Source organism: Pinus tabuliformis, chromosome Q (genome assembly GCF_031772625.1).
Source record: "Pinus tabuliformis cultivar Carrire ecotype Pingquan chromosome Q, CPIR1, whole genome shotgun sequence".
Classification (NCBI taxonomy): domain Eukaryota; kingdom Viridiplantae; phylum Streptophyta; class Pinopsida; order Pinales; family Pinaceae; genus Pinus; species Pinus tabuliformis.
Window position 1 is genome coordinate 945,400,000 of NC_142296.1, and position 144,179 is coordinate 945,544,178.

General features: G+C 37.1%; 1 protein-coding gene across 1 annotated transcript; it reads right to left on the bottom strand.

Annotated features, from left to right (window-relative positions):
- Positions 1–73,419: 73,419 nt before the first annotated feature.
- Positions 73,420–114,317, bottom strand: LOC149222585 (serine carboxypeptidase-like 35). Its single transcript, XM_089387635.1, has 10 exons — positions 113,805–114,317; positions 83,005–83,296; positions 82,738–82,845; positions 82,340–82,435; positions 82,136–82,218; positions 75,335–75,442; positions 74,861–75,142; positions 74,627–74,763; positions 74,441–74,530; positions 73,420–73,570 (listed from the first exon to the last, which is right to left on the bottom strand). Exons 1-10 carry the CDS (start codon positions 114,315–114,317, stop codon positions 73,435–73,437), a joined length of 1,845 nt encoding a protein of 614 aa, XP_089243761.1. The 3' UTR covers positions 73,420–73,434.
- Between the last annotated feature and the right edge of the window lie 29,862 nt (positions 114,318–144,179).

The window sequence follows — 144,179 nt, forward strand, 5'->3', positions numbered from 1 at the left end:
CACTGGATTGCTGAGGAACAATTACACCGACCAGCCTCTGGTGCTTGTTGTCAGTTAAGTAGTTGCACTGATGCCTATAAGTGAAGATTAGGGCTTGACCCCAATCTTGGCCAGTGTGTTCTACTCTTGTGTTTTTGACCCCGTGAGCTTTTTGGACTATTTTCTCCCTGATTAGAAAGCCACTTTTCATTTGATTTTTCTTGCTTGTTGGCTTATCATCTTGCTATTTGATTGATTGAGTCATTGAGCGGCCAAAGAAACTAGGGAACCTGGTTGGTCACCCATTCAACAGTTTGTGAACTCACCAAGTCGGATTGTAGGTGTGTTTACTCCTTGCGTTTGTCTTTTGGTCCTTTTTACGACTTTGACCTCTTTTGCACAAGTTTGAAAAAGTTTCATTTACTAGCTTGAATATCTCTTTCTGGAATAGATTACATTGTTGGCCTTGTGTTTGGAAAAGTTAGTGTTCCATTGATCTAAATGAACTTCTCTTTTTATGTTTTCATTTGCTTGAAGAGCTCATTGTCTCAAAAACTTTTCACTGAAAGATTGTATGAGAAAAGTTTGTTTCGTTGTTTCATGAGAAAGCATGAAATTCTAACCTATTGCATTATTGTGTTATAAAAAATTACATATTTTTAAAGACTAGAATTGCATCAGCATTTAAAAAAGAAAGAGAATTTTTTCGTTTTGAAAGGACTAATAGATAAGTGCTTGTCACGAAATTAGGAATTGGAATGCATTTTTCATTAGTTTATTTAAAAAACAAAAAAAAGGTAAGCTAGTGAAAGATCATTTCGGTTTCAGTTGCTTGATTATTTGCATTTGATTGAGTAGTTTCTACCCTCTCTAGTGTAGGCATTTCATCGAATTGAAGGGTCTTGTCTCATTTAGTTGCATTTTAGGTTTTTATAATAGAATTGCTAAGACCTGAAAACTGAAACTTAACTCAAGATCAACCCTAAAATGAATTCAATTAACCTAAGGCGCATTTGACATTAACGATCATATCTAGAAGGTCTAGGCTAGAGACGTGTTCCGGTGTCTTTAAACCTAGTAGTTTTCGTTAGCTTCGACATTAGATAGCGCTAGCATGGATTTGTGCTCCCTGTACCATCGAGTATATAATGGGAGACCCCACTAGGCTGCAATCCTTTCCTGCACGTACTTCTTGGTTCGCTAGGAGGTATTCTGTAATTCACGGTTGCTTGGTAATCCTGTTTACCTAGATAATCTAGAGCAGTTATTTGATCTTTTTGACTCATTAAATTTAAAATATCATTCGAGCACTTGTCCTTTTGAGCTCATTTCCAATCAAAAGTGATAGAGTCATATTTGTTTCTTTCTGGACTCTTAAAAATGAAAGAACATCAGCCTTTTACACGTCTTAATAATTGATTGCCCACGATTCAAAACATCATGTTATTCTTTTTGAAAAAATCGCGAGTTCCCTTAAAAGGACATTTTAAAGCCTTGAAGTTATTTGTTCTGTCAACTAAGACAAGGTCATCGTGGCTGAACCATCTGGTTCACCCAATTCCTCTTCCTCTCCTCCGTCTAAAAGATTGTCTGAGGAGTCATTTCCTGAGTTACCAGAGTCACTTGAGGACCAAAATGTTGAACTCGCAATTGTTTTGAGTGTTAAACCATTTTCATCTCATCGTCTACCTACTTTTGATTCAAAGTCATCTATTAATCTTGGCCCGGAATCTCTGGACAATCCTATTCGAACTCCAAAGAACTTGCTGACCACTGGCAGTTAGCTTGCACTAGTTATCTATCCTCCAAACCCTTTGTTTGACGTTGTTGAGATATCACTGTAGCGTCCTTACAGTCTGTATGACCAATTGGGTGTTCCGTTGGAACTATCCCCCAGTACACGTTTGGTCATTTTTCGTCGTTTGTTTTCAAACATGGAACCCAAAGGCAATGCTCCAATCACATCTCAGGATGAGTCCGAAGTTTCTACTCCACACACTGTTGAGGGGAAGAATTGCAATTACAGTTCCCTCCAGAGGGTTTCCCTTATTCAAAAGGTATTCCCGCCAGTTTTCCACCCAACTATGTGCCTTTGGGGCACTTAGTTTCAGTCACACCTAGTGCCTCATCACTCTACCATAATCTTGTATGGGTGTCAAGCGTTAGGTTTGTTCGTCAAGAACACGACTTCCCAATAGGTTGTTACTTCAGTCCTGGTGCAGCCCACCATTCTGAATACCCTTGTATCATCGATCCTAGTTACACATCAGTCACAACTAGTAGTTTCAAATATTGTCTCCATCAGTTCCTCTGTCCCATTAGTCAGTGGCCAGATTGTGCGACCGCCAGGGGGGCAGAACTTGAACATCTCTACGGTGTCAGGTGCCACTAATGTGAGTAACTCACAAGCTCACATGCTTGGTATAAACCATCCCTCTTCTGGTATTATTTATAACCCTGCTTACCCTACTAGATCAAGAAAAGTCCAGTACCAACAGGATCAAAATCCCGTTGGTCCATCAGGATCGAGCAATGTTCAGTATCAACAACCCTATGGGGCTCAAGTCCAATACCAAAATCATTATGTTCCATATGGTTCTCAAGGATTGGCTAATCAACCTTACACCCTCCAAGCTGGGCAGTACATCCAGCCTGGCTATGGCCAGATTCAATTCGGTAATTTCCTGGGCACTATTCAAGTACCCTTGCAACAACAAGGATAGCCTTTAAAACAACCAAGGTAGCCTTTTTTATCGCAAGGGAAACCTTTGTTGCAACAAGGGCTCTCCGTGCAACAGCAAGGGAAAATTATCCTGCAACAAGGTCTCCTGCAACAACCACAAGGTCAATCCTTACAATAGTTGCTGCAAGTCACACAGCAATAGATGCAATATGCTTTGCATACCTCTCAGCCCATACCCTCACAAGGCCAACCTCTGCAAACCCAAGGAAAACTTTTGCAACCGCAAGGTCAACCCTTGCAACAGCAAAACCAACCAGGGCAGCAACAACCCTTTGTATACATATGAACAAGGTCAGCCCTTGCAAGGGCAGGGACAAGGTCAAGTCCTGCAGTAACATGCTTAGAATCCTCTTTTCCTAGGTCAATAGGTTCAGAATCCTGTCGGCCAAGGGAACCAGGTACAAAACCCCTACATGGCAACAAGCGTATCAACCTTATGCCCAAGGGCTGCAGGTCCAGAACCCTCTTGTTCAGGGACAACAGGTTCATCAGCCCTATGTTCCAAAACAACAGATTCCATATCCATATGTCTAAGGTCAACATGCTCAAAAACATCTTAACCCATACATTGCCTATCAGCAACCTATTCCTGGACAGTTTCAAGATATTGAAGGTCAGAATCCTCCCTATGGTCAAGGTAATCCACAATGGGGCAGCCTTAGATGCCATATGGCCAAAATCTCCCACTGTGGGGCCAAATTACTTACTAGTAGGGATGAGCTCCTGCTTATGGGCTCGCCTATCAACCTCTCGTGCCTTTTAACACTCAATTACCTTTCTTGGCTACACTCGAGTAGCCGGATGTATCGCGCCTTATGAATGATCTGATCCTTCATTCATCGTACTAGCCTCTCGTGTCATCCAAGATACCAAGTGATTGCCCAAAGTTCGATGGAAAAGCTAAGGAAGATCCTCAGGCCCATGTGATGACATATCACCTCTAGTGCTCGTTGAAATCATACGTGCACGATTCCATTCATCTTCGTCTTTTCCAACAAACCCTCACGGGTGCCACAGCAAAATGGTATATCGAGCTACCTCGAAGTACCTTCCATGACTTTAATTCATTAGCCATGGATTTCCTCACGCATTTTCAGTTGTCGGTTCGCTATGAAACTGGCACCTATTTTCTCACATCTCTTAAGCAAGACACTACGACACACATCTCTGATCATATTCACGAATGGAGACGTAGACATCACCTAATCAAATTCGAGATATTTGATCAGTTGCTTACTGAATGGTTTACCAAATCGTTCATAGCCCCAATTTCTCGCGATATAGCTATGGGTGGATGTGTCACTGAAGAGCAAGCCATCGCTCGTGCCTAGTACTTGGATCTGGTTTACTCCCAGTCTGGCACTTTATACGAGTTTTTACCCAATTCTATGTGGCCATCATCCAATCCCACAACATCGAAGTCAAAATTTGTTCCTCATGTTGATGGAATTATTGGTTCAGTATCCCAGACCCCTAAAACTTCTTCCAAACAGAAGTTGGTCTCAAATGCTACTCCTAATAGTTCATCTCAGAATCCACTTGGAACTAGTAAAAGCTCAGAGGTCCATGGTGTCCAGTATACCGCAGTGGACAAATCCTCGAAAGGAAAGAAGAAAGGAAAAGGCAAAGCTAAAGTCGATGCCCCGAAACAGGGTCCTCCCAAATCATCTGCTAGCGAATCTTCGTAACGGAAACCCAAGTATCTCTACCTCATTTGTGAGGAGGATCACTACACTAAGGATTGTCCTCGACGATTCAAAGTTAATCGCCTCCTCAAAGGGACCCCTACTGTCCTTAAAGAGCCATTTCCATCTGAGAAAACCCAAATGGTAGACCAACCTCGATCTGCTTCCTCCAGATCTCATGTGTTCATGATGAGCATGCCTATTAATGTGGCTACCCGATGGAAAGATTATCAAATTCCAACTTTGGCAGCTGGGAAAGAAAAAGAAGGTGCACCTTCTTCTTCTTCTACCCCAAGTTCTGGCCCTCTGCAAATTGAGTGCCCTAACCCTAATTCTGCTACGCGACCACCCTCTTGAGGTGTGCTGCGGAAATCCTCGTATAATCCCAACGGTCGATCCATACAATGTTATTGAGTATTTGGCTCAAGCATCGTCATCGATGTCGGCTCTCGAGGTACTCCAAAGCTACCCATCGCAGTAGAAATATTTGCTGTCAGCTATTGGGGGCATCGATCCCACCGATTCTAATTGTATATGTTACGATCTGGGGAACCATGTTCCACGGCTCCCTCATCAGATTGCCTTTCTTATTTAGGTAATCATTAATGAGAATACCATCCACCGCACTGTCATCGATGAAGGTGCTTCCACCTGCATCATGTTAACTGCATTTTGGAAGGCTATTAGTTCTCCTACACTGAACCAGTCTCCAAACACTTTGGAAGCTTTCGATGGGCGTGAGTTGTGACCCTTCGATGTCTTACCTAACCTTGCCATCACCTTGGAAGGCAACACAGTGCAAGTCGAAGTAGAGATTGTTGACGCCAATCTCGATTATAATATTCTACTCGGCCGAAGTTGGACTCATGCCATGCATGTTGTGGCCTCCTCTTTGTTTCACGTGATCCATTTTCCCCATCAAGGGAAGGCTGTCACTGTCGATCAACTGTGTTTCTTTGCCTCTTCCTCCCCGGATGGAAATGTTTTGTACATCAAGAACTCTGGTGCTCCTTATGAGAGTGTGGGGGCAGGTCTCTTCAAATATTCTGCCTTAATGGGAACTTTTCCACTCCCACCTCCTCATGTTGCCTTTGTCAACATGGTCTCAGTCAAATCTGATCCCTGCGTCATACCTACACCAAATCTTGTTGATACTTGGGGCGAGGTTATTCCACTTAGTCCCGCAAAGTCAATTACATGGAAATTTTTTCAGCTTCGAACTCTGCATCCTCTGATTCTCATATGACGAAGAACTCTCTCGATATGTATTCTCAATCCCCATGGATTGGCACTTTGGAATCATCTGATCCATTAGCCGAGACCTTCTTTGCTGATGAAGGTATTATGGAAATCATGTCTCTCGAGGAGCCACCATGGATCGATACTCATCATTGCTCCTCATTCCTGCCTCGCCTAGTGGTCATGTCTACCTTTTTCAAAGAATGTTCTTTGCCACTGCTCATTGATGTGTCAGTTTACCCTAACATGCTCAAGATCTTTCACCTAAGGGCACCTTTATCCCTTCATGGATTTAGGATTTTTCACCCTCCCCGAGTTTTCACCGATTGTCCTCTGACTCGTAACCTCCCCTCGTCTAGGGGGCATGGGAGCAAAGCCTTATATGAGTTCTACCTCATTATTTGGCTGAGTCGATGCTTACTCGTCATGCCAATGGTAACACTCTGGTGTCCTTCTGTGTTGATTGATTACCCAAGCCCCAGCATGGACTCCCACCTCAAAAAGTACTATGCTTAGGTCATCTTGCATGGTTACTTATGTACATTAGTGTGTGATTCATTTTTGTATAGTGTGGTTTTGTGTGAAAGTTTTCAAACAACTTTCTTGTTTACTATGCTTTTCTTGCTTTGCAGATGTATGCAACTCCTCACATTGGTTTTGCCGATGGTGCTTTTTGTAGTACCGAGAACCTATCATCCGTGGCATGGGCTATCTATGACCCTAATGGTGAGTTGATTGACCTTCAAGGTATCAGACTAGGTCTCACAACCAACAACATTGCTGAATACAGTGCGGTCATCAAACTGTTGTCAGAAGCCATCGCTCTGGGCATCAGATAATTGCTTGTCAACTTGGATTCATAGCTTATCATCCTTCAACTCAATGGGCAATATTCCGTCAAAAACCCTCAAATATTATGAATGTATCTCTGTATCTGTCTATTGGAAAGACATTTTGATTATATTACATATCATCATATTCCTAGATGGATGAATACATTGACAGATGTATTAGCTAATTACGTGTTGGATAGACATTTACGAAACACGTAAAAGATAAGACAAACCATTTGTACCATAATAGACAGGAAAATATAGCATATATATATATATATATATATGGTGAGAATGTTTGATACATCAGAACCCCGAAAAATAATGTGTCTGAAATAACATCATCAGCTTGCAGGCCTCATACATTTGTGGCACGTAGGCCTCAAAAAATATGTAAGTGTTGGACCTAGGAACTACTCAACATGGTGGTCATGATAGTATGAGACAACTCGTGTGACATGACTCAGCAGCCGGCAGATCTGATCTGAGACTCCCACCGTGTGTCTCTGGTACCGATGGGGCATGTCTCCTATCTGAGCATACTCTGGGATACCATGAGTTAACCCCTCAAGGTTCCTCACGATATCCTCCTTGTTGTCACTCCCTTCCTGATAAGGGGCGACAACATCAATGGGGTGGGGTACACACCTAGCTGTCGGGGACATCTTGGTCGGCCACTCTAGTCTAAAATCTACATAAACAAGAGAAATGTCATAAGCACACATATACCAAAAATAATTAAAAATCTCAAAATTAAAAATTTGTTTTTTACCTTCATCATCAAAGTCCTTTCCATCTGGTAAGGGCATATCTGGAGCTCCACATAAATCAGTTATGTTTATCGCCATTCCTCCACGACGATATTTTGTCATCATTTCCATGAGAAGAATGCAGGTCGGTATGACATATGCTGACCCCTAGTGATCCTGGGCATCAAACAACTATAGCGGGCCATCCACAGATCGCGTGGCGTAGGAGGATTGACCTTAGTCAAGTAATACTATAACAGTGGCACTTGTTCCAGGAAAAAGGTCACAAGTACTGATTTGAAGCCAAATTGCTTCAGATTCCCTACCTTGGCCTTGGACAACTAGCGCTTGATGTTCATCTTCATGACCTCTGCCCAGTTGAAGATCATAGGAGCTGTGCAGTCAATAGCATAAAATAACTTCAACTTGTTAGTCTCATGTTCTACATGGGACCCCGCCACTCTGTTGATAATCAATAGAAGCACCCTTAATGTCAAATCCCACACACTGGAAATCTCTATCTTCCCACTCTTCCATTTCAGGGCCTCAGGGCAGTGCTCGGTAAGAAGGGAAGATATGCTTGAACTGATCGGACGTGACCCATACAAGTTCATTGGCTCACCTCTGTTAGACAGTCCAGTGATTAAGTAGATATATGAAGTTGTCAACTCCAGCTCTTGGTCCCCAATGACAAAAATCTCCCGATTAATGTCCCAAAGTCTTATCAAGTATCGAAGCAACTCGGGCTAGGCACACATCCCTAGTGTAAGGAAGAATTTAATGAGCTCGCAAACCCTCAAAACCTCAAGGAAATTTGGATCATTCATTTCCTGGGTATCAACATCTTCATGTTCCCTTTCCTTCCAATCCACCATTTTCGATGATTTCTCTCCTGCAAAGGCCATTAATTTGAGTCAATAATCATCCTTAGCACATAAAATTCAAGTTTAAACGGTCAGTTTTTGAGAAAAAACGGGTTTTCCCTATCCACAGTGTCGGTGTGCCTATTTTAAAAACAGTTGCTTGATCGGCATGGATGGTTGTGCAAATCACCCTCGGACGGCGCGATCCCGTGCCCAAAAATTACGCTGACCAAGGGCGAATTTTTATTTTTTTTTCAGAAACCTCCCTAAATATCCAAAAAAAATGGCTAAAAACATAATTGAATGACATGAAATGGAGCTTAGGACTTCAGCTGTTACCTGGAACTGACAGCTCGTCGATTGACCTCCCGGATCTCCCGAAATCTACTCTGGAACAACTAGGGAAAAAGTGGGTAAAAAGTCTTCACTGTAAAGGTAAAATGGTAAATGGTAAAAGAATATTTACTTTTCCCCTTTTTATTCCTTTTTTTCATGAAAATATCAGGTTTTGTAAATATTTTTTACTTATTTTGCCTCAAGGACTCGATAATACACTTTTCCTTACTTGTGCAACAATAGGTGATGGATGTTCGACAATGACAATGAGTCACGTTTCAGCTCTTTTCTTGACTTGTTAAACTCATATTAAAATATTGTGGAGTATTTTTCCCTTTTTGACTCATTAAAGAGAATAAAAATGGTGGGTCCACTTTCAGCTCTTTTCCGACCCTTTAAAAGCGAAAATATTGTTGAGCCCTTGTCATTTCAAACTCGTTAACAAATGTGAAGCGTCGTGCACCCAGTATAAATTTATCCCTTTTTCGAGCTAGGAGGCACTATTTACAAAAAAAGTACCCCTTGACAAAAATGGTCAAGTGGTTCTCTCAAGTATTGTTTTCTACCTTTTCGGGCTTGAGAGACACAGATGTACGAAAAGGGACCATGTGGAGTTTTCTTTTGTGTCTTTTTCAAAGTCTCTAAACATGAAAAAGATACCGAGTTACACCTTTGTCAGACTCGTTAAATTATTAAACAACATCGGATTCGTCATCATGACAAACATGAGCTTCTCCTTCCTAGGTCTCGTTAAACTTACTAGGTCATATTCATTTGAAGGATGAACTTACAGTGCAAGCATATGCTATCCCCTTCAAGCTTGTGATTAAAAAATAATTGGGGTCCTCACCAAAAATGGTGGGGGGAAATTTGGAAATATATCAGTCGTGTCAACAGCTCACTCTTGAACATGACACTCATTGCTCCGTGTCAGGTTGGGACATCCTCCCTTGTATTCATTTTTGCCTTCCATATGATCTCTACCATGTCGCCATGACCACTGATCCCATGGATCCAAAAGCAACCAAACTTCCAGTTGTGTCACTGATATGTTCAAGAGTTGCCCTTTTGCAGTTACACTTACCTCTGATTCTCTATATCATCCAAAATCATTTTGCATCCTCTCATCTCGTGTTAATGATGTGGGATTCATTATGGCCCTCCTTCGACACAATCACTTTCTGTCACCTTCAACTCATTATCCAAGAAGTTGACTGAGAGACTCCCTTCCAGTACCTTAGAGCTTGCATGCCCTAATGGCAAGTTCTTTGCACTCGACGACACATCATTGGCTTTCGATCGAGTGATTTCACGGGTGTTTGACTTTAGTTCCTGTATTCACATTCTGTGAATTGTGTTGATAGTAACTTGAGGACCATTATCATTGTTGGTTGTTTCTCTCGTGCTTGTTAACATTTCACATCATTGACTGGTAATCAAGTGACTTTATAGCATGTTAGACGTCAACACATCTATTTTCATGCTAGGATCTGTACTTTGATCAGGTTGTGTTGGAGCACAAGACCCTGGACTCAGATCACAAAAGTTTAGGTTGTGAAGTGGTGTGACATGGTTGTGATGATATGCATGTCTCTTTCAGATGGTTGGCTGTGACCAGACCATGAGTTATCATATGTGATCCTTCTCATTATTGGATGGTTGCGCCTATACCTGGATCTGTTTACATGATCATTCTCTAGATGGCTGCGTCCATGCCATGATTCATGTATCATTTGATAGAGATCTCAGTTTATGTATACGTATCTATAATTTCTTGCAGGTTTTCCGACGACAGACCAGTTCCTGGCACTAATTATAAAGAATTTCATCCCTACTCTCACTCGGCCTTCACGCTTTAGGGGGCATCTGTTACACAACATTTTTTCATTGTCCCTGTACTCCCCATTCCTTTATTCTAGAGGAACTCTACAGTGAACCTCGCATGCTTTTCCTTCGTGGAGAAACTCCCATTATGTCCCTCTTCATGAGCAGATCATTTCCCTTTTGCACCATTTCCCCTAAATCTTTTGTTTTGCCTAGTTTACAAGACCAATGCTAATGACCTTTGTCTCCCATGCACTGATGTGCAGAGATTGATGCTACTCCTCACGTCGGCTAGAGTGACTGAGTTTTTTTTTTAGTCGCGTCGTTCGTGTTATGGAAGTTTTTTTAAATTAGAGCTGAAGCTTCCAGCTCTAGAAGCTTCGTAACGGAAGTCTGGTAAATGGTTTGGCCAGATGGGGACGAGGATGAAAGTTTGGACTCCTTTCCCCTATAATGATGTAACTACATCAAGGGATAAGTCCTTCTCCCATGAGAATAGGATCCATCTCCCATCCATATTTCCTATATAAACCTCCCTTCTTCTCAAGCACTAACTAGTGTGAATGTTATAGTCAGAGTTGCAGAGTTTTTGGTTGAGCGTTGATGCTATTTTGGTTTGGAGTAAACAAGTAAGCTATTACTAGTTGTAGCTATCTCCTTGTGTGAGGGATAAGTGTGATTTGGTTTGGATTGAAGCCTAAAGGGAAGAGTTTTAAAACTATTATTGTTTGAAGTCATCGTGGAATGCCAGCAGAAGTGTGTGGGAAGCTAGTCTTGTCAGAGGAAGACTGCAACGTCAAGACAAATGGTTGTAATATCTCTTTGATATTAATATATGCAAATATCGATTGATTTCCTACATGTTTTGCAATATTATACATTCATGGCTTAATGTTTCTTGACTTCTTAAGTAGGTTGAATCGCAATTTGTCTATTATTATGTTTGTTGTTTGTTGTTGTTTACTTGTTTCAGGAACTTTAAGAAGGAAGCGAGAGATTGCTGGAGCGAGCAAGTGAAGACTTCATCAAATAGGATAAGCGACCAAGAGGTAGGCCCTCTTGATTGATTCTAACCTAAGGAAATCTTCCATAGAATGTATCTGTTGTGGCTAGAACCATTATCGGGCTAGAGGAATTCATTTGTGTTCGCACTTATAATTTTACTTCACCACAAAAGGGAAGGGAGGTGGCCAGTGGAGCAAAGCAAGTGGCGGGTTTCTTGGAAGTGAGGCTGGGTAGGTGGAAGATAAAATTAAAGGACAAGGTGGCAAGGTTGAGGGGCATTTGCATGTAGGAAACGAAGGTAGGACGTGTAGTTGGAGTTGGCAAGCGTCGACAGTTGGGGGATGTCGAGCAGCATTCAGCCTTTGCCTGTAAAACCTGGTATGTGCTCCCATCCTTCCCCTACATTGGTAAGGAAAATATGAATTGGAATCTGAGATGAATTCTAACTGAAAGAGGAACAGTTATGAGTCCTGTTGAAGACTACTGGTTAATTATTATGGTTTTCCTTGTTAAATATAGAAATGAAGCATATTGATTTCCTTGGGTTATTGGCCTGTCAACTTGGGGTGGGATAGACTTGATAGCTCTTTGTGAAGGGGGGGAAGGGATATCTGAACCTCGACTCAGGGTATCTAGGTCATGGGGCTGAAGGAGACTGTTGGGCCAAATTGATTCCTCCAGTAGCGTCATTCTAAGTGGTTTCAACTGCATCTGTAGGAAGAATTTCTTTTAGCAGTTAAGGAAGGGTATATGGATTGGGAGGGAAGGAAATAAAAAGAACTACGTGAGACCTGGCACGAAACCCGACCCTAGTGCACCCTCCAACCTGATTGTCTGGATGCAACCCCTCAGTGTCGAAGCAAGACCTAGAACAGGCTAGTAGAAGTGGGTGCAGTAACTGGCCTCGTGATCGGGGAGGGGAGAAAGTCCAAATTTGGCTTTGGCTAAGTTTCACTGAGGGGATTGACTGGAGAAGGGTAGGAATTTCATGACCTAGTGACAATGGGAAATGGTAAAGCATTTTCTTGCTCTCTGGGGTGGTAAAAACCTGGAAAGAAAGACTTCTGGGAGACCAGTTGGCAGGGTTGGCAGCATAGGAATCTAGGATGCTCGAGGTGCAGGGAGTGGTCTTGCGGGAGTCGGGAAGAGGGGAAATTCAACTTCTCATGGGCAACAACCTAGAAGATGGAGTTGTCTCTATCTTGCAAACCTTTGAGGGAAGTGAGTGGAATTTGGGAGTTGACTAGGATAAAAGAAGTAAAGACGGCACAAAGTGGATGAAAGAGACTGCACCAAAGTAGTCTCATCCAGAAATGGGGAAGAATGTTGGGAATTCAGGAAGGAACAAGGCCAATTCTTAGGCTAAGTATCAAATCAAGAATATGAGGAATTATGCCAAAACCAAGACCAAAACCCAGATCATAAGTTACTATGTGTTCAATATGGAAAATTTCATTACGGTTCAAATGTCTTAATTCTAGTTTTTATTATAGGTAGCTTAAACACTAGTGTGCAGAAGACTCTGACAGCATGACACTTGAACCACACCAATGAGTACTAGGCCCCGATCCAGGTGTGTTGTTTAGACAAGAAAGAAAGGAGCAACAAGAAGACTCAGATGGAGAAGGAATGAAACCAATAGGGAAGGAAAGGGAATAGAAGATTGGGAAAGATAGAGAAAAATATGAAAGGCCTAGAGCCGTCTGCAAGCAAATATCCGAGGAAAAGAGGAAGGAAAATAGGGAAGGAAAGTATGAAGAATCTCATCAACGCCTATTATGTAGGAACCCCAGCTGAGGTGAAAGTTATCATCTCTGAATGGGAAAGAGAACTAAATGCTAACATCGAAAATGAAGAGATTCAGGCAAAGGAATGGGAGACAATAGTCAAAGATCCAGGCAATACTAGAGGCCGCCAAACTTTGTTTTGGAAAACCATCCAGCAGTATTGGGTTATGAAAAACATCCTAGCTAGAGCAATGACCACCTACAAGGAAAGAGAAGAACCGAAAGAGGATAGACCAATAGAACCAAGTTTAAAGAATCTTCAGAAGGAGATACAGTCTATCCAAATGCAGTTGTACAATAACAATCTCTGCCTAAATAGAGTCGAATAGAATCTCCAGACTATGATGCAAAGCGAAGTAACGGGGTTGAGTGCAAAAGCCCTGGTGCCAGTTGATTCTTTAGATGAATGAAGCAATCCTACTAATTAAATTTTGTTTTGATGACGGTCAACATTTACTTTTCGAGTATGAAGCATATAGAAGATAAGGTAGCCAATGTAGAATGGATGATTAGAATTACTTTGTTTAAATTTTGGACAACGTTTGATGCAGACAGGTGGCCAACAAACCTAGTTTCTTGCGGGCAGGTTGAGGCCACCTGCAGTTTTTTGAAACCAAAAACATTATTATGAAATATTAATAGAAAAGGAGATCTACCAAGCTTCCACACCAAAAAAAAAAAAAGAAAAAAACCTATTGTTAGAGGTGAAGTTCTTTGATTTACGAATTTTTAACCAGTACATAAGCATTTTCCAAGGATGTTTCCATTAACAAAGAATAAATTATGGGCTTGAATATGAGAAAATATTGTCTCAACCATGGATGATATAAAATAAGGACCAACTAATGTTGCTATAAAGACTATGAGAACACCTTGTGAGAAATTAGAGTGTTCCGCTAAGAATTTAAAGGAATTCACTAAAGGGAACCATCATAAGTCAAGCTTATGGTTTTCTTTGAATAATCGTGGGTTACTTACAAAGTTAATATATAATAGGGATTGATAGATTGATAACTCTTTATTGATTTTATAGGCGGTGGTGCATGGTCATTCTTAGTTGGTGGAATGATTTGTTTGCTTAATCTTGTTATGAAATAATAACTTAGACCTCCACATTTTAATATGAGAAGGTTCATGTCATGTACCCTGATGCTTTCTTTGACCAGTGAGAAATTTCATGTTAAGATTTTTCCTTGGTTAACTAATCATGATATGCTAAATTCGAGACTTTGACAACAATATTATTTCAAATGCATATGTAAAAATAATATAGTTGCCAAATAAAAATGCATATTTTTTGTGCATTTCCCATTAAAATCAAGGCCTCACACAACATATTAAACATAGAATCATTCCAAATAGATATAGGTATGAATTCAAGGACTCACACATCATATTAAAAATAGAAATCATTCCAAATAGAGATAGGTATGAACACTTATCTATAAATCAATGCAAGTCCACCAAAATAGCTATTGAGGAACAATTTTCCACCCATCCATAGGAATCAACTATAAATTTTCCCCCAAGCCAAACTATGATACCATTAGGGTGAAGGAAATTAGAAAATGACTCTCAAATCACACACCCAACCCAATTACTCTTAGTCTCAACCAACTATTCACCACAAAACTCTCTATTCAATCATCTAGTTAGCACTTCCTTCCACTACCCCACACAACGCACCCCCCACCAACAACAATAAAAAATATGCTCTCTATCCAATAGTTCCTCAGGCATATTCTTCCTCGAATACTCTTCAGTGTTATCGGAAGGAGTCTAATATTATGTGTTTGTTTGAGAATAACCCAATATACTTGCATATTAACTCTTGAGCACTTAATGAAGAAGAATTTACAAAGAAAAGATATGGTTTCTTAGGCATACAACCTCTATGCTCTAGTCCATCCTTTGATTTTCTTCTCACTTCCACCATCTTCTCTTCCTAAACTTGATTTAGTCATTTGTAGCCTTGAATCTCAATCTCAAACATGAGAATGAAATTCTCATAACTTTGGCAGTTTCTTTTAACATGAGAGGATATGGTTCAAATGATGAGAATAATGGTATATGAGAGTATGAACCCATTTGATTTAGAGTGAGTACATATGCAATATAAATAGGTTATATGATATCTATTCTCATAATGTGATAAATACATGTTATGTAATAGTAGTCATAGGACAATTATTATGCAATCTAGTTATCAATGTACAATAATGATAAGTCTCCCCCTTTGTCAAAGATATGACTTATCACCACCTGTATGTGTATATTGTAACCCAATGAAATCTATCAATTAATAATCAATAAATTATATAGATTTATCCTTATTATAATGAATAATTAAGTAAAATATCCATTAGATTCTCATGATAAACCCTTCATTCATTACGCTGAAGGCGTTTCTTTAAGAGAAGAGTGTGACATCCCCTATGGGCTAGTTCCCCTTGTGAAATTTATTTTTAATTTTGTAACCATGAATTGAAATGGTGTTAGAAATGTGTTGTAATTGATGGCAAAGATGAAGAATATGATTTCAAAGGCATAGGTGGTTTCAAGAATAATTTTGAAGGTGAAAAGTCTTTGGATCCATTTCTGATACACAGATCATATCAAGTATTGTTGGAGACTGCTTAGATGGGTAGAGCTCTGAAATATATTTCTAGGGGTATATAGAAGTTTACAAATGGCCTTCTAAATCAGAATTTATTTCCATTCAAAGATCAATACCCCCAAAAGTCAAAGTTGCAGCCCTAAAATTGATGAAGGGTCAAATTGGTGCAAGTTTGATGGTATTTCCAAAATCAACGAAGTCATTAGTAGAGAATCTCACACAAATCTAGGAAGATGTGTCTAGACAATATACCAATAGAGAAAGGGGTGATTGGCCTGTAGTGGAGCCCATTTCCATGCAAACCTGGTAGATTTCCCTGACATGGTGTGAAAATGTGTGCAAAGGTGAACTCCTAAGATGACAAGGCACCAGGAGGATATGGAAGGCAACACAGAAAGATAAGGAAGCATTGGTTGGTGCACATTGTAGAGGGATCTCCCCGTGGGATAGCTCATCTTAGAGTTCCATCCCTACAAGATTCAGGCAAAGGTGAAGTTTGAAATAGTCGGGATGACACATAACTGGGAAACTTGGCAAAGGTGGAACAGGGGTTGTGATTAGCAGAAGTATGCAATGGGAGGACCCACAAGTCAACTCACCTTGGCCCTTGGAATATTGGATGAAAGTGATCTCAAAATAAATGGTGAATGTACATGAATAATTTTCTCCAAGCATGGACCCTGGGAGGGAAATCTTAGAAGAAACTCCTTACATATTTCTCCAAGAGACACCTTTGAGTTCTCACTAAGATTTGCAGTAAGAAAATACAACAAGATTGAATCTGGTTGTTTTTAAAAATAAATTCATAGAAAAATAAAGACCCAAAACTCCTCTGCCTGTGTACTCTTGATGACACTTGGTGTGATTTTATTGGCTCATACAAAAAACGTGGAAGCCACGAGACTGATGACGTTAGCACAAGGGTGACACATGGCATGTGTTTTTAGAACTCTTAGGTGGCCAAGTGAGCCAAATCCGAGTGACATGTGTCACCACTCATAAGGCACCATGTGGTGATGATGATGCAAGCATGATGTCATTTGAACATGTCATCACAGAGGAAACTCACCCCTAAAGAAATAAATCCCAAGAGAAGCCTCCCTGGAAGAAATGAAGGGTGCATAGGAAGAAAACTTCAAGAAGACAAATTTTGAGAAGACGTGAAGTTTTATGCCATATGACGGTGAAATTCTCATTCCGAGATTGATGTGGTAGAGAGGTATTCTCGGCTGAAATTTCATTTGTCGTGGCATCAGGTAGGTGGACCCACAGGAACATGATCTTGGAGGAAACGATCTCAGTGATAATGCAAGGACATTCCACCAAGTTTCTACTAAGAGATTTTTTATTGAAGAATAAGAGTTGGGAGATTAAGTCCAATTTAGCACCAGGTTCTATGTCGGTGTTGTGACCACGAGCGTGGAAGTTTGCAATGTTATAAACGTCCTTAGGGCTTAATAATAGTGGGACCAACAAGTGGTTATATAAACAGTGTTTTATTTAAGCGCTCGAGTAGATCTACAGTCTTTATTAAGCGCTTATGGGCTAAGTTGAGGACTTAGCATGCACGAGTCAATAGCTTGATTAATTTGGTGTTTATGCCAAAATTTGGTGTTTTGGAGTTAAATCAATGGAGTAATAAAAGGCATGAATTTGTTAGTAGCGTTATTGGTGTAATGGACTTTTTTGGAGGTTTATTTGGAAGAATTTCTAAATTTGAAGGTCAACCAAATTTAGAAAATTGCTGCTAAATTCTGTAAAAATTTCAAAAGTGTAGAATTGAGTAGTTTAACTCAGATTTTCTTGTAGAGATAGGGAAGAATAGTTAGAATTCTTAAAGAACACATTCAAAAGACATGTTTTAAGCATGGAAAAACCAAAAATAAATATTTATGCATGATATTGAGTTGAACTTAACTACAAGTTCAATAACTCAAATTTCTTTATAAGCAAAATCTTTGTGTGTTCTGAGATACTATAGAGATTGATGGATTGATGGTGGATTGATGAGTAATCAGAGATTATTTATGGTGATTGTGGTGATAGATTGAAGTGAGAAATTTATGTGTTCGTGAAAGGAAGTGGCCTTCATGATTTGAGTTTGAACTTGGTATGAAAGATGAATCATTGAGAACAAGCAAGTTGTAGCTTGTAGATCAAGTGTTGTAGCTCCTTCCAGTAGTTTTTGGTAAAAGATTAGGGGTTTTAGTTCATTTCATTTGTTTCTAATAAATTAGGGAGTAGTAGCTTCCTTCTGGTTGCAACCAGAGAACTTTGTAATAACAAGTAGAAGCTTCCCTTTTTGAAGTAAATTAAAGAAAATTTTGAAGAATTTGTGTGTTCCATTTGTGCTTCTTGTATTGATTATTTTGATGATGATATGAGTTTTTGATGAATTACTTATTTGTGTCCTATAATTATGCATTAGTAAAAGAAAAAAATTAAATTTCTTATAATATTGATTCACCTCCCCCCCGGTATTTTCTTGGTTTCTAACAATTGGTATCATAATAAAACTAGATTACTTTAGATCTATTTAACAGTTAGAAGAAAGATCAAGGACCATGGAAATATAGGAAGGAGGAGACACCAATAGGGAACCTATTGTCAATGGAACAAACTATGTGTTTTGGAAAGTCAGGATGAAGACCTATATTCAATCACTTGGAGCTGATGTATGGGATGTAGTGGAAGAAGAATATCAAAAGCCCCCAGCCTTGATTACTAGAGATTAGAAGATGGATTTTACATGTAATGTTAAAGTTATGAATGCCATTTTTGTTGGCCTACTTGAATCAAAACTAGTCAAGGATATGGATTTCTCTACTACAAAAGTTATTTGGGACAAGATGAGTAGTTGCTATGAAGGTGAGATGAAGGTAAAGAAAGAAGAACTTAAAGGTTTTAGAATGAAATTTGAGTCTTTGAAGATGCATGATGATAAAGATATTGTTAAACACTTTCTAAGGGCTGACGAAGTTGTGAACACTATAAGATGTCTTCATGAAAAATTAGAAGAGCATCTAGTAGTTCAAAAGGTGTTGATATCTCTCCCTAATAGATTTAATCCAAAGGTTTTATCCATTAAGGAGATGAGAGAGTTAAATACTCTCGATTTGGATCAACTATTTGTTACTCTCACTGCTTATGAGATGAGAATTTCTAATGGAAAGCGTACAACAAAGGTGACACATTCTGCAAAGAAAATAAGAATCCCAAGGAAGATCATGATGATTCATGTTGTGAATCAGATGAAGAGGAATCTAAGTTCATGAGGAAGCTCAAGAGAGTATCAAGCAATTACAAAGGTAAACTACCTTTTAAGTGTTTTAACTATTGTAAAGTTGGTCACTATGCTTCCAAGTGTCTTGAAAAGTAGAAGAAGGAATATGACCCAGGATGTAAACTCCTCTAAAAGTGAAGGAAACTAATATTTAGATGAAGAAAAAGATGATAAAGGTCCAAAGGAATTTACGCTATGGCCATAGGTAATATGGAAGTAGAAGCTATTAATTCTAATGAAGAAGAGGTTTAATTTGACTTAGAAGGAGAGTTGGTCAGTGCTCTTGAAAGGTTGAGGAACAAAAATAAAACCCAAAAGGTTGATTAAAGACAAAGAGAAAGTAATTGAACCTTTGTTCCTGCAAATTGAAGAAGGAAAGAAGATTAAAAAACATTGAATCAACAGCTCAATGAGAAAATCAAGCATGTGCAAGGCTTGAACTAGAAATTGTTTTTCTAAAGAAAGAGCTAGAGAAGGAAAAAACCAGTTGATGTTTAATGCAAAATTTGGAAAGGTGCTGAAAGTTTGACTGAGCTCCTTGATGCTCAAAGGGTCTCCAATAATAAAGCAGGTCTTGTATTTGAGGCCAAGTCAAGCAGAACAGTTGATTCAAAGATAAAGAAAGTGATTAATTTTGTTCAAGCATGCAAAAATGGAGACAGTGTAGCAGCAAAAGATGGTTCAATGCAACAATTGAGAGAAAAAGGAAGTACTCAATCCAATATGTATTCAAATATTATTTAGCGGAAACAAATCAAAAGGAGGAATTTGAATCATCAAAAGTTAAACAACGTTGGATAAGAAAATTGAAATACACAGAGGACAACCCAACAATATTTTAGAAATCGATTTTCTCTAAGGTATGAAGGAATTTTTCTAGGATTTTCTCCAAGGTAGGCAGCAAATTGCAGGGTGAATTTATATTATATACCACTGATGACATGAAGAACAAATTATAAACTAGTTAATTAGTCAATCAGATAGAGGATGAACATCTCTAAGTACAATAATCCATTCACTCCTCTGAACAATCTAATTCAATGTTATAACTTTCAGAATTTTGGGCATAGAGAAATTGACAATAAACTTAGATATAAAAGTCTCGACCCATCTATTAAGAAAATAAGCCAAGAACCCAAAATATGGAAGAAAAAGGAAAATACAAAGAAATGTAATATTTTACTATATGCTTAGAATGAAGGCAACCATTTTTATGTTGACGGTGATTGTTCCAGGCACGTGTCAAGAGAAAAAATATAAGTTTTTGTCATGGAAACTAGTTGAGAAAGGGAATGTGACCTTTGGAAATAATGCACTTGGTAATATTTTTGGTAAAAGAGTTGTCAGTTTATCTACTGGTAGAGGTAAATCCAATAATGTGTTGTATTTTTATGGCCTCAAGCATAATTTACTCAGTTTGTCTCAGACGTGTGACAAATGTTATGATGTTCTTTTCAAACCTAGAAATTGTCAAATCAAGTTTGTAGGCACTGTTTAAATTGTAGTTGAATCCATAAGAACAGATAGTAATTTTTATGTCCTAAAAGGGAAGATGGAGATGTGTTGTTTTTCAAATATTGATGAGAGTTGGTTGTGACATAAAAGACTTGGACATCTAAATTTTGATCAGATTGTCAAGATGGGCAAGAAGAATGTTGTTAAACATTTGCCATAGCTTTCAAAGCCTAAGAATACTATCTGCAAGTCTTTTCAATTGGGTAAAAAGGTGTGAGTATCATTCAAGTCCAAGGAGAACTCATCAACTAGGCCATTGCAATTGAAACATATGGACTTATGTGGTCCTTCAAGAACTCAATCACCCACAGGTAAATTGTATTTCATGCTAGTCATTGATGATTTTAGCATGATGATATAGGTTACATTTTTAAGAGAAAACCCAGAAGATTTTGAGAAGTTTAAAGACTTTAAATCCATGGTTGAAAATGATATTTATTGTAAAATCAAGTGTACAAGGTTTGATAATATAGGTGAGTTTACTTCAAAATAATTTGATGATTTTTGCAAGAACATGCTATCAAAAGGCATATTACTATAGCAAAAACTCAACAACAGAATGGTGTAGCAAAGAGAGCCAATAGATCAATTCAATATTTATCCATAGCCATGATGGGAGAAAGAAACATTAAGAAATTATTTTTGTTTGAATCCATTCACACAGTAGTGGTGATTCTCAACAAAGCATGGTCCATACCAAACAGTGACTCCCTATGAGCTTTGGTATGGAAGACTTGGAACAATCAAGCATTTCAGAGTATTTGGAAGCAAGTGCTACATCAAAAGGAATGATGAAAATCTTGGTAAGTTCAATGAAAGGGTCGGTGAAGGTGTTTTTCTTAGATACTCATAGAATATCAAGGGCTATAGATGCTACAACAAGATTACAAAGAGGGTATTTGACTGCATTGATGTCAAATTAGATTAGCACATTGAATATGAAGTCTATTAGCCAATAAATAACAACTTCAATTATCTAGTCAACAATGATGAGAAGGATGATGAGCAAGTTTCAAATGAAGACAATGAATATCCCCTTAGTCCTTAATTTAAATATCCTGCAAATTATGTGCAAAAAAACTACCTAGTTGACCAAATTGTTCGTGATTTAAATTCAGGTGTGCAGACAAGAAGAAGATTGCTAAATCCCCATACTCAAGTGCATGTAGCCTTTTTATTGATGATGGAAACAAAATACGTTGCACAATCTAGTCAGGATGATAATTGGTTAAAATTTATGCTTGAATAACTTCACCATATCAAGAAAATTAAGACATGGGAACTCATTCCAAGACTAGCAAACAAGAATGTGATAAGCATGAAGCGGGTATTGAGGAAAAAATTGAATGAGCATGGTGAAGTGGTAATAAATGAGGCAAGATTAGTTTGTAAAGGCTACACACAAATCAAAGGTTTGGACTTTGATGAAACCTTTTCTCATGTTGCTCGATTAGAGATGATTAGAATGTTTTTGGCATTTTCCTGTTTCAAGAAATTTAAGATATATCATATGGATGTCAAATCTACCTTTCTAAATGGGTGATTGCAAGAAGAAGTTTACATTGAGCATCCAAATGGTATTCAGTTGTTATATAAGCTTGGTTATGCTTGAAATTTGTAAAAGGAGGTGTATAGTCTTAAACAAGCCCCACCGATTTGGTATTCCAAGTTGGATGGTTGTTTGCTCAACGGTGGTTTTAAAAGAGGCACAATCGATAGTAATTTGTATGTTAAATCTAATGATGCCAAATTTTTAGTGGTGGTTGTCTATGTTGATGATATTATTTTTGTTAGTGGTTCAGATCAACTAACATTCCAGTTTTCATTCGATATGAAAGTCGAATTTGAGATGTATATGCTTGGAGAAATTTCTTATTTCCTTAGTTTGCAGATTGCATAGTCTTCCAAAGGAATTTTTATCTCACAAAACAAGTATCTCAAGGAAGTTTTGAAGAAATTTGGCATGGAATAATGTTCTTTGGTGAGCAAACCAATGGTTCTAGATTTCAAGCTCAGCAAGATTGATGAATCACCAGAGGTAGATCAGACTTTATAGAAATCTATCATTGGTAGCCTCTTATATTTGATAGCCTCAAAACCAGATATCATGTAGGAAATTGGTATTGTCAGAATATTTCAAGAAACCCCTAGACAAAGTCATCTACTTGCTTCCAAGAGGATTCTCAGATATCTGAGAGCCACGATGGACTATGGACTTTGGTATCCCCAAAGTAAATATTTTTCACTAACTTTTTTACTGATGTTGATTGGGCAGGTGATGTAGATAATCGAAAGAGCACTAGTGGTGTTGCTTTCTTTCTTGGTGAATGTCTTGTTTCATAGTTAAGCAAGAATCAAGCTTCAATTTCTCTCTCTACCGCTAAAGAAAAATACATAGCAACAACTTCTTGTTGCACTCAACTCTTATGGATGAAGCAAACTCTCCAAGATGTACAAGTATTATATGATCAACATATTCCTATCATTTGTGATAATACAAGTGTCATCAACATGTCCAAGAATAATGTTTTTCATTCAAAGACAAAGCATTTTCCAATCAAATACCACTTCCTCCAAGAGCAAGTTGCAAATCAAATTGTTAAGGTGGAGTATGTATACACAAAAGAGAAGGTAGCTGATATATTCACCAAACCTCTCCCAAGAGATCAATTTGAATATTTAAGGAAAATATTAGGAGTAGTTCCTCTTGAATCCCTTCACTAGATCTTCCTTAAGAGGAAGAAAGGCAGTCAACAATAACTTACCATATCAGATGAAAGTTGTCAGGTCCACGGGATCAAGAAGATAGGGGGAGATTGTTGACAAGGGGAGAAAATTTGTTTATTTTCCATTGATGTCAAAGGGGGAGCAGTACCTCAAACAAAAGAAAGGGGGAGAGGAAACACCAAAAAATGATAAGTACACTAGAGCAGCACTACATAAAGGAGAATTGCATCATATGGGGAGCATCATCCACAACATGAGATGAAAACGAAGAAGAGTCAAAAGTAGACTTTCTTTGTGCTTTCATACTCATGTTTTGTGGTGTTTTTTATTTGTTTGGTTATGGTGTTTCCATCAATACGAAAAAGGGAGAATGTTAAAAATATGTTGTAATTAATGGTAAAAGTAAAGAAGATGGTTGCGAAGGCATAGGTGGTTGGCAGAAGAATGCTAAAGGCACAAATTATTTGGAGCCATTTCTAGTATAGCATATCATCTCAAGTGTTGTTGGAAATTTCTCATATTGATATAGCTTTGAAATATATTTCTAGTGGTATATAGAAGATTAAAAATGGCCTCCTAGATCAAAATTTATTGCCAGTCAAATATCAGTACCCCAAAATTCAAAGTTGCAGCCCTAAAATTGGTGAAGGGTCAAATTGGTGCAGGTTTGGTGCTTTTTCCAAACACAGTGGAGTCATTGACGTAGAAGCTAACGCAGAGTCAGGAGGATGTGGTTGGATATCATAGTAGTAGAGAAAGAGGTGATTGGATGGTAGCGGATCCCTTGTAAACCCAATCTTGGCAGATTTTCATTGCACAATTGAAAATGCGCGCTAAGGTGAACTCCCTAGATGACATGGCACCAAGAAGATATGGATAGAAAATGAAATAGGAAAAGGAAGTGGAAATTGGTACACGTTGTAGCGAGAGGTCCCCATGGGACAACTCATCCTAGATGTCCATCCCTGGAAGATTCGAGGGTAGGCGAAGTTTGAAAGAGTCTGGATGACGCACAGTTGAGCAACATGGCAAAGGCGAAATAGGCGCTATGATTGTTGGAAGCCTATTGTGGGAGGACCCATGGGACAACTCACCATGGAACTCAAAATCTTGGATGAAAGCCAACTCAAAATAAATGGTGAATTCACATGATTATTTTTCTCAGAGCACAGAACCCAAAAGGGAGATCTCGAAAGAGATTCCTTGGAGTTTTCTTCGAAAGACACCTTTGAGTTCTCTTTGAGATTTGTAGTAGGAAAACAAAGCAGGCATGAATCTAGTGGTTTTTACAAAGAAATTCAGATAAAAACAAAGGTATGGGAACCATCTACCTACATAATCTTGATGACACTTGGCATGATTTTATTGCCTCGCACAGACAGCGTGGCAGCCACGGGACTGATGACGTTAGCACAAGGGTGACATGTGGCATGTGTTTTCGACACTTTTAGATGGCCAAGTGGGCCAAATTCGGGTGACGCCTGTCACCACTCAAAAGAAACCATGTGGAAATGAGGATGCAAGCATGATGACATCTGAACACATAATCCCAAAGGAAAATCACCCTGAAAGAAACAAATCCTAAAAGAAACTTCCATGAAAGAACTAAAAGGTGCACTAGCGGAAAACTCTGAGAAGACAAAAGCCAAGAAGATGTGTAGTTTGACGCCAAATGACAGTGAAATTCCCATTGCGAGAATGATGTGGTGGACAGGTAATATCGATTGAAATTTCATTAGTTGCAGCATCAACCATGTGGACCCGCAGGAACATGACCTCGAAGGAAACAATCTCAATGATAATATAGGGGTGTCGGGAGCTTAAATCTAGTTTAGCACCAGGTTTTGTGCGAGCATTATGACAACATACATGGAATTTTGTAGTGTTATATAAGTCCTTGGGGATTAAGAAAAATGGACCCATTTGGCGATTATATGTGGCTGTTTTTTTGTTAAGTGCTCAAGCATATCTACAATGTTGATTAAGCGCCTATGGGCTAAGTTGAGGCTTAGCATGCACAAGTCGACAACTTGGTTAATTTTGTGCTTATACCAAAATCTGATGTTTTGGAGTTAAACCAGTGGAGGAATAAAAGCCTTATTGGAAGTATGGACATAATTGGAGGCTTATTTGGTAGAATTGATAAATTTGGAGGTTGGCCAAATTTAGAAAACCTCTACTAAATTCTGTAAAAAATCTACAATTGCAAAATTGAGCATTTTAACTCGGGTTTTCTTGCAGAGACAGGGAAGAAGAGTTAGAAGACTTGAAGAACACATTTAGAATACATGTTTGAACAAGACAAAGGCAAAAATAAATATTTATGCATGATATTTAGTTGAACTTAACTACAAGTTCAATAACTAAAATTATCAGTTCAAATTTCTTTATAAACATAATCAATTTTTTATGTTCTAAGATGTTGGAGAGATTCATGGATTGACGTTTTTGGTGTGGATGGTGGATTGATCAGTAATTATAGATTGTTGAAGGTGATTGTGGCAATAGATTGAAGTGAGAAAAATATTTTTTTTGTGAAAGGAAGTGGCCTCCATGATTTGAGTTTGAAAATGGTATGAAATACTAATCATTGAGATCAAGCAAGTTGTAGTTTGCAGATCAGGGCTTATAGATCCTTCCAGTAGTTGCTGGTAAAAATTTAGATTGTAGCTCCTTATAGTTGTAGCTGATAAATTAGGGAGTAGTAGCTTCCTTCTCATTGCAGCAAGAGAACTCTATAACAGCAAGTAAAAGCTTGCCTTTGTAAAGTAAATTGAAGAAAAGTTTCAAGAATTTGTATGTTCCATTTTTGCTTATTGTATTGATGCTAATATTATTTGTTGATGAATTACTTATTGGTGTCTTAGAATTCTACATTAGTAAAAGAAAAATTTTAAATTTCCTACAATATTGATTCACCCCCCTTCTCAATATTGTCTTGGTTTCTAACAAATGGCTAAGAGAAAAGAACACGGATTCCATTGTTTGAGGAGGGATATTTCTTGAGGAATTGGTTATTTTGGATATCATTCATGGGTTGATTGAGTGGTTTTAATGGGTTGACTATGTATTATATTCAACTGTAAAAATATAGGATAGGCAAATGTTTCTTTTGGAGAATAATGTAAGCAAAGAAAGGACAAAAATTTAAAAAATATATTATGGGTCGTGTTGTCCAATGGGGGTCGGTCTGCATAGACCACACAAGGAAGAAGAACCATCATTGTTGATATGAAGGATGCAGCAATAGGACGTGCATCCCCACATGCAACCAAGAATATTATTGCAACATGTTAGCGAAAAGATGGTTGCAACATGTTAGAGAAAAGATGTGCAAAGAAGGAAAGAAGAGGAGGTTCAAAGGTTCATGGTAAGAGGGGATTCTTCCATTCAAGAATGTCGAGAGTCAGCTAAGGAAGAAGAGACAAGGAAAGGAGAGAGAGAGAGATTTTCTCAAGAATGGGAGTAGTGGCTTGCTCAAGGCTAAAGAAACCACCATGTGTGGCTTGACTTAGGACTGATAAAACCACTAGGAAGTTTGTGGATTGATGAAGCTATTATCTAGGAGATAGAGATACTCAGGTACTTGGGGTGTTGAGGAAACACTAGGTGTGGCCCTAGGTTGGGAACATTGGTGCTTGCACTCTCTGAAGAAATACCTAACAAGGGTGATCTTTGTGCTTCCATGGTAGTTTATCCAACTGAGGAACCTTCCCATATTGAGCTCTCCTCCTCTTGAAATTAAGCAGTGGCTTGCCTAAGGGTTGAAGAAACCACTATGTGTGGCTTGCCTTAGGACTAAAGAAACCACTCGAAAGATTTTGTCTAATGAACCTACAGATTTTTCAGTAATTTGCCACTGAAGAACCTTCCCATGTCATAATAAGATTACTCTCATGATTTAGAGATGTGATTCTCTATGAAACTAGGGACCCTTGTGATGAAATTTGACTAAGTTAAAGTTACTGAGATTGAATAGTGGTTTTCTTAAGGCTTGTGAATACCATTGGTAATCTTATGGTCTGAAGAACCTATTGATTCATAAGTATATTTCCACTAAGTCACCTTCCCATACAATAATTAAAATTATGCCCCAATCTAGATATGTCAATCTCGATGTTTATAAATACCCCCTATGATGAGGTTGAATGAGATTAGGCTCTGTGACATGATACTGGGAAATTGTTGACAATAGTTAAGGGAAGTGAATACCTATGCACTTGGTTATCTGATTAACTAGTGGGAAAAAGTGGGTTACCTTTAGAGGCCTTGTTTTAGCTAGAAGCACTAATTTTACAATGTTAAGCACTCCTCCTCAAGCTCTGGAGTCTGGCTCAAGGGTGAATCCTGCAAAAAAGGCATGGCTATAATGTGTCTATGATTGGGTGGAGTGTTGTAGTCCCAATCTCAATCGCCAAATCCCTTTTTAAAATAAGTTTCTCGTGTCTTAGTGCATGTAATTATCATGTCCCTATTTATTGTGTTGAAACAATATCATGATAATGCTAAGGAGTGTTGTTTCCTGTATGAATGAGATATATCAATATTTTGTGTAAATATTTTAAGGAATGGCTCAATTCTTGCGGTTATTTTTTAGCTCGAAATTAACCTAAGTCACATGAGCATGAAAAGATGGGAAATCACTGTTAATGATTAATTACTTGCATTGAAATGTTTGAATATCTTGCCACTATGTTGACAAACAGCTCATGTTAACCTCAAGGAATATGATTTCATGTATAGAAGTGATCCCTGCATCTTTTCTTAGGAATGTGTTTATTCATGTATCCATCCAAAGCATGCAATTTGTTCTAAATTACCTGTGGAAGAAGAGATAAACAACCTATGTTAATTTAATTAGATGATTGTATGAAAATGATGTGGTTAGTAGGCCTTAGTTTATGAATTACAAAGCTCAGGAGGGATAGTATTCGTTTATGTGTGTGTGTGTGTGCAGGAAACAGGTTGAGTTGGGCTAAGTACTTACATAAAGCTCAGGATGGATTGTTGTGAGAGATTTATAACTACATATGTGTGTGTGTGTGTGTTTGCATGGGAACGAGTAGGGACTGGGATTTAAGTCACTAAGGGCCCGACTGTTGAGTTGTAATAGGCCCATGTGGTCAGGCACCATAATCATATGCAAGAGCAGTAACAAAGTTACCAACTTAACGAGAATTGTAACCTCAAAACGAGAACTCTAGGCCAAAAACCCCTCTTTTGTGCCAAAAAAAATGAGAGAACACCCTAAAAATGAAAATGTTAATGTTGCATCAACACTTTTTTGTTCAGGGTAAAATTTCAACATTCTGTTAGCAATGGAAGTAAAAACCAATTTTTTTGTGCAAAAAATTGAAAAAACATCCTAAAAACGAAAAAATGTTGATTTTTCATCAACACTTTTTTTTCAAGTCAAAATTATTCCAATGGTGTTTAGAAGTGGCGTTAATGATAAAATATCATGACTCAGAAAAATATTAAAATTCCAATAATTTCTAGCCATAACATTAAAAATAAAATATCACAACTCTGAAAAACCTTAAAATTCCAACAATTTTTAGCCATAGCGTTAAAGATAAAATATCATGACTCTGATAAAACCTAAAACTAAAAATATTTTGAACCATGACATTAAAGATAGAATATCATGACTCTGAGAAACCTTAAAATTTTGACAATTTTCAAAGATGGAATTAAAATCAAATATCATGATTTTTCAACGTATTTCAACCACAGCATTGTGGACTAAATATTATAAATATAAAAACTTTTAAAATGAATGCCTAAATCAAAGAGTCATTATACCAAGAGTAATTTTTATTTTAAAGATTAAATGTATAGCTCTTTTGAAATCTTAACCTAAGACAAATTGTATCATCGCAACAAAAACTTAAAAATCAACCATCAAATTGAAGTATCCCCTTTTTAATGGGGCATTAAAATTGTAATTTTTTTTAACTATGGTTTATCAAATCATAACAATAAATAATATCATGATAATATCACTATATAATTTAAAAATTCAACGTTATTTCCTACTATTTTTTTATTATTAATCAAAATATCAATACTAAGTAGATTGAACAAAACATAAATTATTTGTCAATGTTATTGTTTCATGGTGGATATTTGAAACAATTGAGTTCTTCATAATTAAAATATATAATCCAACAAACATAGAAATGACTCATAACTTCATATAAGATCATATGCAACTCAAGCATGCTTCTCTTCCATAGACCAAGGGGATTCTATTCGCTAAAATTAAAATATTTATTTCAAGTTACCATGCAAACATCATTTACATAAAATTTCTTTGACAATTACTCAAATTCACTCATAGGATCTAGCACACCATCCTCACTTCTTCCATTGAAATCCTCGCTCGGAGGAAATCCTTCACCATCATCATTTGTGCTTTTGAAATCCTTTCTTGGAGGAAATTCATCATGATTGTCTTTGCTTTTGAAATCTTTTCTTGGAGGAAATCCATCATAGTCATATGTGATTTTGAAATCCTAATTTGGAGGAAATCCATCATCAACATTAGTTCTTTTTAAATCCTTACTTGGAAGAAATTCATCATTATCATCAATGCTTTCGAAATCCTCACTAAGAGGAAATCTATCATCATCATTGGTGCTTTTTAAATCCTCATTTGGAGGAAATTCTTCAGTATCCTCATATGTTCCATTGAAATCCTCATTCAGAGGAAATCCTTCACCATCCTCACCTATTCATTTAAAATTCTCACTTGGAGGAAATCCATAATTGCCATTTGTGCTTTTGAAATCCTTTCTAAGAGGAAAATCATCATCATCATCATGAGCACCTTTGAAATCCTAACTCAAAGAAAATACATTTTCCTTACCTATGCCTCTAAAATTCTTGTTTGAAGGAAATTCTTCATCCTCCCCTTCATTGGTGGTACCTTCATAATCCTTAGGATTAGTACTTTCTTTATTAATATGATCAATATCATTACTTGTACTTTAATTAATCTCCTCACAAAGTGAAAATTTTGACTCTCTATTCATTGTGAAAGCATTCTTGTTATACTCATCAATACGACCAGAGTTGTGTGAACAAGATGTTGACGCTACTAAAATAGAAACTTCATTATCATATGAATCCATGACCTTTCACAAAAGATTTTGAATGATACAAATGCTCTCTCTCCCAATGATAATTTAGAACTCAAAGAAATGAAAATTTCCCAAAAAAATTTCCCCTCCAAAATTTCTCTCCAAAATTTATTCCAAAACATTCTACCAAAAAAAATTCCTAAATATTTGACCCTACTATTCAAATTTCCATTTAATATTTACCTTTAAAATGAAACAAAATTTGTATTTTGATTATTTAACATTAACTAGGTAATTAAATTAATTTTTACAATTTGTGTTTGATTTTTTATCCCCCATTTATAAAAAGTTAATCTAAACCCATAATTTTAGTTATATATTAATTTTTCTTAATTTGAATTTTAATCTCACATTCAACAAAATTTAAAACAATCCCACAATCTTTGCTATAGGAGTCATCTAACGAGGCAGAGGAATTGTCTGGACGGCCAAAGTGGCTCAAATCTGGGCAAAAAATTTCAAAAAATCTTGTAGAGACAATGTTTGAATTGTGTTTTTGACGGTAGAAATGGATTCGGCACCATCAAAAAGGTCTATAACACCTAAAATTTTGAAGTTTAACAACTATAACTTAGATTTACAAAAATCCTTGCCGGATTTTCTCTAAATACGACCAGAATTTCCATAACTTTCCGGGCAATTCCTCCAGCTAGTTAAACTACAGCTTTGCTATATATTATCTTTCATCATTTCTCTTCCTCACATCACATCAAATCTTGTAGAGCATTAGTCTTGGAGTGATTTACGGAGAAGCCATGCTATACATTCAATGGGAGACTTTGGCATTTCAAATGTTGGACTTCTTTCTAATTGTATTGACTTTAAAAATGAATTTGTGTAAAACATAGTGTTTCATTGTATCTTTGTTGAAAATAAATCTTTTATTTTAATATTTTCGTTTTTTCCCAAGCTTTTTTTTTTTAAATATCATATTTCAGGGGGAAACCACAAAAAAAAAAAAAAAAATCACATTTATAAGATTAAACAAAAAAATACCCATCTTTAAAAGATTTTTAGGAAAAAACAAAACATACTTTTTTAAACTTTGAAATGAAAAAAAAAAAACAATTTTTTTTTTTTAAATTCATTTTTGGTAATTTTTATACCTTCACAATATATTGTAATTTTGGGTCAAAAATCTTTGACTCTCAATTAGTTTCCAAATTTTTAGAAACTATTTCTAAAGTTTATTAAAGTTTTGGTAAAATTAAATATTAAACTTGTTTTTTTAGAAATTGAAAATTATTTTTTGAATTTTTAAAAATTGAATTTCTAACTTTTTATTGGTGGATGATTAATTTTATGTGGTTTAAAATCAAATTTTCATAATTAAAACTTGTTAAAAAAAAAACGTTTTATCACCAAGTATTTTCATAAATTAATTAATTTATGGATTTTTCATAATTAATATTTTCTTTTCCAAAAAAAAAGTGGCAAAATGGCCTATTTAAAAAACAAAATCAGATTTTTCCCTTGTTGATTTTCTTCATATTTTTCCTTTGCTAATTTTTATTATTGAATGGACTTGGTACAATTATTTTCCTTAATAGACCTTACCTATATTGTATATTTTCACAATTCAATTTTAAATCATGATGCAATTAAAAAAAAAAAAATCAACATAAAATTTTCTCTTTTGTTTTCACAATTTTAATCATAACTTAAAAATATAAAATAAAAATTAAAAAAATTTAGGAATATTTTGCACTCAACACTTATTGTGTAGCTAATGTTTTTATTTTAATATACTAGACATTGTATTTTTTTATATTAGATATTTTATTACATATGAATTATTTGCTACCTGATTAAGATGACACATGATACTTCATATCAATTCGATTTTTCCAACATAGAAATTATACCATAGATTATTTATTTGTTGTTAAATTAGGATGAGTATAAATTTAAAATTAAATAACTAATTTGTTACTCTAATTATCTTTTAAAAAAATTCTTTATTTTATTTATATCATATAGATACATTATTATTCCTTTCGCAAGGCAAGATATAACATGTTTGATTTAGCTTTGACTACCCATTAATCGTAGCTTTGACCAAAAATGAAATCATAATATATAAGGTTAACATTAGCAAAAAAAACTAATTTTTTTAATATTTTAATTTTATTTATTTCAATTATGATTGGTTTAATTCATCTCCCTCTTATTGTGTAATCATATAGATGTATTGTCCTTCTACGATACCATGCATTTTCCAGACGCTGGCCCATTACAGACTGTGTGAGCTGAAGGCAATAGAAAGAACAAGTCTTTATGTATTAATTAGTTTAACGATACAAAAATGGAGTGGTCTTTAACGCGGATTTTTCGAAATAATGTGACATAGCCATGTATATCATACATACCCATGGACATCACTAATGATACTTTTTGAATTGACATTGCTATGGGAATTTTTAGGATTCGTTTAGCTGATAGTTTTTCCACTATTATACTCGTCTTTGTTTCCATCTTAACTTTCCCATCCGTCGAGCTGCACTTTATGCCTCATAATCTGTGGTGCGTGCCGACTTTGCTAGTACAATTTTTTCATGATAGCCCTAACAATATTCAAAATATGTACGGGGATGCCCACGTGATACCCACTAGACATGCCCAGAGAGCTCTAGAAAGCCCTATATAGGCAATGTCTGGATTTGTTTTGAATGCAGGTGGGGCGAAGTCTCTATTGGACCTGTCGAGCAAACACGAGGATCCTTACGAAGGTAAGCTCTTTCTTATCATCTTTATCAGTTTGTTGAATATTTGTTACAAAGGAGACTTCATTTATGTATATGTTGCACAGTTGTAGCCAATACTTTTCTACTTTGTATGTATATTTGTATCATATATTTTTTCTAGAACAATAACGTAAACTTTGAAATGGGAATTATAAACTCAAAATGAGATCTCTAGTCAAAAAAACCTAAAACAACATGAAAAACAACCCAAAAACGAAAAATTTTGATGCTAGAATAAAGTATTTTTTTCAACATTTTTTAAACATGGTAGTAAAACCAATAAAAACCATTTTTTTTTTTTTTTGCAGGGCACATTTTCAACATTTTTTTGCAATGGCATTAAGGATAAAATGTCATGAGTCAGAAAACCCTTAAAATTTTTACAATTTTTCAACCATGGAATAATAACCAAAAATCATAACTACAAAAAACATTAAGTTTTTAACATATTTCAACCATGACATTATGAAAATTTTCTATGACTATTTTTTTTAAATGAATATCTAAATGGAAGAGACATTATATGAAGAGTAATTTTTTTTCAAATGCTAAAAGTATAACAACTTCAAAATCTTACTTTAAGGCAACTTGACACATTGCAACAAAAATTTAAAAATAAACCATCAAATTGACAAGCAATGTAGGCGAACTAATCCATTCTAATGGAAATTTAAAAACCAACTATTAAATTGACACATTTTGGGGTCGGACTCGATACATTATAACGAAAACTTTAAAATAAACTATCAAATTGACACATAATGGGATTGGGTCGCTAGTTGATGATCAACACAAACTCTACAGGGAAAAATAAAATCAAACAAAATAATAAATAAATAAAAAGAAAAAATACAAAAGAAAATAAAAATTAAAACATCGAAAAAAAATGCAACAAGTTTAAAAAAGAAAAAAAAAAACAAACAAACAAACAAAAAACTAAAATCAAAAACTAAAAACTAAAACAAACAAACAAAAAAAATTAAAAATAATAACAAAGAAAAGTATATATTAAAATATAATCAAATTAAAAACATGGCAAAAACATAAAAATATATATATAAATTTACAAAAAAAACAAAATTAACTTTAAAATGATATTAAAAAAAACTAATAAAAAATACAATAAATTATTACTAAAATAAACTATAAAAAAAATAAAAATGATACAAGATAATAAAAAAAATGAAATAAAACATCGTTAAAAAAAGTAAAAATCATAAAAACTTAAAAAATAAATATGTAAAAAAAAGCCCGCCATGGCCCCACCCCACAGCCCAACGGTCCCTAGGGGGTGAAGGCCCGATTCTTGAGAATCGAGCCTCCACCCCCTAAGGCCCATTGGGCCGCCGGTGTGGAAGAATCAAGCCCCCACACCCATGGGCCCTTTGGGCCGCAGGGTTGGAGGTCTGATTTTGAGAATTGAGCCTCCACCACTGTGGCCCAACAGGCCCCAGGGAGTGGAGGTCCGATTCTGAGAATAGACCCTGCACCCCTAGGGGTCGTTGGGCCGTGGGAGTGCAGCGTTAGTGAGGCATTTTAAATTTTTTTTAAAGGGTTATGTTTTATCAATTATTTATGATTCTTTTTAAATAGGTTTCCATATTTAATTTTCAATGTTCTTTTTCATGTTGTTTTTTGTTTTAATGTTTTTATGATTTTTTTTGTTTTAATTGTCCAATATCATTTATTTTTATTGTTTTAAGAAATGATTTCTGGTATATTTTTTTATTTGTTTTTTTTTATATATAATTTTTAAAAAATTTAAATTAATTTTGTTTTTTAATGTGTTTTTCTTTTTCTTTTTCATTTTTTTTTTTTTTTCCATTTTGTTTGCCATGTTTTTAATTTGATTATATTTTAATATAAATTTTTCTTTGATATTATTTTTTTTTGTATGATTTAGTTTTCATTTCTTAATATTTAAGTTTTGTTTTGTTTTGTTTTTTTTTTTTGTTTTTTTTTAAGTCGTTTTTTTTTTCAAACCAATCTCATTATTTGTCAATTTGATAACTGATTTTAAAGTGCCAAAAATATGTTTTAAGAAACAATGTTGATGCTTTTCAATTACCAAAAAAAAATCACACCTAATACATTAGAAAAAATAAAATGTATAAAATAAGTGTTTTAAAAAAGGGGATGATGCAGCATTAACACTTTTCAAAATCAACATCAAAATCATTGACATTCTTAAAAAAAATGTTTGTAAGAAAAATTTAGAGGTTGATGCCTTATCAACGCTTTTCAGAATCAACATGAAAATCATTAACATTTTTAAAATAATATTCATAAAAAAATTTAAAATATTTAAAATATACTCCAAATAAAAAAATATATATTTTAGCTGAACACTTCTCAAAATCCAAAATGTTGAACGTTGGGCCAGGGATTTCGGTTGACAAGCGATGTTATTGATGATTTTATTGCTCTTTGTAACGCTTCGAGAACATCTTCTCTCCTGCAAATCTCGACCTTTTTAAATGGAAGTAAAATACATATGTTAAATTTGTCTTGGGATATAGTGTTTCGACTGCTCACATGCACGGTAAGAATTTCCAATCTAAACCACCTGTTCTCATGGACAATTTGATTAACGATCTTCCATCCTTGAGACTACACGGTTGGGTAGACTTATGGGTTGGGTAATTTAATTTATTATGGTGGATACAAGTTGGTCATTGAAAACAAGTTTTGCAATTAAAATTTTAAAATGATTTAAAAACAATAATAAAAATTATTATTATTTTTTTAATATAAAATTTTTAATTTTAGGTAAAAACAATAATAAAATTTATTATTATTTTTATAATATAAAATTTTTAATTTTATGTATTATAAATTTAATTTTTAAATATATTAATATAGTTTTATTGTAGTGATAATAATGAAAGTGTTTTTTATTAGTATTTTTTTATAAAATATGATTAATAATAGTCATTTAATGGTAATGTTATTGTTTTTTACATTGTTACTATCTTATTCTTGATATAAGAAGTTTAATAAAAAGATAAAATTAATTAATATAATATATTAAGGAAAAATATTAAATTAGAAATTTAATTAAATAAATAAAAAGATAAGCAAAATTGTGATATAGGTGTGCTTACAATGATAAATGGTTGATATATATATATATATATATATATAACTTGAAAAACAAATTTAGAATTAAAATTGATACATATATATTATTTTTCAATTTTATCTTATATATAAAGCTAAGAGTATATATCTTTTATATTGACACTTTTAAATTGTTTTAATTAGTATTAATGTTAACTTTAAATCTATCATAGATTTTGCAAAGTATTAAATTATTGAACTGAGGCTTCTGTGATCCATATCAAGTTTATGAGAAAAGTTTTTCCGTGTAAATCACATGATAGAACATTTGTTGACATGTTTCGAACCAACTAGTGTGGTTCATCGTCAGGACAAGTTGAAGAACGAGATCATGGTTGCATAATAAATAGGGAGAGCAGATCATCCAACGGCTAGGTTTGACTAAAAAATGACTATATTGAAAAAAAAACAGCTATATTAGGTCAAACTAGATAAATGGCTAAGATTGACCAAGAACGGCTATATTTGACCATTCAATTTTAATTATATAATATTATTATGCCATAATATTATTTTAATATTTATTATAAGTTATATAAGTGAAAAATTAACTGTGTTTGAGTTGATATTTATATTAAAATTGTTAGAAATAATATATTAAAATTGTTGGAAATAATAGTTGGTAATCGAAAGGGTTTAATAATAACTAGCATTAATTAATATTATATTATTATTATAATAATGTTATAGTATTAATCTTATTGTTAATGTCTTGTGTAACTAATTAATATAAATTTAATAGATATATGGATATTATTAAATGTAAGGACTAAAATAATCTAGATCCCTTTAGATTAGCCATGAAAAAGGGAATATCTTATTAATATTTAACATATATTAAAATATGTTAAATTTTTATTAATTAATATAAATTTAATAGATCAATGGATATTATTAAATGTAAGGATTAAAATAATCTTAATTATTGTTATATTATGTATATCGGATCACTTCAGATTAGTCATGAGAAGGGAATATCTCAACTAATAATTAACCTAAATTAAAAGTAGAATTCGATATGATAATGGTATTATCCAATTGTTAGGGTATCAATATATAGTAATCAAATGGGAACCAATATTACTATTTCTAGGGAAATTAGTACTTGTAAGTATTTATTGCATTGTCATAGTGTTACAATAATAGTATTTAATTAAGGGATGGGTAACAAATTAATGTAAAGCCATGTACTTAGAACATAAATTTGTTATTTAAATAAATAATACTATAAAATCTAACCCTATAGGAAAGGAATAAAAAGGATTATAAGAAATAAAGGATGATGTCCAAAGAGGATCAAAGAACTATGGCTAAAGAAAGAAGGTTAAAGGATATCAAGGGGAAAAAACTAGATCAAGCCATTAAAAGAGGGAAGGGAGGAAGGGGAAGAAACGACTATGAGGTGATGGCCAGGACCAAGCAACTACTGATCTTCCAACCGTCTTCTCTATTGAGATTGTTTGGTCTCCTTTCAATCTCAATGGCTTCCCTAAATTTTCGGTGATGGAATTGCGAAACTCTAGCAATAACATTGGCCTCCTCAATACAGACATGATGTTTGGTCTTCTCCGCATGCTCTGCTAGTGTGGAAGACTTGGTTCTCCTATGTTTAAGATCAACTGCGTGCTCACTAATTCTTTGATTAATGGAGCGCTTAGTCTCACCAATATAGGGGGTCCCACAGGAACAAGGAATAATATAGACCCCCTTCATGTCCTTAGGGTCGATAGGATCCTTTACAGATCGGAGGGATTTACGAATGGTGTTAAGGGGTCTAAAGGTCGAGGGAACATTATGCAATCTTATCAGTGGTCCCTTGAACAAAAGGTAGATGGACCCCTGGGACTCGTTCTTTAGGTTCTTTTTTAACTACCGAATTTTTGGAAGCTTTGAGAAAAGCCTTCTGACCCAGGTATCTGCTATAACCGTTCTCAACAAAGACATTAAGGAGATGGGATTTCTCTTTCTCGAAGTTTTTTTCATCAGAGATCCTTAGGGCACAAGTAGCGAGAGTGTTGAGAACACCCAACTTTTGAGCCGGGAAATGATGGGAACTGGCATGAAGATATTGCTCCGTATGTGTTTTCTTCTGAAACACTTGGTGGGAGAGGGAACCATCAATATTTTTAGAAATAAGAATATCTAGGAAAGGGATGCAACCATCAACTTCATTTTCCATAGTGAACTTAATGGTTGTGGATTGACTGTTGAGATGACAGAAGAAGAGATCCAACTCCTCTTGGCCATGCGACGAAATGATATTAGTGTCATCTACAAACCTTTTCCAAAGTTTAGGTAGGAGGCGGGTCGAGGACAGAACCTTGGATTCAAAATCTTCCATAAAATTATTAGCAACGATAGGGGATAGGGGTGAGCCCATGGCAACACCACAGGTTTGCTTAAAGAACTTGCCCTCAAAACTGAAAAAGGTGGAAGTGAGACAAATCTCAACTAACCGAGTTGTATCGGGATCCGTTAGGTGGTTGATCACTTCTATGGCCTCATTTATAGGGATGCAAGTGTAAAGGGAGACTACATCAAAACTAACAAGAATGTCCCTAGGGTCAAGCTTTATGTCCTTGAGCTCTTCAACAAAGGAAGCAGAGTCTTTGATGAAGGACTCTGTATGGCCAACTAAGGGTTTAAGATTTAAGGCAAGGAATTTCGCTAAAAGGTAGGTAGGACCACCAATGGTATTAACAATGGGTCTTAGGGGAGCCCCCTCCTTGTGAATCTTAGGGAGCCCATAGATCCTTGGAGTAATGGGACTGCTCTCAATGAGTTTATGGCAAAGGGAACTCACTGAGTTACTGGACTTGATGGCAAGAGCTACAGTCTTAGAAATCTTTTTAAGCAGGTTTTTGGGAAGCTTTTTATAGCTTCCACTATTATAAAGATGATCTAACATCTTTTTGCAGTAATCCTCTTTGTCAAGGATGACAGCAGCCCCTCCTTTGTTGGCTTTCAGAACAATGATATCTTTGTTCTGGTTTAAGGATCTGAGGGCCATAAATTCATCCTTGCTAAGGTTGCTCTGAGGGGGCTTTGCCTTCCTAAGGACCACAGCGCAATCCTGTCTAATAGTGTCCTTGATATTATCAGGTAAACCTCTAATCCTGAATTCTATGTCACAAATAATGTCATCTATCGGGATCTTCTTAGGGGCTAGGGAAAAATTTAAACCTTTACCCAGAAGCTTAAAAACAGAAGGGGGAAAGGAGAAACTAGATAAATTAATAACTTTATTATTACGAGAGGGAGGATTAATATTATTATTATCACAATTCTTATTAAATATAAAATTATTGTTTCTATCAAATTTGTTTAAATATTTTAAATTATTATGGCTATTAAGAATCGATAACTTATTATTATTATTAATCTTATTAAGGGATAAATTTGATCCAGGTGGATGTTGGTGGCCACCCACCTATCCCACTTGGAACCCCACAACTATCTCTTTCAATTTTTCAGTTTCCTAAATTGTAGCACAATTTACTATTTTTAGCAGTTTTTCAGGTCCTGAACTTCCAGAGTTGTTTTGAGGCCCTAAAAGACGTTTCTTGGGAAATCTAGGGGCAACATGGGTCCATGGACTGATGTTTCCCTTCCCAAAGTGGTATTGCTCAGACAGATCTTTCTAATGAGCTATTGTACGCGTCAAACGGAGATCATATGCCAAAGTTACGACCCCTGGAAATTGATGTACCAATTTACCCAAATGGGGCCCACAATTTGATGTTTCATCTTCTAGGGTTAGGTTTTGGGATGTTAAGGGTTTTCCATTATTTCTCAACAATAAATAGGCCTTTGAGCCTCATTGTAACACAGTTCAGAGGCATGTAGCCGCCACATCTCTTCTTAGAGATAAGCTACCATCGCCCTAGCTGGTTTATTTCCAATTCTATTTGTAAGCATATTTCAGTATTTTACATTAATGAAATGAAGTATTATTTCTATTGCATCTCTTTGCTTATGGTTATCTCTGTGATTTGTTGCATTCCTGTTTAAATCTGGATAAGTGGTATCAAAGCGGTCTGCTTTTTCTCTGTTTTTCTTTGCATGTCCCCACGAGGTCGGGATATAAGGAGTTAGGGCTTGAACTGGTCAAACCTTTGCAATACCAACCTCGTAAATCCCGACAACCTGCCATGGCAGATGAAAAGAAATATGAGGGAGCAGGAGATCCTATCAAAATCTTGCTCGAAGAAGCCCTCGAGCGGCAAAGGAACGCAATGATAGATAGCTTTGCGCAGATCCTTCAGTGGCTACCCAGAGGCGACGCATTGGCTTCCAACAACTACCCTAGAAACGCCACACCGTTTAAGGTACAAGTTAATTTTGAAATCCCCATCTTCGAGGGTCAAATAGACGCAGATTCCGTAGATAAATGGTTAAATTTTCTAGATGGGTATTTTTTGTTCATGAATTTTCGAGCCAGGAAAAGATTGTTTTCGCTCTTCTCAAAGCAGCCCCCCATGTCAAGGACTGGTGGGAAACCTATTACGAGCAGAAGGATGAAAGTACAGGCTCACTATTTTCAACCGCAACCACTTGGGATTCATTCTGGGATGCCATTAAGGAGCAGTACTACCCTCTCAAAAGCTACGAGGACAAATACATAAAGTGGACCACGCTGCGACAGGAAAGAGACCAAGATGTGCCAGAGTTCACCAACATTTTTCATACCCTTCGCACACAGTTGGGTATCAAAGATTCTAATCTACATCTGGTACTCAAATACCGTGGCTGCCTACACAAATACATCCAGGAAGAGATGGAATTCCTGAACATCTCCTCGCTCGGCATGGCGTACCGATACACTGTCAAAATTGAGAAAAAGTTTAAACAGAAGAAGCGAGACTTTGGATCTGCAAAACTGAAGCCCAAAGGACAAAGCCAAGGCAGGATGACGCAAGACAACTCGTCGAAGCCGTAAGAAAAGAACAACATCACGAAGTCGAAGAAGGACACAGGAAAGTGGTGTGAGTTCCACAAGAGTCCCATTCATAACACAAGTGAGTGTTGAACCAAGCAGTGGATTGTGGCCGAGTTGAAGGCTTCCGAATCAGATGCGTGTTCTGACCCTGAGCCAGAGCCCGACAAGGGGAATGGAAAAGGGGAGCAGATCATTGAAGCGGATCCCAGTGCCACTGTTGCCACCGCCAAGATCCAGAAAAATGAGCCCGAAGATCTAGAGGAGGGGGAACGTCTTTTCCACTCACAAATGTGGGTGGAGGGTTTGCCGCTGCAATTCATTGTCGACAATGACAGCCAAAAGAACCTCATTTCAGCAAAGTTTATGAAGCGGTTTGGCCTTCCGACTACACCACACCTGCAGCCGTACAGTATCGGGTGGCTTCATGAAGGACGAGATCTCAAAGTTCACCAACAATGTCGCCTTCCCTACAACATCAAGCCTTTCACAGACGAGGTATTGTGTGATGTTACACCTCTGGATGTTTGTGATGTATTATTAGGCCAGCCATACTTATGGAGGCAACATGTTGTGTATGAGTCAAGACCTCGCGCTATCATTATTTCTTTGAATAATTCATTATATAGGATACCGGAGGTAGCCCCACCTACAACCACCTCTTTGATCTCCACTAAGAAAGGCAGCAAGCTCATCTCCCAGACTAAGAAATTCATTTTCTGTCTAATTCACTCCCAAAGTAAGGGGAAGATTGTCACCACATCCATGACCCATGCGAATTGTTCCTCCACGCAGCAACAGCAACAAAGGAATACGGTCATGACAGAACACAGGAACAACTTCTCCTCACCCATAGGGGTACCACACAAGCTTCAGGTGGGCAACAAATTTTGGTTGCATCTGCAGAAAGAACGCCTTATAAGAGCCCATCAGAAGCTCTGACCATGCCAACATGGTCCTTATACCATTACTAAGGTTGTGGGAAATAATGCTTTGGAGCACAGCATTCCCCATTCCTTTGCTTTCACAAATTGTTCAATGTGTACGGCCCTTGACCATGCTTCCCACCATTACTGGACACATCCAAGATTGCAGAACAGCTCACCAGGGACCAAGTTCAGCAAATGGACGAACTCAACACAATGGGGACCATTGCTTCCTAGGGAGGAGGAATGATCCAGGTCGATGTTGGTGGCCACCCACCTATCCCACTTGGACCCCAACAACTGTCTCTTTCAGTTTTTCAGTTTCCTAAATTGTAGCACAATTTACTATTTTTAGCAGTTTTTCGGGTCCTGAACTTCCAAAGTTGTTTTGAGGCCCTAAACGACGTTTTTTGGGAAATATGAGGGCAACGTGGGTCTATAGGTGGTAGTGCTCGGATAGATCTTTCTAACAAGCTATTGTATGCGTCAAACGGAGATCGTATGTCAAAGTTACAACCCCAGGAAATTGATGTACCAATTTACCCAAAAGGGGCCCAAAATTTGGCATTTCATCTTCTAGGGTTAGGTTTTGGGATATTAATGGTTTTCTATTGTTTCTCAACAATAAATAGGCCTTCGAGCCTCATTATAACATAGTTCAAAGGAATGTAGCCGCCACATCTCTTCTTAGAGATAAGCTACCATCACCCTAGCTGGTTTATTTCCAATTCTATTTGTAAGCATATTTCAGTATTTTACATTAATGAAATGAAGTATTATTTCTGCTGCATCTCTTTGTTTATGGTTATCTATGTAATTTGTCGCTTTCCTGTTTAAATCTGGATCAAAATTATTAATATTGGTATTATTATTATCATCACAAAGAAATAAGTCACCACTACTGTTGTTATTATTATTAATAGGTATATCATTGATTTTCTTTTCAGTGATCAGTACTATGTTGTTGTTGTTATTGTTGTTGTTATTATTATTATTATTATTACTACTTAAATCTGGGTTTTTAAAAGGGGTTGTACTTCTAAACATTTTATCCTTGTTAATTCTTCAAAATTAAATTTCATTTACATCTTTTTTTATATGTAAATCATCTTATTCCATATAAAATATGGAAAAAATTAACATCTTCTTCATATACACATCATTGAAATATCTTAACAATAATAATTTTTTACTTTCAATTGTCATATATATATATATATGAATGAATATTTTATTTAAAAAAGACAATAAAATATTCTATTTATAATTGATATTAAAATATTTTTATGAAAAATTATATTGAAATAATTTTGGTTTTTTAATATATTTTTTAATGTCATCTCTCAATTACATATTTATTGAGTAGGAATGTAATTACACATCTTCCTTTATATTGATATTTTAATCATAAAAAATGTTTTAATTATACTCCATATCAATTTTTGTTGTTATTGATATTTTTCTTAAATGTTAAGTATCAACTTTATCTTGCTAGGAGAAAGATATTTTCCGTGTATATATAATGGGGACAAATCGCACTCCAGGGTTGCCTTCTAAGAAGTGTTCCTTCCCCAAACAATGATGCTCTATTTAGAGAACGACAACTTTTCCAAAAACACCAATAGCTTCATAGACACGATTCTCAAAAGAGGCATGGGGTTGAATGGTATTTTGATATTTTTTTTTGTGATTATTAAACTTCATTTTAGCTTTTATATTTTCATGGCAGTATCTCATAACATTTTACTTAAAGTCATTTCAACTTTGTTTGCATGTTTTTTGTTTTTGTGATGGTTTGGATCTAAAGAGAGTGAGTTTGAAACTTCATAACGCAAGTATTCTATGTAAAAGTGTAACAGTGAATTTTTTTTTGCGTTTTCCCTTAATAAACATGATATTGAATTTTTTTTTTGCATTTTTCATTCATAAATTTTGAAGTGAGAGCATTTTGATCCAACTTTTTTGGTCCGCCATGAACAAATAGTTATTAAATGTTTTCTACGAATTTTTTTGCTTTTAAACTATGATTATTGTAAACCTTCAACTGAACATCAAACAAATTTAGAAAAAAAAAAAACTAAAAGCCTGTAACGTCACTGCAAAGCGTGGATAGATCTTTCTAACGAGCTATTGTACGCGTCAAACGGAGATCGTATGCCAAAGTTACAACCCCGGGAAATTGATGGACCAATTTACCCAAACGGGGCCCACAATTTGGCGTTTCATCTTCTAGGGTTAGGTTTTGGGATGTTAAGGGTTTTCCATTGTTTCTCAACAATAAATAGGCCTTCGAGCCTCATTGTAACACAGTTCAAAGGCATGTAGCCGCCACATCTCTTCTCAGAGATAAGCTACCATCGTCCTAGCTGGTTTATTTCCAATTCTGTTTGTAAGCATATTTAAGTATTTTACATTAATGAAATGAAGTATTATTTCTACTACATCTCTTTGTTTATGGTTATCTCTATAATTTGTTGCGTTCCTATTTAAATCTTGATCAAAATTATTAATATTGGTATTATTATTATCATCACAAAGAAATAAGTCACCACTACTGTTGTTATTATTATTAATAGGTATATCGTTGATTTTCTTTTCAGTGATCAGTACTATGTTGTTGTTGTTGTTGTTATTATTATTATTATTATTATTATGATTACTCCTTAAATCTGGATTTTTAAAATGGGTTGTACTTCTAAACATTTTATCCTTCTTAATTCTTCAAAATTAAATTTCATTTACATCTTTTTTTATATGTAGATCATCTATTCCATATAAAATATGGAAAAAATTAACATCTTCTTCATATACACATCATTGAAATATCTTAACAATAATAATTTTTTACTTTCAATTGTCATATATATATATATATATATATATTATTTAAAAGGGACAATGAAATATTCTATTTATAATTGATATTAAAATATTTTGATGAAAAGTTATATTGAAATAATTTTGGGTTTTTAATATATTTTTTAATGTCATCTCTCAATTCTATATTGAGTATGAAAGTAATTACACATCTTCCCTCTCCTGGATGAGGGTGCTTAAGGTGAGCGGTGGACAAATGGGGAGTCACATGGGCAGGGTTCAGCCCATGTGTGACACGCAGTACCTCGCGGGATGTAAGAGAGGTTCGCATGTTGGAATATCAACGAGGGCATTAATGCTCGTCTTGTCTTCCATAATTCGTCTCCTGGCTAACTGTGCGATGGCGATTAATAAACCGGGAGCTCCTGCTACACTTGCGCATTCTTCTGCAATCGTCTGGCATTCCGCTGCAACACTGGCGCATTACTTGGTGGAGCGGGGGAATGAGCAAGGGCATTCATGCTCTGTGGCCAATTCAGGGACTGTCACAAGCTTGAGAGAAATTCCCAGGCATTGTGAGCCAAATTCGGTGGCCCCCGTCCTAATTAATCCCTCCTCTCCGGGTTTCTGCAAGCGGGTTCTTCTTCATCCAGCAATGCGGGGTGAGAGACTGAGAATGTGCAGTAGACGCGGAGGCTCTCGCGGACGGGCTACCACTCAGAGGCCTGCCCCCATTTCTCCTTCCTCCTCCGTCGAAGTTACATCTGAGCAGTAGCACCTCCATGGTAACAGAGCCGGACGAGGCAGAGGGCTGGGGAGCGAACGCATAATTGATTGTGGACATGAGGCGCATCCTACGGTCAGGTATCGGATACCCTGCACACTCGCTAATTCTAATTTTATTGTCTCTGTAACTGTTGAGCATTGTGATATTTTCAGAGATCAGGCAGATGCAACTCTGGAAAACCCACCTCAAGTTCAAGGGACAGTGCCTATAATTGACCTGCAATGCCCTGTTAGGGAAAGCTCCCCCTTAACTACTCCAGCAGCTCTTGCGGGTCCAAGCGAGCCTGTTCAAGGTCTCCCTTCCAGCGCGGTGGTCCCTCTCTCCGATTCTGACGACTCTCTACAATTTGGGTGCCGAGTTGAGGAAGCGCCCTACACCACGGACGATGAATGATCAAGTCAAGCAGTTCGCTCTCGGCAGCCTAGGCCGCAGGAGCATCACTCTGTATTTGAATCCTGTGTTTATGTATCAGTTCGGCAGTATGGGTCTGTATGTCTATGTGTCGGCAGTATGGGTCTATATGTCAGTCAGTCCATGTTTAAGCGGTGCTCATCATCGCCATGTTTGTCTATCTCAGCATGTCCCTGTTACGTACTGTTTAGAGTCACTGTTTCGAGTCTTAGGAGAAGACACAACATAAGATAGTAATTTAAATTTTGACTGTGTTCAATTTTGGAAGGTGTAAATCTGGGCAAACTGTCAATTTCTGGGCAGGATTTAGAAGGCCATGGCCTTGTTGTAACTCTGATGTAATTTTTGACCTTTTTGTACTATAATAGAACTAGCCTTATTCAGAAGAAAAAAAAAAAAAAAAAATTACACATCTTCCCTCATATTGATATTTTAATCATAAAAAATGTTTTAGTTGTAATCAATATCAATTTTTGTTGTTATTGATATTTTCTTAAATGTTAAGTATCAACTTTATCTTCCTAGGAGAAGGATATTTTCCATATATACTTTATCTTCCTAGGATAAAGAAATTTTCCGTGGCTGCTTCTTGTGTGGTTTCATTAAACAATGCTGAGCTTTGTGACTGTCCTGGGTATGTGGGGTTTCTTATGACTTTAAATGGTTTGTTGTATTTACTGGTTCGTTTCTGCTACATTTGTTTGTGACTATTGTTGGTGTTCTTGTCAGGTCCTTAGCCCGACTTCCCTGGCGATGATTTGATTCTCACGCAAGGTAACCTCTTTGTTCTGGTTTCAAGCTCCTTGTTTGCTCTTCTCCCGCTAATGGTTTTTCTCCTTGTGAGCAGCTGGGGTTTCATGGCTCTATGGTCATGGCTCGAACGCTGTCAGTTCTGGGTTCGACTGTGGAACCTGCCCTCCGCTTCAGGTAACCTTCGGGGTATTCCTCTGTGTTCCTTCTTTCAGTTTGCTCTCCATGTACTAGTTATGCTTCCTCTCTAATTGTTGTCTGTTTGCTATGTAGGTGGTTTGCTACTCAACGGTGGTGGCAAGGGTTTGGTCCTCGATAGCTTCTGTTCCTTCACTCCTCCGTGTCTGTTGCCACTTGAATCGGGTAGTGTCTTTCTTGCTTATTTTACATAGTTCTTGTAGGTAGGTTTTACAGAGACGTAGTCTCATTCTATTGGTCCTCAATCTTGTTTCTCCATCGAAAGTTCTGGGTCCTCAGTCCTGTTCGTCTGTTGAAAGTTCTTCCTGGGTCACAAAAACCCTTCTTGGTCTGCAATGGAATATCTGAGGACTATTTTGGTGATTGTATATCTTTTTTTGGAAGGCACTATGCCTTATGCTCTGAACCTGAATGAGTTCACCAGCAGTCTTTAGTTGCCTAATATGATGCACAATCTTGCTACAATCTTTCAATAATTAATTTCGTACATAGTACCAGTCATTCATATTAACAAATGTTGGTTACTTGAAATGCTTCCTTTTACTGTTTAAAAAAAAAATGTTTTGTCAGAGGTTTACATTATCTAGTATCTATTCTCCTTTTTTGGTAGCAACCCGTGGTTCATCTTTTGATTAGGTATTTAAGCTACTGGTAACCTCATTTAGTTGACGAACTGCCCGTAGTTGTAGTTTGCAATTACATTCCCTTTTCTATTATTCAAATATTAATCTATTTAATATTATTCCCTAATCTATTTACTTTTAAAAATAAAAAGTAATGACATTGGTTGTGACAGCCTTCTTGAAAAGAAATAACAATAAAAATAAACGGAAAAGTAAATTTTAAAATAAATCTTAAAATAGCATGTCCAGTTGTCGCCTCCCTAATTGGATGCTCCTGCATCAGGCTTCCGGGGTGAATGAAATTCATGGCTCCTATCCATGAGCTCTTCATTCGAGTACCCAACGCATTGAATCTTTCCGGCATCCAACTAGGAACTGTCCTCAATTGGACGGTCCTTCCACTTAACCAAGTACTGCAAGTACTCCTTTCGATGTGTGCGCCTAGCTACCTGAGTGTCAAGTATTTGGTCAATCTCCAAAAGCTTGGATGGTGGCATCTGTCTAATCCATGTCTCTGTCTTTTCATCTCCCTGGGTGTCTCGTGTATGTCCTGTTGAGCTGTCCTCCGTGTTAGCAGAAATATAAGGGTATAGGTCTGCTACGTTGAAAATGGGTGAGATCCCAATACCCGAGGGTAATTGGAGTTCATATGAGTTGGCAGAGAATTTCCATAGTATCTGGAAAGGCCCTATCTTTTTCAATTTAAGCTTGTTGTATTCTCCTTTAGGAAACCTCTCCTTTCGTAGGTGTGCCAAAGTCTCCTACATTAAATTTCACTTCCCGTCATTTTAAATCTGCCTTCTGCTTATATTTTTGGTTGTTGCTATGCAATTTTGCTTTCACCTGTTGGTGAAGATCATTAATAATTTTAGCGAAATCTTGTCCATCAGCACTCCTCCATTCCGATAGACCCAAATCCCATAACTGGTGCACTCCACGGGGGTGCATGTTGTATAGGATTTGGAAAGGACTTCTACATGTACTCCTATTGGGTGAATCGTTATAAGTGAACTCCGCTTGTGCGAGTATGCGATCCCACTGTCGTGAATTTTCTCCAACTAGAATACGTAGAAAATTTCTCATACTTCGGTTTACTACCTTTGTTTGTTCGTTGGTTTGTGGATGATAAGCTGAGCTAAAGTTCAGTTTAGTATCTAATTTTTTCCATAAATTCTGCTAGAAATGGCTCGTAAACTTCACATCCCTATTCGAAATAATTGACTTTGGTAAGCCATGAAATCTGACAATTTCTGTAAAGAATAAATGGGCTACATGCATGGCATCGCTGGTCTTTTCACAAGGAATAAAATGTGCCATCTTAGTGAAGCAGTCCACTACTACCATGATCGAATCATATCCTTTTTGTGTCCTCGTCAAACCTAAGATAAAGTCCAAACTAACTAAGTCCCATGGCCTGTCCAGAACAAGTAGGAGCGTATACAGTCCCAAATTTTGACTATGTCCCTTTGCCAGTTGACACATCTTACATCTAGCCACATATCGTTATACATCTTGCCACATCTTTGGCCAATAATAGAAATGAATTACCTGGTCCAAAGTCTTGTCTATGCCAAAATGTCCAACTAGACCACCACTATGTTTCTCTTGAATTAAGTTCTCCCTCATTGAACATTCTGGAATACACAATTGTCCTCCCTTGAACAACAATCCTTCCTGTATGTTATAATCCAACCACAAACTATTGTCTCTCAACGGCGGATTCTGGCAAGCTTCATATGCTTCTCAAAAATCTGCATTTGTCTCATACAAATCTTTGAGATGTTCAAAGCCCAACACCTGCACTCTGCTTTCTTGTAAAATCAAACTTCTTCTGCTTAACGCATCTGCCACTTTATTGGCTTGTCCACTGATGTGTTTTAACACAAACGTGAAACTCTGGAGATATTCCACCCACTTTGCATGTTTATGATTCATCTTATGTTGTTGCATGACATATTGCAAAGCAGAATTGTCTGAAAACAAAACAAATTCATTACCCAGCAAGTAGTGTCTCCAATGTTTCAGTGCTTGCACCACTGCATAGAATTCCTTGTCATAGGACGTATACTTCTGTCTACTCTCATTTAATTTCTCGCTGAAATAGGCTACCGATTTATCCTCTTGACTCAATATTTCTCCAATGGCTATCCCACTGACATCACATCAAACTTGAAAAAGTTTTTTGAAATCTAGTAACCTCAAAATGGGTCTTTCAGTGATCTTCTTTTTTAGCAGTTGAAAGCTCTTTTCAACTGACTCAGTCCAATGAAAAGGTTGCTTTTCTTTCTTGACGGTGTCCACCATGAGTGCACAAATCCCACTAAAATCTTTTATAAACTTCCGGTAAAAACTTGCTAGCCCATGAAAGCTCCGTACTTCAAATAAACTTTCTGGGGACGACCAACTAACTATGGCTGCAACCTTTTCCGGATCCATCTTTAACTCATTCTCTGCAATCACGAATCCCAAATAAATCAACTCCTTCTTACAAAATGTACATTTCTTCAAATTCAATAGCAATTTATTCTGCTGTAATTTTTCCAAGACACACCTGATGTGTCAGAAATGCTTTTCCCTAGTCCTACTGAAAATAAGGATATCATCCAAATACACAATAATGAACTTCTCGATATTCTCTTTTATCATCTCATTCATCAAGCACATAAATGTGTTGGGTGCATTGCTCAATCCAAATGGCATGACCAACCATTCATACAGGCCCTCATTGGTCTTGAAAGCAGTCTTCCACTCGTCTCCTTCACGAATCTGTATCTAATGATAACCTCTTTTTAAATAAATTTTTGAAAAATATGCTGCTCCACTCAAGCAGTCCATCATATCATCCATTCGTGGTAAAGGGAACCTATATCTAATGGTAATATTGTTCATTGCTCAGGAGTCGATACACATCCACCACTCTCCTCCTTTCTTGGGAGCCAAGACTATTGGAACTGCACAAAAGCTTAAACTTTCTTGGATTAGCCCTTTGTCCAACAATTCTTGTACCTATTTCCTAATTTCCTCATTGTCCTTTGGACTCATTTGATAAGCAACTTTGTTGGGTAAACTAGCTCCTAGGATGAAATCGATATGGTGGTTGATACTCCGTTTTGGGGGTAACTTATCTAGTAAATCATCTACTACTATATCGCTGAATTCTTGTGGCATATCTTGAATTTCCTCTAGCAAATCCTTAATTTCAGCATGAATTAACACTGTCCTTGGCCTCCGCACAATTGAAAACTTTATTTCATCATCTCCAATCTGTTGTAGGAACTCTTTTCCCCCTAATAATAATGCCTTTGTCCCACTACTCTCTGTTGTGTCCTCTACCTTCATGGGTACCAACGTATGCTTGATCCCATCTTTCACAAACTTATAATAGTTTGTCTTCCCATCGTGCACTACTTTCCTGTCATACTTCCATGGTCTACCTAGCATTATATGGCACACATCCATCAGTATAACGTCACATGTCACCTTATCCTTATACCTGCCAATATGAAATTCCACTTCACACTGCTCATCAACAAGCAGTTGATGCCCTTTTTGTAACCAAGACACCCGGTATGGTGTTGGGTGTTTCAGTCTTTTCAAACCCAATTTCTCTACCATCTCGATGGCTACCAGGTTATCAGTGCTTCTGCTGTCAATGATCAGTTTACAACACTTCCCATGTGATTTACACACAGTCCGGAACAGGGCTTTCTGCTGTGTTTGATCAGCTAACTCTTTAGCTGGCTTCAGCAAGACTTTTTTCAACACCAAGGCCTCTCCTGTTTCAGGCATGTTCTCCACTTCTTGATGTGGGGCCTCAGCTTCCTCTGGTTGAGCATCATATGCTCCTCTTTGTCCTTCTTGATCACTTTCAGGACATTCAAAAGACCGGTGTCCCCATTTGTGACACTTGTAACACTGATAGGCATTCCCTCTACCTCTGTCGTTACCTCTCCCTCACTGGTAAGGCCTTCCCCCTCTAGTGTTACCTTCTTTATCAGTTGAACTTGCAGTTTTTGAACTGCTGCCTTCCTCACTGCTGCTGGCAGTTCTGCCTCTGCCAAAGGACTGTCCCCTTCCTCGGCCAGATCCACGTCCTCTCCTGGCATTCTGTCTCCTGGTGATCTTCTCCTCTGCTTTTAAAGCACTTTGATATGCTTCTTCTATAGATTTTGGAGAGAGAATATTGATCTCATCTAGTATCTCCACCCATAATCCATTCAAGAGCCTTGTTATCTTTTCTAGGGTATCTTTGACATAACCCGCTCGCAAATTCACTCTATAAAATTCTTCCGTATATTCCTTCATAGTCATTGCTCTTTGTTCCAGGTTCTGTACCTATGTATATAGAGAAATCTGATAGTCTTTAGGTAAAAACTTACCTTTCGTCTTGGCGATCATTCTAGCCCATATTTTGATTGGTGGCTTATTTAATCTCCTTCGCTCTGCCTGCACATTGTCCCACCACAATGCTGCATGCCCCTTCAATTTTGTAGCTGCAAATCTCACCCTCCTATCCCCATTGATTTCTTCACATTCGAAGTACTTATCCAACTCACTAATCCAGTCCAACAATACTTCAGTGGATAAACTGCCATCATAGGTTGACAATTCAGGCTTCGGTTTGCTACTTGCTAACAGAACAGATTTCAACAACCTTATCTCTGGCCCTTCCTCATCGGACCCATCTGTTGTAGTTGTAGCTTCTTCCTCACTATCGTCACTACCCTCTAGATCCCTGCACCTCCCTGATTCCACTACTGCCAATCTGGCACTTAGGATCCTGATTTCCTCACGCAGTCCTTCATCGGCTACCCTTTGAATAGCTCTACCTCGACCCCTTCTTCCTACCTCCATAATTTTTCTTCCCTAAGGAAAGAACTTCTCTGATACCAAAATTTGATGACACACCCCAAAACCTGAGGTGGCACCTATGTGGCAACTAGCCCACATGACCATTTCCCGCACTCATATGCAGCTGGGGCTTTGGTGAGGTTTTAATGGCACAATAACTCTGCCTCCTTCTCAAGGTGATCTCGGTCACTGTGCTAGGGTTCTATTGTGTGGTCTTCGTGGGTTGCTTGGTCATTGTTACCACTGGTTTTGCTCTGCTCCTTACCTGGTTCCTTCCGCCGATGGTAATGTCCTTCTACCTTCCGCCGTTTGTTGGTTCCAGTCTCGGCTCTGGTTCTATGTCTCTGGGCAATGTAAGGATGTTATTTCGACGAATTTGGTGGCTGCTTCTTGTGTGGTTTCATGAAACGATGCTGAGCTTTGTGACTGTCCTGGGTATGCGGGGTTTTCTGTGACTTTAAATGGTTTGTTGTATTTACTGGTTCGTTTCTGCTGCGTTTGTTTGTGACTACTGTTGGTGTTCTTGTCAGGTCCTCAGCCTGACTTCCCTGGCGATGGTTCGGTTCTCATGTAACCTCTTTGTTCCGGTTTCAGGCTCCCTGTTTGCTCTTCTCCCACTAACGGTTTCGCTCCTTGTGAGCAGCTGGGGTTTCGTGGCTCTGTGGTCGTGGCTCGAATGCTGTTGGTTCTGGGTTCGACTATGGAACCTGCCCTCCGCTTCAGGTAACCTTCAGGGTATTCCTCTGTGTTCCTTCTTTTGGTTTGCTCTCCGTGTATTGGTTATGATGCCTCTCTAATTGTTGTCTATTTTTTGTGCAGGTGGTTCGCTCGGTGGTGGTGGCGAGGGTTTGTTCCTTGATGGCTTCTATTCCTTCACTCCTCCATGTCTGTTGCCACTTGAATCAGGTAGTGTCTTTCCTGCTTATTTTACATAGTTCCTGTAGGTTGGTTTTACAGAGACGTAGTCTCATTTTTTTGGTCCTCAATCTTGTTTCTTCATCGAAAGTTTTGGGTCCTCCGTCCTGTCCATCTGTTGAAATTTCTTCCTGGGTCACAGAAACCCTTCTTGGTCTACAATGGAATGTCTAAGGATTGTTTTGGCGATTGTATATTTTTTTGTTGGAAGGCACTATGCCTTATGCTCTGAACCTGAATGAGTTCGCCAACAGTCTTTAGTTGCCTGATATGATGCACAGTCTCGCTACAGTCTTTCAATAATTAATTTCGTACACAGCACCAGTCATTCATATTAACAAATGTTGGTTACCTAAAATGCTTCCTGTTACTGTTTTAAAAAAAATGTTCTGTCAGAGGTTTACATTATCTAGTATCTATTCTCATTTTTTTGGCAGCAACCCGTGGTTCATCTTTTGATTAGGTATTTAAGCTGCTGGTAGCCTCATTCAATTGAGGAACTACCTGCAATTGAATTTTTCAGTTACATTCCCTTTTTTGTTATTCAAATATTAATCTATTTAAGACTATTCCCTAATCTATTTACTTTTAAAAATAAAAAATAACAACATTGACTGTGGTAGCCTTCTTCAAAAGAAATAACAATAAAAATAAACGGAAAAGTAAAATTTAAAAGAAATCTTAAAATAACACATCCATCTGTCGCCTCCCTAATTGGATGCTCCTGCATCAAATTCCTATGAAGGATAGCTTGTATTTAAAGGGAAATAAAGCCTCTAAAAATTGTGCAATCCCTTAAGGATCAGTTCTTGAATACATGCACTATCAATGCAACTCAGAAAAATATAAAACAAATAGTACATTGTCCCTGCACTCTAGTCTCAATTGGGTCTTTCTCATAATCAACATGCATGAATTTCTGATGAGTAAATATTCAGTTAACTGGAGTAGCACTAGTGGAGTTCATTAGTGTCACCACTCACTATTATCTCACTATTAGTTCTCTCAATCAGTTTGAGAACTAATTTAACTGAACTAACTTATGGAACTGAGTCTTCTATTTTACAACTCACAATTAACTCACACTGGACTCCTACAAAGTAGGGAGAACATATACATGACTTCCAAAATACTTCCAACTCGAATTTCCTAATTTAAGTAAGTTTAATAAACTTAATTTAACTATTTTAAGTTTCTATGAGAATAGAATTCATATTTAATTCAAAGTTTAATTCAAGGACAAATTAAAATGGAATTTATTGTTGCCATTTCTTAACACTCCCTCTCAACAAGAAAGGGATTATCAACTACCTTCATCTTGTTTCTATGAAACTCAAATTTACATCTTGACAATTCCTTTTTCAAGATGTCAGCTTATTGCTCCTCCATGGGAATGTAATCTAACAACATGATCCACCTCAATACACAATCTCTGAGATGATGATACCAGATATCAATATGCTTGCAATGGTCATGAAATACTGGGTTTTCAGAGAGTTTGATACAACTCTAATTATCACAAAAAATCACTATCAGATCAATCTGCTAACGAAACAAACCATCCAGGATCTTCCTCATCCAGATAGCCTCAAATGATGCCTGACTTGCAGCCATGTACTCTGCCTCTGTCAAACTGAGTGCAACCGATCATTGTTTCCTATTGTACCAAGAAATTGTCACTGACCCAATACTAAAGATCCCTCCTGATGTGCTCTTCTTGTCGGATGGACTCCCTTCCCAATCTGCATTGGTGAAGCCTTGAAGATTCACTCCCTCTGTTCATCTGTACCATAATCCAAACTGAGTAGTGCCTCTGAGGTATCTCAATACATGCTTTACTTCCTTCTAATACAGCTTGGTAGGCCTAACCATTGCTTGAATAAGCTGGTTAATTGCATAGCACATATCCGGTCATGTGTTCACCAAGTACATGAGTGAACCCACAAGATGCCTATAAACAATAGCTTCCACTACTTCCCTTGAAGTAGCATCCTCCTTCCTCCAGTTACCAGCTAGAGGAGTCTCCATGGGTTTACTTCTCTCCATGTGGAATCTCCTGAGTATCTCATTGGCATACTTTCCCTGAGATACAAACAACTCCCCATCTCCCTGTCATATCTCCATGCCAAGAAAGTAATGCATGGGCCCCATTTCCTTCATCTCAGACTCTCTTGCAAGGTCCTCATTGCAATATTTGATAAGCTTGTCATCACCTGTCAATATAAGATCATCTACATAAAGTACAATGATCAACAACTTACCTTCCACCACTATGTGATATAGGTTCGCATCCACTTCACTCTTCATGAAGCCCAACCCAGTGAAGTAGATATCTATCCTAGTGTACCAAGCACAAGGTGCTTCCTTCACCCATACAATGCTCTCTTGAGTCAACACACATGTGACTCACGGTCCAAGGTTTCAAAACCTTTGGGCTTCTCTATGTACACATCTTCCTCAATTGTTCCATTGAGGAAGGAAGTCTTCACATCCATCTGATGGATCTTCCAACCCATTTGTGTTGATAGTTCCAAAATAGATATGATTGACAAGTACCTTGTAACAGGAGAAAAGGTCTCATCATAGTCAATCCCCTCTACCTGTGAAAATCCATGTGCCACAAATCTGCCCTTATGCTTCTCCACACTACCATTTGCAACTTTCTTTACCTTGTAAATCCAACGGGAGGTCACAACTAACTTGTCCTCCGGCCTCGGAACCACATCCAAAACACTGTTTCAAACTATGGATTCATAATTCTCTACCATTGCATCAACCCAAACTGGCTATTGCACTGCTTCTTGAAAGGAAGATGGCTTTGTCACAACACATGCACCCATAAGTGCCAAGTATCCAGTGTACCTCTCAGGTGACCTCCTCTATCTGCGCTAAGAAGAGGGTGCTCCCACATTCTCCTATGCATCATCCAATAATCTGTCAGCCTCTCTAGTGCGCTTTCTTACCTCTCTAGAAGACTCTTTCTGAGTGGATATCTCCACTCTCTGAACCTCTGCATGTGGCTGCTCCACATCAATTTGAGGCCCCTAAACCTTAGGAGATAAAATCTCCTCATCTTCATGTAGCTCAAGCTCCCTCTCAAGGGATACTCACATGGCCTTCTCCTCATCGAACCTGATATCCCTATGAACCACTGTCATCCAACTAGTCGGCATGTAAACCCGATAGTTTTGGGGTGTATCGGTATACCCCACAAAGATCCCCAACTCTATTGTTGGCTCAAGCTTCTTCCTTGCATCTTTGGTCACATGGAAATAAACAGATGACCCAAAAATCTTGAAGTGACCAACATCTGGCCTCTTACGGGAATAAGCCTCCTCTGGTGTCTTCATCTCAATTATTTGATGTGGGCTACGGTTCTGAACATAAACCACTGTGTTGTATGTCTCAACTCACAAGTGTAATGGTAGGCCCTAATCATGCAACATCTCCCTTGCTTCCCCTACTATGCTCATGTTCTTCCTCTTGACAACCCCATTCTATTGAGGGTTATGGGGTACCGTCAACTCTCGTTTAATCCATTCCACTGCACATAAGTTCTTAAACTCATTGGAAACACACTCACCATGGTTATCATTGCATAGAGCTTTAACCTTCTGGCCAGACTCTTTCTCTACCAATTCTTTGAAATCACAAAACTTTGTGAAATTTTGATCCTTTTTCTACATATAAAATACCCAAGATTTACAAGAATATTCATCAATAAATATAACATAATACATGTGTTTGGCCGTGGATGTTGTCGAGAATGGTCCACATACATGTTGGTACCATCCTATGACCTCCTTTTTCCTCCTAAAGCATATCATTTGCCTACTTATTTTCATCATATATCTCTTAGATTCCTTGAAAATTGATTAGTTAATAGTCCTATAGTTATTAAAATGCATTGAAATTGATTTAGGAGTTTTATGTTAAAGAATTAGAAGTTTTTGGTAAAATGGTTATAGGAAGTTCCAACATCCTGTAATTAGCTCATTGTTTGACATGTGGCACAACAGCTAGGCTAGAGCGAAAGGCAGGGATGAAAAGTAGAATGTCCAAGCATGGACGAATACCTATCCTACAGCAGAATCGACCCTCCTACATGTGCGGTCAACACAGGTCAAAGCATGGCATACTGGCGACAAAGGCAGCAACAGCAGAGCATTCTAAAATTGATTTAGTTTTTGTTCCTTTTTGAAATCAGTTTAGGATGGAAACATTTTAAAAATCTCGACATGGTAAAAGCGGCAACAGCCATATCATGAATGTACATTCGTTTTCGAAATGTGTTGTAAAAAGACATATGTAAATACAGTCCGGTGTAATGAACGGATGGTTAATCGTGGTATCATTTGAAACAGAGTTTTGAACTTAATATCAAGAAGCCAGTTACTGTCACGATCCTTGTCTTGTTGCATTGATTTGATAACCGGTTGAACACAGTCCAGTATACCTCTGGAATGCGGACGGGCCCTGCGTTAAACTGGTATACTGTCCTTTTCGTTTTATTCGCACTTAGGGTATTACATGGTTTGCACAGTAGTTAACATTGGTTTCCGATTTCAATAGTTAAGATTGGTTGTTGATTTCAATCGAATGCATATGGTTTGTGTTTGTGATAATGCTTGAACAACCATCACTGAGATCGTGAATCGTGTCCTGTAAGGGATTCGATCCCTGTGTTGTCTTTTAAAGCAATGTCATGAACTTTGTTTTCATTTCAAAATCTGTTTATGATCTCTGTATATTTTTATCTTGTAGGAATATTAGTGAATGCTGGGTATTTGCTAAACAAGGGTTTTATGTATAATGTCTCTGTAAGGAGATTGAAATCTTGGTTTGCAGTGATACACAGTGTTTAATTTCAGTGTTTAATTTGGTAAATGAATTTAATGACAGTGTTGTAATCAGGTATATTAGGAGAGTGACCTAAGTGTTTGGATGATAGGCACATACCCCAATCTTCTGTAAAGAAGTTCTGTGACCTACATCATAACCACTTAGCTAATAATCCTTTATGTCTATATACTTTAGACGCATGCCTCTAAGCTTACGCATCCTGGTCGATAATAAATATGGTCTAGTCTAGTACCCTAGATAGAACACTACATTTTGGCGCAGTTGCCGGGGAGGCATACTTAAAGGATTTAAAAAAATTTCAATATACAAAAATAAACAAAAACACAGTTAGAAATCATGTTCATTTATGCCTAGATTTAGAGACAGACAAGGTAGATTTGTAAAAACCCCCCACCATCTAAAAACTAACCCATCATCATCAGGAGTAGACTCTCTAGGGAATACAACACCAGCTGAGGAAGTTATCCAAGCATTAGAAGAAAAACAAAAGTCAGGACAGAGACTTACTCTTATTGAAAGGCAAACTTTATTCACACATAAATCGCAGAAGAAGCACTTTCCTAGACCTTCCACACAAGGAGAAAGTAGCACAGTGACCGAACAATCTTTCTTTAATCTCCTTTTTCAAACAAGTGACACTGACATAGAGAGACCTATTAGAATGGTTGAGGAAGGATCTGGATCAGTACCACATCAAGGAGATGAAGAGGAGTCAACTTTTAAGTTTCCTATACATGAACCACAGGAAGATGATGAGATCAAAATGAAAAACATACCCCCATCCGTGCTACCAAACTTCTATGGTATGGCTTCGGAGGATCCAGACTCATTCTTGTTCGAGTTTGACATTGTATGTCGAACATATGGCTATACAGATGATGCTCATAGGCTTAGATTATTCCCAGCGACATTAAAGGCATCAGCCTTAAGATGGTTCATGAGGCTAGGTGAGCATGCTATAGTTGATTGGGATGGCATGAGGAGAATATTTCTAACGAAATATCAGCCTTATTGTAGATCCAAAGACTCTAAAGATGATATCTTTAGAATGAGCCAGCAAGAGGATGAAACCTTAGAGGAATATTTAGAACGGTTTGTCTACAACTTACAAAAATCTAAACACCGAACTATGCCTCTTGATCTGATCCGCACAATATTCTTGAAAGGTATCCGAGAGGAATACATGGATGATCTCAACTTGATGGGCAAGGGTGACATTTCTGCCTTACCCTTTGAAGAAATCGCTGAGTTGTGCGAAAAGTATTCAAGGAGTAAAGCTAAAATGGGAAAGAGAACCCTGTCATCCAAAGTCACAAAATCTGCCTCTGCAAGTGTCACAAGGGCTGAAATAGGGAATCTTTTAGAAGAGTTTAAAACAAACCTATTAAACACCCTAGGGAACCAAATTGACACTTTAAAAGCCAAGAAGAAACAAGAAGATGAAGATCAGATAATGGCTATCTTCTGCCCAAAATGCCGGAAGAAACATGCATTAAAAGACTGCCCTCTAGAAAACATCCAAGTTTGTGCTTTCTGTACTGAACATCATGATATGTTTAACTGTCCTAAAGTTAAGGTTTTGTAGAACTATAATATGGAAGCCAATGCAGAGATGGAAAACGTGTATTACATGGGCGCAAAGAGACCATGGCAGCCAAGGCCAGCACCTCAAGGTATGTTTCCAAATCAAAATTTGCAATATCCTATGAATGATCAAATGTATGCACAGAACTCATGGAATGTACCCATGCCATGGCAGCACCAAAACCAACCACAGCAATAATGGAGACCATCTCAACAGTACTCCCAATCTTATCATACATATCCTCAATCATACCCACCATACTCACAACCATATCAACAATACCAACAGCCGTATTCATCACATTCTCAATCATATCAGCAGTATCCTCAACAAGTTGTTTATCAGCCCCAACCTCCTCAACAAGCACTGCCTGCTCCTCCACTAATAAATCCACCACAACTGCAATTTCCAGCTAACTCACAACCTCCCAGAACCACTCAAATTCCTGCTCAAACTGTCCCAAATCCAAATAATAGAGCAGAGAGGCCAGCCTATAGTGTAGAAGAGGGAACCTCATATTCCACACTGCCTTTGCAAAATATTAACTTGAGGTCTGGTAGGGTACTCCACAAAGATTCTCCAACAACAGATAAGCAAGAAGAAAACACAGAAAATGAAAATGAAATGACAAATCAAATAAAACCAAACAATGATACCAAAGATAAACAGATGCAACCACTGCATCCACCTTTTCCAGACCGATTGGTCCAAATAAAACCTCCACTGTCTATACCACAGTTTGATGTCTTAGATGAACTCAAGAATGTCTACATAAAAATTCCACTGCTGCAAGCTATAAAAGACATTCCCATCTATACCAAAGCCATCAAAGATATGTGCCTCAAGAAGCCTGCTAGAAAAAGGATTGATCCTCAAACCATTCATGTTTTAGGACATTTAGCAGGCCTTATGACCAATACCATCTCCATGGAGAAGTATGTTGATCCTGGCATCCCCAGAGTGACCACCATCATTAACAACATATGGATTCCAAACACTTTGATAGATCTCGGGGCCGCAATCAATGTCATGACTCTTGAAACCATGAGAACACTCCAGCTCATAAATTTGCAACATACAACGATTGTTCTAGAACTAGCTGATAGGTCTAAAGTGATTCCTGAAGGGATTTTGGAGGACATCATTGTCTCATTGGACTCTTGGGAGTATCCAGTGGATTTCTTAGTCCTTCAACCCAAATCCAATTTAGGAGGACACCCTATCATCCTTGGTAGACCATGGTTAGCGACTGCTGATGCATTTATAGGATGTCGATCGGGCAACATGATCATTTCAAGAGGGACCGAAAGAAAACAACTCACCCTTTATCCATCGGCACAATCACCAGCAGTAACACACAATTTGTGGCTTGATGATAAATTTAATGATAAAGAAGAAGTACAATCTGTTTTTAGCATTGACCAAATCTATGATTTCCAAGAACAAGACAATAATGATTTGGTAGAATTATTCCTTTCTCAACCTGATATGTCCGAAAATTTGAGAAATGAACAATATCATGCTGCAGATGTACTTTTGGCCCAAAACTTTCAGGAAACATGTACCATTCAATATTTACAAACCACATTTCACGACATTTTTCCAGTTCAATCCATCACCAACACACAAAGTTAGATCATAGAGATTAGTCCAGGGAAAACTCTGAACATAGGCAATCACCTAGACTCATCTCAGCAAGAGAAATTGATTTGACTCTTGAGAAAATACCAAAAAGCCTTTGCTTGGGACTACACCGATATGCATGGGATTCACCCCGACACATGCACTCACCATATCTATACAGATAGCACCATTAAACCAGTGAGGCAACCACAGAGAAGAATGAACCCCATGCTCCAAGATATTGTCAGAGAGGAATTGCAAAAACTTTTGAGAGTTAATTTTATATATCCTATTTCTGACAGTCAATGGGTATCCCCATTGGTTATAGTGCCCAAGAAAAATGGTAAGTGGTGCATTTGTGTTGATTACAGACAGCTGAACAAAGCAACGCTCAAAGATTATTTCCCACTACCATTTATTGACCAAGTGTTAGACACCCTAGCTGGCAAATCATCATTTTCTTTTCTTGATGGTTTCAGTGGCTACAACCAGATCAGGATCGCCTTAGAAGACCAGGACAAAACCACATTCACCTGTCCTTAGGGCACTTATGCTTACAATGTTTTGCCATTTGGACTTTGCAACGCTCCAGCTACATTTCAGAGAGCTGTGTTAGCTATTTTCGCTGATTTAATTCATGATTGTGTTGAAGTTTACATGGATGATTTTTCAGTATATGGCAATTCATTTGAGCATGCATTAGAAAACCTTGAGAGAGTTTTGAAAAGATGTATTGAAGCTAATCTGTCCCTCAGCAATGAAAAGTGCTTTATGATGTTAAACGAAGGGATAGTGTTAGGCCACTATATTTCTTTTCAAGGCATCAAGGTTGACCCAACAAAGATCCAGATCATTGCTGATTTGCCAATTCCATAGAATCAGAGAGAGGTAAGAAGTTTCCTTGGGTATGAAAGCTATTACAGAAGATTTATTGAACATTTTAGTAAAATAGCTTTACCTTTGTTTAAACTTCTAACCAAAGATGTACTTTTCAACTGGAATGAGAACTGCCAACAAGCATTCGAACTACTCAAAAAGAAGTTATCAACCGCACCAGTCTTGAGAGGGCCTAATTGGAGCCTACCATTTCATATCTTCACAGATGCATCTGACACCGCAGTGGGTGCCTCATTAGGCCAAAAAGAGGAATCTTGTACTTATGCCATTTATTTCATTAGCAAAAATCTAACACCTGCAGAGTTAAACTACACAGTTACAGAAAAGGAAACACTTGCCATCATTTATGCTGTGAATAAATTCCGACATTATATAACTGGTTATGAGGTCTTTGTACATACTGATCATTCTGCCATTAGACATTTAATGAATAAACCAATAACTAGTGACAGAGTTACCAGATGGTTATTATTGTTATAGGAATTTAACATCACAGTGTTAGATATACCAGGCAAAGAGAACCAGGTGGTAGATTTTCTTTCTAGACTGCAAAATCCAGGTGAGGTTGTTCTGGTTGAAGATTATTTTCCAAATGAAAATCTATTTGCAATTTCCATAGTAACTCCTTGGTATGCTGATTTGGTCAATTATTTGTCTACAGGAAGGACACCTCCACACTTTACTGCAAAGGAAAAGAAGAGACTAGTCAAAAAAAGTGCTAGATGTTCATGGCTTAATGGCAATTTATTTTACACTGGTTATGATATGATCATTAGAAGATGTGTAAGAAATGATGAGGTAATTGATATTTTAAAATATTGCCATGATGAACCGTGTGGTGGGCATTTTGCAGCTAAGCGGACATCATTCAAAGTTCTTACTCTTGGATACTACTGGCCATCCATTTTCAAGGATGCCAAGAAGTATGTAAAGAGTTGTGACAACTGCCAAAGAATGGGCAGGCCAACAGCTACCGATGAGATGCCCCTTCAGCACCAAGTTCACCTAGAGCCATTTGACAAATGGGCTCTAGACTTTATAGGACCCATTAACCCAACCTCCAATGGTAAGAAGTACATCTTAGTATGTACTGATTACGTCACAAAGTGGGCTGAAGCAAAAGCACTGGTTAGAGCCATCGAACACACAGTAGTAAATTTCCTTTTTGAAGAGATTTTTGTGAGGTATGGAGTACCAAGGGAAATTGTGACTGATCAAGGTACTCAATTCACCTCAAAGCTAGTGAAGGACATCACAGACAAATACCAAATCAAGCATAGGAAAAGTACCCCTTACCATCCACAGGCCAATGGGCAGGTGGAATCCACAAACAAAACTTTGGAAGGGATCATTACTAAAACTGTGGCAATGAACAGGAAGAATTGGGAAGAGAAGCTCAAAGATGCACTCTGGGCTTACAAAATTACGTGGAAAGATACTACCGGATTTACACCATATCAATTGGTGTACGGCAAAGAGGTAATGCTTCCTATTGAGTTTCAAATACATACTTTTAAACTGGCTGCAGATTTGCAAATTGACTTGGACCAAGCACAAAAAGAAAGAATTCAGTAGTTGAACCAGCTGGATGAAATGAGGCAGCAAGCAGAGGAGACCACAATCCTCATGCAAAAACAAAGGAAGCAGTGGCATGATGCGCATATTAAGAAGAAGCAGTTCAAGGAAGGTGACTGGGCTTTACTTTTTGACTCTAAATTCAGAGATCATAAAGCCAAGTTCACCACCCATTGGATGGGCCCATACGAAATTATTCAGGCTTACGACAATGGTTCAGTCAAGCTCAAAACTATTGATGAATAAGGTCACTCCTTTATAGGGAAAATTTTAAGAACCCCCCCTAAATTTATAAATATAATAAATGGGCGAATCTCCATGGTATATAGGAAAAATGGAAGGCGATTTTATCAATAATATAATATGTATATATAATTTTTTGGCGAATCTCTCACCAGGCATGGCGAATATTTTACTCAATTATAAAATCTTGTAAGATCTTAGCGAGTCTTTCACTAAATAATAAAACTTTGTAAAGTCCTAGTGAATCTTAGCATAGGCTACATGCTGGTTTAATTCCCCCATTTAAATAGGCGTTAATACCATGGGTCAATACCATGTGCCATTTTGGTGAATACCATGGGTCAATACCATGTGCCATTTTTATTTTTATTAATTCTAATATTAGGGTTAATAATGGTTTTTTGCATGGTATTAATAACAATCTAGTCCATGGTATTTGTCCCATAGTATTTTGGCCATAGGTTTCACCTAAATATAACCCATTTTTCGAGTGTTCGTAAATATAAGGTGACTTATGGAGTAAATATAAAAAAATTCTTTATTTGTTTACCATACCTGTGGTTTATTTATATTTTTATTAATTTACCATACCTCTTTTACAAATATGGTATTTAGCCCATAGGATTCACTTAAATAAAACCTCTTTCTTGAGCCTTCATAAATAGAAAGAGGGTTATGGACTAAATATAAAAAGAGGTTTTATTTATTTACGATACGTCTATTTATTTATATTTTTATTTATTTACCATACCTTTTGAGTAAGTATAAAAAGACGTTTTATTTATTTACCATACCTCCACTTTACTTATATTTTTATTTGTTTACACCCTTACATGTATATAAGGTGACTTATGGAGTAAATATAAAAAATGTTTTATTTATTTACCATATCTCTCATTTATTTATATTTTTATTAATTTACCATACCTCTTTTATAAATATGGTATTTGGCCCATAGGATTCACTTAAATAAAACCTATTCTTGAAAATGGGCGAATGGATTCACTTAAATAAAACCTATTCTTGAAAATGGGCGAATGGAAGGTTGTAAGTCCTAATTTCAAGGGCTAAATTTACCTTTTTTACCCTCTCCCTTAAAATAAGGTGGGTTATTTGAGGTGATTTGTAAAAATGTACTATGATACAAAATATTCGCCCACTAAAAATTTAAAACCCCTTAATTTCGCCAAAGGGCGAACATTCGCCCCTAAAATTATCCTTGCTCCTTTACTGTCAATGGTCATCACCTGAAACTATACACCAAGCCCATCAGCAAGCAAGATTTTCTCCATACAGTATCTCAGCAAAGAGAGGTTGAGATATTGCAGCCCTCAGCTGCAGTATCACTGCCTTAGTTCATTTCCTTTCAATTTCAGAGTCAAAAAGAAATAATAAAAAATATATATATAAAACAAAAACTAAAAAAATATAAATTAAAATTAAAAAATATATATATAAAATAATGGGTTAGATGTGAAAACCAGCCTCTGGCACACTCTAACCCCGAATTCCTACTTGAAAACCAATTCGTTGGCGGGTAAGAATTCTCTTTCTTTTGTTCACTGTTTGATTTATCAACTGAATCATGACTTGAGGACAAGTCAAAATTTTAGTCGGGGAGAGAGGCATCAGCATTTTGTTCTTTTATCTCTCCATTGTAAATTCTTAAAGATTTCTTATCCTATCTCTTCACTGTAAATTTCCAAAGCAGCTTGTTCCAGCATTCCAGACTTCAATAAATAAGCTGTTTTGTCATTGTTTTATCTCAGAGGGACCTGGTTATAAACATTATGCAGGGGGACCTGTTCTGTCCAGACGACTATGCTACCAACACCAGCAGTAATGGGACCTGTTTAAGACACCTAGAAGGGACCTGTTAAAGAGATTGACACCCAGGGCTACTTCAACAAAGTTTCATTAAGTTTCTACAAGAGTTTCATCAAGTTTCTACAAGGATTTGGGCACCAAGATTCCATCAAATGCCCAAGCTCAATGAACCTGTATACATATAAGGAGTTGCATGAACATCTTCAAATTTTTCTCAAGGGACCTGTTGCATTTAATCTTTCACAAGGGACTTGTTGCATTCAATCTTTCTCAGGGGACCTATTACAACAAGCAAAAGAACAGTCAAAAGGGACTAGTCCTACTCAGCATGTCAATACAACAGCAACCAACAAAAGAGTAATATGTTTCTTATTCTTAACATTTAATTTATTAGATTAATTTTTAATGTAAATTTGATGACTGTGACTGTTATGATCGATTTCAAGGACACCTACATTTTCCATCATCCCTTATCCCACCGATTCTTATCATTTTTCATACTTCAACCTATTCATACCTCTAAACCCATTACCAACACATCAACCTTGTTATGCTAAATGCATCCTACAGCCATACCAACATCCTCCATTTGACCGAATGCCAACCGAAATAGGACACGTGGTGGATTGTGTTTTTAAATAAAGGGGAAAGAAACAAATGTAAAGTGGCCTATTCATTGTATTCCACACAGCCAAATTATGACTCCACCACCCGACGTAGCCAAATGATTCAAGGGATTCCCCGAAATCATACCCAGTATTGCATATACGCCTTCAGCACTCTTATGATGACATCTATACAAGCGGTACAACACTCCTCTGTTCTAAAAAAAATGAATACGCTATGAAGTAAGTACAGCTGGTTATCCCACCATCATTCTCAGTTATCTTACGCTGGCATTTGATTCCCGTGACTTTCAAAGTAAGAATCAGAAGCAGTGAGCGCCGAAGGAAATATTACCATTTGGTTTTGACAAGAATCAGAAGCAGTGAGCGCCGAAAGAAATATTACCATTTGGGTTGACTTACACAGTGAGGATTGGAAGTAGTGAGCGCCACAAAAAGGGAAACATAACCACTCAGTTTCGACTCCCACCACAGTCATAAGACAGTCGACCGACCGAGCATCATACTGAAGATTAAGGGAGCGACACACCAGGTAACAAATTGAAATTTCTCTGTTGAAATTGTAAAACATAAACAGAGACGGGTTAGAGCACGACCCTCTGCCACTATGACTAATAGGTTCGAGCCGAGTGTGTTCAACAGTTCTCAATATCATGAAGATTGCATTTCCATTCTCAAAGAGATACAGTGGTTACCCTTTTTAGAAAATTTTCATGGAAGTAATGAAGAGGTTACCAAACAATTTGCTTTCACATTCAATGGAGAGAAAGCCCTGATAGGTAACTTCTCATTCAGGGTTTCAGAGGATAATATAGCCCAGTCAATAGGGATTAGCCCAGAAGGGGAGAAGTACTTTAAAACGAAGCAATTTAAAGAGAAATCGTGGACGTAGTTTATGTCTAGATCCAGAGTCTCATCAGTTAACTGGAAGAAAGGTGTTCCAAGAAGTTGGTTGATGCATCCCCGGGATGAGATGGTCTATATCCTTCAAAAATTCATAACCTGCGAAGGCCGTTATAGTATTGTCTATCTATACCATATTAAACTACTGCTCCACTTGAAAAGACAATGTGTTATCAGTCTACCATATTTTCTATTACAAAGCTTAACCAAGATGTCCAAGACCATCCAGAAGCAGAAGGGAAATGAAGACAAGAGCCAATATCACTTTGGCTTAATTAAAATTCTTATTGAGCATGAATTGCAGAGAAGAGGGAAACCGTGGAAAGAGTTCTTAGCTGCTAACCAAATTAGAGATGAGGAAGACAAAGAAGAATTGCAGGAGGACTCAGGGTTCATGAAGGATATTGATGAAGAAATCCCAGTATCCAAAACCAGCAAGGCACCTCTACCTGTGGGCAGCATAAGGACTAGGAAAATGAGAAAGGAAGATGCTAAGAGGGCAGAACAAGATAAAATTTTCACCACTTACTCACGAAGAACAAGGAGGACACCAAAAGCCCAGTTACAAGAAGACCAACTTGAATCCAATGCACCTATACAAATGGATGTTGAGAGTGGTTACCACTCACTACCAGGGCCAGGAGTTGATATAGAGGTAGAAAGCAATAACAGGTAGGAAAAATGTTCACCACCTCCCATTAAGAGACAGAAGAAATTGGAGAAACAAATTGAAGAATTAAAGGAAGAGCTCATGGAGGCTAATATGTTAGAAAAAGTTATCAAGAAAGAAAATTAAATGCTCCGAGCGCGGAGTAAAGAAACTCAAAAGAAGAATGAAAAGTTAAGTGAAAGAATCAGTGAACTGGAGGCTGAGAAAACGGATATTTGTAATTGGGCCACTAAGTGGTACAATCAGAAGAAGACCCTCAAAGAAAAATACAAAAGATTAAAGCAGGAGCTCAAGGGTCAGAAAGATACCCAGGTGAAAAAGAATGTGGACACATTGCTAAAGGCAACAGAGATCCAGGCAGGGACAGAGTTCAAGGGAAGCACTTCGGGGTTAGCATGAGGACATGCTAATTCCTTAAGTCGGGGAGAGATGTTGGTACCATCCTATGACCTCCTTTTTCCTCCTAAAACATATCATTCGCCTACTTCTTTTCATCATATATCTCTTAGATTCCTTGAAAATTGATTAGTTAATAGTCCTATAGTTATTAAAATGCATTGAAATTGATTTAGGATTTTTATGTTAAAGAATTAGAAGTTTTTGGTTAAATGGTTATAGGAAGTTCCAACATCCTGTAATTAGCTCATTGTTTGACATGTGGCACAACATCTAGGCTAGAGCGAAAGGCAGGGATGAAAAGTAGAATGTCCAAGCATGGACGAATACCTATCCTACAGCAGAATCGACCCTCCTACATACGCGGTCAACACAGGTCAAAGCATGGCATACTGGCGACAAAGGCAGCAACAGCAGAGCATTCTAAAATTGATTTAGTTTTTGTTCCTTTTTGAAATCAGTTTAGGATGGAAACATTTTTAAAATCTCGACATAGTAAAAGCGGCAACAGCCATATCATGAATGTACATTCGTTTTCGAAATGTGTTGTAAAAAGACATATGTAAATACAGTCCGGTGTAATGAACGGATGGTTAATCGTTGTATCATTTGAAACAGAGTTTTGAACTTAATATCAAGAACCCAGTTACAGTCACGATCCTTGTCTTGTTGCGTTGATTTGATAACCGGTTGAATACAGTCCAGTATACCTCTGGAACGCGGACGGGCCCTGCGTTAAACTGGTATACTGTCCTTTTCGTTTTATTCGCACTTAGGGTATTACATGGTTTGCACAGTAGTTAAGATTGGTTTCCGATTTCAATAGTTAAGATTGGTTGTTGATTTCAATCGAATGCATATGGTTTGTGTTTGTGATAATGCTTGAACAGCCATCACTGAGATCGTGAATCGTGTCCTGTAAGGGATTCGATCCCTGTGTTGTCTTTTAAAGCAATGTCATGAACTTTGTTTTCATTTCAAAATCTTTTTATGATCTCTGTATATTTTTATCTTGTAGGAATATTAGTGAATGTTGGGTATTTGCTAAACAAGGGTTTTATGTATAATGTCTCTGAAAGGAGATTGAAATCTTGGTTTGCAGTGATACACAGTGTTTAATTTCAGTGTTTAATTTGGTAAATGAATTTAATGACAGTGTTGTAATCAGGTATATTAGCAGAGTGACCTAAGTGTTTGGATGATAGGAACATACCCCAATCTTCCGTAAAGAATTTTTGTGAACTACATCATAACCACTTAGCTAATAATCCTTTATGTCTATATACTTTAGACGCATGCCTCTAAGCTTATGCATCCTGGTCGATAATAAATATGGTCTAGTCTAGTACCCTAGATAGAAAACTACAATACATCTGAATGGACTCTCTCCAGAATATACTCTGCTCGATTATCTCTATCTCCAAAGGAAAAATTGGTGTATTTTCCCAAAGTACAACCCTTGCATGTATCAACTTTCTCAAGCGTACCTTTGGGAAGACCGGTAGAGATTTGTTGCAATATATTCAAAGCCCCAAGATGCAAGTGGCCCAATTGCCTATGCCACACCTCGTCGACATCTTAGCTCAACATCTTTTCCTCTTTTGAACTCAAAGTAGCACAATCCTCTACCTCTATCTTATATGGATTCTGAACTCGAATCCCTATATTTTTTACTTGACCTGTGGCTATGTGTCAAAGCAACGCCTTTCCTTTCGAAACGATCACATCATAGCCTCTTCCTCAAGCATGCCAATGGATACCAAGTTCTTCATCATTCTAGGTACATGCATAACATTATTCAAGGTGAGTGGAGGCACATGATACCTCTGAAAAGTAATAGTTCCCACACCAGTAACACTATACGTACCGTCATCACCCATCTCGATATGCATCTTGAGATATTTCTCCTCAAGTTAACTGAATAACTCTTTGTCGCCAGTCATGTGGAAATAAACTCCACTGTCTAAGTACCAGACACTTCCCATCATTGAAGACACCATGCATGCAATGAGGGAAAATTCCAATTCGAATTGGGAGGCCAAAGTCTCACCCGCTGCTCCTCCTGAGGACTTCTCCTTGGACTTCTTCAATGGACAATTTGTAGCAAAGTGACCCATCTTGTGACAATGAAAGCATTTAACTTTCGTCATATCCTTCTTCTTACCTCCAAGACAAGAATCTAATTTGGAACGAGACATTTTACCTTTCCCCTTCCTCACCTTAATCTTTAGGGCACAATTCTCTTCATCATTAGTCTTTGATGAAGAGCCATCCCTGGTGTTCCTCCTGATCTCATCCTGCATCAAATTCGACCATAGTCATTCCCAATCTGGCAACTTCTCCCGAACATTGACAGAGTCTTGATAACTATGCCAACTCTTTAGGAGTCCAAGAAGAGCAAGGCTCACCATATCCTCCTCGGAAACCATGATTCCAATACTTCCAAGTTCATCCCGACATTGAGTGAACTTGGTCAAGTACTTTGGAATCGTCTTGCCTTTATCCATCTTGATTTTATGAAGTTTATCCTTTTGGGCCAACTTCCTTTAATCATTGCTATTCTGATACAAGTCCGTCAATGTTTTCCACATAGCATGCGGGGTTTCCTTTCCATGGAGACTCAAGACAATATGATTTTGAACTTCCTCAAGGATTATCTGCCTTGCCTTTGCCACACACGTCTTCCACTTGGCTAAGTTTTGTGCATCAGTATCTGTTGGCTTAGGAATTTCCTGTTCAACAAATTCCTTCAAGCCATTGTCCTCTAGCACAGCCTCCATCATGTCCCTCCAGGCTATGAAATTCAAGTTGCCTTTCAAGGCATACTCAAGCCTCAACCCATGGAACGCGATCTGCCGATATTGAAGTATGTATGCAAATTTGACTTCCACCTGTAACCCAAAAACTCAAAACTTCGAAATCTCCTCTAGAGAGTTGATTTTAAATTAGTGATGTCTCCCTCATCCGAGCTCTGATTCGAGCGATTTTTTTTTGAAATTGGGTATATTTTCCCAAGGAATCTAGATCTGCTATTTGTTTCTGAAAATTTTTCACATAAATTTTCAGATTGGCTCTGCAAACTCTTGGCCCAAAAAATAATCTTTCTCCGATACCATGTATAAAATCCTATAGATTCACAAGCTAATGCAACTTGCTAAAGAAAGAGACAAGAATCTACTTCTACACTTTATAGCAGAAGCCCATAAACATCGAGCAAACAATATTCAATAAAGGAAGAGAATCAAAGGCACATAACACAATAAATATCTGGGGAAAGCCACAACTCAAAACCCCACTATTTGTTTTGTCTTAATCTGGAAAATCAAGATGAAATTACAATGCTTTTTCTCTCTAAAAAAATCCCAGCACTCATCAAATTCAATATCTAACTCATAAGCAAGATCAAGACCAAAGCTTAGCCTCTTCACAATCTCTCCAAGTCTCTATTATAATTTGTAATTCCTATGAAAGATAGCTTGCATTTAACTGGAAATAAAGCCTCTAAAAATTGTGCAATCCCTTAAGGATCAGTTCCTAAATGCATGCATTATCAGTGCAACTCAGAAAATCTAAAACAAATAGTACAATGTCCCTGCACTCTAGTCCTAACTGGGTCTTTCTCAAAATCGACATGCATGAGTTTCTGATGAGTAAATATTTAGTTAACTAGAGTAGCACTCGTGGAGTTCATTAGTGTCACCACTGACTGTTAACTCACTATTAGTTCTCTCAATCAGTTTGAGAACTAATTTAACTAAACAGACTCATGGAACTGAGTCTTTTATTTTACAACTCATAGTTAACTCACACTGGACTCCTATAAAGTAGGGATAACATATACATGACTTCTAAAAGACTTCCAACTCAAATTTCCTACGTTAAGTAAGTTTAATAAACTTAATTTAACTATTTTAAGTTGCTATGAGAATAGAATTCAAATTTAATTCACAATTTAATTCAAGGAAAAATTCCTTGTTGTCATTTCTCAACAATTCTCATTTCTATTGTTTTTGTAATTAAGGATGTCCTCTCAATTTGACAGTTTAAAAATTTAATTTCATATTTTGAATGTTTTAAAAGTGAAATTTTAATTTATTTCATGTTTTTTGGATATATGTAAATTCCAATTTAAACAACAGGCTCATTAGATAATTCAGTGAAATTTATATTCAAAATCCCACAGAATTTATGGTTATGGCATTTCGTGTTAAAAAATGATTATGAATTATAAGTATATTAGTTAAGAACATGTACTTCTTTAAAAAAAATCTAAGAGATAACAATTACATATTTAAATCTAAAAAGTAGAATGTGTGCATTCATATGAATCCTTTATTTCACAAACAAAAATCTTATACACCAATTTGATATATGACTTTACAATTACATAGTCAACTAGCATTTGCACCTAGTGTTGCAAAGGAAACGCCGTAAGGCATAGTGTGTGGAAGAATATTGAAACGTGAATAGGCTTTTGCGGGCTTTTTTGGAAGCAAGGGTCGATGAATTCGAGCTTTTATTTGAGGGAGCGATGCCGAAAACCGTTGAAATGGAATGCAAGCAGCCATAAATATGCATTGAACCTGTTTAGAGACCTTTGTTTGTTGTTGGAAAAAACTGTGGAGTTAAAGGTGAAGATAAATGAATGAATCCATGCGAACAACAACCGGGCAACCATATTGATTTGGAAAGGGCTATTTAAGAAATCATTATTCAAATGGGAAATTAAATTAATATGCGAACAACAACCGGGCAACCATATTGATTTGGAAAGGGCTATTTAAGAAACCATTACTGAAATTGAAAATTAAACTAGGGTTAGGCAGAAGGGTAGAGTACCGTATCTACCTGCTGGCTGTTGTACCAAGCACTCCATTCTTCTTTTATCTTAAGCCCAAGGGCATTTAAGCTATACCGTGTTGAAGTTACAGGAACTCGACCGTCGGTGTCACCACTACAAAAAATAAAACGGTATTCAATTGGAATTATAGACTGTGTTCACTGAAGTCGAACAACAACGTTTAAGATCTTAGATTAGCAATATTTCTTTCCAAATCTTTGGATGCAGTTCTGCAACTTTTTAGATGTCCAGATCAATCTCTGGGCTGCATAAGGAATGGTACCAAAGCACTAAGAATTGGGGAATAACAAAGACTGACTTGCCTGATAAACTGCTGGCTATTTGAAAGTTATGATTGAACGCAACGGAAAGGATTTGCCGTATTGAAGGTAATGGAGAAGATTTAGCACACAGATAATGAGAGGATTTGAAAATTTTATGAATGCAAGATTAAGCATCATATATACTGGACAGCGTTATCATCATCTGCAGTAGAAAATCTCATAGAAGACAGATAAAAAGTCAGTTTAAATTCAATTTGATTACTTAATCAGAATAGGAAGACTTAGGACCAGGAGAAGATTTACAGCCTCTATGCATAATAACAAAGTAGAGAACGAGATAAAGAAGATGGCAGGCATCCCATGCTCTACTATTCAAACCATGAGCAGCTACAGATAAAAAAGTACTCAATTAGTAAGGTAAGATGTGAAATATATACAGGTCTTGTAATTTCAGAGAATTAGTTTTAAATATGAAATAGAAAATATAGCTCTGGGTGCCTTGAGAGATTTGCATTACAAAGATCACGGCAATCCATTCTATTTTATATCCAATATGTAAACGGATCGCCCTGTAGGATTTCGAAGGGCAAAATATTCAAACAGCTGGATGGAATCCAGAGTAGTTAACTAAAAAATTTCTCTCCCTTGAGTCAATTCAACTGTTGCATTTTCAGAAAGCTCCAAGGACAAACTTCCGTACCTGTATACCCATATTCTTAAACCGCCCTTGATGAGCTTTCTGAAAATGGGTAGAACGGTGGTGGGAGAATCGTTCCAGGAGATCACTTCGCTGTATACAGAAAAGACATTTCCATTAATAAGGTAAGAAAGCCATAAAAACAAGAGATCCCTAGAACGAGCGAGAATTGTACAATTCTGCCCGTACCTGCACAGTGTCCAGGGATAAGAAATTTTGGTCTTGTTTGCATGTAGTGCTTTCTGCACATCAGCTCTGTTGAAATATGCTTCTGCATAATCTTCCACGCAAGGATCATAACCAGAAGGTAATTTATGCCACAGGTCCTACACGTTTAAGAGAACGGACCTTACAATGAGAAAATAACCATGGACAAGAAAGAACTAGATACTTATACGGAAGGGAGTAAGTAGTGTTAAATACATGTTTTGACAGGGATTTGGCGGATGCCGCAAGGCGTGATGTAGTTTTATCGAGCCGGTGCACACAAACGGGCGTGTACAAACTGTAAATGTCGATATCCGCGTACATTTGAATAAAGTTTCTGATGGCACTATCACACAGGGGTGATGACTCGTTATTCGACTTGGAATCGCAGGAGTCCTTGAAACTGTGATAATCTTCGTCTGAAATAACTGCGTGGCTCCATGCATAATCTATCATACCATTCAGATCATGATCATCATCCATCACTGCATTTCCCACCTTCAATAGGGAAATAACACAAAGAATTGATCCAAAGGGAAGTTTCAACAAACAAATCAATTAAAGAGTCTGGATTAAGAACAGTAAAACGTGGATTACTCTTTCAAGGAATGTAAGTTTATATCAGGTAAGAAATGTGCAAAGATTCTTGTTTATGAATGGAACGTGCAGGGTAAAAGTTAAGGTCATTACCATGAAGCCTTTGAGATTAATGACATTATCCTTGGTTGAACGGTTGTTGCGATCGAATATCACCTCTGAAAGCTGTGGCACATAATGTCCTGAGACACACAATCGGAACTTCAAGTTTCATTATTCAGAATCCGTCCTCATCTTGCATTCTTTAGAAGATCAACCGAAAGTGTAGCTTTCATAGTCTTAACTCTAATTCATTTTAAAATTTAGTTGACAATCAGACAAAAATGAGCTTATCGATGTGCCTTGAGGCTTGAACCTCTCCCTGTGATGATTAAGTTAAATATGTAAAACCTGTGACGCACCTATGAATAAGATGAACTTCAAGAGCAACCCTGGATCCTAATGCTTAGTCCATTACCTGCATAGCTTTCTCCTGTTGAAAATGTAATTTCAACGCGCACGTACTACTCCAAAAACCACCGAATGAAACCACAAAACCGCCCAGAGCATATCGCACCACCATCCAGCGAAAAGCAGTTTCCGTATTTTTGGCTCCGATGCGATTTGGTGAAGACGCGTGGCTCTCACCTGACATCAGCATCTCTGACATATCGGGAGGTAAAGCTCAGCATTAAAGTGGCTTTCGATATCGTTATCCACCGTCAGATTTACTCCATCGCTCTCCACCGTTGATCCATCAAAGCTGCATACGAACCTACATCAAATTAAAACTATTGCGTGGAGTGTTTGATTTTTGGGTTGACCGCAGTGGAAGAAAAGTCATGAATTTAATGTTTCTACGTAGATTTAGGTGGCCCTTTTTAATATGGGTATGGGCACATTTTATTATATGTTCTTTTATATATTTTCTATATACGGCATGCATTAAAGTTTAAAATCGTATGTAATAAGTTTTTGTTAGGGCGTTGACCTTTTTATTATTATGTGTATGGCACACGAGAGAAAATATACATAGGTGTTTTACAGCAGCGTAAAAGATGATGATGGTGCAGTAAAAGGAAAAACACACAGCAGTGTGTAACAGGGTTGTAATGTGTTGAGCGGCATTTTTTTTAAACAGAGGTGTAAGAAAAACCATGTGTGGTTTTGCACAGCAGTGCATAAAGAAAATGGTGGAGCGTGTTCTGTAAGCCTGTGTAAATTTTGTTTTTACAGCAGTATGTAAAAGAAGTTTTTACACTAGTTAGTAATATGTTTTTACAGCAGTAAATGTTAATGGGAATTTTTCCAGCAGTGTAAATTCTCATATGGAAACAGAGTAAATGTTTTTTTGTTTTAATGAATAGAAATCTTTTATGGTGGTGAAATACTCTGTTTCTCAGTGAAATTTTTTTAAGCTTCTCTGTGCACAAGAGGATCCTGTGGAGGTAAAACAGAGCATTGCCTCTGTGTGTTTGAATGTTTGGTTTTGGTATTTTTCCCATCAAAAATTCCCAACAGTGGTATCAGAGCTGGCTCAGGCTCTTTAAAGAAGTTAAAGAAGCTGAAGGGAGAAGGTTGTTGCTGCAGCAAAACTTCTCAGGCAGACAGAAGACTCAGACAACGAAGGGTTCAGGTATTTCTCAAAGTTTTTTCTTTGTGTTGCTGCTGAAAGAAACAGTCAGTTTTTTTTTAAATACACAGTCAAGGAATGGCCAGCACAAGCACTGGTATGGGTATGTTTAATACCCAGCTCCCACAGTTTAATGGGAAGAACTATGACTACTGGTCAATAACTATGAAAGCCTTGCTTGCTTCCCAAGACTTATGGGAAATAGTTGAAGATGGTTTTGAAGAACCAGCAGATGAAACTGAGTTCAATGCATTAACTCAGGGAGAGAAGGATCTGCTGAAGAGCAATAGGAAGAAGGATTCAAAAGCCCGTGTGTTGTTGTATCTAGCAGTAGACCAGAGTATATTTCCAAGGTTAGCAGTAGCTAAGACAGCAAATGAATCATGGGAAAACCTTAATACAGCCTATCAAGGCATGGAGAGAGTGAAGACAGCAAAACTACAATTGCTGAGAAAGGATTTTGAGAATCTGTGCATGAAGGAGTCAGATAACATTGACTCATTCTTCACTCATGTGATTGGTGTAATCACACAAATGAGAACTCATGGAGAAACCATTGAAGACAGAAGGATTGTGGAGAAAATATTGAGGGTCTTACCCTCAAGGTTTGATGCCATAGTCACCACCATTGAAGAGACAAAGGATCTCTCAAACTATTCAGTTGATGAGCTACATGCATCACTGATAACACATGAGCAGAGGTTGAGTAGGAATGAAAACTCATCTCTTGAGCAAGCCTTCAAGACCCAGATGTCCTTTGGAAGAGGAAGAGGTCAAGGAAGAGGAAACCGAAGAGGAAGAGGCAGAAGCCAGAACAGAGGTGGAAGGAACAGCCCATCAAATGCACAAGGAAGAGGCAGCAATCCAAATCAGAACCAAGGTCAAGGCAGCAGCCAACAAAGAGATCAGTATCAGGCTCAAGGACAAAGGTATGATAAATCTAATGTTCAATGCTATTATTGCAAAAAGTATGGACATTATGCTAGTGATTGTAGAAAGAAACAACATGATAAGAACAGCAGACAAAATGCAAATGTTACAAGAGAAAACAGCAGTCAAGAAAATGTCCTGTTAGCTTGTAACATGGCTGAAACACATAGTGAGAACCTATGGTTTTTAGACTCAGGTTGCAGCAACCATATGACCGGAAACATAGCTTTCTTTTCTGCTCTAGATCAGAATGTGAAATCAGAAGTCACACTAGGAACTGATAGTAAAGTGTCTGTTATGGGAAAAGGAGAAGTAAAAATATTTTCAAAGCAAGGAGAAAGGAAAACCATAGCAGATGTATACTATGTCCCCGGAATGAGATGTAATCTCTTGAGTATTGGACAGCTTGTCCATAAGGGGTACAATGTTTTCTTTAAAAATGATGTATGCACCATCATGGATATACCACCCAGCAAAAGATGCATTGCTGAAGTGAAGATGACAAGGAACAGGATGTTCCCTCTCCGGATCAGGGCAGACATGAAGAACAAAAGGGAAATGGCAGCAGTCACCCAAGAGGCCTTCCAAAGCGTGCCAAAGGATGAGAACTGGTTATGGCACTTGAGATTCGGGCATCTAAATTTTGGAGGCCTCAACTTATTGAGCAGAAAAGGAATGGTAAGAGGATTACCATTGATAGAGAAACCGGACAGCCTATGTGAAGGCTGCATTTTGGGAAAACAACACAGAGAAAGTTTTCCATCAGGGAAGAGCATAAGGGCAAAGACACCCTTAGAGATTATCCACTCAGATCTGTGTGGACCAATGCAAGCTCCATCATTAGCTGGCAGCCTATATTTCTTGACATTCATTGATGATTTTACAAGAAAGACTTGGATATATTTCCTCAAGAACAAAAGTGAAGTCTTTGAGAAATTCCAAAATTTCAAAGCACTTGTGGAGAACCAAAGCGGGCTGCACATAAAAGTATTGAGAACTGATAGAGGAGGTGAGTATATCTCAAATGAATTCCTAAAGTTTTGTAGAGAAAATGGAATACATAAACAGTTCACAACTCGGTACACTCCGCAGCAAAATGGAGTTGCTGAAAGGAAAAACAGAACCATCATGGAGATGGCAAGGAGCATGTTGAAGGAAAAGCATTTGCCAAATGAGTATTGGGCTAAAGCTGTACATTGTGCAGTTTATATATTGAACAGGTGTCCTACAAAAGCAGTCTTGAACAAAGTGCTAGAAGAGGCATGGAGTGGGAGAAAGCAAGGGGTCACCCACATGAGATTTTTTGGGTGTGTGGCCTATGCACACATACCAGATCAGCTAAGGAGGAAGTTGGACAGCAAAGGGGAGAAATGCATCTTCATTGGATACAGTGATGAATCCAAAGCCTACAGGTTGTACATCCCATCTACCAAGAAGTTTTTTGTCAGCAGAGATGTTCAATTCATTGAAGAGGAAGCTTGGGATGGAAGCATAGAGAAAACAGTGAATGTCAAGAGCTGTTTGTCTCATGATGAAGATGAAGAGGAGGTGGCTGAAATGCATCCCCAAACAGCAGCGCCAACACAAGGACAACAAGGGACCATTGAGGATCAATGAGAGTGCTTCTCCAAGCACACCACAAGGAGGAAATTCAAGTGCATCTTCAAGCACTTGCACACCAAGTGAAAGAGGTAAGAAATTTAGAAATCTAAGTGACATTTATGATGAAGGAATGAATTCCTTATTTGCCTTGTATTGTCATGTTGATGATCCTATTCATTTCGAAGATGCAATTAAAGATAGGAAATGGATAGAAGCTATGGATGAGGAGATGAATGCCATAGAGAGAAACAAAACATGGGATTTGGTTGAGTTACCAAAAGGCAAAAAAGTCATTGGTGTGAAATGGGTCTATAAGACCAAGAGCAATGCTGAAGGCAAGATAGAAAGGCACAAGGCAAGGCTGGTTGTAAAAGGGTACAAGCAGCAGTATGGGAGAGATTATGAGGAGACTTTCGCACCGGTTGCAAGAATGGAAACCGTGAGAGCAGTGCTGTCCATAGCAGCTCAAAACAAATGGAAAGTCTACCAAATGGACGTGAAGTCAGCATTCCTAAATGGAGTGTTAATGGAATATGTCTATGTGGAACAGCCTCTCGGATATGAGAAGAAAGGTGAAGAGCACAAAGTGTGCAAATTGAAGAAAGCCCTTTATGGGTTGAAGAAAGCGCCAAGAGCATGGTACAGCAGGATAGATTCATATCTATTGGATAATGAATTTTACAAATGTGAAGGAGAACCCACAGTCTACATCAAGGAAAAGAATGGTAAAATTTTAATTATTGTCTTGTATGTAGATGATGTTATTTTCACTGGAAATGATATTTATCTTATTGAGAATTTTAAATGAGTCATGAAGGATGAATTTGAAATGACTGACATGGGTTTCTTGAGATACTTCTTAGGCATAGAAGTAGATCAAAATGAAAAAGGAATTTTTATATCTCAAGCAAGATATGTAAATCAAGTTTTGGGCAGATTTAAGATGGAAGAATGCAAGGCAGCAATCACTCCCACAGTGATGTGATTAAAGCTCAGCAGAGAGGACAGCAGCAAGGATTTTGATCCTAGCCTGTACAAAAGCATTGTGGGCAGCCTTATGTATTTAACAGCAACTAGGCCTGATTTAATGTATGCTGTTAGTTTGATTTCCAGATTTATGGAGAGGCCGAAGGAGACACATTGGCAGGCAGCAAAGAGAATTTTGAGGTATGTCAAAGGTACAAAAATGTTTGGAATTTTATATAATGTCTCAGGACATTCAGATTTAATTGGATACACTGATAGTGATTGGGCTGGAAGTGTAGATGATCGGAAGAGCACTTCCGGTTATGTTTTTCATATGGTTTCAGGAGCCATTTCATGGGCTTCTAAGAAGCAGTCCATTGTAGCATTGTCTACAGCAGAGGCTGAATATGTGGCAGCTACAGCAGCAGCATGTCAATCAGTGTGGATGAGAAGAATGTTGAAAAGCTTAGGCCAAGAGCAGGCAAAAGCGACAGTCATATTTTGTGACAATAGCTCAGCTATTGCATTGTCAAAGAATTCAGTGTTTCATAAAAGAACGAAACACATTGATACAAGGTTTCACTACATCAGAGAATTGGTGAACAATGGAGAAATCGTCTTAGAACATTGCAGGACTCAAGAACAGGTTGCAGACATCTTGACAAAGCCACTTGATCAGAAAAGCTTTGATTTTTTGAGGAAGTGTCTCGGTATGACCGAATGTCCAGCAGTTGAAATTAAAGGGGAGTGTTGAAAATGTAATTTCAACGCGCACGTACTACTCCAAAAACCACCGAACGAAACCACAAAACCGCCCAGAGCATATTGCACCACCATCCAGCGAAAAGCAGTTTCCGTATTTTTGGCTCCGATGCGATTTGGTGAAGACGCGTGGCTCTCACCTGACATCAGCATCTCTGACATATCGGGAGGTAAAGCTCAGCATTAAAGTGGCTTCCGATATCTTTCTCCACCGTCGGATTTACTCCATCGCTCTCCACCGTTGATCCATCAAAGCTGCATACGAACCTGCATCAAATTAAAACTATTGCGTGGAGTGTTTGATTTTTGGGTTGACCGCCGTGGAAGAAAAGTCATGAATTTAATGTTGCTACGTAGATTTAGGTGGCCCTTTTTAATATGGGTATGGGCACGTTTTATTATATGTTCTTTTATATATTTTCTATATACGGCATGCATTAAAGTTTAAAATCGTATGTAATAAGTTTTTGTTAGGGCGTTGACCTTTTTATTATTATGTGTATGGCACACGGGAGGAAATATACATAGGTGTTTTACAGCAGCGTAAAAGATGATGATGGTGCAGTAAAAGGAAAAACACACAGCAGTGTGTAAAAAGACAAGAACAGGGTTGTAATGTGTTGAGCGGCATTTTTTTAAAACAGAGGTGTAAGAAAAACCATGTGTGGTTTTGCACAGCAGTGCATAAAGAAAATGGTGGAGCGTGTTCTGTAAGCCTGTGTAAATTTTGTTTTTACAGCAGTATGTAAAAGAAGTTTTTACACCAGTTAGTAATATGTTTTTACAGCAGTAAATGTTAATGGGAATTTTTCCAGCAGTGTAAATTCTCATATGGAGACAGAGTAAATGTTTTTTTGTTTTAATGAATAGAAATCTTTTATGGTGGTGAAATACTCTGTTTCTCAGTGAAATTTTTTTAAGCTTCTCTGTGCACAAGAGGATCCTGTGGAGGTAAAACAGAGCATTGCCTCTGTGTGTTTGAATGTTTGGTTTTGGTATTTTTCCCATAAAAAATTCCCAACATCTCCAGCTATGTAAAACTCACGAGATTTGTACTGTGGAAACCTTTTGAACCAATTTAACAGGAAAGTGTACGAATCCTCAGCTGCAAATTCAAGCGGAATAGCGTTTTATTCATTGCTTTTCCTCTCTAGGCATAAGGGTTTAAGTATTAACATAACGCAAAGCCACAGAGAAAGAAAATCAGACTGTGAATAGTACTACACCTGTAATTCTGTCACCTAGTTCATTCAAATCCAAGGATCTATTTGTGTAAGAGAAGCCAACTCCAACAGGTGCCTCCAAGAATAAAATATTTGCCACTAAAATACAGTAAAAAAGATAATAAAATAAAGACCGGAGACTCTGGCTTTAAAGCAAAAATACTAACAGTTAAAATGTTGCAATAAACATAACACACTCATTCAGATGGTAGCAAGTGGTAGAGATGTGAAAGTCCGGAACGTCATTAAATTTGTATTTCTAGTCCATGATGAGTAAGTGCAAGCGGGAAAGGGAGCAGAGAAATACACCGATAAAAATGAAAATAAACTATCACTGTACATCCAGGTCTCAGTCCAAAGTGTTCCATAAAAGCAAATGTAGAAAGAAAAGGGTGAATAACCTTTATTCCAAGAAAATTTGTTTAAGCGAAGGTGTGGTGCGTTCTTCTCCACCAGAAACGGCCCTAATTCCAAAGCCGCTCCGTAGCCGACGGATGAGCAACCTGGTCCTGAATTTACGCATTGCAGATATGTCACTTACTCATCTGGCCGTTACCCTAGTTTACTTCATTGCTATGCTATGAAGTTGTGGATTCACACATACCACAATGAAAAGGTATGGAGTGGAAGCAGGTAAGGCAAGGTTAGGCAAAAATAAGGTAAGGTACCTCCATTTAACCAGAGAACAAGAGGTTTCTGTGATGCATTTTCAGCAGCTTCAAAGAACCAGTAAAACAGAGCCTTGCCGCTCTCTTTATTTAGATTGACATATCCCGAATAATGAGCGAAATCGACCGGTGGCTGACCGGGAAGATTGACAACTCTGTCGGCTTCTGCTTCCGTGAGTCTGCCATGATCACCCGCACATTGCCAGAATAGCAAAACCAGACCCGCATGCAGGTCAACCTCTGCAGGTCGCTTCTGCAGGTCCGCCGCCGCCCCCTCAACACCCTCTAAACCCTAAAAAACTTTAACCTCTTAATCAACGGCTCATTTTTCTGCAATCGTCTAACACTAGATCTAAGGGCTACCATTACGACACGAAGACATTTTGGGAGGTTGATTTCAGAGGGGAACGCCTTACGGCGTAAATATAGAGGAGAGTATCTATGTTTTTATAGACTTCTAATAGTGAAATCGATACACATAAATAATTTCCTCTTCAAAAAATTCATATGCAGGAAATCAACCAAGGGCCTCGTGACCTTGGTTGTTATTTTATTTATTTACATAGGAAATCAACCATGGGTTGCTACAATATACTTGTTGCTTTGGGTAATTTATTTTTATGGGAAGGATGTACTTCAAGGACAAATATATGATCAGTGGAGTGTGGTCAATATGAGACTTTATGTGAATCTTGCAGCAAAGTTTCTTGTTTCACATCGTCAGATCAGATTTATATTGTCAAGCATTGCAGGAGGAGTACTTCTCTCCACCTGGTTCTTCCCTTTGCTCTTGATTTCAAAGGGGGGAGAATACTTGGTGGTATTTTGCAAGAGTTTGAAATCAAGTCCAAAGGGGTAAATTGTTGGCATTATGGCTATATGTTTTCCTTGTGTCAACCTAGATGATTTCATGAGAACTCTACAACACTCACAGGAAAAGGCATTGCAATTAATTACTATTTGGTTAATGTTGATTGGTTAATATGATTTGATTCAAATGGTCCATGTAAATTAGAAAATTTGTTAATGTGACTTAATGGTCCATGGGAGTTGGTCAAAATAGTATTTTATAATGTGGTCGGTTATTAACATGAACATTTGTTATGCTCTTGACCTACAAGAAATTCCAGAATACCAAATATGCGAAGAAATACAACTCAGAACACAGAATAAAATGTGAAAAAACAGCAAGTATTTTATTATTTATATATAGATGCAATGTTCACTTGCCTCTTTGAGGGGGAAACCTCCAACAGAGCAGAGCTCAATTACAAATTAGACTTGGTGACCTTTCCCTTCTAACTACAACTATTTATAGCTAAATGACCTCCAACAACCCAACGACTAGTGGTCCTTTTCATAACATGGGTTAACCACTTTATTTATTAATTATGGCCCGTTTGCAACTAACTGTGGTCCCTTTCTTAAATGTGGGTCAACCACTTAAAATTATTAATATGGGCTTTATTGACTCTCTAACTAACTATTACTATGACTTGGCCCCATTGGGTCTATTACATAAATAAAGGGGTTAGGGTTGGACCCTAACATGCCCTCTCCCATCAAAAGCAGCCTTGTCCTCAAGGATGAAGCTACAGAAACTGCTAAAGAATAGTGGTTGGTTCCCAGGTTGCATCTTCTGGAGAGGCATCTTTCCACTTGACGAGGAATTCCTTGATCGTGTGGTCATGCATATGTCTTTCACGAGTATCGAGGACCTGTTCTGGTTGGAGCCAAAGTGAACCTTCCTTGTCCAATTCAGGTAGAATAGTTTGAATTCTACAATTTTTCCCCACCAATTTCTTGCAGCATGAGACATGAAAGACTAGATGGATTTTGAAGTTGGTGGCAAGGCCAGATTGCAGGCTACTTCTCCAATGCATTGAAGTATTTGATAAGGTCCATAGAATTTTGAAGCTAGTTTCTAGTCGCCCTTTTCTTTGAGTAATGTTTGCTTATATGGTTGTAGCCACAGGAATACTCGATCCCCTTCTTGAAATGTGCGCTCTGAAAAATGTTGTTCTGCCTGTTGCTTCATTCGATTATGAGCTTGTGGAGATTATCTTCGAGACGAGCTAACATGGTGGCATAGTGATGTAGGAGTTGATCAACTGCTTGCACCTTAGAGCATCTAGGGATATAAGAAATAGGTGAAGGTGGGAGTTTTCCATATACTGCTTCATATGGAGTCATCTTGGTAGCTTCATGATAGTTAGTATTATACCACTATTCAGCTAAAGGTAGCCACTGTATCCATTGATGTTGCTTTTATGAAGTGAAGCACCTTAGATATGTCTCCAAACATTTGTTGACTACTTCAGTTTGACCATCAGTTTGGGGATGATAGGAAGTAATTAGTTGGATTTGGGTGCCTTGTAGCTTGAAAATTTCTTGCCAAAATGTGTTGGTGAAAGTTAGGTCACAATCAGACACAATGGAAGTTGACATGCTATGCAGTTTGAAGATTTGGTCCATGAAAGCTTGATTCACCAAAGTGGGGGTAAATGGGTGGGGTAGAGCGCAAAAATGAGTATATTTAGAAAGTTTGTCCACAACCACCATGATGACGATTTTGTTGCCCGAATTTGGGAGATGAGTAATGAAATCCATGGAAACATCTGTCCAGACGGAGGCGGGGAGTGGAAATGGTTGTAAGGTTCCTGGTAACCTGATTGTTTCTCCTTTGTGGCGTTGACACACATCACATTCAGTTACAAAAGTAAGAATTTCATTTTTCATGCTCATCCAAAAGAAATAACGACGAGTACGAGCATAAGTCTTTTGAAATCTTGCATGCCCTAAAGTGGGAGATGAGCGCAACTCTTCCAAAATATGGGTTTTGAGGGTGGGTTTCAGCGATATAACTACTTGATCCTTGTAGAGAATAATATCATCCTTCTAAGAGTAGCCGACTGAGGAATTAGGATCTTCTCTCAAGTTATTAATAAGTTGGGAGAGAGAAGGGTGTGAAATCCATTCCTTGTGGGCTTCTTCAATCCAATCTAGTATGGGAAGAGAGATTGATAACAAGGTGCTTTCATCCTCAAATTGGTCTGATAAAGCATCAACTACTACATTGTCACACCCTTTCTTGTAACTTATCTCATAATCATATCCCAACATTTTGGCCAGCCATTTATTTTGTTGTAGCGAGGATAGATGTTGCTCCAAAAAATATTTGAGGCTTTGATGGTCTGTGTGGATTTGGAAACGCCACCCTAATAAGTATGGTTGTCAGGTATCTATTGCATGTAATATGGCCATCATCTCTTTCTCATAGGTAGATTGACCCAGATGTTTCCCACTCAGTTGTTGGCTGGTGAAATCCAAGGGTTGACCTTCCTACATTAAGACAACACAATACCAGTATTGGAAGCATCACATTCAATCACAAAAGATTTGGTGAATTCCAGTAGTGCCAATACTGGAGTGGAACACATGGCCTGTTTGAAAGCCATAAACGCCTGTTGTGTTGCATCAATCCAGAGGAATGAATTTTTATTGAGAAGGTTAGTGAGGCATCTAGCAATGCGACCATAATTGCAAACAAATTTGTGATAGTAGCCAATGAGACCCAAGAATCCCCTCAAACTCTTCAAGGTTTTTGGTTGGGGCCAATCTTGCATTGCCTATATATTTTTGGGATCAACCCTGACACCTTCATGACCCACAATGTGTCCAAAATACTCGACTTCTTACACACCAAAAGAGCACTTGGACAATTTGACAAATAATTTGTGATTCCAGAGCAATTGCAAGATCAGGTCTACATGTTGAAGATGTTTTTCCTAAGTTAGGTTGTAGATGAGAATGTTATCAAAGAAGACGAGGACAATTTTTTGGAGATATGGTTTCAGTAGCTGATTCATGAGGCTTTGAAAAGTAGATGGAGCATTACAGAGACCAAATGGCATGACCAAGAATTCATAATGGCCTTCATGAGTTCAGAAAGCAGTCTTGGGAATGTCTAGTTCTTTCATGCATATTTGGTGATAGCCAGAGCGAAGATCTAGCTTGGTAAAGAATTGAGCACCATGTAGTTCATCAAGAAGATCATCAACAATTGGAATAGGGAATTTGTCTTTGACAGTGAGCTTGTTGAGGGCTCAAAAGTCCAAACACATGTGCCATTCTCCATCTTTCTTTAGCACCATGACCACTGGTGATGAATAAGGATTGATGCTAGGAAGAATAACAATTGCTTCAAGGAGTTCCTTGATGATTTTTTTAATTTCATTCTTTTGGGTGAAAGGATATCAATATGGGCGCACATTAGGCGTTTGGGCCCCTGGGACCAAAGGGATGTTATGATCATGTTCACCTCTAAAGGGTGGAAGCTCTTTAGGTTTGTAAAATACCTACTGGTGGCGGTCTAAGACCTACTACATATCAAGATGAATATGAAGAGTAGTGGCTTCAATGGCCTGGATGGAATTAAACTGGGCGATGACTCCATGATGGCCCTTTTTCAACAACTTTTCCATTTGATGCAAGTTGATGATAGTAGGAGCACCTGCCTAGAGTCCATGTAGTGTATGAATGTGGTCATTCCACTTAAAGCTCATAGATAACTCCTGTAAATCCATTATGATCGGGCCTAATGTGTGAATCCATTCAGCACCCAAGACAATGTCACAACCACCCATATTAATCGTAAACATGTGGTTCCTTAGGTGGTAGTCTCCCATCTGAAGTTTAATGTTTTCGCAGTGGCCTTCACATTTCATTGTCCCCCCATCAGTAATAAGGACTCGGAAATTAGAGACTACTCGTACAAAACAATGAACAACTTCAGCGACTTGCTTATAGATAAAGTTATGAGTGTTGCCACTATCAATCAATACCACTACTAGGCGATGTTTAAGAAAGCCTTTGATTTTGAGAGTTTGGGGCGCAGAAATGCCCGCCAAAGCATGTAGCGAGATAACTAGTTCATCGGCCATAGTTGTGAGATCATTGTCATGTTGGTTTCCTCAACTTCGTCCTTTGGCCCCCCAAGGGGTGGGGCTTCCTCAAATGAGCTATGATCAGTAACATCAATTTGAAAAAAATTTGGTTCCTTGCATTTATGCTCCAAGGAGTATTTTTCATCACAGTAGTAGCACAATCCTTGTTTTCTTCATCCAACCATTTCTGTTGGATACACCTTTTGAACCTTAAGTGTTTGGGTAGAGCCCTAAGCCTAGGTGGGACGCCCCTTGGCTATGAAATTTGGACAAGTAGACTAGGCAGCTAAGGAACGTTTCACCTCAACAGCCTTTTTGCAAGCATCCATCCATGTAGGTGGGTGGTGCATCTAGACATGTGCTTGGATGGCTTCTTTGAGACCACTAATGAAACACTCCAAGTAGAATTCATCTTCTAGACCTTCTGTTCGGATGGCCAATGTCTCAAAGGCTACAATGTCGTCTTTTAATGTGCCTGTCTGTCGGAGCTTAGTGAGACGGCCCAAAAAATTAGATTCTATGTCAAAGTAGTCACAAATGACTTTTGAGAACACGTGCCAAGTTATGTTCCTAGGATAACATTTCAAATGCCACTGCCACCATTTCCATCTCTCTTGGTTCAAGTAAAGGGATCCCACGCATAGTTTAGTTTGATCATCGTAGATATCATTCAGGGTGAAATATTGTTCCATTTTTGAAATTGTTGACAAGGTTAATCCTCTTTGCGGATAAAGACAATCCCTCTAGCCCAATGAGTGGGTCTAGCAACTTAAGGGACAATCAACTAGACATCTTCCTAGATTATGATTGAAAAATAGAATAAGAGATAAGGCCTACCTTTCTCTGATGCTAATCCAATTTCCTTTATTGATATCCTCAAGCTGCTTGTGTCAAGGTCTTGTTCCTGCATCTTTCAGCACTTATATACATGCACAACTAACCAAGAGAAAACAAAGCATACCAAAACTAATAGAAAATCCAATAATAATCTATTTAGTTGATCAAGGAATGCCAAACAAATACATACATGAACATATATATTTTGGGAAGATGAACTAGTAGTTGTATTATTATTTAAAGAATAAAGGAGAAGCTTACAAACATAGCCTTGATGTTGAAAGTCTCTCCTTGAGTGGTAATCCTGTAGAAATTTTGAATAATTTAACACATCTTCACAGAGATTATCCTAATCATACAATTATAAGCGGAACATGTATAATACATAATCTCCTCTACGTTGATCATCAATTTACAGAAGCAGAAACATTCACGGGCACACATAGAAGCATCAATCAAACTCATTAACACAGTATGTATCCCGGGGAAAGCATCTCACTAAAAACCCCACACTATCTGTATATTATATTGATTGAATCATGTAACAATACACAACATAATACTTCTCACAAGTATCTCCACCTGTTACACACAATACAGCTCAGATCTGATCTCCAAATCTATTCCACTGCTTTCCTGCCTCCACTGCTCAATACCTGCTCAAGAACTGATGAGAATGACTTGCCAAACTCGTATTTCACCTCAAAATAATCACTCACACTTTGTTGGACGTGAGCACAAGCTATAATGTGGGCAAATACGTGAGCAAACTCATTGGCATACTCAATCCCTTTATTGTGCAAGATCTGGTGCACAACTATAGTCACAACTGATAGCAATCTGATTCTCTAACACCTGCCCCTGCTGAACTGAACATGCACTGACATGCAACTGAGTTAACTGATGTATTAATTAGTTGTATTATGAGTTAATAACTTGTGAATTAATTAATAACTAATTCACCCAACTCATCTCTAGTCTATTTTCCAGTTAGACTAAATACAACCAGTTTAACAAAGCTAAACTGAACACAACTCCATCAACTGCACCTCCAGTCCACTAAACTCAACTGATTGAGTTCTAACTGAAGTCATGCATGCAAATATTAGTCATCCCATAGGTAACCACGCATTTCCCTCTCGGATCTGCATGTACCACATTCGTAGCTCATCCTGAAGTGCTCCAAGAGAATAAGATTAAGTTTATAGACCAAATATTATTGTGAGATAATAATATTTGACTTTTCTATTTTTGACAGTCAGTCTAAAAATAGACTTTGATCACTCACACTGTGATCATTCACACTTTGATAAAAAATAGAAGTCCATCTATTTTTCCCGACTTGACCAATCATCCATAAACAACAACCTGCAATCCATAGACATGATCCATATGTCTAAAAATAGACATAGTCTAAAAAATAGACTTGCGCCAAAAATAGCCTGCGAGCCCACTTAGTGAAGGCGACTCTTTTCACTAAGCTCCATCATCTTGTTGCAATCTCAACAAGAATTTCTTGTTGCACACTTTTCAATAAATCCAAGTCCAAGCCAAGAAACTCTCCAACGCTCCTTCTCCAAGTATAATGAATAACCTCTAAGCACAAGCTTGGCATAGGGGTGCAAATGGACATAGATCAACCATTTGGGAATGGTAGAGGGGAAATTTATAGGCTGGGAGAGGGAGTTGGACCTCCTCCAAAGATAGGATTAGGCCCAGATCTTAAGGAGGTAGCTCATAGGGATGATACCAAGAGGTCAAATTAGGAGGATTCAACCTCATCTATGCAAAACCGCCTCCAGCTCGCCACTCTGGAAGCTTCTATATCACAAAGCTTCTTGTCCTCTTTGGGAAAACTTCCTTTTTGAGATCATCGCGAGTATAAGATAGAATAGAGATATGACATCGCTAGCTTAACAAGGTGCAATAGGTGATCATCGCAGTTTTGAGCTTCATAAGGGCAATGATCTTCATTTTAGGGTTTCATGAGCCATTTCTTCAGGGAAAGCTCCAGATATTTTCCAAGAAAAGTTAAAGGAGAGATCTGAGTTGTATACATTAATAATTATATTGTATAATGATCTTGGTTTGGGCACTTCAGGGTATGTCACAAGGAAGTGCAGGAGGTGTGACAAAATACTGTGTAACAGATTCCCCCTAAATCATGAAGGCAGAATGAGGAGTGATGGCTAAAATGCTTTACGAGCTTTTGGCAAGGACGAGGACACACACTGTCAAGAGACTTGCAAATCAAGGACGCATATACATATACATATTTGAGATTAAGACATGAATCCACGGCATGGATGCAACCATCCGGATGATGAAGACTATATAAAAATATCCATGGTATGGGTGCAACCATCCAGATAACAAGGATCAGTATAAATATTAAGTCTCACGGTATGGTCACAACCATCCATATAGTAGAAACATGTGTACAATCATGAATAACATAAAACTCCATGCTGCTTGAGCCATAACAGGTAGGACTCAGGGTCTTATGCTCCATCCTGACCCAATTAATATACGAATCCCAGCATGCGAATAAATGTTTTGAAGTCGAACATGCTAGAAAACCTTTGATTACCTGTCAATGATGTGGACCGTTAATAAGTATGAGAGAAACCACCAATAATGGCAATGGCCCTCAAGGTACAATAGTACAATCTATGGATGTGATAATGAATTTGATGTAGAACACTCGTGGAATCACCGGATCGAATGCCAATAATGAAGACCTGGTCTCGAATGCGAAGAACTGACCATTAAGGCATGTCATCTCTAAGGTACTAAAAGGGGGTTCCTAAGTCATCTTCCTGGATAGTGAGCTGAAGTCAATAGGAAATGACCCATCGAAGGAGGGAAATGATGAATCCCCCATCATCGACATGAAACAAGGACTAAATTGGAATGATATTTAGGACCATAGCAATGACTCAAACAATGTATAGGTAAATAACTGCAGATTGGACTTCTCTTGAACATATTGGCGACACAACTCCGGAGTGTGGCAACACATCAATCAACACGGAACTAAAGGTCATGATGACAGTGTGGAATAGTCTAATGAAGGCAATATGAATCACCCAAACTCGGGAGGACAAGTGACTAAGTGAGGATATCCCAAACCTGACACGAGAGCAGAAGAGTGTCATGTTCAAGAGCGACATGCTACCTATACAAAGGATGTCTCATCTTCATTTCCCCCTGCTATTTCTAGCAAGTACCCCAATTATTTTTATCACAAGCTTGAAGGGGATATCATATGCTTGTTATGTAAGTTCATTCTTCAAATGAATCCATCCTAGTAAGTTTTACAAGCCCTTGGAAGGAGAAGCTTGGTCCCGTCATGGTGACGAGAATTTCGTCGTAAAATTTTAATGAGCCTGGCATAAGAATAACTCGGTATCTTTTTCATTTTTAGATAATTTGAAAAATAAATGAAAAAGAAAACTCCATCATGTCCCTTTCGGTAATTTGTCCCTCGAACCCGAAAAGGTATAAAACAATATCTGAGGGAACCTATTGACCATGTCAACCAAGGTGTACCTTTTTTCATAAATAGTCAGTCTCAGCCCAGAAAAGGCGTAAACATATATTGATGTGACATCGATTCATTTACTTTAACAAGTTTGAAATGACAAGTACTCGAAAATATTTTCAGTTTTCGAGAGTCAGAAAAGAGTTGAAAGATGACTCCAAGGGGGTTCCTTTTTCGTTTATTTAAGGAGTCCGAAAAAAGATAAAATAAAACTCCTAGAAATGGTCAATAATGATCACTGTTCACATTGAAGGCACCTGTAACTACACAAGAAACACACCCATCACTGATATTAAGAAAATATTAAAATATTAGAAAAATATTTGACAAAATGACTCTCAAAACTTATAAATAGGCAAAAGTAACTTCATCTTTTACCGTTTTACCAAACTGAGCTCTAAAAGTGTTTTTTGTGCCCTAATTTCCTTGATTTTCTAGTGGTTGTTCTGGGAGATTTGGGGTGCCATTTCACGATCCGTTTGCGATAGGTAAGAGCCTCATCCTTGCTCTTGCATTTCGTTACAATTTTATGCAATTTTAACAGTGAATTTTAAGCTAGAAAAGAGGATTTTTAAAATTTAGGTCATCGGTGACCATCGCGGGTATGGTCATTAGACCCACAATGGTCACGCTTGAGCCTAAAGGCTCGTGCAATGCCATCGCATTGTTTTGAAAAACAAGTGTGATGGCACTGAGAGCCGTTTTGGAGATTAAAAACTCATTTTAAAGCAAAAAATGTGGATTTTTATCCATGGAAAAAGCATTAAAAAGTTTCTAAATGTTGTTTGCAAGAGAAATATGGTCCTAGAGTGGAAAGAAAGAGGCCATGAGGCCAAGGATGACCAATCATCTCAAGATCCGGCATGCATAAATTCTTTGAGAGATTGTGGACTACTGAAATTATTCTGGACCACAGGGTTGAGGGCACAGATGGAGTTGCTACCTTATTTGATCAGCCTTTGGGATGTAGATTGAGAGATATTCATCATCAAACAGCAAGAACTAGAACTGGAGGAAATGGAGATCTATTTCATCACGATATTATCCCATCGAGGAGAATCCTTCAACTCTTTGGATCTCGCCAAGGTGAGAGTACTAGGAGTCTTGTCCATAGATGCTATCTTGGAGCCGAGATAACCAAAGGAGGTAAGGTGAAGATTGCAACAATCACTAATAACCTCGCTCTGAGAAAAATATTGTTCACCATGGCACATGTATCTGGCACACAAGCTCTTCATGAGGCTTCCAAGTCTCAGTTTTGGTACATTGTTGCTTGTTTAACCCCCACCATCTTCAACTGGTGTAGAGGTCTTTTAGCGAACATGAAGCGCCAACTCACCAAGGGTAAGCACGGACACCTGAAGCAGTTTGGGTTTGGTTCCATATTAGTGACCTTCTTCTTGGAGCGAATACCTCTCTTTTGGTATTAGTGGGTGAAACGTGTTATAAAGTGGTTAGAAAGGAACTACGCGGTAGTAATACTATCAGCATTGTATGTAGGCATTACCTCAGCCCATTTTGTAAAATAGTCGACGACGACGATGATATAACCATGCCCCTTGGTTGAGCGAGGGTTACATGTCATGAAATCAATGCCCCATTTGGAAAATGGGCCAACGATAAGTACTTGGTCTAGGGGTGCGAGTGGGGCATGCTGTTTATAGTTGAAAATATGGCATTCATGGCATTTTTGGACAGCTAGAATGCAATATTTGAAGATAGAAGGCTAGAAATAATTGTCGTGAAGGATCTTTTGAGCAATGGCATATCTAGACATATGACCACCACAGGCACTTGAGTGGCAATCATTTAGGACTCTCTCATCTTCTTCAAGGGTGAGACATCTGTGAAGGATAGAGTCCACACTGACCTGATACAAGGTATCACTGAGGATCTGATAGGTTTGGGACTAATGCCAGATCCAATTTCGATCCGATCAGGACAAGTCAAATCAGAAGGTCTAGGTTGGGAGATAAACAATAATGTCTCCATACTAGGGGTTAAGAGTGTTGATAAGAAATAGTGTTTCATTGGGTATCTGCTTAGTAACATTGGTTGGGGTGCTTGCAGACGAAAAAGCATAGATTAAATATGCAAAGACGTGCGATTTCTTTGATTTGGTAGCAGTGAATTCCAAATCAAACTCTTATGGTATGACGATCCATTTGGATATACATCATGGGGTTGCAATAAGAAAATACAGTGGTTTTCCTTAAAACGATATAGTGTCAAAACCTTTGGATGGCATGAACCGTCGCCAAAGCAAGCTTCTCGACATGAGCATAGCAGGACTCAGTATCAAGAATATTATGGCTCAGATAATAAACCACGTGCTCATTGCCATCATTGTCGTCTTGAACTAACACCATAGAAATGGTGTTATCAGTTGCAACTAAATACAGGAAATAATTGCGACGGTAGTCAGAGGGATGGAGTAAAGGAGCACTAATCAGGGCTTTCTTTAAAGCATTGAAGGATTCTTGAGCAACTTCATCCCAAATAAAAGGTATCCCCTTCTGTCGGTTACGTGGGCCCTGACCCAAGTTCAAAGTTAGTTAGCCAAACAAGTCCCTACACCACTGGCACTTTCTGCATCAGCCCATGGACCGCAGACCGAATTCTCACCCGAAGCTGTATGGGGGGATGATGGAACCAATTTTCTACACCTTGAGATGGTCGTGATGTTGGTTTATACCCTCTGATCCTTCTTTCGCACAGGTCACTAAGCTTTCGGGCTTTGTCAGTCTAGCCCTTTATTCTGCTCTTCAGTACCTCCGCGAAGGTGTACGATTGACCTTCACCCAGCCCTAACCTATGGTCCAAGTACTTTCGCACTACATGACAATGTAGTGTACAGGTTCCCAAGTTATCTTAAGTGTTTTGCTTATCTTACTAAACAAGCGCAGTTAGCACAGCGCAATCAGATATTCTTAATTGTGTTCAATTAACCAACATAGTTACATACATTTGCGCATCACATAAGCATTGTAAATGAAACCCATAAACAATATAAAAATATGCATTAACAAGGAATAAATACACATAAATTATGGAATACTTCTCTTTATTGATATCTTCAAACTATTACAGGCTCTATCCGCCCTGTGCACACAGTTGCAGGGGTCTGCGCACTTAGCTGCGGACTTCCACCCTAGGCCTCTGTGAACTCAGCTGCAGAGCCTCTACCTACACTAAGGCCCAAAACTTAGACTTCTCTACCAAGGCTCCAAGCCTTGTCTTCTACTCTAAAAAACTTATGACTATTTAGAGCTTACTTACTTAGCTCTTTTTATACAATCCCATGATCCACGGACCATGGGTGGATCTTTACAGTCGACTCTACACTTTACAAAATAAGGGTGGACAACTCTTTATGACTTATGACACCTTTGCGCTCCACGACCACAAAATGCGGAGACATTACAACTTTATTACAAAACTTGACCCAAAACATGGGATTTTAGCCCCAAAACTATCCTTGGGGGATCTCGTTCCCAACAAGCCCCCAACACAAACGTCGTGACTCGCCCTCAAGTCACTCTGCATGCACGGATATTTTAGCGTGAAGACCTCCCAACTCAACCTGTATGACCGCAACCTTGGTAGTGCAATGTGTGGCCGCCTGCTTCGCTTCTTCAACCATCTACTCGGTCACTGCTCCTGAACTGTCAGCCTGAAGCTCTTCTTTAGATTGAGCGTGATCTGGAACACAAAACAAGAACTTCTTCATATTGAGCGTGATATGGTACCTTCGACAAGTATCTAGCATCAGGCGCAAACTTGCTGCATGTTGTTTCACCAGCCCAAACACAATCAAATCATCAATGTACACTACCAGAAATTTGTGAATAAATTCCTTCAAAGTTGCAATGCCTACGCGTGAAAAAATCACAGTCGCATTCTTTAATCCGGAAGGCAATGCAGTGTACTGAAAACATCCCCACTCAGTCGCGAAGGTCTTCTTGCTTCTATCCTCCAAAGAAATTTTGATCTGATGGTACCCAAAGAACCCATTAGTAAAGGAATACACTTCCTGGCCACCTACATTGTCCAACACCTCATCAATGAATGGAGTCAAGAAAGGATCATGTACGCAAGCGTCATTCAACTTCCTGAGATCTACGCATATTCTTATTTCATCCTTCTGCTTCTATTCCTGTACCACCATTGGGCTTACCCAATCAGATTCTTCTACGAGCTCAATGATACCTACCACAAGCATTTTGTCTAGCTCTAAGTGGACCTTCTCCTTATACTTCAGATTGAGGCAGTAAGGTCTTTTCTTAACCGACTTCGAGTCGGGTTTTAATGTGATATTCATAATACCCAGGTCTCCTATTATCCCTTTTAGCTTCGTAAACTTGGTAGGGAACAAATCTTGGTATTCGCGGAGAAATTCAGTGACCTTATCCACCATCGCGTCATCCCAGTAATCTCTAATCTTCACAAATTTGGGCTCTGCCTCCGTACCAATATTTACCTATTTTGTTTTCAGTGGCGTGGTTATATCAGGATTCTCAATCTGCAATCCCTCAACCTCAAGGTGACCTTCTGTTTCAGGGATGTTAATCTCTCATGGATCCTCATATTCTTCTTTAGCGGTCACGTTATATCATTCCAGCACGTGGCTCAGCTGAGTAGTCCAATCAGGTTGAATCAGATCCAAAGGATCATGTGGTATCCTAAAGATTATTTCTTTCAATTCTTATAGTTCTTTGTCAATACAGTCAAACCTGTCTTTAAAGTTGAATGGATTATGAATCCTTCGCGTAGAATATCCCATTCACCTGTACCATGGCGGAGCTCTGTTTCCAAGTACCATTTCATCGAGATGACGTCCAAGGTATGAGAGAACAAGTTCACCCATTCCGGTTGGGGCTTTGCTCCATAAGCCTAAGCCCATTTGGCCAAGTGTGCACGCAGATCGTCCTTCCCATCATATTTTTCTGTCATTCATACCTTCGACTTCCCAAAGCGTGTGCACATTATCCTCCTACACTTGCACCATTCATCAAAGCTACCCTTCTGTGTACTCCACCACCTAGCGGGTGTAGCGCACAGTGCCCAATCCAAAGCCTGGAAGTGTTGCTTTTTTAGAACCTCCCTCTTAAATGCATCCAAAAGTACATTGACATCATTCAAGCCATCGTAAGTGGGTAGATTTATTACCTCCGACGACACACAGTGCAATGACTGGATCATCATGTTACAGCTCAGTGTGGTTACTTCATGTAGCCGATTCTACCAACACTCTAATTCTTCATCAGAGTCTGAGGTCCAAGAACTCTCACAATCCCATGTAATTCGTCCATCTGCTGTTGGATTCACCCAATCTTGGTCTCGCGCTGCTATCTTATATATGCAGTCCAAATCGTCATCACTCTCATAATAACGGACTGGTTTAGTATAGCGCAATCCTTCAGCAGGATCCAGGGGTACTATTACGCGGAGCGATTTATTTCAAATATCATCTTCCGCTTCTTTAGGTTGATTACCCCATTCATATCAGTAGCCCAATCAATGCCAAGGAGCGCAGGGTAGGGGTTGTTGTCATCCACAATTTCTATTGCTTCAAAGTTAGCCAATGCACTCGCACCTTCAATATCTATAGTCACCCCTTGTAGCCGCCCCATGGGGATGATCTTTTTTTGATTTTCCTTCCTTAACTGAATCGGAGACCACTGCAGCATGGGTCTTCCAATCCGCTCCAAAGTCTGCTTTGGTAGAACCTTCGCGTTTGACCCCAGATCCAAAATAACCTGATCCATTTCATATTCTCCTATCTGCGCGGTCAGTCTCATCTCTCGTCTTATCCTTGCTTTATGCCTGCCAATATTTCATACCACACGTGGTTCACCCAGGGTGTTTCCAACGCATCTATTTATAATCTCATGTAATCCCTTCATAGCCTTACTATCACGTAGTAGCTTCATGCGAGTTTCTAGAAAGATCATAAGCATAGAAGGGTCCATTTCCTGATCAAGCTTATCCTTGCTCCCTGAGGTGGAGGCCTCGGTGAAGCTCTTATTTGATTCGATGAACGTTTCACATGCACACTCTAAGTCAAACTCAGCCTCCTTCGTTGGAGCTTTATGAAACCCATGCATTGTCTTTAAGTTGTTTCCCATTATCATCCCTTGTTGCAATTCCAATTCGGAGTACTATATTCACATTAGGATCCTCTTCGTGAGGCTCAGACCTCATCATCTACAGGTCCTGAGTCAGCTAAGGTGGTAGCACCCCTTTGTCGCGTAACCTTTCTATCAGCGTCAGACAGTCCTCCATTTCATGATCAAACTTAGTGCAATATTTTCACGATGGACGCGTTGGGTTACTGCAATCACGAGCATAGTGTCCTAGTCCTCCACAATTATAGCAAATTAGCTATCCCCGACCTTTGTTAGGTCCTCCTCCGCCTCGACCTCGTCCACGCCCCTGAAAACTTGCCCGCGCCATCCCTGTGCTCCAATTAAGGGGCTGCATTTCTGCCTGAACCCTATAGGCAGGTGTTTTTTCCATCATCAATTCATAACTTCTGCAATTGTGCTCATCATGCCCTACATACCTAAAAAAATTACAGAAAAGTTGTTGCGGTGTTTGTACAAACTTCTGTAGCAAATGGCATTTATCCGTCGTATGCTTTCCTGTTACCTGGCATATAGCACACCACAACGTAGGCCCCATGCTCGGTCCTTCTTGAGCTTCCGGCCTCCTACAATATAGTTCGCAAAGACCGGGCAATGGTCTTTGTCATGCCCCTAGACATTACATTTCAGGCACCATACCTCTTCGCGCACCTCCAGTCGATCTGTTCTGTCTTACCTCAAACTTTTCATTTCAAGGCAAACATTTTGCAACTGCGCATGGATCTGTTGAACCCCCAGATTTGGATCTTGCATCGATGTTTCATGAAATCTCATTGCAATCTCCAAGGCCTTTGCTTGCGTTGTTATCTTCTGTTGTGACAATGCAACCCTTAGGTGTGGCAGGAGCGAAGCCACGAACCACTCACGGTGTTGTCCATCTGTTAAGTTCATATTAGCTTCGTGGATTTTACACTTCAACCTCTGATCCAATTCCCAAGGTGTTTCACCTGGTTTCTATTAGCACCTGGATTGAAAACACGCTTAGCCAAGTAGCTAGCCCTACTAGGCCAGCAGAGGGATCTCTCCGTAAGGATCTCATCCGAGATGACTAGATCAATAAAATGATATTAGGCTAGGTATAGTAGCACAAGGTTTGATTTGATTTGAGTGGGCTTTCCTAGATCGAGAGGAGATGGACAGTTTGGGCAAGGAAACTAGGTCAGAATTGCAGGATGTTCGATGGGACAAGATAGGTATGAAGCTTAGCACTCTATGGTTTGATGGGTGAGGTGATTCAATACTAGTGAGAAGCTAGGAAGAGCATGTGATCATCATGGATCCTTCCTAAACTGTAGAAAACATAAACTGTGAATATTTTCCCAAAGCAGAGGATTAATGTTATGGATTCTACCTATCAACTTGAAAACATCCACTTAGAAGCAATGAAATGATTAAAGAAGTACACAAAACATTTAAACATATGATCACAAGAGAGGAAACTGAGCTAAACACCATACCACGTGGATCCCAAAGAAATAACTTCAATTTCTAATTAATCTCCTGGTAAACTAATACAAAATAATGTCTTTTCAAAACCTAAGCATCCAGCTGAGTCCAACCCTTTAAAATGAGAAAGAAGAAGAATATATAGGCATTGATTCAACCTCCTCCCATCCTCAGGGGTCGAATCCCTAAGATGAGGAGTTAATCTAACCAAAACTGAACAAGAAACAGGAATGTAGGCATCCTAACAACTTGCCTCTAAAAGTGAGGATATTGATTCATTTGAGCTCAAAATGACTTTTAATCTAATAAATCTACCCTCTACTACTAATTATCCATCATATTTACAAGTCAAATAATAATTTACATCATTAAAACATCCTCCATGAGAGAAAATCCAAGATCACAGTCAAAACATAGTGAAATGGCAATCCTGTGCAAAATTTGTCCTATGCGCAGCGCCACTTTTAGGTCACTTTTGGAGGCCTTCCCAACATCCAAATTAGGCGTGGAGTAGCTCGTTGTAAAGCTTGTTGAGTATAATTTCCACATATGCTTTTAGGTTTCAATTTGGAGCTAATTTCAATTGTCAAAAGCTCAACCTCCCAAAACGGGTCAAAAAATGTAGAATGAGGGTGAAAAAATGCATAGTGTTGTTGCAAGCAACTTTTTGAGGTCTTCCTAAACTCCACATTGAGTGCATTATAGCGCATTAGAAATATATGTTTGTCTAGTTATCATTTTACTCATCAAGAAAGTCATTTGGACCCTCCATCTAAGAAAAATCTTGATTTTCCCAAGGTCACTCTAGAAGTGCATAAACTCTCCTGTAGCAAATGATTGTTTGGACATTTTTCCCAAACCATGAGACCTGTGTAAAAACTGAAGGAGGATTTTATCCTTGGGTCTATGATGGAAAAACATCTCTCTCACTTTTTTCAAATTCATCTTTTCTTTCTCAGAAACATCATTTGAATAAAAGCTATCCCGATGTGAGGAACAGGGGATTTGTAGAAATGAAGGGAAATGAAGGGGATGAGGGGCTTTTAAATTCTTGAAAAAATTTTGGGAAGTAGGGAGGGATGTTAGGAAGCAGGGGAAGTGTAATTTCAAGTATTGAGTGAGGGGAAGAAGTCCAAAAGGCAAAAACACAGACCTAGCCTAGAAAAGTGTCAAATTGTAGCAATATGCTAGGGTTTGTGGGAAAATGATGAATTTGAGGGATATAAGTGATGGGAAGTGTTTAAGAAGGTATATTAAGGATAGGTGAAGGTGTATGAGCATCAGTATACAAGTTTTGTTGATGATTTAACCATTGGATTCATGAAACCAAGAAAAAATTGCCTTCAGAACCCTAGGAGAGGGAAATGAGCCTTACCAAGCACAACTGAAGCACAAACAAGGTGTAAAATTACCAATTGGAACTTGAAATAATGATGACAACTCTTTGAATGATGGTACACTCAGCTGAATGGTGACGCAGACCAATACTTGGAAAACTTTGGAACGAGTGAAAACAATCCTAGACCTAATACCTAGTGACCAAATTTTACTTGAAGACTCACTAAAATGACAAAAATTTGACTTTGACACCCCAATACCACTTTATAAGAGAATATTTGATCACTAGTGGAAGGCAGCAAAGACTGACACTAACATTGGCCTTATTGGGGATGGCAACTCCTTGGAGGTGTCAAGAACACCGTAGACCAAGTGCCTAACCATGTGGTCCAATACAGTCAAAACCTCAAACTGAAATGCATGACTGAAAACTGACAACTTGACGACACAAAATAAATCTGAAACTGACTTAACCATGCTCACTTCTGTGAGCTTATTAATTACACCATACTCTAAGTAATCCATTCCTCACCTGATAAAGTGAAATGGAACAACCAATGCAACCATATAAGTATTCTGACCGCTGTTTGAATTCTCCACAAGTGCTTGTTATGAGCAACAAGAGAGAACTACTAAAATGCAACTCCCATGGAAACTTGTAAACAGATCCAAATTTTCCCAGATTAAATAATATGGATTCTCTATCTGACTCCAAAAATACTGCATAAGGATCTTGAAATTCATGTGCACTAAGACTTAGCTCATCTAATGAATTACTTTGCTTCTCCTCATACCATGAATGCCAACTTTCATCTGATCTCTGTGACGAGACTCCTGCTGAAAATGACAAAGAAACCAGTTGTTGGATCAAGTTTGTATCAATTTTTTCAAGCTCACAAGTAGCTAATAGAGAAGGACTTTGACTGAAGATATCATCCAACACATCAGCTATTGGATCATGAAAAAATTGAAAAGACTGTTGAAACCCATTTGCTATTGGTTCCAATGAGATTGCATGATTTTCTACATGTTGCTCATCCTTTATTAAAGATATACTATGCAAATTTCCCTTCAAAAAATGAAATGATTCAAAACATAATGGTACGGAATCATCTTGCATCATTTGATCATATGTTCTAGCTTCCAAGTCTTCATCCGCAACCTAACATTCAATGGAATTCGGGGGCTGAAAATTTAGATATGGGAAGTCTTGAACAAGGATTTCATTTCCCTCTAGATGGTCAAGATCAAAACTTATCAATAGTTGATTTCTGATTGCACGAAAGTTATCTCTAATGAACTGAAATGAAGTAAAACAAAAAGGCAAATATCCTTCACTTACTTCAAAAAAATTTGCACTTTCCTCCTCACTTCCATAGCTGATATGCATTGGCTGATCACTGTATTCAAGCTGCTGAAAGTGAACTTCCTCCTTCCACAAACTAGCTATTGATTTGTCTGCAAGACTAGCTTCTGTTTGGAGAACATAATCATCATCATACTCATCAAACTTAGGAAAATAATCAGCATAAAACACATCATCAAGCATACAAGTCAGATCAACAGATATCTCTTCTCCAAGCTGATCTATAAAACAATTATTATTAGATCTATGACCACTAGGATAAGAAAGAAAATGTTTTGGATCAGCCACTTGTTTTTCTTAAATCAATGAGCCATGGTCTTGAACATTATACTCATTCCTTGTGGTGATCTTTTGCATCATCTCTTCCCCTACACTTACCAAAATTTCGAGCTTTACCTCTAAAGATGTTGATTCCTCTGGATCTATGTTCTTCATCTCTTCTTCCCTCAACTTTGCCCTTGTGATCAGCAAATTGGCCTCTACATCTACTGCATTGTTTTTCATCTCTTCAAGTGTTGTAAGGTTCCTTTCTCTCAGTTGAAACTCCATTTCTGGATCAAAAGCTTTTGGATAATGCAAGAGAGCTTAATCAGGAGGAGGTCTTATATTAATAGGCATCAAACAATAAACTTGGTTAACTCTGGCATAAAAATGTTGTATTGTCTCCTCTGGCCGTCTTTTCAACTGGTTATACTCTTCTAGAATCAAGAAAGTGTTCTATCTAACCACCCACTTGTCAAGGAAAACTTTAACTAACTGCTAGAAATCTGAAATGCTCGCAGGCAGGGTTTTGAACCAACTCTTTACTTTGCCTTGCAAAGAAAGAGCAAAAAGCCTAACACTGACATCCTCTTCATCAACTTCAAAAATCTCAAGAAAAGACTCAAAATTCAGTACATTTCTCTCAGCAGTGATGTTGTCACATTCACCATCAAATCTTTCTAGATATAGGTAATGATTTTTAGGGAAAGCATGGGATATAGGAGGTAAAATTAGAGGCTTGTATCTATCTGGAATCTTACAAGGTATAGGAATATATACAGAAGCTATAGAATTATTCTTGATCTCCTGAGGCTCAACAGTTTGAAGACGGTCAGCATAAGATTCGAAAGAAGGGTCTTGATCAAGATCAAAGGCATGCGAATATTTTGTATTCACAATATTCAAAGGGAAGGAATCACGTGCAGGTCTAGGATATTTTCTCAGATATAGTATACTTCATAAAACCTTCTTGACATTCTCGGGAAAAGAGAAGAAATAATTTATAACAAAGAACATAATGTCTTGGATGAAATTCCAACTTGAATACCTGATCTTTTCATATTATCCTTTCATGTTTTCGCTTGTCAGGTTCATCCTCCAGTGGAGTCCTTAGATCTGATCTCGAAACTGATTTAGAGTCACCAGGTGAATGATTTCATCCTTCTGGTGTCTGATTGTTGTCCACCATCAACAATTAGATCTAAACTTGATACATTTTTCTAAGGAATATAAAACTACGTCCCCAGTATCGTCGCCACTATGTTAGCACCTCAATTGAACCTTAGGATGAAGGAAGGCAATGCCAGGGTAACCAAAAACCACACATAGCCAAGTAACTAGCCCTACTAGGCCAGGAGAGGGCTCTCTCTGTAAGGATCTCAGCCGAGATGACTGGATCAAGAAAATGATATTAGGCTAGGTATAGTAGCACAAGGTTTGATTTGATTTGAAGGGGTTTTGCCTGATCGGGAGGAGCCGAACAGTTTGGGCAAGGAAACTAGGTCAGAATTGCAGGGTGTTAGATGGGGAAAGGAAGGTATGAAGCTTAGCACTCTAGGGTTTGATGGGTGAGGTGATTCAAGACTGGTGAGAAGTTAGGAATATCATGTGATCATCATGGTTCCTTCCTAAATTGTAGAAAACATAAACTGTGAATATTTTCCCAAAGCAGAGCATTAATGTTATGGATTTTGACTATCAACTTGAAAACATCCACTTAGAAGTAATGAAAGGATTAAAAAAGTACACAAAAAATTTAAACATATGATCACAAGAGAGGAAACTAAACTGAACACCATACCACATGGATCCCAAAGAAATAGTTACAATTTCTAATTAATCTCCTACTAAACTGATACAAAATAATGTCTTTTCAAAACCTAAGCATCCAGCTGAGTCCAACCCTTTACAATGAGAAATAAGAAGAAGATATAGGCATTAATTCAACCTCCTCCAATCCTCAGGGGTAAAATTCCTAAGATGAGGAGTTAATCTAACCAAAACTGAACAAGAAACAGGAATCTAGGCATCATAACAACTTGCCTCTAAAAGTGAGGAAACTTACTCATTTGTGCTCAAAATGACTTTTAATCTAATGAATCTACCATCTAATAATAATTATCCATCATATTTACAAGCCAAGTCATCATTTACATCAGTAAAACATCCTCCATGAGAGAAAATCCAAGATCACGGTCAAAACACAGTGAAATGGCAATCTTGTGCAAAATTTGTCCTATGCACAGCGCCACTTTCAGGTCCCTTTTGGAGGCCTTCCCGGCATCCACATTAGGCGTGGGATAGCTCGTTGGAAAGCCTGTCAAGTATACTTTGTATATCTGCCTTTAGGTTTCAATTCGGAGCTCATTTCACCTGTCAAAAACGCAACCTCCCAAAAATGGTCAAAAAATGCAGAATGAGGGTGAAACAATGCAGAGTGTTGTTGCAGGAAACTTTTGGAGGTCTTCCTATTTCCAAATTGCATGAATGATAGTGAATTGAAAATATATTTTTGTCTAGTTATCATTTGACTCATAAAGAAAGTCATTTGGACACTCCAGCTAGGAGAAATCTTGAATTTCCCAAGGTCACTCCAGAAGTGCAGCAACTCTCTTGTGGAAAATGACTGTTTGGACATTTTTCCCAAACCATGAGACCTGTGTAAAACCTGAAGGATGGTTTTCTCCTTGGGTCTATGATGGAAAAAACCCTCTCTCACTTTTTTCAAATTCATCTTTTCTTGCTCAGAAACATCATTTGAATAAAAGCTATCCCGATGTGAGGAATATGGGATTTGTAGAAATTAAGGGAAATGAAGAGGATGAGGGGCTTCTAAATTCTTGAGAAAATTTTGGGAAGTAGGGAGGGATGTTAGGAAGCAGGGGAAAGTGGAATTTCAAGGATTGAGTGAGGAGAAGAGGTCCAAAAGGGCAAAACATAGGCCTAGTCTAGAAAAGTGTCAATTTGTAACAATATGCTAGGGTTTGTGGGAAAATGATGAATTTGAGGGATATAAGTGATGAGAAATGTTTAAGAAGGTATATTAAGGATAGGGGAAGGTGTATGAGCATCAGGATACAAGTTTTTTTGATGATTTGACCATCGGATTCATGAAACCAAGAAAAATTGCCTTCAAAACCCTAGGAGAGGGAAATGAGCCTTACCAAGCACAACTGAAGCACAAACAAGGTGTAAAATGACCCATTGGAACCTGAAATAATGATGACAACTCTTTGAATGATGGTACACTCAGCCAAATGGTGACATGGACCAATACTTGGAAAACTTTGGAAGGAGTGAAAACAATCCTAGACCTAATACCTAGTGACCAAATTTTACATGAAGACTCACTGAAATGACAAAAAATTGAATTTGACACCCCAAGACCACTTTATAAGAGCATATTTCATCACTGGTGGAAGGATGCAAAGACTGACACTAACATTGGCCTTATTAGGGATGGTAGCTCCTTGGAGATGTCAGGAACACCATAGACCAAGTGCCTAACCATGTGGGCCAACACGGTCAAAAACTCAAACTGAAATGCATGACTGAAAACTGACGACTTGATGACACAAACCGAATCTGAAACTGACTGAACCATGCTCACTTAAGTGAGCTTATTAATTACACCATACTCTAAGTAATCCATTCCTCACCTGATCAAGTGAAATGGAACAACCAATGCAACCATATAAGCATTATGGTTGTTGCTTGAATTCTCCACAAGTGCTTGCTTATGAGCAACAAGAGAGAACTACTAAAATGCAACTCCCATGGAAACTTGTAAACAGATCCAAATTTTCCCAGATTGAATAATATGGATTCTCTATCTGACTCCAAAAATACTGCATAAGGATCTTGAAATTCATGTGCACTAGGACTTAGCTCATCTAATGGATTCTTTGCTTCTCCTCATACCATGAATGCCAACTTTCATCTGAGCTCTGTGACGAGACTCCTGCTGAAAATGACAAAGAAACCAACTGTTGGATCAAGTTTGTATCAATTTTTTCAAGCTCACAAGTAGCTAATAGAGAAGGACTTTGACTAAAGATATGATCGAACACATCAGCTATTGGATCATGAAAAACTTGAAAAGATTGTTGCAACCTATTTTCTATTGGTTCAAATGAGATTGCATGATTTTCTACAGGCGGCTCATCGTTTATTAAAGATATACTATGCAAATTTCCCTTCAAAAACTGAAATGATTCAAAACATAATGGCACGAAATCATATTGCATCATTTGATCATATGTTCTAGCTTCCAAGTCTTCATTTGCAACCTGGCATTCAATGGCATTCGAGGGCTGAAAATCTAGATATGGGAAGTCTTGAACAAGGTTTTCATTGCCCTCTAGATGGTCAAGATCAAAACTTATCGACGGTTGATTTCTGATTGCATGAAAGTTGTCTCTGATGAACTAAAACGAAGTAAAACAAAAAGGCAAAGATCCTTCACTTCAAAAAAATTTGCACTTTCCTCCTCACTTCCATCGCTGATGTGCATTGGCTGATCACTGTATTCGAGCATTTGAAAGTGAACTTTCTCCTTCCATAAACCAGTTGCTAATTTGCCTGCAAGACTAGCTTCTGTTTGGAGAACATAATCATCATCATACTGATCAAACTTAGGCAAATCATCAGAATAAAACACATCATCAAGCATACATGTCAGATCAACAGATCTCTCTTCTCCAAGCTGATCTATAAAACAATCATTATCAGATCTATGAAAACTGGGATAAGAAAGAACATGTTTTGGATCAGCCACTTGTTTTTCTCCAATCAATGAGCCATGGTCTTGAACATCATACTCATTCCTTAAGGTGATCTTTTGCATCATCTCTTCCACTACACTTACCAAAATGTCAAGCTTTACCTCTAAAGATGTCGATTCCTCTGGATATATGGTCTTCATCTCTTCTTCCTTCAACTTTGCCCTTGTGATCAGCGAATTATCCTCTACATCTACTGCATTGTTTTGCATCTCTTCAAGTGTTGTAAGGTTCCTTTCTCTCAGCTGAAACTCCATCTCCAGATTAAAGGCTTCTGGATAATGCAAGAGAGCTTAATCAGGAGAAGGTTTTATATTAATAGGAATCGAACAATAAACTTGGTTAAATCTGGAAGAAAATTGTTGTAATGTCTCCTCTGGTTGTCTTTTCAGCTGGTTATACTCTTCTAGAATCAAGAAATGGTTATGTTTGACCACCCACTTTCGAGGAAAACTTTGACAAACTGCTGGAAATATGAGATGCTCACATCAGGCAGTCTTTTTAACCAACTCTTGACTTTGCCTTGCAAAGAAAGAGCGAAAAGCCTAATACTGACATCCTCTTCATAAACTTCAAAAAGGTCAAGAAAAGACTCAAAATTCAATACATTTCTCTCAGTAGTGATGTTGTCACATTCACCATGAAATCTTGGTAGATATAGGTAATGATTTTTAGGGAAAGCATGGGATATAGGAGGTAAAATTAGAGGCTTGTATCTATGTTGAATTTTACAAGGTATAGGAATATATACAGAAGCTATAAGCCCCAAGGGTTAGCCCAAATGGTCAAGTCGTGCCTCGCCAAAACAGGAGGTCACAGGGTCGATTCTACCCGAAGCCCTTGGGGTTAGGTCTGTGATGGCCGAGGGGTGTGTTCCTAGAGATCAGCCCTAGATATTTCCGTGGACGTAGCCTGTACCCCCTGACCACGGGTGCACGTGAACCACATTGAAAAAAATAAATAAAATAAAATAAAAATACAGAAGCTATAAAATTATTCTTGATCTCTTGAGGCTCATCAGTTTGAAGACGGTCACCATAAGATTTGGAAGAAGGGTCTTGATCAAGATCAAACACATGCGAATATTTTGTATTCACAATCTTCAAAGGGAAGGAATCACATGCAGGTCTGGGATATTTTCTCAAAGATAGAATACTTTGCAAAACCTTCTTGACATTCTCAGGAAAAGAGAAGAAATAATGTATAACAGAGAACATAATGTCTTGGATGAAATTCCAACTTGAATACCTAATCTTTCCATATTGTCCTTTCATGTTTTTGCTAGTCGGGTTCATCCTCCAGTTGAGTCCTTGGATCTGATCTCGAAACTGATTTAGAGTCGCCAGGTGAATGATTTCAGCCTTCCGGTGTCTAATCGTTGTCCACCATCAACAATCAGATCTAAACTTGATACATTTTTCTAAGGAACATAAAACTACATCCCCAATATGGTCGCCACTATGTTAGCACGTGGATTGAACCTCACGCTAAAGGAAGGAAATGCCAGGGTAACCACAAACCACGCTTAGCCAAGTAGCTAGCCCTACTAGGCCAGGAGAGGGCTCTCTCCGTAAGGATCTCAACCAAGATGACTGGATAAAGAAAATGATATTAGGCTAGGTATAGTAGCATAAGGTTTGATTTTATTTGAATGGGTTTTGCTGGATCGAGAGGAGCTGGATAGTTTGGGCAAGGAAATTAGGTCAGAATTGCAGGGTGTTTGATGGGGCAAGGTAGGTATGAAGCTTAGCACTCTAGGGTTTGATGGGTGAGGTGATTAAAGATTGGTGATAAGCTAGGAAGAACATGTGATCATCATGGATCATTCCTAAACTGTAGAAAACATAAACAGTGAATATTTTCTCAAAGTAGAGCATTAATGTTATGGATTATGCCTATCAACTTGAAAACATCCACTTAGAAGCAATGAAATGATTAATGAAGTACACAAAACATTTAAACATATGATCACAAGAGAGGAAACTAAACTAAACACCATACCACATGGATCCCAAAGAAATAGCTGCAATTTCTGATTAATCTCCTGCTAAACTGATACAAAATAAAGTCTTTTCAAAACCTAAGCATCCAGCTAAGTCCAACCCTTTACAATGAGAAAGAAGAAGAAGGTATAGGCATTGATCAACCTCCTCCCATCCTCAGGGTCAAATCCCTAAGATGAGGAGCTAATCTAACCAAAACTGAACAAGAAAAAGGAATGTAGGCATCCTAACAACTTGCCTCTAAAAGTGAGGAAACTGATTCATTTATGCTCAAAATGACTTTTAATCTAATGAATCTACCCTCTACTACTAATTATCCATCATATTTACAAGCCAAGTCATTATTTACATCAGTAAAACATCCTCCATGATAGAAAATCCAAGATCGCAGTCAAAACACACTGAAATGGCAATCCTGTGCAAAATTTGTCCTACACGCAGCGCCACTGGCCCTATGCTCAATGCCACTTTCAGGACCCTTTTGGAAGCCTTCCCGACATCCAAATAAGGCTTGGGATAGCTTGTTGGAAATATTTTCAAGTCTAATTTCTATATATGTCTTTAGGTTTCAATTTGAAGCTCATTTCACCTGTCAAAAACTCAACCTCCCAAAACTGGTCAAAATATGCAGAATGAGGGTGAAGTCGAAAGTGATGGTGGTGAAGTTGGAGGTGGTGTGGGTGGAGGTGGCAGTCACAAGAATCCTTGTCTTATTAACTGAATTTCACTTCACAGAGAAGCCTGTGCTACTCCCTCTTCGTCACCCAATGGAGGTGAAATCAATGGACTATATTCAGGACCCTTTCTTCCTTCGTTCCTGTAAGTCTTTCCACTTCGCGTAGCTCTAAACATCAAGGTAGCTGCATAACCCATTTTTCACACAATAACATCTTAATCCAGGTATTCAAAGACTTCAAGTACTTACCTTGCAGACCTTTGAAAAAGTGTCGCTCTGCCTCGTTGTAGCTAATTGAGGTATCGACCGCGAATTTAGTCACAAATCCTCCTATGATGCGATCGAGCCAATGATCGATAGCACGGGCGATCTTATCCTTAGAGGCTTCCAGTCTCTGTAACAGCTCTGGGGTCTAGACAATAGTACCATCAAGTTTCCATCTTCCTTGGCTATCTGCTAGCTTCGCGATCCACTTGTATAGCTCAACCAGAAAGGAACAAGAAAAGATCTCGTGAATTTCTATATACAGGTACCTGTCCAGCCACTGTTCCTTTATCAGTCGTGGATTTTTGTTCTTTTGCACCGTGAATTTGTGGATCTTCCTATCCAACCAATGCACGATCTCTTTCTTAGTTGGATTCCAATGATACAACATTACACATCTCTTATGTAGATTCTGGTCCCAGCAACAGAAACATTTGTTGGCTGTGTGGGGCCTAACCCAGGTTCAATGTTAGTTAGCCAAACAAATCCCTTCACTATTGGCCCTTTTGGCATCAGCCCACGGAGCACGGACCGAAATCTCACCCAAAGCAATATGGGGGGATGCTAGAACCAAGTTCCCGCACCCTGAGATGGTCGTGATGTCGGTTTATAGCCTCTATTCCTGCTTTCGTGCAGGTCGCTAAGCTTTTGGGCTCTATCAGTCTAGCCCTTTATTCTGCTCTTCAATACCTCCGCGAAGGTGTACAATTGACCTTCGCACAACCCTAACCTGCAGGCCAGGTACTTTCGCACTGCTATTACAGCATAGCGTACACATTCCCAAGTTATCTTAATTTTTTTTCTTATCTTACTAAACAAGCACAATTAGCATTGCGTAATCGAATATTCTTAATTGTGTTTAATTAAACAACATAATTACATACATCCGTGCATCACATAAGCATTGTAAATGAAACCCATACACAATATAACAAGATGCATTAATAGGGAATAAATACACAGAAATTGTGGAATACTTCTCTTTATTGATATCTTCATACTATTACAGGCTCTATCTACCCTGCAGACACAGCTGCAAGGGTCTGCGCACTTAGTTGCGGACTTCTACCCTAGGCCTTTGCGCACTCAGCTACAGAGCCTCTACCTACGCTAAAACCTGAAACTTAGGCTTCTCTACCAAGACTCCAAGCCTTGTCTTCTACTCTCAAAAGCTTATGACTGTTTAGAGCTTACTTACTTAGCTCTTTTTATACAATCCCATGGTCCGTGGACCATGGGTGGATCTTTACAGCCGACTTTACACTTTACAAAATAAGGGCAGACAACCCTTTATGACTCATGACACTTTCGTCTTCTGTGACCACAAAATCTGGAGACTTTACAACTTTATTACAAAACTTGACCCAAAACATGGGCTTTTAACCCCAAAATTGTCCTTGGGGGATCCCGTTCCCAATGCCTTGTTAAGTAAGCGAGTATAACCTTTGGCAAGTTCGATGTAATTTAGGAAAAATCGACGAAGAAAATGATCTTTTCCTTGCAAGCTCTGCAATTGCAGCAGTGATGAAGGAAGGGGTAGATTGACTATGGCCTCAACTTTCAAAGGATCAATCTTGATCCCTTCATGAGACATGAAGAAACCTAAGAGTCGACCAGAATCGATGCAAAACACACACTTGTGTGGATCGAGATGGATATTATAATGCCGAAATCATAAAAATATAGCTCTTAAGTGATCTAGATGGTCATGACATTTAACCAAATGAGCAGGCAAGTCGTCGAGGTATCGCTGAACAATATGTTGAATGTCATGGAATGCATAGGAAATTTCTTGCTGAAAAGTGGCACTAGCATTCTTCAGACTGGAATGAATCTTTTTGTAAGTGAAGGTACCCCAAGGATAGATAAAAGTTGTTTTATGTTGATCGGCAGGTGAAATGTTAATTTGGTTATAGCCAGAAAATCCATCCATGAAAGAAAAAATCTGACTCCCTACGCATTCGTTGATGATTTAGTCGATAAAGGGAGTAGGATAATTATCTTTAGGACATGCATGATTAATATCGTAGTAATCAACACAAACACATATCATGTCATGCCTTTTGGCAATAGGGACGATATTGGATACCTAATCCGTCAATGGAATAGGATAAATGAAACCTGCTTTCAAAAGCTTTTCTACTTCTACTTTGATAGCAGCAACCTTTCGAGGGTGCACAGGGCGAAGCCAACAGGCTTAGCACTAGGATATGTCGGGATCTCATGCACCACTATGGTTGGATCAATACTAAGCATCTCCTCATATGACCAAGCGAAAATGTCTCAGAATTATTTAAAAAAATGAGTATAGATCTTGATCTCATCTAGAGAACAAGAAACCCCTATATGGATGTTCTCGATAATTCTCGGTTTAATGGAAATGTCAATAGGCATTGTAGTAGTGATGTTTCCTATATTACCCTTTGACAAAATTTCATGTACCTGAACAGGTGTTCGAAATGGAGGTGTAAAAGGATGAGAAATAGACGCTTCAGGACAGGAAGGCATCTCATCAAGGCAAGGGAGAAAGGAAGAACGATGATGTAGACCATTCCATGGAACTTCCTCTAGAGACATGACCTCCACGATACTCTCATTAGTGGGGAATGTCTCATTCAAGGGATCTAGAGAATCCCAAGAACCAAGCCAAGGGGATGGCACATAAGTGTCCAGGTTCATACTAAAGACAGTATGACTTTCTAAAGCGGTCATCGAAGCTAAAACAATTTCTTGATAATCTATCTCTAATGGAATTAAATGCATAGCATCGCTAAATGAGTCAATTTGATCTTTAGAAGGGATAATCCAAGGATCCATGGAATCCAAGATCATATTGACTCAATGAACATTTGGAGGTGGGAGAGTAAAAGTACCCATTAAAGTAGATTTTTTGAAGAGACCTGTGCCTGAATGAAAATTTGGAGGTGGGAGAGTAAAAGTACCCATTAAAGTAGATTTTTTGAAGATACCTGTGCCCATGCTCTTGTAAGGAATCTTAGTATTACCCACATAAGGAATGCTACCATTGGACGAACTGGAAGAAAAGAAAGACAGTTGATCAACTCTGACTATTTTTCCTTCATGAGGAAAACGAAGTACATGTAACAAAGAAGAAACCACACAAAACATGGCGTGAGTCTAGCTTTGCCTGAGAAGAAGGTTGTAGTTGAGATTGGCATCTACAACTTCTACTTCTAATTCAACAGTCTTGCCTTCTAACGTAATCGGTAATTTCATGAGATTGTCATATGGTCGCGAACCTCTGCCATCAAAGACTTCCAAGGTGTTCAGAGATTGGTTAAGAGGAGGAGAGCCAATGGCTTTCCAACATGAAACTGACATGATGTAGGTCAAGGCACCTTCATAAATAACCATTCGATGAATCGTCTTTCCTTTGTTAAGGACCTGGATCAGAAATGTGATATGATGAGGAAGATGAGGTACATGATTCTCTGGATCGAAAGTAATTAGACTCGAATCAGAAGGATCGATAGCACCTATAGCAAGCAACTGTGACTTCCATTGTGTTGGACAAGATCGAAGAACCTTGAAGGCAGACATTGTTGAAGGCACCTGAGCTAAATCCTCAACAATATTGTAATGTTGCACAGCTCTGGCATTCAGATTGAAAGATGACTTCCGAAGAACACCTTTAGGGGGTGGTCGAATGACGGACTCACTGTTAGGGTGCTCGATATGGAGCATACCAGAAGAGACGGAGTAGAAGTAGAAGGAGCATCATGGGCTTCTTTCTCCGTGGTCTGTTTAGATGTAGCTTGATAGTCCTTGGTTCGAGTAGCGATCGAGATAGGTTACGAACATTGCATCATGAACACTTGGGAACCTGAGGAAGTAGAAGACTGAGGTTGGTCTACCAATTGGGTCCACTGTGATGGATAAAGTTCTTTTAAGACATTCGGATTCCCTTTTAGCAAGCAACTAACTTCAGATTGTAGGGGACAATCTTTAGTGTAATGATCCTCCTCACAGATGAGGCAAGGATATTTCAGCTTTCTACAAGAAGCATTGTCAACAGAAGAATTAAGAAGGTCCTGTTTAGGGGCATCAAATTTGGTCTTACCTTTGCCTTTCTTTTTACCTTTAGAGGATTTATTTGTTGTGGTAGACTGGACAACATGAACCTCAAAGGTTTTACCAAGACTGGATGAATTCTTAGAGGGATTATTGGAACCAGTGTTCGAGACCGATTTCTACTTCAAAGAAGCTTTCGCAAGAGTATGAGACATGGAACCAATCACACCATCAACAGGTGGTGTATCTGGATACTTTGATGTTGTTAGATCCAATGATGGTATCGAAGCATCAGGTAACATCTCATACAATGTGCTAGATTGTGAATAGAATAGGTCTAAATACTAAGCACTGGTGATAGCTTGCTCTTCAGTAACACATCCACCCATGGTTATATCCTTAGCAATTTTTCTGATGAATGATTGTATGAACCACTCTGTCAACAACTCATCAGCAACCTCAAACTTGATGAGGCGATGTCGACGTCTCCATTCATGGATATGATCAGAGATGTGGGTCGTGGTGTCTTGATTTAGTGACGTAAGAAAATGGGTGTCAATTTCATGGTAAACTGGCAGCTGGAAATGAGTGAGAAAAGCCATAGAGGAGAGTTGAAGTCACTGTAGGTACCTTGAGGGAATTTGATGTACCACTTGGCGTCAGAATCTATGAGAGTTCTTTGAAAGAGTCGAAGAAGGATAGAACCATCGACGTAAGAATTGGAGGAGCACCAGAGGTGATATGTCATCACATGGGCTTGTGGATCCTCCTTTGATTTTCCCTCAAATTTGGGGCAATCACTCGGAATCTTCGATGGAATCGGAGGCCAGTATGGCGAATGAAGAATGGGATCATTTGTGAGCCTCGAAACATCGAGAAGCTCCAACGTAGCCAAGAAAGGAAATTGTGTGTTAAATGGCATATAGGGCCTTTGAGGAGACCCAAACTGTGGAGTCCATCCTTGTTGGTAAGGATTTTTCCCCCATAGTGGCAGATTTTATCCATATGGAATTTGATTATGTCCCCACTGAGGGTTACCTTGCCCATAAGGAGGATTCAATCCTGGGTAGGTTTGATACTACCCTGCCATAAGCCATTGATGAGCATTGTATGCAACATACAAGTTATAAGGTTATTGAACATGCTGACCCTGGACATAAGGATTTTGAACCTTCTATTGTAGGGGTTGACCTTGCTGATACACATATAAGGCTTGTTTTACCAAGGCTAACCTTGTTGTTGCAAAAGTTGGCTTTGCTGCTGTAAAGGTTGGCCTTGCAGCTGGAAAGGTTGGCCTTGCGGCTACAAAGGTTGGCTTTATGAGGACAAAGGTTGGGAGGACTGCTGAACAAACTGCATCTACGGCTGCAAAGGTTGCTATGACTATTACAAAGTTTGGCCTTGTGGTTGTAGCAGTTGTCCTTGTTGCTGCAATGCTTTCCCTTGTTGCTGCAAATATTGTCCTTGCTGCTACAAAGGTTTCCCTTGCTACTGTGAAGACTGTCCTATTGTTGTAAGGGTATCTAGACAATTCTTGGGGTGATACCCTGAGGGTATTGATAGTTCCTGAATTGGATCTAGCCATATCCACCAGGTATAGTGGATTGGCCAGGCTGAACATAAGGCCCAACTTGAGGAATGTAAGGTGATTTACCATAGCTTGCAAACCATATGGGACATAAGCCGGTTGGAATGGAACCTAAGCCATATATGGCTGTTGGTATTGGACGTTACCTGACCCAAATGGACCAACAGGGTTAGGAATAACATCATAAAAGGGTTGATTCATTCCAACCATGTGAGTTTGTAATCCACTCACATTGGTTTCGCTAGACATCATGGGGATATTCAGATCTTTCCCCCTAGGCGGTGGCACAGTCTGTCCACTCGCTAGAGCGATAGAAGAACTTATTGAGATCTGACCTGAGACTATTGGTTGAACCAAAAGAGTCAGTCAAAATGATGAGACAGGTTGAGATGGAATGGTAGGTTGAATCGGAACTGAAGTGACTACAGTTTGTACAATCAGTTGAGAGGTTGTTTTCTGAACGAACGGGCCCGATGTAGGCATAGCGCCAGAAGACCAGATGGGGTTTTGATACAATGACGAGGCACTAGGAGTGCCCAAAACCAACTGAGCTAGAGAGGTATAACCATGGGGCAATACAAGCTCACTAAACTTAGGATAAGAGAGAGACAGGACTCTTCCCGTAAAAGGGAAGCCTTCTGGAGGGAACTCATATCCCTGCTCATCATCTACGTGAGGAGTGTGGGTAGAGGAAACTTCCGAATGACCTGGAGAGGAGACTGGGATCTCACCTTCTGACTCCATAGATGGAAACAACTGGTGACGAGGAATAGAGATGTACGAGGAGATAACTCCAAAGGAACACCAGGTCAATTGTACGGACATTGTGGGGATATCACAACAAGATCGAAAAATGGGTTTGGTGGATAGACAACCAATATTTGTGAACTTTATAGAGTCTGCGGACTCTTGGGTGTCTAGATAGGATTATCAGAGGAATTTGAATCAGATCCTTATGGTGACTAGGAATCTTATGGAGGTGGGTGAGAAGACAAAGGTTGGATGCTCAAAACAATTCCAAGTTCAACACCTTGATCCTCAAGCGACTGAGGAAATTCTAGATGAACTCCTTGGGAGGACCCTTCAGTATCAAACAACGAAGGGGAACTATGAGATGGACTCAATGGCTCAGCCACGATGGATTCCCCTTAACAACAAAAAATGAAAGGAAAAAATTTGATTAAGGTTTTAACAATCTTGAAATTAATAGTGAATTACGCAATTTGGTCTAAGAAGCAACTGCTTGGGATGACATGTTTACCGTGGGCAGTTATATTTTAGAAACAAAAACATTGCTTTTACATCTTTTAAGAGTCGATAAAAGGGCGAAAAGGTTACTCTATTTGCTTTCAATAGTTTTGCGAGCGTGAAAGGCCAATTTGCTCGATGGTCTCTTCAAATTTAAAGAGTCAGAAAATATTAAATGACTACATAGGTGAATCTATGTAAAAGGAGTACCAAGTAACCGTGAACTGCAATATACACCTCAGCCAAAAAATTGACCAAGTACTTGATGTACATGCAGGCAATCTCCCCGAATTTTGTGTTCGGTGTATCACATTTACAAGGCGGTAGACTCGACTTTCTATGGATAAAGGATTGCAACCTAGAGGGGTCTCCCTTTATATACATGAGAGTACGGGGATCACAAGTCCGTGCTAGCGCTATCTAATGCCAAAGCTAATGACAGTTGCTAAGTTTTAAAGACGTCGGAACACATCTCTAACCTAGACCACTAGATATGATCGTTAATGTTTCAAATGCTCCTTAGGTTAATTGATAGATTTTAAAGTTAATCTTGTAATTATGTCTCAATTTCAAGGCCTTAACGATGTTTCTTCTTCCTAAAATGAAATCGAGACGACGAAATGAAATCTTTCAATTTGATGAAGGCTAGCTATGTAAGGAAGAAAATCACTCAAATCATGCATCAAACCAAATTCAATATGAATCTATGACCATCTTCAAAGCTAATCTTTCACATGATAAGAAAATGCAATGCCAAAACAAATCTTAAAGCAAAATTTCCTTAAGATGTAATGATGATTTTTCTCTTTTTACAAATGCAACAAACATAATCTAGTGCAAAGGGAAAGAGAATGCAAGCAAACCAAGAAGTATGAAAATCACTTTCACATCAATGATTTGAATGCAATGCAAAATGTTCCAAAAACTAGGAAAAGAATAGCACTTTCACTTTCAGTTCGAAACATAAAAAACTTCAAAGAAAACACTTTCTTTTGATTCCAATGAGACGATTGAATTGTAATATATCGTTCTTCAAATGAAGCTTAAGCAACTTTCACTATATTCTCTAATGAAAACAACTTAAGTCATAAGAACCAAAAGTAATCTACAAGCACGTCTGAACACACAAAGACTTTTTAATGTAGGCAATCAATCTCTGATCTCCGATCGGAAGACCAACAAGTGTACTAAGGTTGTCCTAGAAGACCTAGAACCCTAAAAGACCAATCAAACACTCAAGCTAGGTCAAAAGGAAATTGCAAGTAGACACTGAAAGAGTCAATGAGAAACACACTAGTAAATCATATGGAGATGACAACTGAAACCGAAAATCAAAGAGAAAACCCTAAATTTCTAAGTTTTCTGTAATCATCGCACCTGTCTGTAGTAAAGTAGTGATCATCACTATTGTAACTAAAAAAACCTGTGATATCATCGCAACTATCCGGCTCATATCCGTGATGGTCGAGGAAGAGGACAAAGAAATCTAAAATTTTCAAAAATAGCTCAAGTTAACAATCTCCAAACATCTATCAGGCAATGACATTGACTCCAAACAAGCAATGAAGTCTAAAAATCAATGGTTGATCAAACTCGTCAAAAGACAAGGTGAAGGAAAGGAAAGAAAGGGTCATAGGCTCCCTAGCAGAGTCACCATTTTTTTCAAAAGGTTAATCCTCTCTGCGTATAGAGACGATCCCTCTAGCCCAATGAGTGGGTCTAGCAACTGAAGGGACAATCAATTAGACATCTCCCTAGATTATGATTGAAAAATAGAACAAGAGAGAAGGCCTACCTTGTTCTAATGCTAATCTAATTTCCTTTGTTGAGATCCTCGAGCTGCTTGTGTCAAGGTCCTGTTCCTAAGTCTTTCAACGCTTATATACTTTCACAACTGACCAAGAGATAACAAAGCGTACCAAAACTAATAGCAAATCCAATAATAATCTATTTAGTTGATCAAGGAATGCCAAACCAATACATACATGAACATATGTATTTTGGGAAGATGAACCAGTAGTTGTATTATTATTTAAAGAATAAAGGGGAAGCTTACAACCATAGCCTTGATGTTGAAAGGCTCTCCTTAAGTGGTAATCCAAGTCCAAGCCAAGAAACTCTCCAACACTCCTTATCCAAGTCTAATGAATAATATCTAAGCACAAGCTCGGCATAGGGGTGCAAATGAAGACCGATCAACCATTTGGGAATGGTAGAGGGGAAATTTATAGTGGGAGAGGGAGTTGGACCTCCTCCAAAGATAGGATTAGGCCCACCTTAAGGAGGTAACTCATAGGGATGAGACCAAGAGGTCAAATTAGGAGGATTCGACCTCATCTATGTGAAACAACCTCCGGCTCACTGCTCTGGAAGCTTCTAGATCATGAAGCTTCTCATCCTCTTTGGGAAAAATTCCTTTTTGAGACCATCGCGAGTATGAGAGAGAACAGAGCAATGCAATCACTGGCTTAACAAGATGCAACAGGCGATCATCACGATTTTGAGCATCATAAGGGCGATGATCTTCATTTTAGGGTTTCATGAGCCATTTCTTCAGGGAAAGCTCCAAATGCTTTCCAAGCAAAGTTAAAGAAGGGATCTAAGCTATATACATTGATGAGTATATTGTATAATGATCATATTTCAGGCACTTCAGGGTATGTCACAGGGAAGTGCAGGAAGTGTGACAAAATATTATATAACAAAAACCCATATTGTCGGATTAGAGCCATCAAATGTATACATGTCCAACTTGGGTGGCTGAGGGTGGGAATGTTGGTGATTTCCATGGAAGTGAATATGATGGCTAGATTCTCCTTCGAGGTGTTCATTAATACTATGCGCCTCCTGATGATAACCTGGCATGCTCTTGGTGAATTGTGCAATCGATGTTGCAATTTTTTCCAGTTGGTCCTTGAACTCATCCAACCTTATTTCAGTGCACTCGATCTTCTCATTGGCCATGACTTGAGCTCTGGTTTCTACCATGCATAAATCTCAGTCACTTAAAGTCACTCCGAAAAATATTGGGACTGCCAGAAAATTGAGGCTGACAAGTGAATGGTACCACAGTGATCAACTCGTTGTCCTAAATCGTATGAGCTAAGTCTCTTGTAAGCATCCCGGGATGGCCTCGGACATTTTTTTCTATCGGGAAGGCATCAGACCTTTTTTTTTTACTCTAAATGGAGTTTTACTCCCCATTGATCAATACCACATTGGCCAAATTCCAAAAAACTTGATCCTGCCCAATGTCCTGCAAAAATCGGGCCCATACTGTAGCAGCGGCAAGCCTCAATGCGCCGAGAGTCGGATCTATTTGCAAAACCCCAACTGCTAAATGTGAGTTGCACTGCGGCGGCAGAACCCCAACTGTTGGATCTGATTGGTGCGGTGGCGACAGAACCCCAACTGCTAGATCTGAATTGTACTGCGGTGGTAGAACCCGAACTGCTGGATCTGATATCGAAGATAATATAACGGGTGATCTTTAGAGAACAAAGGGAACTATGGTCACAAAGGAGTGTCAAGTGCTACATATTGCAATATACATAAGGGTCCAACAATAGTACTAGGCCCAATATTTTAGGGCGCTAACTAAGGAGGATCAATTGTCCCCTTAGTCATATTACTCGACTACCCTATTGTACGCGTGAGTAATCTCCCCAAGTGTTGCTCTCAGTGTATTGTAGCATCAAGACGGCCAATGGTTTATCTAAGGCATGGTTTCAAGTGAACCTAGGGGGCTTCTGATATACCCAAAGGGTACGTGGAAGTGTAGTCTGTGCACGATTTTGTCTAATGCACTACTACTCGAAGGGGTACCCACAGGGGTTATAAGGGAGTCCAACAAGCATGACCACCTCTTGTATTTCATGCATGCATGCCTCCCCAAATCCACAGGTTTATGTGCTCAATGACAGATCTCGTGGTTTAAAGACGCAGTAACACATCTCTAGCCTAATTTTTTTTTTTTTGCAAAAATTAGAGGTACAACTGGCCCTGGAAAGCACTCGGATACCACTTGTTATTCTCTTGACCTGCGAGAAATTCCAGAATACCAAATATGCGAATAAATACAACCCAGAACATAGAATAAAATGAGAAAAAACAACAAGTATTTTATAATTATTCAGAGATAGATGAAATGTTCACTTGCCTCTTCGAGGGGGCGACCTTCAACATAGCAAAGCTTGATTACAAATAAGACTCGATGATCTTTCCCTTCTAACTGCGACTATTTAATGCTATATGACCTCCAACAACCTAGCGACTAGTGGTCCTTTGCATAACATGGGTTAACCACTTTATTTATTAATTATGTCCCATTTGCAACTAACTACGGTCCCTTTCTTAAATGTGGGTCAACCACTTACAATTATTAATACGGGCTTTATTGACTCTTTAACTAACTATGACTATGACTCAACCCCATTGAGTTTATTACATAAATAAAGGGGTTAGGGTTAGACCTTAACAACATTTACGCTACGAATTTGGTCATTGATTATGGAGATCATGGTTAGATATTTTATAGATGGTGGTTATATTAAATTCATTAATGGACCAATTCACTTTCATAAAAGAATATTTTATTGTGAAGTCTAACGGTTGAATTAATTCATGATTGGTAAAAGTACCGTTGGAGTTGGTTATAAAGGAATTGGTTATAATGGTTGAAGGAAAATTATTTTTAAATATTTAATAATGGCTCCTTAGTCCAAAGGTCGAACACAATCCTTGTTCTAGTTGTTTATGCATGTGGTTTCTATGGCTTGAGATAACCCACCAAGCCTATAAATTCATGATCCAAACAAGCTATGAGACGTGTGCATTTGATCATCACAAGTATGAGATTGATCTGGTTCGTTTTATCTATTTAGCGAAGCATGATTAACAACGATGGTAATATATGGATCTAATATGTAGAGGTTGAAAGAAATTTCCTCATGGAATATCGATTTCATAATTCCAGGAGGTATGAATTTAATATTAGTGCATTGAAAATCCATGCGCTCTAACTTGTGCGTAGGTGACAGGGAAACCACTTTATTTGGGATAATTTCTGACTTTGTGCACAAATTATTTATTATATTGGATTTTTCAAAATTCAATTTAAAATATAGTGCGCACTTAATTATGTTATATGCTTGTTAGAGGTGTTTTCCTAGTTGTTGCATTTCCAAATTATTTTATATGCTAGTCTAAGGTGTTTTCCTAGGCTCAAACCCATCAATGAATGGTAGAGAGAGTTGTGATGTGATTTGTTTGCTTAAAGAAGTGACCCAAATTTCATATGCCAATAATCTACATCTAACTTGGTGAAATTGTTGCTTATTTCAAAAGTTGCAGGCTATTTATTCTATACAGTGATAATTTGATTCATGGAGCTAATGGTGTCTAGTTGCAAGGGTTTTCTTCTAGATTGATTTCATGTGTTTGAAAGTGTGTTGGTCCTATGCACAATATTATTGTATCATAGATGGGAAATAAATTTTTGCACTGAAAATATTTTTTTCTTGAACATATCTATGCCAATCCACTGAAGAACAGTGCACACGGTCTTGTTGTTCCCATATATTTTAAAAAATCATTTTGTATGTTAATTTTTATTGCATAATTGTGGCTAGGGCTTCTTGTTTTTGTAGGGGCTATGCACACCAGATGGAATAAATATCAGATCAATCTCATAAGTTTTGAACGATTTTATGCCAATGTATAATGTTGTACATTTTGGTTGCACAAGGAATGCACAAAGATTAGAGATGTATTTCAAAAATTGGAATGTGCACTTTGGGACAAGACTTTTGTTTGATAGCTATAGATCATATTCATATATACAGAAGTCGCTACTTTGACAAACCTAAGCTTGATTTCTAATTAGGTATTATGTTATTAAAAGAACATGTATGGCATAAGCCAGGCTTTTTAGGATAGAACTGATTTCTCTCATGCTTATTTCTTTTTCCTAGGTTTTGGAAGTGTTTGATGCAGGATATCTATGTTGTTGTTTATCTTATGTTTCATGTTGGTGATGTGATATGTCTAGATGTTCTGAGTTTGTTGCTATTAGTAGGAAGACTCAATAGTGATGTTTCATATTAAGAATGGTGATTTTATTGTGAATTACGAAGGCAGAGTATTGACAGGGATCCTGTTACACTAGTGTACTTCTTGTGATGATAGTGTCATTCCTATGACAAAGTTGTCCTTGATGAATATTTGTGACAGAAGTTGATGACATGGAAACTTACTAATACGAATCTATGGTGTGCCTTGTTTTCTGCTACTTATATGACAATATTGTTGTAAAGAGAATTGGCTTGATACTTTATAATTTGATTTGGTATATGATGAATTAGGGTTTTATGAGCATGAGATTTGTTTGACAATGCAAAGAGTTTTGGCTTGACAGGGTTGAGTTGGTATAGATTTTTGCATTAGTATGTGACTTGGTTGATGTTGTTGAAACTTGGCTTGATATAGACAATGTTGATGAACTATTTGGTTTGGCATTTGACAGTGTTGGTCAATTAGGATTTGACTTGGTATTTGACAGGATTTGGATTGACAGTGTCATGTGTCTTGGTATATTGGTTTGATTTAGTTGCAGTGGTGTAATTGGCATTTAGTGATTGGTATATTGGTATTCAGTTATTCAACTTGATCAATTGGTTAGTGTGGGTTGTGGGCTATAGTTTTTCATGGTTGATTGAGATAGGTGGATCTAGTATGAAAATTTTGAAAACATGATCCAAAGAGGTGTGGAGGGTCGTAGCCTTCAGTGAGGGAATAGGAGCTTCCTTCCAGTGGTGACCAATAAAATTCTTGAGGGAGTAGGAGCTTCCTTTTGGTAGAAGATGATAAATTTTCAAGGAGTGGTAGCTTCCTTCCAGTCAAAGTTGGTGAAATTGGAGGTGGTAGCCTCCCTCAAGTAGGAGCATGCATACTTGTAAGAGTTTGCACTAGTAGAAGATGTAAAAAGACTTTCTTCATGATAAGAAAAGAAGACAAAGACAACATAAACGATGGTTTTCTCCCATATTGGATTTCCACTTAAAATCTGGTGTCCATGTTTTGATGTGTTTTTATTCTTATAGTTTACATGCTTAATGATGCTTATGGTTTATCGAATAAGCTATTATTTATAGCACAATGTTCTTCTAATAATATAACGATTCAAGATAAATTTGGAATTGAATGCATAAACTAAGTAAATTTAAAGTAGGCATGAAATATTGGTTCACACCCCAAACCCCCCCCCCGCACGCCCCCACCCCCACCCACACACCGGCACCCCCCCCCCCCCCCCCCCTTCTCCTCCCTCCCTCTTAGTGTTTTTAACATTTATGAATATTCTTCTACATTTACTTGTCTTGCTCCCAAAAATATTTCAATTACAAAATTCAATTTCATCCATGAGAGGATAAAATGTCTTGTTCTTTCCAACATAGAAATTCCCTAATCTAGACATTAAGACAGATAAATCTAACATTTTCATTTTTGATATATCTATTAGCTATACAATTTAGAGCCTTATGACCAAAGTTATGACATGAAAAATAGTATCCATAAAAAATATTTTGATACTTGAAAGTGTACAACCTTAGTGGAGAACTGGTTCTATTGAATGCTTTATGTATTTCTTGTTGATTCTTTGATTTACCATGAGTATGTTTTGTGGAGTTGATAGGATGATCTCTTTGTTGATTCTTCCTTTGATCAGTTCCTTTTTTTACTTTGTTGGACCTTCCCTTGGGTGCATTTGCATAGATGATAGGCTCCCCTCCTTTCTCAAGGGACTTTGTGCTTGACTCTCCTTTTAAGATCTCGCGGGTTTCTTTGTAACCCAAACCTACTTTGATTGTTGGTGATATTTTTATATTGAAGCCATCATCTAATATTTTAGATCCTTTAGTGAATCTAGGAAACATCTTGTCATTGATGTCAACTTATGACTAATATCAATCTATGTTAAGGTCAGGGGGAGTTGTTAGTTGAGAACCACCACAAGAGCAAGATAAGTTAGAAACATTATGGCTATGACTAATAGATGTATGGATCAATAACCAATATTTGAAGGAATATGCGTGCAAAATATCAGCTCAGATTCTCCTGTAAAGTAATTAGATGGGTAGGTATTAGAAAGACCTTTCCAAAAATATATGGCAGCTTGAAGAATTCCCCAAGGATGAAATGTTATGAAAGCATGATTTTTGGAAAGTCTTTAGGGGCCTCATGATTCCATCAAAGGTCATGTCATCACACCTTGAGAGCCTAAAGAAGTGTACTCAACTTAGGTGCTCCTTTAAAGTACTCATATGGGTAGGTATTAGAAAGACCTTTCCAATTGTATATGGCAACTTGAAGAACTCCCCAAGGATGAAATGTTATGCAAACATGATTTTTGGCAAGGCTCTAGGGGCTTCATGGTTCCACCAAAGGCCATGTCATCACACGCTGAGAGCCTAAAGAAGTGTAAGTGTTGTGGAGGAAACAACCCCATGATTAATGGACCTATGAGGAAAAGTTTTTTCTGTCTTTTGACAGAACCTTTTCATGCCCACTATAGAGGACTGGGAAAGGTGTGTAGTGGAAGCGCAAAGGATAGTGCCGCAAGACGAACCCTGGGGATGGTAACTTTGATGGAGATGACACAACATAAGAATTCATGCCCTGAAGTAATTTAGTTAACAAATAAATCTAGTGCAAAACACAAGCTTGGGACCCCTCTTCCATACATAAGACAGATGGAAACAAAGACACATGACATTCTCCTATTGCCTGATGATGATGAGTTGGATGGTGATTTGGTATCAAATTGACATTATGGACCAATGACAAGAAGATAGATGACATAATTATGTTGGTTGATGTAGAAGCCAAAAGTATGTTGATGTCAACATAGTAATGATATGGAACCTTTTTCGACATGATGTGACCTTGATATGTATGTCACACATACCCATCGATATCATTGAGACTTTTTGAATTGACATTACATCTTAATATAAATCTATGTTATTTATGTATTAAAAGAGATTTGTAAAAAAATTATTTGAATGTAAATATATAATATGAAATTAAATAATAACAAAATTTAAACATTAAAAAAGATATTTTTTAAAATATTTTATTCCAATTTAAAATACATCTAAACTAATAGTAATTAATCATCTTATTTTAATGAGATATATCTCTTAAATTTTATTTTAAAAATCACAATTTATAAAAATAAAAAATTAAATTTTTTGATTTGTAATTATTATATTCAATTTTAACTTTAATAATCAATATACATCATATAATATTCAATATCATTAAAACCCATTTCAAAATGTTTATACGTTATTGTGATAGAACTCATTCAATTAAAATCCATTTCAAAATGTTTATACGTTATTTTGATAGAACTTATTCAATTAGAAAACAAGGCATATTTATGATGTAACAACTTCAATATCATGTTTAATTTTACAGCTTTACTTTGGTTATCATTTTTACCTATGTATTTTAAAACATACAAATTATGAGAGATGCACCAATTATGTAAAGAATTATGTTTCTATTAATAATGTTCTAAATTTGATTCTTTCAAAATTATAAATTAATACTAATAATTTAATTTTAAAGTTATTTTTAGTTTCACAAATTAGTATTTCAATTCAACAAAAACTTGAAAAATTTGATAGTGATGTTAGCTCAAAAAGTATGGTTCATAATGTCCATAGGTATCTATGACATACATGTTTATATTTTATTATTTTCAAAAAAATAAATTATAATTATAATTATATATATATATATATATATATAAAATGTAATTTTTGGATATATATTTTGTAATATATTATTATAAAATGTATATCATTTAATTTTACATTTTGTATTAAATATTATTAACATTTCCAAGTCATCAAATTATTATTGTTTTGAAGGGCGTGCCACAAAGTTGTTGTGTCACTATAGTGACATATAAGGAAGTTGCGGTGGTATTTTTGCATGTGTACCAAAAAAAACTCATAAAATAAATTGTCCTCGTCAATATTAAACTTTAGTGTTTGTTCGCAGCTTTCCTTGGGTTATATATACCGACCGTTCCCAACACGCTTACGTTATCTTGACACAATTCAGCTTAATTGTCACATTGCACAGTTTATAGTTTTGGGAATGATGTAAACTTTGGGGTTGGCTTTCATTTGCTTGTATATTATTGTTTACAGTTTTTAGTATGAGGGTCAGTTTTCATTTGCTTGTATATTATTGTTAAGATATTTCAATTATGTGTATACGAGGAAGATATCTAATTTCTTCCGTATTTAATATGGAATAGATCAGTGACATATAAAAAAAAATGTAAATGCAATTTAATTTTGAAGAATTGAGAAGGATAAAATATATAGAAGTGCAACCTCTTTTAAAAATGGAAATTTTCTAAAAAATGATTATATTTAATACTTTTCAATATATATGATAGATTTAAAATTAACATTAACACTAATTAAAACATTTTTAAAGTATCAATATAAAAGAGATATGTAATTAGCTTACATTTAAAATAAACTTGAAAAATAATATATATGTATCCATTTTAAGTCTAAATTTGTTTTTCGAGTTATTATAAAATTATTTTTTTCCTTTTTTCAACCATTTATCATAATAGTCACACCTATATCACAATCTTACTTATTTTTTTATTTATTCAATTAAATTTCTAATTTAATATTTTTTCCTAATTTATCATATTAATTATTTTTATCTTTTTATTGCACTTATTATAACAAGAGTCTGATGATGACAATGTACAAAAATACGAAAACAGTAACATTAATATTAAATTACTATTGTTATTATAATATATTATGCAAAAATATTAATAAACAATACTTTCATTATTATCATTACAATAATAATATATTAATATATTTAAAAATTAAAAAATTAAATTTATAAAATTAAAAAATTAAAATTAAAAATTTCATATTAAAAAAATAATAATAAAATTTAATGTTACTTTAAAAGTATTTAAACATTTAATGGCCAAACTTGTTTTCAATGAGCCAACTTGTATCCATCATAATAAATTAAATTACCCAACCCGTACGTCTACTCAACCAATGACACTCACGGGTGGAAGATTGTCCATAAAATATAGTTTAAAAGTGTTTTTTTTGGGTCCTCTATCAACATTTTGTGTTAAAGAGACTGAAATGGACATTAAAGTTAAAGAGATTGAAATCGATATATATATATATCTATTTATTGAAGTGGTTCAGATTGGAAATTCTAACGTTATCTATTTATGTTTATTGATATATGATTGATAACTCCTGCGATGGATATATGGTTGATATATAGCAGGAAAATTGGTAAAACTTTTTTTATACATATTTATTCAGATAATCAAATTATAATTTTGAAAAAATTAATTTATAAAGAATTTGGGAAAATTTTACTAGATTGTTTCAATGGTCAAAGTAAATTTTGAAAAACCATAATTTATAAATAATATGGGAAAAACTTTTTTTATACATATTTATTAAAATAATTAATTTATAATTTTGAAAAAAATTAATTTATTAAAAATTTGAGAAAATTTTACTAGATTGTTTTAGTGGTTAAAGTAAATTTTGAAAAACATAATTTATAAAGAATTTGGGAAAAACTGAGTAGATTGTTTCAAGGGTCAAAATATGGTTTGTTTGATTGGTAAAAGTGCATAATTAATATAATTTTATCAGTGTTAAGTTTTATACCATGTTTTAATATATGTGAATATTTTGAATAAATATTTTATTCGTTATTCATTAAATAAATGAAAGTCAAACAATAATATTTTATATTATCTATTATTATATTTTAAATAGTGTAAAGTTAAAGTTATTATTTTTATTTGTTTTTTTATAATAAATGCAGTGTTCATACAAAGGTTGAATATTCAGAAATTATTAATAATTTAATTTTCAAAAGTTTTAAGTATTATTTTTATCGATTATGAAAATCCACATATTGGAGCCATGAATGTTGCTAATGCATTCAATAATGGTTAGGGTTAAAGGCTAATTTGAACTAATAAATACACCATCTTCACAATTACCTAGTCAAAGAACCACCAAATTGAATAGTGTTAGTATGAATGTGTTAGCCTAAATATGAGTGCTAATTGAATGTGCTAAATTAAGTCATGATAAAAAGGAGCTTGTTCAAAATATGTTTATATATGTGATAAATTATCTGTATTGAAGATCATCTTTGCATATTGTTAATTGGGCTTATATTGGATGGTTTGGAGGAATGATTTTGATACTCTCCACCTAGGTTCAATTCTTGTAGGCGACTTGATGAGCTTTGTTGATATGGTAGTCTCATTGTATATTGCTCGTATAGAATATAAAGATATTTTCCATGTAATAAAAGATTAGTATAACTACACAATAATGAATTGTGCGAGTGCTAAATGCAAGCCTATTATGGATTGTGTGACTTGGACGACAAACCATTGTGATGTTGATTTGCATGTCCTCAACCCTACCTGTGCTCTAACTTCATCTCAAATGTCTATAGCACAGTGTGCTCTAACTTCATCTCAAATGTCTATAGCACAGTGGATTGTGTGACTTGGACGACAAACCATTGTGATGTTGATTTGCATGTCCTCAACCTGATCTGTGCTCTAACTTCATCTCAAATGTCTATAGCGAAACAAGGCGGATGATATTAATAGAAAAACATTGTCGAACAAAGAACGACCATCCCATTATTTTAAAATCAAATTGCAAGGTCCATACCTTATTAGAATCCTTTCCTATATTTATATATCCACACCATGCTTCTTCATGACAAAGGAATATATATATATATATATATATATATATATATATATATATATATATATATATATATATATATATATATCATTTTTTTAATAAAATCTCATTAGTCATTAATATAATATTATTTTTGTTATGAAATTAATAAAATATCATTCACACATTAATGTGGAGTGATATTCAATGTTATATATAAGTCATATACAATTGAATTAAGAAAAAAATTTGATTGTGAAGGCTAAAGCATAATATTCATTGTTAAAAGTATGGGCCATTATCATTGTTCATTTTTATTATTTTCTTTTTATAGAGTTATTCTTATTTTTTTATTCTATTTTGATTGAGTTAAAAAGTTTACATATATATAATTTGATTTAGTCAAAATGTTAAACTAGACCTATTATGTTACAACATCACTACCATATTAAAAAATTGTTCATTTTTTAATGGAAGGAAAAATCACTTAAATTTTCAATTTCTTTTATTGAGATAAAATGGGTAGGAAATAAGGAAAATGGTAATTACCACCATAGCTACAAAATTACAGTGAATCATGTCACGCCACCTAACTTATAATGATTCAATAGTAGAATAATTTATTTTACTTTAATCAAAAGTTTAATTTTTTGCATTTTAAATTTACATATAAATAAAATTAATTAAATTACAACTATAATTAGTGAATATATAATCAATCAGTATATTAAATTAAAGTAAAATAATAAAACCATTTTTCATTTCATAAATATATGATTGAAATTAATCAATCCCAATTAAAATCAATAAATAAAATGTAAAACAATTCCATATTTTAATTATTTTAATTTAGTTGTTCATGGGTCTTGGATAGACGGTGATTAAGTGAGATGTTAAGTCACTCGTTCAATTTTACCCCCATTTATGTGTTATTCTTGGACATGACCATGATGTAGCCCCATTGTTGCCAAACTTACAATTTTTATTTCTATTTTAAATTAGTTATATTTAAACTAAGCGGCAAGAAACACTAGCTATGTGGCCTTGTTTAATATAAAGATACTAGACATTGTAATTTCTTCTCCTTTTTAAGCCTCATAAGCAAAATATGGAATAAAATGTGCACAAACACATTTCAGTAAAGTCTTAAATTTGTAACAAACAATGATGTTGAGGCTAATGTTTCATCCAAAATTATCTATGCACCTATCTCTATTTCGCTCCACGATTATCTAGTCCATTAATTACTTTCATTACTTCTTGCCATCGTATTCAAATGTGTTTCATTATTACCTTTATGAATTTGTTCAAGCATTCAATAATTGTTATCAATTACTTCTTGCATAAGAGGCAGGTACTAAGAAGCAACAATGCATATTACACTTGTTCCTTATACTTTTTAGAAAAAACCAAAAAATGTTAGCCACTTAGATAAATAATCATTAAATATTAATGTACCACCTTTCTTTATTTTACATCTTCGAATATATTTTTTCTTCTAAGTATATTTCTAAAGTTTCTAGATCTTATTTTCTCTCATCCTACATTATCTCTTTTGTGAGGTGTCAAGCTGGATCAATTGAGGAGGTTTATAATTGTATTATATATTTGTATCATTAGAGATGAATATAGGTTGTGAGCCTTGACGCCTTTTCTGCCACATTCATTGTCTCTTGTATTATTATATTGTTTTCTCATATTTCTTCAATTGGTATCAGAGCCAAGTTTTTTAGGACTTTGTAAAATTATGTGTATTAAATTTATACTTTGAAGTTTAGTTGTTCTGTTCAAGCTTTTGAATTGAGATTTGAATTATGAAGTTCGTGTTGTAAAGTATTGTGGACATTATGGAGCCGAACATATGGAACTAAAAGTTGTGTATTATGAGATGTGTGGTGTGTATGTAATAAATTGTGGACCTACGTGAATGTATTTGTGCACTGGCCAATAAAAAATCTTCCTAGACTATGCATGAATAAAGTGTGTGGGTGGTGCAGAAGCCATGGATTATGCACTTACACTGAGCATAGCAGAGCATAAATTTATATAGTTGAGATCTGTAGCCAAGATCACTATTGAAATCTTTCAATATTGGAGCTCTTAAATATGTGAAAAAATAATAACAGGGTTGTTAGCCATGAGAAGGATCAGCGTAAATCCCCTAACAAAAAAAACAATACAATTGGTTTTATGTTCTTGCATTTCTATTTTAGGAGCATCACACTCTACAACAAAATCAAGCTCAAGCAAATAGATTTGTTTTAGATCTCAACGCTTCACCTGTGGATCTTTGTGTTGGACCTCGCATCACAACATTGGATCTCTGCATTGCAAACTCATGGATGACTGTATTCTAAGTCTGAATGCAAGCCTTTTGATCCATTTAGCCATGCAACTTCAATTGAAGAAGATGATGATTCTGAGCCACTCAGTGATAAAACTACAAGAGTAGAATATGATGGAGTTTTACATGATCAAGTTCAACCTTCTCTTTCCAAGCCAATCAAGTACTCATATGGGTAGGTATTAGAAAGACCTTTCCAATTGTATATGACAACTTGAAGAACTCCCCAAGGATGAAATGTTATGCAAACATGATTTTTGGCAAGGCTCTAGGGGCTTCATGGTTCCACCAAAGGCCATGTCATCACATGCTGAGAGCCTAAAGAAGTGTAAGTGTTGTGGAGAAAACAACCCCATGATTAATGGACCTATGAGGAAAAGTTTTTTCCGTCTTTTGACAGAACCTTTTCATGCCCACTATAGAAGACTGGGAAAGGTGTGCGTGGAAGTGCAAAGGATAGTGCCGCAAGACGAACCCTGGGGGATGGTAACTTTGATGGAGATGACACAACATAAGAATTCATGTCGTTAAGTAATTTAGTTAACAAATAAATCTAGTGCAAAACACAAGCTTGGGACCCCTCTTCCATACATAAGACATATGGAAACAAAGACACATGAAATTCTCCTATTGCCTGATGATGATGAGTTGGATAGTGATTTGGTATCAAATTGACATTATGGGCCAATGACAGGAAGATAGATGACATAATTATGTTGGTTGATGTGGAAGCCAAAAAGACATTAATGTCAACATAGTAATGATATGGCACCTTTTTCGAGATGATGTGACATTGATATATATGTCATTTATACCGATTGATATCATTGAAACTTTTTGAGTTGACATTACATCTTAATATAAATCTACGCTATTTATATATTAAAAGAGATTTGTAAAAAAAATTATTTGAATGTAGATATATAATATGAAATTAAATAATAACAAAATTTAAACATTAAAAAAGATAATTTTTTTATATTCTATTCCAATTTAAAATACATCTAAACTAATAGTAATTAATCATCTTATTTTAATGAAATATATCTCTTAAATTTTATTTTAAAAATCACAATTTATAAAAATAAAAGATCAAACTTTTTGATTTGTAATTATTATATTCAATTTTAACTTTAATAATCAATATACATCATATAATACTCAATATCATTAAAACCCATTTCAAAATGTTTATACGTTATTGTGATAGAACTCATTCAATTAAAATCCATTTCAAAATGTTTATACGTTATTTTGATAGAACTTGTTTAATTAGAAAACAAATCATATTTATGCTGTAACAACTTCAATATCATGTTTAATTTTACAGTTTTATTTTGGTTATCATTTTTACCTATGTATTTTAAAACATACAAATTATGAGGGATGCACCAATTATATATAAAATTATGTTTCTATTAATAATATTTTAAATTTAATTTTTTGAAGATTATAAATTAATACTGATAATTTAATTTTAAGGTTATTTTCAGTTTCACAAATTAGTTTCAACTCAACAAAAACTTGAAAAAATTGATAGTGATATTAGCTCAAAAAGTATAGTTCATAATGTCCATAAGTATCTATGACATACATGTTTATGTTTTATTATTTTAAAAGAATTACATTATTGTAATTTTTGGATATATATTTTGTAATATATTATTATAAAAGGTACATCATTTAATTTTACATTTTGTATTAAATATATACAAAATATTATTAACATTTCCCAGTCATCAAATTATTATTATTGTTTTGAAGAGCGTGCCACAAAGTTGTCAGGTGACTATAGTGACATATAAGGAAGTTGCGGTGGTATTTTTGCATGTGTACCAAAAAAATTCATAAAATAAATTGTCCTCGTCAATATTAAACTTTAGTGTTTGTTCGCAGCTTTCCTTGGGTTATAGATACCGACCGTTCCCAACACGCTTACGTTATCTTGACACAATTCAGCTTAATTGTCACATTGCACAGTTTATAGTTTTGGGAATGATGTAAACTTTGGGGATGGCTTTGTCAAGGTATGAGTGTCAGTTTTCATTTGCTTGTATAATCATATTTTCACCGTTTACAATACAATTTATTTATTTACATGTTTACAAATATTAGATGGGACGAGAAGAATGGGCTGCAGGGTTGTGTGGTGATCAGATAATTTTTTTGATCAAGTAAAAGTTGATTTTTTTGCAATGTAGTTTTACTTTAGTATCATGATATGATCGGATAATTTTTTAATGGAAAGACACTTCTTATACTTTAATATAAAATATAAAATTAAATTATAATATTATATAAAAAAATAATAATATAAATATTTCAGCATTAATTTATATATTTCGAAAAATATATGAAGAATATAATTTAATGTGTGTAATAATTTTGTTCATATTGACCTTAATTAATATAAAATTACTTAATAAATAAATAAAATATATATGGAAAATATTTTTTTCCTAAAAAAATAAAGTTGATTTAACCATTAAAAAATATTAATAACAACACAAAAAAAATATTAATAACAACGCAAATTGATATTGATTACGATTAAAACATTTTTATGATTAAAATATCAATATGAGAGAAGATGTGTAATTACTTTCATACTCAATATAGAGTTGAGATATAACATTAAAAAAATATATTAAAAAACCAAAATTATTTCAATACCACTTTTGAAGAATATTTTAATATCAATTATAAATATAATATTTCATTGTCCCTTTTAAATAAAATATTCACATATCAATTATATATATATGAATGACAATTGAAAGTAAAAATTTATTATTGTTAAGATATTTCAATGATGTGTATACGAGGAAGATGTCTAATTTCTTCCATATTTAATATGGAATAGATCAGTCACACATATATATAAAAATGTAAATGCAATTTAATTTTGAAGAATTGAGAAGGATAAAATATATAGAAGTGCAACCCCTTTTAAAATGAAAATTTTCTAAAAAATGATTATATCTCTAACAAGTTAATCCTTTTCAATATATATGATAGATTTAAAATTAACATTAACACTAATTAAAACATTTTTAAAATGTCAATATAAAAGAAATATGTAATTAGCTTTATATTTAAAATAAACTTGAAAAATAATATATATGTATCAATTTTAAATCTAAATTTGTTTTTGGAGTTATTATAAAATTATTTTTTTCCTTTTTTCAACCATTTATCATAATAGTCGCACCTATATCACAATCTTACTTATCTTTTTATTTATTCAATTAAATTTCTAATTTAATATTTTTTCTTAATTTATTATATTAATTATTTTTATCTTTTTATTACACTTATTATAACAAAAGTCTGATAATGACAATGTAAAAATACGAAAACAGTAACCTCAACATTAAATTACTGTTGTTATTATAATATATTATGCAAAAATATTAATAAACAATACTTTCATTATTATCATTACAATAATAATATATTAATATATTTAAAAATTAAATTTATAATATATAAAATTAAAAATTTCATATTAAAAAAAATAATAAAATTTATTGTTACTTTTAAAAGTATTTAAACATTTAATGGCCAAACTTGTTTTCAATGAGCCAACTTGTATCCATCGTAATAAATTAAATTACCCCACCCGTAAGTCCATAAAATATAGTTTAAAAGTTTTTTGGTCCTCTATCAACATTTTGTGTTAAAGAGATTGAAATGGACATGTGGTTCAGATTGGAAATTCTCACGGTATGTTTATGGATTTATGATTGGTAACTCTTGTGATGGATATATGGTTGGTATATATATCAGGCAAATTAGTAAAAAAAAATTATACATATTTATAAAAATAATCAATTTATAATTTTGAAAAAAATTAATTTATTAAAAAATTAGGAAAATTTTACTAAATTGTTTCAATGGTCGAAGTAAATTTTGAAAACTATAATTTATAAAAAATTTGGGAAAACTGACTAAATTGTTTCAATCGTCAAAATATGGTTTGTTTGATTGGTAAAAGTGCATAATTAATATAATTTTATCAGTATTAAGTTTTATACCATGTTTTAAAATATGTGAATATTTTGAATAAATATTTTATTCCTTATTCATTAAATAAATAAAAGTCAAACAATAATATTTTATATTATCTATTATTATATTTTAGATAGTGTAAATTTAAAGTTATTATTTTTATTATTTATTATTTTTATTTGTTTTTTTTATAATAAATGTAGTGTTCACACAAAGGTTGAATATTCAGAAATTATTAATAATTCAATTTTCAAAAGTTTTAAGTATTATTCTGATCAATTATGAAAATCTACATATTGGAGTCATGAATGTTGCTAATGCATGCAATAATGGTTAGGGTTAAAGGCTAACTTGAACTAATAAATACACCATATTCACAATTACCTAGTCAAAGAACCACCAAATTGAATAGTGTTAGTATGAATGTGTTAGCCTAAATATGAGTGCTAATCTGAATGTGCTAACCTAAGTCATGATAAAAAGGAGCTTGTTCAAAATATGTTTATATATGTGAGAAATTATCTGTATTGAAGATCATATTTGCATATTGTTAATTGGGCTTATCTTGGATGGTTTGGAGGAATGATTTTGATACTCTCCACCTAGGTTCAATTCTTGTAGGCGACTTGACGAGCTTTGTTGATATGGTAGTCTCATTGTATATTGCTCGTATAGAATATAAAGATATTTTCCATGTAATAAAAGATTAGTATAACTACACAATAATGAATTGTGCAGTTGCCAAATGCAAGCCTATTATGGATTGTGTGACTTGGACGACAAACCATTGTGATGTTGATTTGCATGTCCTCAACCCGACTTGTGCTCTAACTTCATCTCAAACGTCTATAGCACAACATGATAAACCAGAAACAATGCAAATGATATTAATAGAAAAACATTGTCGAACAAAGAACGACCATCCCATTATTTTAAAATCAAATTGCAAGGTCCATACCTTGTTAGAATCCTTTCTCATATTTATATATCCATACCACACTTCTTCATGACAAAGGAATATATATATATATATATATATCATTTTTTTAATAAAATATCATTCACACATTAATGTGGAGTGATATTCAATGTTATATATAAGTCATATACAATTGAATTAAGAAAAAAATTTGATTGTGAAGGCTAAAGCATAATAATCATTGTTAAAAGTATGGGCCATTACCATTGTTCATTTTTATTATTTTCTTTTTATAGAGTTATTTTTATTTTTTTATTCTATTTTGATTGAGTTAAAAAGTTTACATATATATAATTTGATTTAGTCAAAATGTTAAACTAGACATATTATGTTACAACATCACTACCATATTAAAAAATTGTTCATTTTTTAATCGAAGGAAAAATCACTTAAATTTTCAATTTGTTTTATTGAGATAAAATGGGTAGGAAATAAGGAAAATGGTTAAATTACCACCATAGCTACAAAATTACAGTGAATCATGTCACGCCACCTAACTTATAACGATTCAATAGTAGAATAATTTATTTTACTTTAATCAAAAGTTTAATTTTTTTACATTTTAAATTTACATATAAATAAAATTAATTAAATTACAACTATAATTAATGAATATATAATCAATCAGTATATTAAATTAAAGTAAAATAATAAAACCATTTTTCATTTCATAAATATATGATTGAAATTAACCAATCTGTAATAACCCCAGATTATGTAAATATGAAATTATTGTGGTAAAAGACATTAATACAGTTGTTGTTTATGTTTAAAAACAAAACTGTGACAAACTATTTTGATGAAAGTAATTTAAATATTTTCTTGAAATGCTGGCAGCCTCTAAGAGGTGGATTTAAAAGAAAGAGTTCAGTTATAATAACTGATGGAAACTACCCTCCCAGAACAGGAAAAGTCCTGGCTGTGGGGAGGAAGTTCTGTGCTGTGGGGACAGACAGAAGAAAAAACCTTCTTTCCAAGAAGAGGAAAAGGAAACAATGGTTAAGTCTGGTTAGGACCAGATAACCAGGCACAGAGAGTGCACAAATCTTGTTGAGGACTTGAGGTCTGCAAGATGGCTCGGGGGGAGAATTCCGTCTGAGGGATGGATCTCATGGCTGGGTGGAAGAGCTGAAACAAGCACAGGTGACTTGCTTGAGAAACCAATCCTGTTGCTGGTGAACCAGGTACGGTTTCCAAACTGTAGAGTTTCTGTTTGAATATGAAAAATACTGTGAATGTACAGTAGTCAACAGGAAAACAAGTTCTTTTCCTAGTTCTGTCATAATAATAATGTAACTGTACAGATTTGGTTAAGTTAAAAGATAGATGGTCATTCAACGGACATAGTCTGAACTAGTCTTGCTGTAGATAAAGCTACATAAACGAAGGTAGTTAAAGACTGGTTATTGGAAACAGGGGAAGGTCAATCAATAACTGGTTATTGAATAACAGTTAGGATATAACCCCGTTCGAAAGACCAAACACTGTGTAATAGTAAATAAACTAACCCCGTTCGCATTATTCTTAGTGCTTGAGGATTCTTCTTTGAAACCTATTCCAGACTTGTCATGTTGAGGTTTTTTATTTTCCAGAATAGTCTCAAGTATTTGAGAGCTTTTACAGCCCTTTTTAATTTGCTCCAACTCCTTTTTAAGGGACACTATTTCAGCCTGACGATTTTCACAAGTCTCTTCTTTTCCTTTAAGCTTTGCTTCCAAGAGATCTTCTCTCCTTCTTATTTCCTCATTTTCCACTTTGAGAGAAATGATTTTGTTCCGTAATTTCTCATTTTCTTCAATGGCGCTTATTAACAGTTCATCTTCATTTCCTTCCAACCCTGAGTCATCATCATCTGCGAGTGCCATGAATAATGCTTCTTGGCTTTCATCATCATCACTTTCCTCATCTGATTTCTTTTTGATGACCATAAATTCATCCTCATCAAACTCGTCTTGCTTAGAGAAGATGTTTTTCTTATTGAACCCTTTCTTTTTATGTGCCATTCTTTTAGAATTTCCTTCATCATCATTGTCATGTTTATGAGGACATTTTGCTGCATAATGAACTATTTTACCACATTTAAAACAGATAAGAGGATACTTGCCTTTAAGCTTAGATCCTCTCTTCAGCTTTCGTACAAATTGAGCCAATTCGGATTCCACATCTGACTCATCACAACAGTCATTCCTTTCTTTCCCCTTCTTTGACTTTGAGGCCTTGAATGTTGCATCTTTGGAGCTTGGGCCACCTTTCCTCATTTCATAGGCAGTGAGAATTCCATGGAGTTCATCCATTTTGAGGGTATCTAGATCCTTTGCTTCTTCTATAGCGCTTATTTTGGAGTCAAATCTGACTGGAAGGGACCTTAATACCTTTTAACAATGGTACTTTCTTCCACTTTTTCGTCCAATCCTTTCAGCGAATTTACCACTTCAGCTACTCGAAGGAGGTATGCTTCAATATCTTCTTCATCTTCCATCCTCAAACTTTCAAATTGTCTTCTATGAGTTTGAAGTTTTGCCTTTTTGACTTTTGAGTCTCCATCGTACAAGCCAACTAGCTTCTCCCACATTTCTTTGGTAGAGGTACAGTGCATGATTTTTGTAAACTCGAAATCAGTGATTCCACTAGTGATGGAGTTCATGGCCTTTGCATTTGCGATGTAGGCTTTCCTCTCGTCTTGGTCTGTTGGAAGAGTGGAAGTAGTTTTGTATTCATTTTGAACAAAATGCCAGACTTCAAGTCCAAGGGACATTAAGTAGTAGGTCATTCTTTTCTTCTAGAAACCAAAGTTAGTGCCATTGAACAAAGGAGGTCTTCCTGATGCTTCGTGATTTCTCATCATAGCTGCGGATCCTTCTTCAAGCTGTTAGGCTAGTATGAAGAAGCCTGCTCTGATACCAATTGTTGGAAATACTGAGGGGGGGTGAATCAGTATTTCTTACTATTTTTTTTAATTGTTCTAGTGATTGCCAAAAGCATATATAGATATGTATATGTATACACAGAACACAGAGATCAATAGCTGGAATGAATGATTTTATTCAAACTCAAGACAGTGCAATGAAATAAATACAATATAATTATAAATCTGATTGTGAATAGTTGCCAAGCTCCAACTTGGACTTCAGTGAGGCTCCAACCTCCAGAGCACCAACTCTGTTTTGCAGTGGTTCTGCACTTAGGAGCACCTACCCCCAATGACTTCAGTCCTGTTCAGTTCTGAGGCTCCAACCTCTTGGGCTCCAACCCAATCTTGGTATACACTAGTATGTTGTTGCACTCTATTCAGCTGATGTTCACTCACTCCTACTCTCCTGCCTCTGCTGCTTCTGCTACCTCTACAGCCTCCGCTGCTTTTTCTGCCTCTTTTGCCTCTGCTGCTTCTACCACCTCACCCTCTGGTTCTTCACCACAACAACAGCACCACCAGTTCCTTTTTTTTTATTGTTTTATACATTCTCATGCCTTTGTCCATTCGTTTTCGCTTTCCACCACCTCTTTGGCTTCCTCCTCGGTCGTTTTCATTTCCTCTTACTCGATTGATCTTTCAGCTTCCCTCTTTGGTCACTGTGGCTTCCTCTGTGCTGGCTTTCCATTCAACTTCTTGGCTTTACGGTCATTGTGTGTTAAAACTATAATCCAGGCCCTTTTTTTTTCAATGATAATAGGCATCCACTGAGACTGTTTCGTTTAACGGACATGCCACGTCCTATCGCAATCGCAATCGGCTTGATTCCAGCCTTCTAAACTATCAAAACCATTATCATATGCATTTTGGCCCTTCAATCTATGTGCAAGGCAAATATGTAAATACACAGGAAATATGAGCAAAAATAGGCGAAAAGGCTAAAGGGCGGACTTCAAGAGTTATTTTACTCACATCTATTTCGTATCGGGTCCGCTACATATATCGCAATCAGCAATCAAGGTTTCTGGGGTCCTTTATACATCGAGCCCATGGCATCGCCAATGACCAATGGCCGATCCTCCTGTTGGACGTGATAGTATATATATTGTTTTTGATAAGTCCATCGAATCCATACCTCTATCGCAATCGGTGGATTTAACATCTCTTCGAGACTAGCAACGCAGCAGATGCGATATAGCATTCAACCATAACACATTGCCACATCGGGTTTGTGTATGATTACCTGTCACATCAGTCAAAAAAAAACACGGGAAGTTAAACCTAGCCGTCCGATCATTCATCAGGCGATCTAACGGCATTCGCTTCTCCTAATGTCGTAACTTAACCGCATGTTAATGCGCGATAAAGCGGTTTTTGGCCACATCCTGTCATCCACGTGTCGTGCAATGAATGGTATCGCATGCCATGGTACATTTACCACCCACATCCGAAAGAGGTGCATGGAATACCGCTTACCTTCGTCCCTGTTCACTATTTCTCGTGCATCTTTATCACCCGTGACCGTTGGATTTTCCCGTCGTGCTGTATCTGCCATCCATCTGCACAACTCTGATAGTGTATTTGCCGGGGATTCATAGTATTCCGCCTCTATTTATGTTAATGCATATTTATATGGTTTCTGCTCTGATAATGTATTAAACGCATATATGGGCTTTACAGGCCTGATAAGCTTCCGATAGTGTACTCACTAGCATCCGATAAGCTTCTGATAGTGTAATCACTAGCATACAACTCTTTTGTGGCCTATACGGCTCCCGATGGCTCCCGATAGCGTTATCTGTGGCATATTTTCTCCTCTCGTCTCCATCTGCTCCGATGGCTCTATATGCTCCTCTTCTCTGGCTCTGTCTGCTCCTCTGGTGACTTTGTTCTATTGTTCCTCTTGGCTTTGTCTGCTCCTCTTGGCTCCATTTCGTCTGCTCCTCGAATATTGTCATATTGACATCAATGAAAATCTGTGTCCAACAAAGAACAATTCCCTTTTGCACCATTTCCCCAAAATCTTTTGTTTTTCCTAGTTTACAAGACCGGCGCTAATGACCCTTATCCTCCTTGCGCCGATGTGCATGGATTAACACTGTCCCTAGCGTCGACCAGAGCGACTAAGCTTTTTTTCAGTCACACCAATCCTCTTTTGGAATTTTTTTTAAATAAGGAGCTGAAGCTTCCAGCTCTAGAAGCTTCGTAACAGAAGTCTGGTAAATGGTTGAGCCTGATGGAGTCGAGGATGTCAGGTTGGGCTCCTTTCCCCTACAAGGATGGAACTACCTCAAGAGATAAGACCTTCTCCCATGATAAGAGGAACCATCTCCCATCCATTCATGCCATATAAACCTCCATTTTTTCCAAGCACAAGCTAGTGTTAATGTTGGTGTGTTAGTGTTAATTAAGTTTGGAGTAAACAGCAAGCTATTCATAGTTGTAGATCTCTAGTTGTGTGTGAGGAAGAATTGTGAATTTGGGTTAGTGTGAAGCCTAAAGGGAATATCCTTAAAACTATCATTGTTGAGGCCATCATGGAATGCTAATGGAAGTGTGTGGGAACCTAGTTTTGTTGAAAGAGAGCAACAACATCAAGACAATGGTTTTAATCTCTTCTTGATTCAATATATATGCAACTATCAATTGATTTCCTACATAATGTGTCATATCACATATTTATGGCTTGATGTTTCTTGACTTGTTAAGTAGGTTAAATTACAATTTGTTTATTATCACGGTTGTTGTTTGTTGTTGTTTACTTGTTTCAGGTGTTCGAAGAAGGAAATGGGAAATAGTTGGAGCGAGTAAGCAAGGTCATCACCAAACGGGATAAGCATACTAAGAGGTAGGCCCTCTTAATTGGTTCTAACCTAAGGAAATATTCCATAGAATGTATTAGTTGTGGCTAGACCCATTATCGAGCTAGAGGAATTGTTTGTGTCCGCACTCATAATTTTAGTTCACCACAGCCCTCTCTGAAGCTGGAAGGGCTAGATCCTAGCTTCCAAAGTGGTTTGTGATTACCTTTATGATTTTCTTCTACAACCTCAGAAAATTGCAGAGTGCTAACATTCTGGCGACCATACTGGGGATCTAAACATTTCAAATTCCTAAGAAAAGAAAATCAAGTTCCAAATCTGATTACTGATGGTGGACATTAATTAGGCACAAGAAGGTTGTGTCATTCACTTGGCGACTCCATGTTCAAAGTATCCAGGACTTCAAGTTTTTAGGGTGACTCCACTGTCAAAGAATCCAGATTTTAGAGCATTCATGACGACTCCACTACAAATTGATCATATTTTTTGCTAAACGAGATGATAAGGTATGCGGCAAATCCTCTATCTTGTGAAGTTTTAAAACAATTCAGGGATAAATTAGCCGATTTTCAAATTGATGAAGAATTTTTAACAGTTGTGTTTCGTTGTTTGAAATCGAGCAAATCTTCTCCTAAAATTAAAGTTTATTTTCTTAAGTTAGTTGTTGAAAGATTCGAGAAGGATATTGAACTTTTGGATTTTCATATTCAGTCCTATAATTTCTGAGATCCTAAACAATTCTTGGAAAATATTCCTTCTCCAAAACAAGAGGAGATTGTATTGCCTTTTGATTTGCAGAGGGATGAGAGTTTTGTTTTTGAACATA

What these genes read in the sequence shown, in the direction of transcription:
- LOC149222585 (XM_089387635.1), bottom strand. Translation starts at nt 114,317, where the DNA reads ATGCTCCATATCGAGCACCCTAACAGTGAGTCCGTCATTCGACCACCC. An exon ending in CCAAATCCCTGTCAAAACAT is followed by an intron (nt 74,764 to 74,860) that starts GTATTTAACACT and finishes TTAAACGTGTAG; the next exon opens with GACCTGTGGCATAAATTACC. An exon ending in TTAAGAATATGGGTATACAG is followed by an intron (nt 73,571 to 74,440) that starts GTACGGAAGTTT and finishes TATTTTTTGTAG; the next exon opens with TGGTGACACCGACGGTCGAG.